Source organism: Camellia sinensis, chromosome 2 (assembly GCF_055761805.1).
Source record: "Camellia sinensis isolate YWXY chromosome 2, ASM5576180v1, whole genome shotgun sequence".
Classification (NCBI taxonomy): Eukaryota; Viridiplantae; Streptophyta; class Magnoliopsida; order Ericales; family Theaceae; genus Camellia; species Camellia sinensis.
In genome coordinates this window covers 163,779,211-163,923,389 of record NC_138962.1, presented here as the reverse complement: position 1 = coordinate 163,923,389, position 144,179 = coordinate 163,779,211, and the positions used below count along the sequence as shown (strand labels likewise).

General features: G+C 37.3%; 7 protein-coding genes and 2 pseudogenes across 9 annotated transcripts; 5 read left to right on the top strand and 4 right to left on the bottom strand.

Annotated features, from left to right (window-relative positions):
- Positions 1-24,221: 24,221 nt before the first annotated feature.
- Positions 24,222-24,748, top strand: LOC145819211 (uncharacterized). The gene is made up of 2 exons (XM_082913173.1): positions 24,222-24,291; positions 24,390-24,748. Exons 1-2 carry the CDS (start codon positions 24,222-24,224, stop codon positions 24,746-24,748), a joined length of 429 nt encoding a protein of 142 aa, XP_082769299.1.
- A 14,015-nt stretch (positions 24,749-38,763) lies between these two features.
- LOC114259020 (regulator of telomere elongation helicase 1 homolog) lies at positions 38,764-43,688 on the top strand. Its single transcript, XM_082916021.1, has 6 exons — positions 38,764-38,906; positions 39,902-40,002; positions 40,152-40,200; positions 40,873-41,029; positions 42,251-42,291; positions 42,552-43,688. The coding sequence occupies exons 3-6, from the start codon at positions 40,180-40,182 to the stop codon at positions 42,618-42,620; spliced, it is 288 nt and encodes a 95-aa protein (XP_082772147.1). The 5' UTR covers positions 38,764-38,906; positions 39,902-40,002; positions 40,152-40,179; the 3' UTR covers positions 42,621-43,688.
- Positions 43,689-50,517: 6,829 nt separating this feature from the next.
- Positions 50,518-51,903, bottom strand: LOC145820434 (T-complex protein 1 subunit theta-like). Its single transcript, XM_082916020.1, has 3 exons — positions 51,699-51,903; positions 51,311-51,368; positions 50,518-50,772 (listed from the first exon to the last, which is right to left on the bottom strand). Exons 1-3 carry the CDS (start codon positions 51,863-51,865, stop codon positions 50,704-50,706), a joined length of 294 nt encoding a protein of 97 aa, XP_082772146.1. The 5' UTR covers positions 51,866-51,903; the 3' UTR covers positions 50,518-50,703.
- Positions 51,904-53,342: 1,439 nt separating this feature from the next.
- Positions 53,343-55,184, bottom strand: LOC145820433 (putative disease resistance RPP13-like protein 1 pseudogene; annotated as a pseudogene). Its single transcript, XR_014361981.1, has one exon. The product of XR_014361981.1 is annotated as a putative disease resistance RPP13-like protein 1 pseudogene (transcript).
- A 19,869-nt stretch (positions 55,185-75,053) lies between these two features.
- On the top strand, positions 75,054-76,396 carry LOC145819210 (uncharacterized). Its single transcript, XM_082913172.1, has 2 exons — positions 75,054-75,933; positions 76,080-76,396. Exons 1-2 carry the CDS (start codon positions 75,054-75,056, stop codon positions 76,394-76,396), a joined length of 1,197 nt encoding a protein of 398 aa, XP_082769298.1.
- Positions 76,397-76,453: 57 nt separating this feature from the next.
- LOC145819209 (uncharacterized) lies at positions 76,454-77,266 on the top strand. The gene has a single exon (XM_082913171.1). It carries the CDS (start codon positions 76,454-76,456, stop codon positions 77,264-77,266), a length of 813 nt encoding a protein of 270 aa, XP_082769297.1.
- A 10,154-nt stretch (positions 77,267-87,420) lies between these two features.
- Positions 87,421-89,813, bottom strand: LOC145819208 (sister chromatid cohesion 1 protein 3-like). Its single transcript, XM_082913170.1, has 10 exons — positions 89,807-89,813; positions 89,512-89,724; positions 89,286-89,335; positions 89,130-89,197; positions 88,899-89,040; positions 88,676-88,829; positions 88,481-88,591; positions 88,253-88,405; positions 87,675-88,153; positions 87,421-87,507 (listed from the first exon to the last, which is right to left on the bottom strand). Exons 1-10 carry the CDS (start codon positions 89,811-89,813, stop codon positions 87,421-87,423), a joined length of 1,464 nt encoding a protein of 487 aa, XP_082769296.1.
- Positions 88,676-98,492, bottom strand: LOC114287230 (putative disease resistance RPP13-like protein 1 pseudogene; annotated as a pseudogene). The gene is made up of 8 exons (XR_014360215.1): positions 94,416-98,492; positions 93,609-94,256; positions 92,990-93,068; positions 92,323-92,374; positions 91,669-91,768; positions 89,286-89,335; positions 89,130-89,197; positions 88,676-89,040 (listed from the first exon to the last, which is right to left on the bottom strand). The product of XR_014360215.1 is annotated as a putative disease resistance RPP13-like protein 1 pseudogene (transcript).
- A 36,921-nt stretch (positions 98,493-135,413) lies between these two features.
- LOC114259873 (uncharacterized) lies at positions 135,414-136,740 on the top strand. The gene is made up of 3 exons (XM_082913169.1): positions 135,414-135,615; positions 135,704-136,500; positions 136,576-136,740. The coding sequence occupies exons 1-3, from the start codon at positions 135,414-135,416 to the stop codon at positions 136,738-136,740; spliced, it is 1,164 nt and encodes a 387-aa protein (XP_082769295.1).
- The last annotated feature ends 7,439 nt before the right edge of the window (positions 136,741-144,179 follow it).

Below are 144,179 nucleotides of genomic sequence, written 5' to 3'. Positions count from 1 at the left end.
CATAACAGTTTTATTCAATTTGCTCTTCTGTCATCCAAGACGATGTTTGGTCTGGGCTAGGTTGAGAGTTGTCAATAGTAGAAAATAGACCCAAGACGGTAAGCCAGTAATGCACTTGAGTTTGCCATCTCCTAAAATGTTCTCTACTAAATTTTCTCGGTTTAGAAGTGTTAGCCTCCTCAATTCTGGCCATGAGACTAGGTATTTAACAAAGCTAAGGGCAAGCAATCTGTTCACAATAACAAAGGCAATTGTAAGGCTTTATAAACTTTTAATATTTGACTTGCTGATACAGTAACCATAAACTATTTTAATACAAAGATTGGTTTTTATTATTTCTTTTATTTTATTTTTCCTATATACAAAATAAAATTTGTTCTTACTGATTTTCTATTTAAAGTTGCTTTCGAATGTTAGAACATTAGCACAAAGAAACACATCTAGCAATTAAATAATTGTAAATTAACACAACAATTGAATAATGAACACCAAAGGTACACAAATTATATAGGACTATAATATGCAAGATTGTAAAACAGAGTAAAAATCCTAAAGCATGTAAATAAAGAGTATAATAGAGAAAATAAATTTAACCGTAAATCTGGCCTGTGAGAAACCAAGAGGCGTGTGGTCACTATCATAAAGCAACTGATCCTTCCTACATGAAGGTGTTAACGAATGACAGTAGCTCCAAGATTCAACCTAGATTAGCTCACAGCCTTCCTCATCTGATGCTCACGTACATCAGGAGGATAAGAACCACGTCTCGAATTAGATTTGCCCACAACTAGGAAATAACAGAGAAGGGAGCTTTTGAATGATAACAGAATTTTTGGGGAATAGGAGAGTATGTTTTTTCCTACGTGGGTATAAATAGGAGTGAAGGTCTTGAATCTCCAACACTCAAATTGAATAATAATTATAATATGATTTAATGGACATGTGTCAAGTTTTATTTGGTCTAACAGTTTCAAATGTTTATTGCTTTTAAAGATAATAATATAATTTATAATAATATATATTAAAAGAGTTTTATATGAAACAATTTGTAACCATAAGAAATTAATTTGGTTTTAAATTCTTAATCAATTACAAGTTTTGAAACTTACAATCAAATTTTCCAACAGCTTGTAACAACAAAAACATTTTTAACAGATTGGAAGTGATTGGTAATCTTGAAAAATAGTTTCAAATAAACTGAAATTTAACCTTTTTTTAAGAAGCCTTTTGAAATGTGCCTTTTCAACAAGTACATGCAACTTTAGACGTAGTGGTGTCACAAAAAAATTTAATGGGGTTATTACCTCGTAGTGGTGTCACAAAAAAAGTAATACAAATTTATTGAAAAAATTATAAATTTAATTATTAATATTCATAAAATTTCTTATTAATTTACAATTATTTTTTCAATATTCTATTGATGTGATATTTTCTTTAATTAATTATAAGAGTAAATTATAAATACATTTTTTTGAGATTTATTTAAAATGCGAATTGCTTTATGTGATTTGAAAAATTATAAATACTCTACTGTCATAATTTTTTATTTAACAAAATCAATTAGAAAATAAAATTCCTAACTACTCTCATATACAATAATAAAATTACTTAAATTATTAATTAAAATATATTTCTAACATTGTGGAAGGTAGAGGATTCTCCATAGGGAATGTTAGATGAGATGGTCCTTCCTGTACTCTGTAAAGAGAAACCAATGGGTCAGTGATCGCTCCTGAATAGATTTGGTCAGGAGGACCCTCCGATGATCAAGTTAGACATGAGATCAATTGCATAATATTTATTTGTGGAAATAGGTTTTATACTTCTTTTCTTTTTGCTTTTTTGCTTACCATTTGCTTTTCCATACTTTTCCTTTTATAGTGTTGTAGTCCTGGCCATGGCTGTTGGATCAGCATCTTCATCTAAGGATTCTAGTTATTGCCAGACTTTGGTCGGGCAAGTGGCTAGGTTACTTTGATCTTTTGACGTTGGATTGCTTTGTTGTGTACGACTCAGATTATGTTTGGCTTCTTAGAGATAGCATGCCAATTACCTCATTCGTCCAATCATGTTCATCGGATGGCCATTTTGTTTATACGGGCTAGGTCTATGCACCTATCTCTGGCAATTATGATTTGCACTGTTCGTTGTGGATTAATCTAACGACCTTCTTGCATTTGGCAGATCCTCTTCTAGAAGGCGATTTTGTTCAGGCTTTAGTCACATGATATTGTCCCTTTCTCTGTTGGACCCATCAATGGTTTGGGCCTCCCATGTTTTCAGGTTGCTAGGCTAGACTTGACTTTTGGGTTTTTGGGCTTAACATGTTTGGTCCTTGGGCCAATACTTTCATCATTCCACAATTACCCCTCTTCGGCAATCTTCTGTGGTAGACTGCCAAAGACTTCATGGCTGACCTAATTAGAATCCAGATCATTGCCCTCATGAATGACGCGCGTCCCATCAGTCCCTTTAAATTTAATGATGAAGTCCGTCATTTCATTTTTCAATGCGTCGTTTTGCTCTTGACTTATTAATTGAGGGGTTGTCTCTTGCCCCTCACCATCCGCTCATTTTTGTCCTTTGCTTGAAGTCTTAACCTGTAATCCTTGTAAGTTTTGTCCTCTTATTTTCTTCTTTCGATTTTGAATTTCCTTTCGCTACTCCTTCTGTTGTTCTTCATTTACTCTTAGTTCTTCATTTACTTTTACTATGAATCGTTTAAGAAGTTTCTTCGAGTCTGAGGAAAGCATTGAAGAGTTTAGAATTTTGTATAGCATTCCTGACGATGTTATCGTTTGTCTACCTTCTTCTAATAATAGCATCTCAGAGGGATCGAAGAAGCAAATTCCTCTCCCCTTAATAACCATAGTTGAAGGGGGAGTTCGTTTCCCTCTACACCCTCTTCTTGGGGAGGTACTATATATTTATGGGGTATCTCCTTCCCAGTTTTCGCCCAACTTCTTTAGGATTGTTATGGATGTAATTGCCTTGAACAATCTATTAGGATTAACTTAGGCCTCACTGAGATAAGATATTGCTATAATTCCGTTCCTACCATGAAGGAAATGTCAAAATTTTACTTAAAGCCCAGATCAGTGAAGCATCAACTCATTTAGATGCTTCCCGATTCTGGAAAAGGTGTAAATGATGTTTTTGTAATAGTAGAGGGGAATTAAGAGTTTCCTCCAAGAGCTGATCGGAACCGATCTATTCCCAAGGTCACTAGCTGACTAGGTTAGCTTCTACTATTTTTATTCGTCTGTTATGTCATTTTTGCTTTTAAATGTTTGTCTACTAATGTTTTCCCATTACTTTGTGCAGTACCCAAAGTTTTTTCTCACCCTAGTGACTGGGAGGATCAAGTAAATCTTTCTCTTCTATAACAAGTTTGGTCGTACAAAGGGCCAGCAGAATAACAAGGCTAAGGTCAGGTAGCTCATGTGCTACTCTCCTATGTCCCTTACTACGATACTGTGATCTCGACTAATGGCATTGATCTTGGTGCTGACGGAGGTTTTGATTTCTACATCCTCCCACATCTTCGAGAGAATATCTAGGAAATAGCCCCCGAAGAGGAGCAACCACAGGAAGAATCTTCCAACTTGGAAACTACAATTTTGGACAACATGCCCTTTAAGAACTTTATGGAGATAACTGTAGCCAGGAAGCGCCAGAGGGATAGTGAATCAACCTTTACCTCACAGGTTGCTTCTGATGCCTTTGATTGGCCCCAACAATCGCCCATCGTAGTGGTGGATGATTCTTTCCCTTATTCTCCTGTGAGTGCCATTGCGAGCACCTTTCTCCAACCACCGAGTCAGAGATCGGGCAAACATCCTACTGACCAATTAGCAGAAGTCCAGAAGAAGATCCGATTAGATTCTCCTGCTTTGGCTACTACTGGTGCTGCTTCATCTCCGTCATTTGCCTCCGAAGCAGGAGCCTCTGGCTCATTGATCATCTTTATGTCTGCCCTGAAAGATTGATAGGTAATGAACACTGACACTGCCATGGGTAATGCCAAAGTGGCGTCTACAATCATTTGAAGCTCCATTCTCCCTGCTAATGTTGCTCGTCTGGCCGAACAAACAGACTAGGCCATCTTCTCAAAGGCCTTGCACTTTTCTTTAGTGGTAAGTGTCTTACTACACTATTTGTGAGATGTTTGCTTGTTTGCAGGAATGTTTATTTATATGTTATTTGATAGCCTGTCTTTTTGTTGGTTACAGAGCCTGTTCTCCTGCCTATGAGGCCATGGTTCGCCATGACAAAATTATAGGGCGACAGACAAACTGAAGACAATAAACCAAAGGTAAGGCGAGAGGTTGAAGGAGTTGGAGCATCAGCTAGCGGCTTCGGAGGGGAAGGTGGCGGACGCCAAGCAGAAGTTGTAGTCGATAGATTCTGCGCTAAAGTCTTCGGCATAGAAAATCAATGTTTTGAAGGAGAGGAAAGAACACCTTGCTTCTGCTCTTGCTTTCTCTAAGGAAAGTCTTTTAGATAGGGTCCAGGCGGCCGAGGATGAGAGATATAATAAGGCCACGACTGTTTATGAAGAGCAGTTCACCAAGCTAGAGAACATGCTGTTCGAGAACAGGTGGACATTTGCACTTTAAGCCGCCAATGTGCCGAAGGATTTCGAGCTAAGGAAAAACATCCCCCTCCTGCGCCCAGATGTCTTAGATAAGCCAAGCGGAGAGACTGCCGAAGGGGCAGGAGCAGAGCAATGAAACTAAACACATGTTTTTTTATTTTATTTTTATGTTAGTTTTATATGCATGAACTCCTAGTAATTATATGAAAATTTTCGTTGAATTAGTTGTTTGTTTGATTTGCAAATGGGTTTTGATAATGTGAATATAGTAGGAATTTTTGTTGTTAACTAGTTTTGAGTTGTCATTCAATTCAAAATGTTTTGTTATTGTTTGATTTGCATGTATAATTGTGTTTTTTTTTTGGAGAATTTTCGAGGGCATAACTCTTGTCCCCCAAGTAAGAGATCGGCATCGTTTGAGCTGATCTATTACCCCTTATGATAGGTTTTCTAAGAGGAACCCTCGTAGGTCCATTCCTTGTAACCAAGCAAGAGATTGGCATCATCTAAGTCGATGTATTATCCCTTAGGATAGGTTTTTTGAGAGAAACTCTCATAGGTCCATCCCTTATCCCCAAGCAAGAGATCGACATTGTTTGAGCCAAGGTACTATCCCTTAGGATAGGTTTTCTAAGAGGAACCCTCATAGGTCCATTCTTTTCCCTCGAGCAAGGGATCGACATCGTGTGAGTCAATGTACCATCCCTTTATAGCAATTCCGGTTTTGACCCAACCTTTGTTGTATTCCGGACTCGGGTTTCGTGGTTTAATATTTTTATTCATGTCTTTTTCCCTCATTTTCCCTTTTGAGTTTGAGTATTGGAGTATCTTGGGCATGTTTCGAACAGGTTGGTTGTTAGTCGTTCAAATCGTTGTTGTCCAGAAATTTGCTTCTTCGCTCGAGCGAGGCTTCTTGCGCTCGAGCGAGCTTTATGAACTCCCAATACTTTTGTAGGCCTGCAGAGATACTGGGAGGGTAGTGTTCTTCGCTCGAGTGAGACTTCTTGCGCTCGAGCGACGATATATGTTTGTAAAACTTCTGGGAGTATGTATTCTATGCTCGACTGACGCATCTCGTGCTCGAGCGAGGCCACTTATCGTGTCTGGTCGCTTGAGCGACAATTTTTGCGCTCGAGCGAGCCTTGCGTATATCAGTTCGTAGCAGCACTTTTATATCACTTTTTGATATCTTTTCACTCAAAAACCCTAGACCAGCTCTCTCTCTCTCTCTCTCTCTCTCTCTCTCTCTCTCCCTCTCTCTAAAATCCACATTCTCTCTACATTTTAACCTAGATCCCTTGGGTTTTCTATCCTAGTGTCTTTGAGAAGAAGTTGGAGCCTTCCAAGAGCTACGTTTTCATCCAAATAGAAATTGGTTTCGGTGTCGTTGGGATTTCCCCTTTTGCTTTGCTCAACACCTAACTTCGAGGTAGGGATTTCTTACACTTTCATGTGGGTTTTAACTTAGTTATTTGATTATTGTGTAACAATGGTGGGTTTTGGGTGTATTATGGACAAACCTAGGGTTTGGGTGTGAAATAAAAAGGGGGTTTTCATGTGTATGTTATGAAAATGGTTATGGGGTTAAATGTAACATTGTATTGCGCAAAATGGTTGATTTTGAACACTTAGAGTGATATTTGGGGAAAATGGGAGTTTGCCCTAGAATGGTCTCAATAGTTATTTTTGTATAAAGGAATGGAATTGGTATTGTGAATGTGAAATTGGTTTGATATATATATATATATATAGACAAATAGTGAAGCTAAATATGTATTATCTCTCACTCGTGGAATTTTGAATAGTTTATCTATCCTGAGATTGAATAGCTATTTAGAAATATCTGTATAGGGCTATTGGTGGAGGATAGCTATGATTACTGTAGAAATTACATGAGGATTAGGTGAATTGAAACTAATCTCTTGTTGGTTGTCATTGAATATTACTATGTTTTAAATACATTCTATATGTATGATGTTTAGGAGGAGAAAGAGGATGTACTCCATGTTTGGAAGGAGATAAGGGATGGACTCCATTGAAATTAAGTTGGCCTGTGTGTCTTGGGTGAAAGTCTCAAAACTGCGCGTATACATGGGTGCCGATCCCGCGGACGAAATTTTCGTAAAACGGTAAATTTGAAGTGCTTATGTGATAGTTGTGTTGATTTGAGGACTACTGAGTTGTAGTCTTAGTTGGGTTGTCTAAAAGAAAATGAAATTGGCTCATGAATTGGGATTAAATAAATTAACTTAAAGTGAATTGAAGGAATATGGGTTGAGGTATGAGATTTGGTACTTATTAACCTTCTAGAATATGAATGTTTTGTCATAAACATTGTATATGCACATTGCATTTATATCTTTGTTAAGATTCATGTAATGTGTTAGATTGTTCCTACTAGGCTTTGGCTTACTCTAGTTAGGAAAAACCATTTTTAGGTGTTGGTGATATACCTCATTCAAGGTAGTAGCTCGAAGGGACTCTGAAGCAAGAACTCACTTTTGTGTCATATTTTCTTTTGTATAGCCAAGGGCTTTATTTGTATTGAGCTAGTCTCACTCTTGTTGTAACCAAGCGATGACTTGGATTATAATCCAAATAGTGTTCCTTATCCGCCGTTTGATTTTTTTTTAGTCCGCCGGACATGGAGTCCGGCTAGACTCCATGTCCCCCATATGGAGGACTATTGTGCCCTAGGGGGGGTGGGATAGAATGTGGGGGACTATTCACTGTTGGGATTAGATGCGAAAATGACCATTTTGACCCTCTACTATTTAATTATGTATTATATTTAATAAAATTCAATAAAATTTAAATGTCTCAATTTAAAAATAAAATAATTTTATTTAACTTTTTATTGATGTTTTATTTATTTAAATTTTTAAAATAATTTTTTATAGATATTTTATTGATGTTTTATTTTAAAATTTTGTTTATAATTTATTTAATTTCATTATTTAAATTTTAATATGTGCTTTATTTAAAATTTATTTAAAATTTTAATTACAAAAATAATATAAATTTTTTATACAGGTTATACAGTATTTTATTAAATCAAATTTAGTGGTTATTTATTTATTTAATTGTGTAAAAAAATAAATTTATTTAATTGTGTAAATAAACAAACACAGTAAAGTTTTGCATGTAAAAAAAATAATGATTTGTTATACAATAATGATTTAAAACAAATTTTATTGATATTTTATTTATATATTTTAAAAAAAAACGAATTTATTTAATTAAAAATAATTAAAATATTAAAGATATGTTTAATATTGCTATTACTTAGTAAACAATTGAAAAAGGGTAAAATAGTCTTTTGTTCATTTATCTTATCCAGTCCATCCAACCAAACGTTGGATTCACTGAAAATAGTCTTATCCAGACATCTAATCCCATGAAAAAACAAACACATGATACATATCCAATCTGACTAAATAGTCCGGGGGATTCACAATCCCAGGACTCAAGTCCGATGGATTCGAATCCCCCCTTTTCCAGTCCGTCCAATCAAACACACCCTAAGGGCGTATTTGATTGGGGGGATTGGAGGGGGGGACTATCCACTATTTGGATTACAATCCAAATAGTGTTCCTTATCCGCCGTTTGATTTTTTTTTAGTCCGCCGGACATGGAGTCCGGCCGGACTCCATGTCCCCCATATGGGGGACTATTGTGTCCTAGGGAGGGGGGTGGGATAGAATGTGGGGGACTATTCACTGTTGGGATTAGATGGGAAAATGATCATTTTGACCCTCTACTATTTAATTATGTATTATATTTAATAAAATTCAATAAAATTTAAATGTCTCAATTTAAAAATAAAATAATTTTATTTAACTTTTTATTGATGTTTTATTTATTTAAATTTTTAAAATAATTTTTTATAGATATTTTATTGATGTTTTATTTTAAAATTTTGTTTATAATTTATTTAATTTCATTATTTAAATTTTAATATGTGTTTTATTTAAAATTTATTTAAAATTTTAATTAAAAAAATAATATAAATTTTTTATACAGGTTATACAGTATTTTATTAAATCAAATTTAGTGGTTATTTATTTATTTAATTGTGTAAAAAAATAAATTTATTTAATTGTGTAAATAAACAAACACAGTAAAGTTTTGCATGTAAAAAAAATAATGATTTGTTATACAGTAATGATTTAAAACAAATTTTATTGATATTTTATTTATTTATTTATTTAATTTAAAAAAACGAATTTATTTAATTAAAAATAATTAAAATATTAAAGATATGTTTAATATTGTTATTACTTAGTAAACAATTGAAAAATGGTAAAATAGTCTTTTGTTCATTTATCCTATCTAGTCCGTCCAACCAAACATTGGATTCACTGAAAATAGTCATATCCAGACATCTAATCCCATGAAAAAACAAACACAGGATACATATCCAATTCGACCAAATAGTCCGGGGGATTCACCAGGACTCAAGTCCGATGGATTCTAATCCCCTATTTTCCAGTCCGTCCAATCAAACACACCCTACTTGTCAATGACTGAAATGTATTTGAATGTATCATTCAAATTAGCCAAACCAAAACTGCAATGTTTCCAAACAAGAAATGGTCCTGCAAAACACTTCCCAATTATCACAAGGGCACAAACGTCCACATAGTGAAACCAAAAATGGAAAATAAAATATAAAAAAAAGGACCAAATCTACCCACCAGTAGGACTAAACGAAACAAAAGAATAAAAGTGAGACTAATTGGTATAACAGTTTGTGAAGTGGGATTTATTGGTAAATAATCCTATTTCTATTCTAAAAAATAATAAACAACTCTCAATTTTATTTTATTTTTTGGAATATGGTTAAAAATTTATTTTTCAATTTTTTTTTTCTTTTTATTATATGAGAGATCATACCACTCAAAATGAATTAAAAAAAGACTAATGTCTCACTCTTGTTGTAACCAAGCGTTAGGTGAACGTTGTTTTTTTTGTCTTTTTTTTTGAGAAACAGAGATCAATGCTCCTGGAATACATGACATGAGATCAAACTTTGTGTGAATTTATTAGTTTCCTTTTGTTGCTGCAAATGTTAGTTAAATTTCAAGCATATCGTATTGTAATTAAGCTTTCTATTCAAAGCCTGGAATGGCTACATGGTCGTGGGTAAAACAACTCATTCTCAAATGCTAATTATTAAGGAGAGGGTGTCTTCATGCTTACATACTGCACATTACTTTTGTACCAGGCAATGTGAGACTTCACCTCACAGCTATGAAGCATGGACACTCCAAAATCAGTGTCGTGGTGATGTCTGACATGGGGACACGCTGGGGACACGTACGGGACACGCCATATAGTGTGTCCCTTTAATTTAATGATTTTTTTGTAGGGGACACGGCGGGGACACACGTGTCCATATGGGGACATGGCATGGGACACGGAAGGGCAAATTTTTTTCTTTTTTTTCTTTTGCCTCTCTTATTTAGTGCTTTTGTGAATAATATTGTTGATATTGAATGTTTTCCCCTTCTCGTCTTAGTTCTTGTTATCGTTTATTATGACTTTTTTGTGAATGGATGATCTATTAATTTGTTTAAATGTAGTGGTTATATTTATTGAATTAATGTTACTATGTTAGTGTCACACCCAGAACTCGCCCCTAAAAGTTTGGGCATGACCACCTCAGAAAACAGACATAAAACCTGATGAATATAATCTATGGGGCCTGAACGGAAGCATTTAATAGTATATAATAGCGTAAAAATAATAATAATAATAATAATAACAAGAATAATATCCATTGAGCTACCACTACTATGCCAGGATCACAAACAAAATATAATGCAGATAATATACATTGTGATGCACCCGAAGATAGCTATGTACATATACATATACGCCAATCTTAACAGACAATTAGGGTACAAATTAAAATGTAGCAAAACTCCATAACTTGAACAATCAACATCTAATAGCTTTGATACTCAGGGTTTGACAACTGGGTAACAAAAGCCACAGGTGAAGGTTGAATCTCCAGGTTGAGTGCCTACAGAAACAGACATAACAGAGGGTGAGCCGGGCTCAGTGAATAGTATGAAACATAAATGCACAATTTAAACATAATACATAACAATGCATAAATAAATGCGAAGATCATTTAGTTAATCTGTTCCTGTTTTCATTTCATATGGCCTTAAGCCCAATCCTACAACATAAACATGATGGCTATAAAGCCTTTGAAACATGGTGGCACGAGGCCCTTGAAACGTGTGGCACGAGGCCCTTGTAACTTATGGCATAAAGCCCTTGTAACATATGGCACTAAGGCCCTTGAAACTTGTTGGCGTTAAAGCCCTTGAAAATGGCATAAAGCCCTTGTAACATATGGCACTAAGGCCCTTGAAACTTGTTGGCGTTAAAGCCCTTGAAAATGGCATAAAGCCCTTGTAACATATGGCACTAAGGCCCTTGAAAATGGCATGAAGCCCTTGTAAACATATTGGCATTAAAGCCCTTGAAAGTGGCATGAAGCCCTTGAAAGTGGCATAAAGCATACTTAAACTTGTAACATATTTAAAATATACCTGAAACATACTTGAGCTCGTAACTTACTTGAAGCATACCTGAAACATACTTGAACTTGTAATATACTGGGAACCATACTTGAAACATGTTTGAAATATACTTGAAACCATACTTGAACTTGCAACATGCGTAACTTAGAACATACATGAACTTCTATCATACATAAACTTGTAACACATTTAAGCTTGTATCGTACTTAAACTTGTAGCATACTTGAATTTCTAACATACGTGAACTTGTAACATACATGGACTTGTAGCATACGTAAAACTCGTCACATACTTTAACTTGTATATACTTGAACTTGCAAATTTACTTAAACTTGTATATACTTGAATTTGCCACACAATTAAACTTGTAACGCTCTTGAGCTTATAACATACTTGACTTATAACATATGCAAACTTATAACAGACTTAACTTATAAACTTGTAACACAACAAAATAACTTCCAATTCACATGGAGTCATATAACTTTCCAATTTTTATAGTATTCGTAGAACACTTACAAAGAACAGGGCATTAGTGACAATAATTATCAACAATAAATAACATGTACATTTTTTGTACTACTACTCACAGTGTTCAGGTGCGTAGTCCGTCCTTGTAGCTAATCCTACACAAGTCACGTAATTCAAACATAATTCATCATAGTACAACATCATTTAGTTCATTAATACTATTGGCAATTCAACATAATACAAAATAAACCCTTGAATCTCATTTTAACATTCCAAAAATCGAGTTCATGTCATCCATATCCATACTAAATTATTCTCCTAATTTTTCCTTTTCATGATAGCATGAATTCAAACATTTATAACAAGGTTCATTCGTAAATTGTAAACATAATTTCCAAATATTCCCAAATTCAAATTAAACTTGAACACATACAATTCAATACCTCAATTTCATTAGTCTACCTTCAATTTGGGCCAAATCTTTGATTATCATCCTTAATTAACCTAGGGTTTCAAGAAAATATTAAAATGTTAAGAACATTCAAACTTATTAACCCATTACCTTTCATCCCAATTTCGTCCTTGATTATACATTTAAGGGTCATACTCTAGCACCTTAACCCATCAATTGAATCCCCCAATGTTCAAATCCGAAATTCCCAAAATCTCATAATTTCTTCTATATACCCAAAAAATGAAAATTTGTACAATTATACAATGAAACTACCTCGGATCTATCTGTGGATGTAAGTATTGAAGAGTATTAGAGCCCTCACCTCAAGAATCAAACAAAGGAGCAAGCTTTGAGCCGAATTCTTCGCAAATCCGAGTTCCAATCGGGTAAAAACGTTGATTCCCTCTTGTTCCCCATCCTTGATGCAAAAACCATGGTGGATTGTTGGTAAAATAGATGAAATCAAAGGTTTGAGAGTTAGGGTTTCGGACTTAGGAAGAGAGGAAGGAAGAGGAAAGAAGAAAAAATATCTGAAATGATCCAAAATCCCGTTTTTGAAGCTGCTGGCCCGCTATTCCCGCTCGAGCGTCCCTATTCCCGCTCGAGCGGACCTGCTCCCAGCACAGATTTCAAAACTTCAATCATGTATAACTCTCTCATCCGAACTCCGTTTTAGGTCGTTCTTGTGTCCAAATTGAAGCCCCGGAAATAAGCTTTCCAATGGTTCTAACCTCACATTCAAATTCAAAGTGTGGAAAAAGAAAAAGGCAAAAGAGTGACTGTTGAACATAAACAAATTGTTTGAATTAAAGTTTTTGGTCCTATCTTACTTTATCATCATGTTACCACCTCAAACAATACTCCAAAATAAAATAAGAAGATTCCAAATACACCATTACAATGCCAAGGGAAATCTTACTTCTCACGCTCGAGCGTCGCTTCAACCGCTCGAGCGGAGATTCACAACTCCCAGAATCTCAGGCCGTCTGCAAAATTGCTGAGAACCCCAAAAGTCCGCTCGAGCGTCAACTCCTCCGCTCGAGCGGAGGGAAAAATTCTGGGTCGTCACAGTTAGTGTTTGTTAATTTTGATTTAGGATGAATGTAATATGAATCTACATAACACATAAAAATATGTAAAAATAAATAAAATAAAATTCGCCGTGTCCCCCCCCCCCTCGGTGTGTCCGTGTCCCCATTTTTTTGAATTGCTGTGTCTGTGTCCGTATCCGTGCTTCATAGCTTCACAGCCTTGCTCGCACATAGCATGTTCACTCAGCTACACCTACTATGTGCAGGTTAGGGATACACACCCTATCCATTTCTGGGTATTTTGTTTATGATATTATATTATACGATTTTGAGTAGAACTCAATCTCATAAGTTAGTTGTTGAGATGAAAATGGCTGTGATGTTATGCAAAGGTGGTAACATTTTGCATCAATGGGTGGCACTATTGAAATCAAAATGGCTGTGTCCATGGTGCTAAAGTCCTTAATTAGTATTATTGATTGGGGAAATTACAATTCACTGTAAGTTTATTTTATACAAAATTTCAAATTAGTGGTAATTTTGTTTCATAAATTTGTAATTATTTTCTGAAAGTATTAATGAATTGTAATTTACCCTTATTGTTTACATGAATATCAATCATACCCTGCATGAATCTTGCAAAGAATGGTAGAGGAAGGTAGTTGACATGAGGACTGGTTGATGATAAATTATGTGACTCTGCCTTCTAAACATCCACATTTGCATGGTGAAAACAACTTAGAATAAATGACATTGACTCTCCAACTTTCTCAACTTTAATATTGATTAAATAATATTACTTTCGGTATCACTTTTTCTGATTCCATACCTTGTTGGTATCTATTTATACTCCTCCAATTCCAAAAGTTCTTTCAAAATATTGAGCTACATAGCACATGTAGGTCCTCTTGATGATGTGTTCTCCATTTGCTTTTGAAGCCTGCTGCTATCCATCCTCAGCAATAGCTATCCTTTCTACACCTTGCATGGTAAACTTCAAAAGTTCGTTTTTTTTCATTATTATCACTGAACAACCCTTAGGTTTTCATCCCATTTTAGTAAGCACATGGTTACCCTTTTTTGCAATATTTACAAGTACAGTTCACAAAAAATTGTTTCTTTTTTTCCACTTGAAATATTCTACGAAGTTGTCCACTATCATCATATATGTATGGAAAGAATTCAGACTTTTCTGTCAGTAGGCACTGATTTTGGGTAAAGATTGGAAGTGAAGCTCTTATGCAGTCCAGGAAACCAAATCAGAGCACCAGAGGGCCTCATCTCTTGTGAGCTTATGTTTGTTCACCAACAATCACAGCAAACTGGCCACCAGTCATTCGAATAATAGGCCACGGGCCAATCCGGCCGAGCTTAAGACACATTTGGAAATAACAAGGTGCTGGTAGAGCCATAGTAATTATTTTTCTATTAAAGAAAATCCAAATTTGTTTTGATACTTTAATCAAATGAACAAATTCCAAATCTACACGATTTACTTCAATAATTCCCAAAATTTTCAAGCCTCCAAAATATTATCAATAGCTTCTATATTTTTACAAAAAAGGTCTACTTGTACAGAATTTAAACACAAAAAGTATATATTATAAGAGAGAGTTAAAGAGATGGCCCTTACATGAGTGGATCTTAAGGGTGAAAATTTGTGACATGATACGATAAGACGACTCGAATTGTATACGAAATTAATGGATTAGAGTTGACCATTTCCTGACATGAATACGTATATGACACGGCCTGATAATACGAATATTAAACAGGTCGGGTTAGTGTCAAATCAGTATAACACGAAATTGACATAGATAACCCGTATAATGAAGAATTAGTTACACATTTAATATTATTTTCATTAAAGAGTATCATGACATTGTTTAATCTCTTATGTAGTTATATCCAATTTATTAAGAAGTATGTAAAATACAATTTTAAGTTTAATATAGGTTTTGTTTTTGCTTTTAATTGAACTTAATGTTTTTTTTTTTTTGGTCTATTATTTAAGTTAATCTAGTAAAAAATATAATATTTATAAATTAAGAAAATAAAATTAAGTTGAAATCAAATATTTTTATAAATATTTTCATTTAATAGAGATTAGTTTAATTAAATTTAACTTGTGAATAAATTTTTTAAAATTTTCAGTACATTTAATATTTTTAATTAATAGTGAAAATTTTTGACATGACACGGTAACATGACACGAACCGGACACGGATTGAAAACGACACGATACGATAACACGAAATAATAACGGGTCGAGTTAGTGTTGAAGTAATTTTAATTTGAATCCAAGATGGCACGACACGACACAACGCCTAGTCTTGGATCCCATATGTGAGCCTTACCTTTTGTCTGGATTGTATGAAAATGAAAATTAATCACCTTATTTGGTTTAATTTTCGAAACTACTTTTAAATTTAGAAATCAAACAAAATATGTTTTAATTATGTGCAAGTATCACACCTATTTTCCATATATATATATATATATATATATATATATATATTTAGTTTTCATGATAATTTTGGACATGAATACATTGTCAGCTAAGCGTTCTCAATTCAAAAATTAATTGCAGCAGCCTTTTTGATTGAAGGAAAGCAATAATGGCAAACGAGTTACGGACCCCACTGACTCATCAAAGTTCATGATCAAGTTTCTTGAAAGCTTGCTTCAACACCACAAATGCATTCCTTGGTAACTCTTAATCCCTCTCTCATCATAATTCATCTCTAATTGTTTTGAGATCTTGTCTCCTAGGGGCACAATTATTCAAACCTCTTTGTATAGAACCTAGATGAAGGTCCCCACTCCGAAGTGGGCCCCTCTCCCACTCTAAGATGGGCCGAGCTAGAGATTCAGTTTTGGCCCATTCTCCACTCCGAAGTGAGGAAGGCCATGGGCTTAACCCTAGCACCCATTCCCACTCCGAAGTGGGTAAGTCCATAACTTACTACAAGGCTCCTACTCTAAGACACATGAGCGCTAACAGATCAACCAACACCATGTAAGTAAAGGGCGTGTGCTGCTCGCGAACGACGGAATCACTCAACAGAATCTTTGCTCTCCACTATTAAGGGGCGTACTAGGATCACGACTGAGTGCGGCGGTGAATGGGGACGGCTGAGTACCAGGCGGCAAAAAAGGAAGCTTGATGAACAAGTCATACGATCTTTATAAAAGGTAACCTTATTCTCCTTGAGAAAGAGGGACCTCTTTACACTCTAAACTTATTGTTCTATTCTACCTTCTCTCTGCCAAATTTTGATATTGACTTGACCATCGGAGGGGTTTCTGACCAACCCTCTGTCGGCCTTGTGCAGGCCTTCACCCATTGGTACACCAGGGTTTGTCCATGAAGTTCCATCTTACTCTATTACCGAAATCAGTCTGCACATTTGGCGTTGTCTGTGGGAAACTTTCGTTGATCGCTTCGTGACGAACTTTGACAATAGGTATTGAAGGAACCTCGCAACCTGGGATTAGAGAGAAGACTCCTGGAACGGAGAAAACCAAAGACAAGGGTCTGGCCTTCTTTACTGGAAACGATGACCCGATGGACTGCGATTGTCCGACCTTTGATACGGCGAAGCGCCGTCACGCCATCGCCTATGAGTTGTCTTAATGTCTGTTTGTTGAGAAGGACCACCGTGATCGTGTCATCGACTCGATGAGTCTGGAGAATAAGGAGCTATGTGCTCAACAGAGAAAGCAGATGGTGCCTCAAGGTGAGCCAAAGAAGTCTGGAGGGGGACTGACGCAACAACGGAGGCACACTCCTCCGCCGCCCTTACGACGGGAACGGTCCAACTACGGTCCTGCTCGTGGTGAGCATAGCCAGTCGATTCCAGTATGCAGTGATGAAGCCAACAGTGGGACGGAGAATCCGCGAGAGGACTCTTGCAAGAGACAGAAGAACATCAGTCATCATTCAATAATCTCTCCTCATCCGAGCCGTCATGATGAGCGACCACGTGACTTGAGGAGATGGTTGAACGATAATCGAGGGGATGACCGATGATCGAAAAAGGTAGCATCTAGATTTGTCCGTTCATTAGATAGAGCGTCGTGCTCTAGACCGACTAGTCTCTTCCCTCCTTTGCCCTGAGATTGAAACGGTGGAAGCTCCTCATAAGTACAGTCCATCGAAAGTCATCCTCTATGATGGGAAGTCAGACCCCCTGACTCACATCAGCCACTATTGCCAAATGATGTCACTCTGAAATTAGAACGATGTGTTCACGTGCAAGATTTTCACCTCTAGCCTTGGTGAGCATGGCCTTCAGTGGTACGACAAGCTTCATCCTCAATCAATCTATGATTGGGCTCAGCTCTCCGAGGCCTTCCTCGCATGGTTTGTTTCTAATAGCTGAATCCTGAACGGATTGGACACCTTCTTCAATACTCAAAAAGATAAAAAAGAGTCTTTGCGCGAATACGCCTGGCAGTATTAGGAGGCATATGGCGATTTAGAAGAAGATGTTTGTAGTGAGCCATTAGCAGCTCTATACTTCAAACAAGGCCTCTCTCCTTCACACAAGCTTAGGTAGTCGTTGACGAAATGACCTGCCTCTAACTTGAAAGAGTTGAGGGCCCAGATAGAGGAGCGAGCTCGTGTGGAAGATGACGTTGCCTCTGTGCAAGTGTCAGTTGCAGATGATACATTTAAGGCCTCTTGGCAACATAGGGCGGAGCAACCTAGGAGGGAGGATCAGAGAAAGAGGTATGGCCAAAATAGGCAACTTATAGTAGAAATCAAAGAAAAAATGAGTAGATCCAACGAACCTGTCATGACCCGAACCCGTCCCCATGGGTTAAAGACATAACCAGCCGGTAATCCTGAAATTACCTACGGCCTCAAACGAAATCAGACATAACTCATTAGAGTAAAGGGGCCAAACGGAAGCAGAATTTAAAACTTTGTCCGTAGAGCTGTGCTTACATGGCACATCATAACAAACCATACATAAAGATATTAATAACTCACATCAGACAATACAGTAGCATAAAGTTCTATACAGACATGATCATTCAAGTCTAGGTCAGCCAATCAAAACCATATACAGACGTAAACCAAAGTCCTCGCCAATATGACAAAACAACACAAAATAACAAAAGGGCGAAGACGTATCCCGTGCGTGAGATACAAGGGCTGACTCTTCAAAACCTTAGTTGTTCCATACAGACTTCACTGAGGCTGGGTCTGGACCTCTCTTGGCTCACCTACAAACACATGAATGAGCGTGAGCGAAAGCCCAGTGAATAATATCAAATAAAGGAGATACATTGGAACAATATACATCGGACGGCCTTGGGCCCAATTTACATTTCTATCTAATACATATGTATATCAATTGACTGTAATTCCAAACACATCAGACAGCCTCGGGCCCAATCTATTCGTGTCAAACTGGCCCTTGGCCCATTTGTCTTTCATTTATGTCAAACTGGCCTTTGGTCCATTTATTCTTTCATTCGTACCAAACTGGCCTTTGGCCCAACCATTCTTTCATTCATGTCAAACTGGCCTTTGGCCCAATTCATTCCATCATTCGGATCATACTGGCCTCTGGCCCATTCATTCTATCATTCAGATCATACTGGCCTCTGGCCCATTGATTCTGTCATGTCAAACTAGCCTTTGGCCCATTTATTCTTTTATGTCAAACTGGCCTTTGGCCCATTCATACTTTCGTGTCAAACTGGCCTTTGGCCCAATTCATTCTATCATTCAGATCATACTGGCCTCTAGCCCATTGATTCTATCATGTCAAACTGCCCTTTGGCCCATTCATTCTTTCATGTCAAATTGGCCTTTGGCCCATTCGTACTTTCGTGTCAAACTGGCCTTTGGCCCAATTCATTCTATCATTCAGATCGTATTGGCCTCTGGCCCATTGATTCTATCATGTCAAACTAGCCTTTGGCCCATTCATTCTTTCATGTCAAACTGGCCTTTGGCCCAATTCATTCTATCACTTAGATCATACTGGCCTTTGGCCCATTCATTCATTCATGTCAAACTGGTCTTTGGCCCATTCATACTTTCACTCATGTCAAACTGGCCTTCAGCCCATTCATACTTTCATGTCAAACTAGCCTTCGGCCCATTCATACTTTCATGTCAAACTGGCCTTCGGCCCACTCATACTTTCACTCATGTCAAAATGGTCTTTGACCCATTCATATTTTCATGTCAAACTGGCCTTCGGCCCATTCATACTTTCATGTCAAACTGGCCTTCGGCCCACTCATACTTTCATGTCAAACTGGCCTTTGGCCCATTCATTTGTCATAGCAAACATTGTCCACCAATCAAATTAACAAACTTATAAACTTACATAGAAGTAAGCAATTGAACAACAACATATTTCAGATATCTTTGTCAAGATATTACTCAAAGTGATCGGCTGGTTGATTTGCCCTGGAGCTTGACCCTACACATCACATGACACATATGGGTCACAACCGATTCAACCCGTTCTTTAATTCGCATATTCCTCTTTAGGCTTCATTCTTATCTTCTTATCTCATTTACAATGTTTAACGCATGCCTAAGAGTACTTAGAAGTGAAAGGGAATGGAAAACGAAACACAGAACGCACTTTCAAAATTTTCAGAAAAAGGGTCTTCGCTCAAGCTTGGACTTCCCCGCTCGAGCGGACCCAATAGGTCTGCAAAAGTTCTGGTTACATCAATTCTACGCTCGAGCGTGAACTCGGACGCTCGAGCGGAAGGTCATCCTACATAGCTCTCCGCTCGAGCGGACGCCATGTCAGCAAAAAGTTTTGGGAGCACGTATTCCCCGCTCGAGCCGCGATTCCCACGCTCGAGCAGACATCATAAATTCTGAAAAGTTCAGAATTGTTCTTTTGCTCAATTTCGACCTTCCAAGGTTCAAAACCCATAAATTTGGTTCCAAAGCATGCAAACACATTATATAACATGAGTATATAAGCAAGGTGAGGTCAATTGCTCAAAATCATGGCCTAATTCTTCCAAATTAATCAACATTTCTTTGTAAACTCAAGGTTCATACATTCAAACTTTGCATAGGCTTCAAATTTGCCATAAATCAACATACATGTCCATTTTGACCTCATTTCCATTTCAAATAGCACTAATGATGCTCATAAACATGAAAATTAACAAAACCATGCTTGCATGTATGCTCCAATGCTCAATTCTTCACAATTCACATATTACATGCTAGATTATGCAATTTCATAGCAATTCTCTACATGCATGCACACATAGACTTCAAATTCATCAAATACAACACAATTCCATTTCTTGATCACCAACCAACTTGAATTCACAAAATCACAACATTAAACTCACGAATTAAGGATTGATTACTCACCTAGGAGCTTTAATCTTCCAAACTTATGCTTAATTCTTGAGTTGGTCTTCAAATCTTTCAAGTTCAAGATCAAAACTCCAATTGTTTCCCTCTCTCTCACTCTAGCCGACCCTCTCCCCCTTTCTTAGAGTAATTTCAGCCAAAATGAAGCTAAAGGGAAGAGTTGAGTGTAGTGCTCCACTTATATATAAGTCCCATTAATCATAATTAACAATATTAAACAATTAAGCACTATAATACCAATTTAATCTACTTAATTTGATCCGAATTAATTTTCAATTAAATTTCACCATAGGCTCTAAAAATGACACTAATCACAATGGCGTAATCAATTTTGGTTTCAGTGGCTGATAAGGCCTTCAATTTAAATTTCAAAGCAGATGATCAAACAGATATTCCTACGGTGAACAGATAGAAATTCAAAACTACATATTTTCACATAAACGGCACACACAAACATATCAAACACATAATCATATTCATAATAAGGTCCAATTAGCATAGTACGGAACAGGGTTATCACAGAAGCCATAAGCATTGTGTTCACGAAGCCAATCTATAGGCTCTTGGAAAAAATCAAGGGAGAACCCTACTTCGTTTGGCCCCCTAAAATGATGGGGCACCCTACTCGGCGCTATCAGGAGTGGCGATTCGTGAGAAAGGGCATAAGAGACAGAATTGTAGAGACCTTAAGAGGTATCTCGAAGACTTGGTCGCTACCAGCCACCTCTAGCAATGGATCGATGTGGAGAAAACAAGGGCAAAGCAGGGGCAACCCCTAGCCCCTCCACCAGAGGACCAAGCCCCAAGGCTGGTAATCAATGTCATCTACGGGATAACCGACCCCTAAAAGAAGAATGCCCTTTATGACGAGATTCAAAGAGCCACGCACTTACAACAAGTCATGTCAGTAGGACCACTGCTCAAAAAGTCCATAACGGAAGGAAAACCCTCTCAGTTCGACATTGTGTACTCCGAGAAGGATCTAGAAGGGATCCAACATCCCTACATTAATGCCCTGATCGTCACCGGCGGTATGGCGAACAAATTTGATATGAAACAGGTCCTAATTGATCAAGGGAACGCCGCTAACATTATGTATTATGACCTTTTCAAAAAGCTGGGTCTTGATGAGCAACACTTAATCCCCGTAATCTCCCCTCTGGTCGGCTTCAATGGACAAACAAAGTGGCCGCTCAGCTAGATCACCTTGTCCGTCATAGCAAAGTCCAAAGTGGTCCCTATCAACTTCTTAGTGATCAACACTTCATCTCCTTACAATGCAATCCTCGGTCGACCTTGGATTTATACAATGGAGGCGGTGCCATTCACTTACCACCAGGTAATCCGATTTCCAACAGAGAATGGGGTGGAGGAGATCAAGGGTGACCAAGTAGCGGTAAAGCACTATTTTATCGCCGCCATGAAGTCTAAACAAGCATGCAAGGAAGTCCAAATGGTCGAACTGTCTGATCAGCTTATACTGGAAGACGTTTGTAGAGTACCAACAGAGAAGATGATGGAGTACCTCGAAACGATCTTGGTGGACGGAGGAGATCCAGACAAGTTCTTTCTGCTCAGCACTTCCCTTCTCGCCGGAGAGAAGGAGCAGTTGCTAGCTTTCCTCCGCAAGAATATCGAAGTATTTGCTTGGTCTGCTTACGAGACTCCTGGGTTGGACCCAATCTTTGCATGCCACCAACTCAATGTCCAACTAGTAGCTCAGCTCGCAGTTTAAAAGAGCAGACGATCGTCCGCAAAACACATAGAAGCGGTCATCCAAGAGGTAAACAAGCTTCTAGCAGTAGGGGTCATACGAGAGGTACAATATCCGAAATGGTTGTCTAACACTGTCGTGGTGAAGAAAAAGAACAAAAAATAGAGGGTGTGCGTCGGCTTCACTAGCCTCAACAAAGCTTATCCTAAGGACCACTTTCCTTTCCCATGGATAGACCAACTGGTAGATGCAATTGCAGGACATGAACGGATGAGCTTCCTGGATACCTACTGTAGCTATCATCAAATCCCCATATTTGGCCCTAATCAGGAGAAGACAACGTTCATTAGCCCAAGAGGCACCTATTGCTACAAAGTGATGCCCTTCGACCTGAAGAACGCCGGTGCGACCTATCAACGGATGGTCACTAAAATGTTCAACGACCAACTAGCCAAGACTATGGAGGCCTGAAGACCCACAAGCTTCGCTTGAACGCCTCGAAATGTGCATTCAGGGTAGGTTCAGGGAAGTTCTTGAGATATATCATGACCAAGTGTGCATTGAAGTCAACCTCGACCAGATCAAAGCCCTCCAAGACATTGAGGCACATACAAAGGCTAAGGAACTCTAAAAGCTCGCTAGTATGGCCGCAGCATTGAATCGTTTCATTAGTCGGTCTTCTGATCGAATGAGACCTTTCTTTTAGCTCCTAAGGAAGAAGGTAGACTTCGAATGGGATGGCCAATGCTCCGAAGCACTCACAAAGTTGAAGAAGTATCTTGCTTCCCTCCTCTCTTGTCCACTCTAGTCCCCAACGGAGAGCTCTTTCTTTACTTGGCTGTCTCCGATCACGTTGTGAGTGTAGTCTTGATTAGAGAGGAATGAAAGGAACAACAACCAATATACTACGTTAGCAAAACCCTCCTGGATGTCGAAACCAGATACCTGCCACTAGAGAACTGGCATACGCCCTACTGATCGCCTTTAGGAAGATTGTTCACTACTTTTAAGGACACACTATCAATGTCCTCATTGAGTACCCTTTCAAGTTTGTGTTCAGCGGAGTTGATTTCTCGGGTCGTACAGTGAAGTGGGCAGTAGACCTGGGGGAGTTTGACATTAAATTCCCGCCACAGATCACTATCAAAGCTCAAGTGTTAATAGACTTCGTGGTTGAATTCACTTCTAGACAGACCAGTCCCTCTAAGGAAGCTCGACCTTAGCAACCAGAATCCACAGCACTTATTAAACCCCCGCTGAGCATGGAAATTTTTCATTGGTGACGTCTGGTAGTTGTTCGTTGATGGATCCTCTAACCAAAAGGGTTTTGGAGCAGGGGATGGTCCTTATTTCACCAGAGGGGTTTGTTTAGGAGCAAGCCATCAGATTGGAATGGAAGGCTTTCGACAACGAAATGGAATACGAGGCTCTACTAGCTGGTCTACGCAGTGCCGAACACTTTAATGCAGAGGAATTGCTTGTTTATAGTGACTCCCAACTCACGGTGAACCAACTGACTAAAGTATACGAAACTCGTGATGACTGAATGGCATCCTATGCTGAACAAACCAAGCACCTGATCCGCAAATTTTAAGCTATCAGGGTTGTGAAAATTGGCTGTGATGGAAATAGCCACGCCAATGCCTTAGCCTCTCTTGGCTCTTTGGTGGACTCTAGAAATGGTCGCAAGATATGGATCGAATTTGTTCCTCAACCAACTGTTGATCCACCCAGCTCGATCCTCTATATTGACCTCGGCCCGAGCTGGATGGACTCTCTCCTTGCCTTCTTAAAAAATGGCGCCTTTCCAAATGACAAGAAAGAAACACATAAAACAAGGCACCGAGTTGTGCGATTTTGGGTCTCACTCTCGGGCAAACTTTACTAAAAGTCTTACCTTAATCGATGTCTTCTTGGTGTTCACCCTAATCTTGTGGAGAACTTTCTTCATGAAATCCATGAGGGGATCTGTGGCAATCGCACTGGAGGTCAGTCCTTGGCATATCGAGCCCTCACTCATGGGTACTGGTGGCCGCATTTGTAGAAAGACGCCCATCAGTATGTCCAAAAATGCAACAAGTGCCAAAGGTTTGCGCCATTCATTCATTAACCAGCCAAGTACCTAACTCCCCTCACCAGCCCATGCCCATTTGCCCAATGGGGTCTGGACATCGTTGGACCTCTAGCAAGGGATACTGCTAACAAAATTTTCTTCATTGCTGCCACTGACTATTTCACTAAGTGGGTTGAGATTGAAGCCTTAACAAGCATAAAGGAAGCTGACATAAAAAGGTTCGTTTGGAGGAGTGTCACCGCTCGATTCGGCATCCCTAAAGTCCTCCTCTCTAATAATAGTACCCAGTTTGATGGGAAGGTTTTCAAGAAATTCTACTCTGACCTAAAGATCGAGTTTATACACTCTACTCCAGTCTACCCTCAAGGCAATGGTCAAGCCGAAGCATCCAACAAAACAGTCATTAATGGGATTAAGAAGCACTTGGAGAAAGCCAAAGGTAAATGGATGGAAGAACTACCAAATGTTTGATGGGCATACAAGACTACATCGAGGCGATCGACAAGGGAGACGCCCTATTCCCTCACTTATGGAATGGAGGCCGTCATCCCTCTAGAGGTCGATCTCCCCATAATTCGGTCTGAAACCTTCGAACCAGAAAACAATCATGAAGCCATCACTCAAGCTCGAGACCTAGCAGAGGAACGCAAAGAGGCAACCCTCATTCGCTTGGCAGCCTATCAGCAACAACTTACCAGAAGCTTCAATAAGAATGTGTTTGTCAGAAAATTTCTATCTAAAGACCTGGTACAAAGGAAAGTCATTGATCACAAAAAGGTCCCTAGAGAAGGGAAGCTTGGACCCAACTGGGAAAGGCAGTACAAAGTCACCTCTGCCTTGGGCAACGGAGCTTACAACGAAGCTTACTAGCAAGCCAACCCATTCCTCGTCCTTGGAATGTTGCCAATTTAAAGAAATACTATCAATAATATAATGACTCGAACATCTTTCAAATGTAATCCCCATTTTATCAGTATCAATGAAGTCAACTTTTCTTTACAAATTGTGTTCCTTTTCATATGTGTTGCACATATTTTCACTCGGCAATTGAGCAAGAACGGGTTACGGGTTTTAACTTACGCCCCAGCCCGTAACCTCGACCCTTCGGTCGGAGTAAGGCGCCAAGTGGTATAGCTTGGTGGAATTTGTGCCAAGTATCGTTACTTGAAAACACGGTCCATGGTAATAACTCGCGCTCAACGAAGAGCCGAGTTACACTAGATATTTGTAACGAAATGCTCGACCGAATCCAAGTAATAGTCGAGCAACGAAATGCTCGACCGAATCCAACTAGATATTTTTAAGGCACAAAGCCTAGTTTGATCAATCAGGCAACTTATGTAGTCTCGGAGCCTTTGCTCGACAGGGGGGCATGGAAAATTCTTTTTCCCAATTTTCCTAAGGCACAAAGCCTATTATATTCGAATAAACGGTTCGTTCGACCACGAAGCCTCTACTCGCCCTGGGGCATGGAAAGTTCTTTCCCCCAATTTTTCTAAGGCACAAATCCTGGTCTTACCGAATAGGTGATCTCCTTCTCTACGGAGCCTCTGCTCGGTTGAGGGGCATGGAAAGTTCTTTCCTCAACTTTTTCTAAGGCACAAAGCCTAGTCTGACCGAACAGGTGGCCTCCTTCTCTACAAAGCCCCTCGGCCGAGGCATGCATAACACATACAAGCAAAAATTAAAGATTGAAGTTCAAGACATACAAAAATTCAACAAAGCATGACATTATTATAAATTGTCTATTACAAAAAGGGAGCTCAGCCTTACAAAATGACGATGTCTAACTAGCCGAACTCCAACACTTGTAAGAAAAGAAAAGAAAAAAAAAAGAAAAAGAAAGTAAAGGGCTACTAAGCCTCATTACAAGGTTCTTTTTGCTCATTCAGATATAAGGCTCGATAGATGAAGGGGGAAAAACAGAAGGGGTGGCCTCCGAAGTCTCAGCCACTGACGTCTCCTTTGCTTTAGCAGCCCTTGCAGTAACAGTCTTAAATGGAACGGGGATGTCCTTGAAGAGAACAAAAGTCTTCCCGGTTCCAACAGCACAAAGGGCCTCTATCCAACCCTTGGCAAATAAGCCATCCCTCAGCTCCAACCCTTGTTGGGCCTAATCTACCTCAGCCTCATCCTAATCCTTCTGGTTGGCCTCTTCAATAAGCTTAGCTTGGTCTTCAACCTTTCTCTGTTTGACCTCTTTTTTGGTAGCCAGAGCCACCATAGTAGTTTTCCCAGCCTCCAATAAAGCCTTCTCCATAGCAATGGCCGACGCTTTAGTAGTGGCAGCCTCCTCTTCGGCCCTTATTTGTTCGGCTTCGATCGACTTCAAAGCAAGTTCAGCGTCAACAAGCACCTTTGTAGTTTGGTTGAAGTTTGTTACTTGCTCTAGGCGATGCTGCTTCAAAACATGAAGCCGCTGCGCCAACTGTCAATGACCAAGATAAAACACTTAGAGAAGTTTATTGAAAAAGGATAGGAAAGCAATCAAATTAAGAGAGGAACACTTATAACGGTCACCATTTTTTATTAGAGATTCAGAATCCACATTACACTCAGCCATGTCCAGGGGTAGGAGTAATGCCTCGGACAGGTAGAATGCCAACTCACGAGAATCTGTTAAACTGTCAGCCACAGTGATAGGCCGATTTTTATACTCCAAATGAGGCAGCCACTTCTCAGACAAAGTCTACTCTTCGGAGCCCTTAACAACATCCTTTCCTTTACTCCTTCCTCTTGGAACGCCTCAGTTTTTCAGTATGGGTTGTAATAGATGGAATAGAAGAAGGAACTTCTTTGGAAGTCTATATGGACTGTTTTGGAACCAAGACTCTTTGTTCGATAGGCCAAGCGGTCACAATAGCCACTTCAAGAATAGGGTCTGTACTGTAAGAAAAAGTTGTAAGGTCAAGCTTTCGGCGAGTCATGCCTTCTTGGTCGTCAGGAAGAGAGTTCTCACTCATAGTTCTGCTTGGTGACCGAACGACGGTGGAACTAGAAGCTTCGGTGTTGTCACAAGCTTGTTGCTCGAACGACCTCTCTAGGGACTTCCTAAAGTAGTCAATCACACGAAACTTGCTCTCATTAAGGTTGTGCTTATAAGTGACCAAGTAACTAAGCAACTTTGTCACAACTCGGTCGGGGTACGTGAAGGTAGTCTCAAGGTCGGCCGGATGCTCTTTGTTTATCCTCCTCTTCATTCGAGAAGCACCTATCAAAGCCATACAACAAAAGAGAGAGTCAACATCCAAAGTATGGAAATAAAGCATTAAGGACAAAAGCTAACCTGGACCACCCCCCCTCACAAGATATTCGCATTGGTCGGTCCTCTACGTCGACCGGATACTCGAAGTTCCCTCCTATTGTGAAGAAATCTTTCGAATGCTTATTGGCATCAGGAAGGTCTAAGATCATTTGGGGTACATCGGACCAAACTCTAAGGTAGCAGGTGCCACTCGGGTGATGGGAGAAGTTGTAACAATGGAGTATGTCCCATACTTCTAAGTTAAGGCCGAGCAATTTGTTAAGGACTACGAAGCCACCTATAATCCTAAAAGTATTCATGGATATCTCCATGGGCTAGAGTTTGAAGAATGAAAGAACTTGAGCCACAAAGGATCAAAGGGGAACCGAACTCCCCCTTCTACGATGGCTCCTACGGGAAAAGGCAGAGTGTTGTCGGTTGGTGACCGAAGTGTGTTTAACCCCCCTAACACCAGTGTAACATCTTCAGGAATATGGTATTTCTCGTGGAAAAGGGCTAGTTTGGATGGATTGTTGACTAAACTCATAAATTTACCCATGGTTTGCCTTAAGTCTTTGGGTTTATGGCACTAAATGGTGGAGAACTCAAATGCCAGATGCAATACCCAACAGAGGCCAAAAATCATTGGATGACCCATAAAGGTGACAATCAACAATAAGAAAAGCCTAAAGGAGAGACATGGGATTAGGGACTTACAACGCTAGAATCAGGGCGTCAAACAAGCACCGGTGTGAAGCCAAACCTACCAGGAATTTCAACAAAAAAATGAGAAAATTGAAATTGCATCAGCACAACAGGAGTAATGACACATATCAGCCTAGCAAACAGAGTTATCAAAATCCAAATTCAAAACAGGGCATAGAAGGAAAAAGTGGGAATTTGCCAAAAGTAAAGTAACATGGATATATATTCAGACACGGGTTGGATTTGCATAGTTAAATAGCTAATCAAGTCATCTACATGTATGCAAAATGTGGATACATAGACTCTTGTGGACAAGTCTTTGATAGAACAAAATATAAAGACTTGGTTTCATGGACATCAATGATGATGGGTTATGTACATCACGAGTGTGCTGATGAAGCCATAGCTCTTTTCCGCATGATGTAAAGAGAAAAGTAAATGCCGACTCTGTCACTTTTTTGAGCCTGATTTAGGGATTTTCTTAGCTGGGATGTTTAAATCAAGCAAAGGAAGTTTATTGTCGGATATACCGGGTTTTAATGGAGCTAGAAATGCTAGTCATCAATTCTCTAATTACTACTTTTGGAAAATATAGAAAACTAAACATGGCTAGCGCTCTGTTTGAGCACATGAGTGAACGGTGTTTGACATCATGGAACACAATGATTGCTCCACATGGGATGCACAGAAAATGCGTGGAAGCACTTAAATTGTTTGACCGAATAAAGGAGGAAAAAGTTGCACCGGATGCGGTAACCTTCACTTCATTAATCTCTGCATGCAGTCATTCAGGCTTGGTAGAATAAGGCCTAAATATTTCCAAGTCCATGTAAGAAGAATATTTTTTTAATTCCAATTGAAGAGCATTATGGGTGTATGATAGATTTATTAAGCTGAGCAGGACGAATTGAAGAAAGGTATGATCTTCTGAATTGTTTGCCATTAGGACAAAGAACTTCTGCATTGGGTGCTTTGCTTGCTACTTGCAGAGTTCATAAGAACACGCAAATGGGAGAGGTTATAGCCAGGCAACTACTGAATTTAGAGCCTGATAACCCAACTTCTTATGGTTTGGTGTAAAAAAAATTATACGCTGAAGAGGGCCTCCAATAAATGTCAAAAATTTGAGCAATGACAGACAACAAGGATTAAAAAGGACAGGCATGAGTTCATGGAATTACATGCACCACAAGCAACTTTATTATAGCAAAAGTCAAAATCAACAAATTACAACCAACTACTTGAAGGTAACAGAAAATATATATATATATATATATTACAAAGACTCACAACGTTGTTTTGAAGCAATGAGGTGTGATGTTGGCGATCAAATCGTTGATCGCGCACAACGCTAAAATAAAAACAACGACAACACAAAAAACTTGATGAAGGTCGCGGATCAACCACAGTCACGTCAAAATCAATAATAGCAACAGCAGTAACTTCGATAGTGAAAACCCCAAAACTGACGGCGTTAATCATCGGAGATGGGAGATAGGAAGAGGACGAGGTGCTTCGGAATCTCAGAATAGTAACGATGGCGAGGCAACCTTGCCACAAGGGACATGGTGCCAAAATCGAAGCAATGACAACGAGAGAAGCTAGTTGAAAGTTGCAGACCAACTGAGAACACCATCGGAATAAATGAATAGTGTCGAAAATCAACGGTACGAACTCACGCAGCAGTGACAATGGTGTGGAGCCAAGCTTGTTGTAAACAGTGAGAAGCCAACGACAACTAACTACACCAGCTGACAGCAACGTCGGAAAATATGGGTCTTCAAAACTTGCTCCGGTAGAAATGAAGTTGCTAGAGTGAGAAGCTGAAAATCAAATGCCTGAGAGAAGAAGAAAAGCTACTGGGTCAACAAAATTTGAAGTTTTAGAGAGAGAAAATGCCAGTCCAAGATAGCCACTAGGGATGGCAATTTGAACTCGGCCCGACGGGGACCCGCTCCCTCGTCCCCGACAAGAGTGGTTTTTTCTCGAAAAATACTCCCGATGGGCCAGGGATGGTATTTAAAATTGAATCCCTGATTAGTTTCGAACCGGGGACGAGGATAGCTTTCACAGCCCTGGACTCGACCCGTCCCCGTCCCCATATCTCCCTGAAATAAAATTACCATAATACCTTCTATTTATTCACACACACACATATATATAAGCCCCCATGTATGTTTCTCCTCTGATCTCTCTCTCTCTCTCTCTCTCTATTCTGTCTACTCTCTCTCACTTTATCTTCTCTTCGCAATCGGCAACAACTCTCTCTCACTCACCCTTCTCTCCACAGTCGGCGGCGACTCTCTCTCATTCATTCTTCTCTCCTCAATGGCGACGGCGTTGTCTCCTCCTCCGCGACAATACGTACACTCTTGCCTTCTCCTCTTCCATCGCCTCTTCCTCTGGGCCACCGCCGAACCTTCATACTCTGGCTTCGATTTCCGCCATGATAGATCTGGGCAGATCTGACCAGATCCTGCCACGATCGATTCCCTTTTTTTTACATCTCACATCTCAAATCTGAGAAGATTAGATCCTGCCATTTATGTGTGTATGTATATATGCATGTGTGTGTGTCGCCGTGTGTGTCTCTATCTGTCTCCATTTTCTTTTCTTTTTTATGATGTTGCCGTTGATGATGTTATTGTTGATGAAAATGATGTTGTTGATAATTTATTATTGGGAGAGAAAGCTAAACATAGAGGGAGAGAGCTGCGGGGATTTTCCAGGGTTGGGGAAACCCGGTCCCCGTTAGAGACGGGGGCGGGGGGAGTGATGGGTTCCCCGTCGGGGATCGGGAACGGGGACAGGGAATTTTGTAGCTTTAGGGATCGGGGATGGGGAGTGCGGTCCCAGGCTCGCCCTGCCCTGTCCCGTTGCCATTCCTAATAGCCACGTGTTTGTTTGGCAGATGAAAGTACATGTAGGGTCAGAGCCGAGCTACACTGTGAACCTATGAAAGGCAGAGCTCCTACAATTTTCAAATTGGAAGAAACGGTACAAGTGTCATAGTCAATACACTGATCCACAGACAGCTTATTTGGGTGGACCGAACAAGATATTCTTCAGATGGGTTAGAAACCTAACTGTAGGACCGAGCCAAAATATATATATATATATATATATAAAATGCAAGGCAGAGCAATATCAGAAGGTAGAGGCACAACCAATGAATAATGACCGAGCTGCACAAAAGACCGAAGTAATGATCAGATTTTGAAAGGCAACAGCACTGGCCGGCTTTCGAGTTATCCCGTCTGTTTACCAAAAATGGCCCACTTGGAGCTCTCGATTCTGTGGCAGCCAAGGTTGCGACCTGTGTTGCGGCCAAGGCTGCAGCCTACTGACACGGAGAGGTAGTGGCAATAAATAACAATATCGGGCTCTTTGAGTTTGGTAATTGGAATGAGTACAATCTAAATTCCTTAACGAGGATCCATTGGAGCCGCAAGCATGCCATGCTGCAACGCCAAGGCCCTGAATGTGTGCACGACAAGCTGGCATGTCGACCAGGCCGCGCCACTGCGGCCCAACAAAACCACAGCCAAGGGAACAGGCTTGTCAGAATTAGCGGGGAAAGAAGACCCTGTTGAGCTTGAGTCTAGTTCGACTTTAAAAATGATAAATTACAAATACACCCCTGAGATTTACTTAAATTACAAATTACCCCCTGTGGTTTTAGAAATTACATTATGCCCTCTAAGGTTTCTAATTTCATAAAAAATAGGTCATTTTATTAATAAATCATCAAGTTAATTAACAGTTTTTAATAATGTTAAAATTTTATTTTAATTAATAATTCAGATAATTTTATTATTGTTTAGGTGAACAGCTAGAAATTTCACCTTTCAATTAATTTTGTTAAATAAAAAATTCTGACAGTGAGGTATTTGTAATTTTCCAAACCACAGGAGGCAATTCATATTTTAAACAAACCTCAGGGGGTGTATTTGTAATTTACCCAAAAACAAAAGAGTTTGAAAGTCAAAAGTAATAAGCCTAGCACTCACGCTAATTGTTTATATAAATTGAAGGCCATGGAGACAGGGCTGAGCAAATGAAGAAGTAAGGAAATCGGTGGATTTTGGGACCCACATAACTTGCCTATGCAAAATCAACCATTTGAATTAGCAAACATTGCACTTACAAGTCAAAAAGTGGCAGCTACGACAATCTACATACAAGCTAAGCCTAATCAAAAGCTGTGAGTGGGCCGAGATGTTTATAAAAAATAAAAAATAAAATAATTTAAGGCTGAAAATCGTTCAAAAGCATGAAGGTCGGAGTACACTTTGAACAAATTGGCTGAGATACAATAATGGCTTCCACTAAACAAATTTCAGTTTAAGCAAGGGCGCAAATGAAGGGGCACAATTATTCATGCCTATTTGTATGGAACCTAGACAAAGGTCCCCACTTCGAAGTGGGGCCCTTCTCCCACTCAAATATGGGCTGAGCTAGAGATTTAATTTTAGCCCATTCCCCACTCCGAAGCAAGGAAGGCCATGGGCTTAACCCTAGCACCCATCCCCACTCCGAAGTGGGTTAATCCATAACTTTGAATCCAAGGCTCATACTCCAAGACACATGAGCGCTAACAGATCAACCAACACCATGTAAGTAAAGGGCGCGTGGTGCCCTTGAACGACAGAATCGCTCAATAGAATCTTTGTTCTCCTCTAGTAAGGGGTGTACTAGCATCATAGCTGAGTGCTAGGCGGTGAATAGGGATGGCTGAGTACCAGGCAGCGAAAGAGGAAGCTTGATGAACAAGTCATACGATCCTTATAAAAGGTAACCTTACTCTCCTTGAGAAAGGGGGGCCTCTTCACACTATAAACTTACCTGTTTATGCTACCTTTTCTCTACCAAATTTCGGTACTGACTCGACCGTCGGAGGGTTTTCTGACCAACCCCCGGTCGGGCAGCCTAACCGTTTGTTCCTTGTGTAGGCTTTCACCTATTGGTGCACCAGGGTTCGTCCACAAAGTTCCATCTTACACTATTGCGGAAATCAGTCCACACAGTTAGTGTATTCTGAATTGATCAACCACATTTTTGAGATTTTCATATTCCAAAATTTTCACTTGTAAAGGAGAAAATATTTTGAAGACAAAGAATAGTCCAACTTCATATTTTTAAAGAGCAATTTCTCTCCAATTGAGTTTGTGACTCCACTCTAATTTTTAGGATCACAATAGCACTGGTTAATATGATCCGAACAATTTATACTATTTATTTTTTAAAAGACAAATATGATAAAATTATACGGCTACAACTATCCGATCAAATTTTTATGGGGATAATCTATACACACGAAGATAAAAGATGAACAATTCGAATCATCTTAATAGATCCCGTTGTGGACCCAAATTGCTAGACTGGAACAATCCAATCACAAGACTAAATTGGAGAGAAACAATTCTCTCCTTCAATTATTTTCTTTCAACTCAAATGTTCTTTTTCACTGCACAAATAATTTACAAATTATAAGCAAAGGTTTGATTTCACAGGAATTGGTGTTCTGATAGTTCCCTATGCCCTCTCAAGCGATGGTTGGTTAAGCTTACTGTTATTTTTCATCGTCGCCCCCATGACCTTCTACACTAGACTACTACTGAAGACATGTCTTGATGCTGATCCATCCATTAGATCTTACATCAACATTGCAGAACAAGCATTTGGTAAAACAGGCCGAATCATAGTCACAACCATCATGAACTCAGAGTTGTACCTCGTTGGAATAGGCCTCTTGATACTTGAAGCTGACAACTTACATAAGCTCTTCCCAAAATTCACGATCAAGATTGGAACACAAACTGTTGAGGGAACACAATCGTTTGTTTTAATCACTGTGCTTGTGATTCTGCCCTCGATGCTATTAATTGACATGTCTCGGCCATAGGGTGTTCTCTTGCCTCATCATCTTCATCTCTGTTGTCTGTGTTGGTGCTTTCAATGGTGTTGGCTTTCATGCAAAAGGAACCTTGGTTAATGTGGATGGCCTTTGTACTGTTGTCAGCTTGTACATTGTTTGTTTTGCAGGACATCCAGTTGTCCTTTCTATGAACACTTCAACATGAGGCATATATCAGTTTAGTAAAGTAAACAATTGCACCTTTTTAAAGTGTATCACTTCAATATTAGAAATGTCATTTTGTTCACCCAAAAAAAAAAAAATAAAAAAAATTGAACATAAAAAAAAAGGAAAAATTTGTGGCATTTTTAGCAGTAGCAAAATGGATGGGTTCTTTAAAAAAATGATTTATGAAATGCTTATTGAGTACTATTTTCTAGTCTACGATGTGAAGGGTCCATTGTCTCTACATTTTCTTTGAAGTGTTGTTCTTCTCCAAATCCCATCACATTTTTCTTTTCTTGAGCATAACCAGCTTGCAGGTCTTGTTTTCAAGCTTTACTGTCACAACAATAACCCTCGTGTCAATGGAAATTGTGGGGTATCTCATGAATGGGGACGATATCGAATCACAAATTACATTGAATCTACCAACAGGGAAAGCTAGCACAGAAGTAGCGATTTACACCACTTTGTTTATTCCAATTACTAGATATGCATTGATGCAAACCCCGCTGGCAAATGGCGTAGAAAGTGGATTATTAGAAAATTACAAGAATTGGACACCTGTTAGGTTGCTGATTAGAATGGTTATTGTTGTTTAGCACAATAGTTCTAGCTTGTGTGTTTCCATATTTTGAGTCCTTGATGGCCATTGTCGGATCAATCTTTGTTGTTCTAGCATTCATTCGTGCTTCGATGCCTATTCTAGTTGACGATTTCTGGTTCCTATCAAAATTGAAGTTATAACGAAGTGGGCATCATCAGAATAATCATATTTGTAACTGTTGTTGAAATTTTTGAGACTTATTCATCTATTGTTGAACTTGTAGATGATGTTTGATTTTGTTGAATAATCTATAGCTACCTTTTAGCATTTCTGGTGGCAATTCTTCAAAGTTAGTTTCAATATCTTGTTTTTCTCCTCCTTAAAGGTATGGGATGTCCCCGGAGGGTATCCGAGTGCCCCAACAGCTTAGGACTCTCGGGTCTAGTCTCACAAGTGCAATTTGAAACAGAAAAAAAGATTCAAAATCTAACAAATCCATAGAAAATCTACCAATCAATAGAAATGCTGAAAATTGACTACATTACCAGATTCAGAGTCACCACCCAATCTTTTGGGGAGATTAGGAAACCTATGACTAGGGATGTGCGCGTTGCGGTTTAGGTGGTTTGAAAGTAAAATTACAAACCGAATGGCAGATTAGCAAATTAACAAATTGACAAATTACGGTTTGGGCGGTTTTTAGCGGATTGACGGATTGAAAAATATTCTAACTAATTATTATATATTTGCATAATATATAACACTAATTTGTATAATATTTTTTAGATATATAAAACAAAGTAATTTTACATAATATGTTTTATATATATAACCACTAATTTGTAATAAATTTCATATCTAAATCTCTCTCTCACACTCATTTTTATATTGATATTTCATTAGAGGTTAAAAAATATATATGTATTGACTATAGCGGAGTGGAACGGTTCGGTTAGCGGATTATAAATTTTAAAATATATCAAGTAAGTAAGTAGTCTCATGGTAAGAGTGCTATAAATAAAACATACACACAATTGAGAAGCGAAGAAGAAAGAAGCTCATCTAGTACTCCTCCGCACCAAGCCAAGCAAACAAGTGTTAGAAATGCATGATCCTAGATGCAAAGGAGACTAATGCAACACTCACAAAATGCAACTGAAGACATGGCTACTAAACATGGCATGTGAACCATCTCAAAACATGGGGTAGAGCACATAATCACGTAAGAGATACAAAATAATAGATAAGAAAAATGAGCCAAGTCTTATGCTTGAAAAATTGATGCAAAACATGAAAAATGATGAATAAAGAAAACATGATGCCAAGATATGGAAAGGTATAAAAAAAAAAAGGAGATAGAGAGAGAAAGAGATAAACATGAATATATCTAAACTAAAAGAAAGCAAGATGACAAGAGTTGAAGCTAACTACACATGCAAGGCTACCAAGATGAAAAATATGAGAAGCTACCAAGCAAAAGAAGCAAAGAAATAAAATAATGGAAAGGAAAACAAGCCAAAGTGCTTCTCTAACATTGGAATGTAAGAGAGAAGCAATAATTCTCTTGTAATGCCACTAGAAGCTAGATATGATGAGTTCATCTTCAATCATTATGAATAATGAGAGAATTGAACCCATCAAAGTCATAGAAGCTTCATAATGAACACGATAGAGAATCTCAATCTCAATCACCATGAGATGAGAGAAAGAGTAGCATATAATGAAAAAATTACAAGCTACCACTTCTTATCATGAGGATGATCAAGGAAGAAGTGGATTAAATAATCAAATGGTAAGAAACCAAAATAAGCAAAATCCACCATTCTCATCATGGAAAAGATGAGATGATGGTTATCCATACTCATCAACGGATGACAAATACAAGGTCATTTTCATGAAAAGAGAAGAAGATAAGAGTTTTTTTCTCCTTCAAATTTGCTATTCAAATAAACCCATCTCCTCTTTAATTAACAATGTGCAATATATACAACAACAATTAGAAATTCGAATTAGTTCAACCATGAATCATTTGTGCATACCTATCAATCATTGTGGTCTAAGAAACAACATCACTTTCAGAACTTTCATTGAACACTTGTCTTGCATAGATCAAACACCCACCATTGGCATAAAAATGAATCAACCCATTTGCACAACCAAATCAAAAGTAAAACCCACCTTCCAAATTCGACAATGGATCATAACAAATCCCCCAAACAAAGAAAGGAGCAAAAAGGAATTTAGAGAGAGAGAGAGATGACTTGTTCTACAATGAAAGCTTCTAGGTTGCACTACAAGAAAATGCACCTACAGCGACCAAATTGGCGACTTAAAAAAATTTTAGTCGCTGAAAGTATAGGTTTTGGCGACTAAAACAACATTAGTAGCCAAAAGTAAAATTTTTTGGCGACTAAAAAAATTTAGTAGCCAAAAGTATAGGTTTTGGCGACTAAAAATCAGTTTAGTCGCCAATTATCGATTTTTGGCTACTAAAATATTTAGTCGCCGAATGGAAAATAAAAAAATGATTTTTTTTCTCTTTGGCGACTAAACTTTGGTCGCCAAAAATGTACTTTCAGCGACAAAAAAAATTTTTAGTCGCCGAATATTGACTTTTCGCTACTAAAATATTTAGTAGCCGAATGGAAAATAAAAAAATAAATTTTCTCTTTGACGACCAAACTTTTAGTCGCCAAAAACGTACTTTCAGCGACAAAAAGAAAGTTTAGTCGCCAAAACTAAAATATTTGGAGGAATTAATTTCAAAATTTGGAGAGATTTTATAAAACTAATCGGCGACTAATTGACATTCAGTCGCTAATGGTCTTTTGGCTAAATTACACTTTTGGCTACAAAAAGTTTAGTCGCTATTGATTATTCTTTGGCGACCAAATATAAGTTTAGTCGCTAAAGATAGAAACAATTTTTTTTGTTTTAGAGGGAACTGAATATTGGCGCCCGCGCCCCTTTTTCACACAAACACAAGATCTCTGTTCTCTCTCTCTCACACACACACAGCCAAGGTTCTGAAAAGCGGTTGCGGTCGCCGTAACGGTGGCGGTGACGCGGTTGCGGTTGTGGGGTGTAAAGGCCGTAGTGTAACGGTTGCGGTAACCGGAACCGTGAATTTTTTTATTTTTCACACAATTTGAAAAAAACTTACCGATACGCATATTTTTTTTTCATGATCATATTTATTGGGTTAAAAATAAATATTGATCAATTTTTGTAAATTTTTAAGTATGATCTAATATATTTCATATTTTTAAATCATTATAAACTAAGTTTTTTACATTTTATTTTAATAATTAATGACTTTATATTTTACAAAAAATTAATCACTAACTATTATATATAAGATAAATAATGACAAAAGTAAGAGAATAAATAAGAGCCTAAATATATATATATATAGATATACATATTTTAACCAAGCCAAATAGATAATGACCACACTTATTATTATTATTATTTTCAAACAATATATAGATAGACACACACAAACAAAATGGTTTAGTGATAGCAGCTGAATAGAATAGCATAGGTCTTATAGTTTCAATAAATCAATAACATATTTTTCATCTTCCCTCTTCTCTCTCTCTCTATCTCTTGCCCCTCTATTTTCTCTCTTTATCTTCCCTCTTCTCTCTGTCCCTCTTCCCCCATTTTCAGTTTTTTTTTTGTGTGTTTTTTCGAAAGAAACAGTTTGGAACCGTTACATAACGGTGCGTAACAGGCCGTTACGGCTGTTACGGCACCGTTACGACTGCTATGGTAGCCACTACGGCCGACACACCCGTGAATCTCAATCACACTATAAAAGCGGCCGTAACGGGTGGCGGTAACTGCCAAAACCGTTACGTAACGGCGTTACGTAACGGTTGCGGCCACTTTTTAAAACCTTGCACACAGCTCTCTCACATACAGAACAGTCACCACCAAACCTCACCCCCGGCTCACCACCCCACCGCTGCACGTCGCACCGCCACAGCCGCAAATCACCACCGACACTGCCGCAAATAACAGATTTGTCTCTCGCTTTCTTTCACTCTCGGTCTCTCTCTCTCTCTCTCTCTCTCTCTCTCTCTCTCTATTTTCTCATTTCTCACACTTGCTAGGGTTTTATATGATTTTTTTAGTATAATTTTGTGTTGATTGCTTAAATGGGTTTGGTTGAAGTGGTTTGATTTCTATAAAATTATGGCTTTGATCACCAAAATAGGTTCAAATTAGGGTTTATGGGTTTGATGGAGAAAAAAATTTGATGTTGAAAATCAAAATAAAAAATTTGATGTCTGCAATATATAACACTCTGTAAACCAATGAAACTGCCAAACAAATTCTAAGCTTATGTTAGGTATTATCGTATAGTACCCATGAACTATCTCTATGGATTACCATCTTATGATGATTGACTTGCACAGATTTAGGTATTTCATTGGAGAGAATTGGCATTCTCTGGAGAATTGGCATTCTCTGGAGAATTGGCATTATTTTGTGTCTAAAGCTTTGTCAATTTATTTTTGTTTCTTGATCACAATGTAAGATTATAATTGTCCCCAATTGTCCTTCCTATATATCTGCCCCAAATAAATAAATATATATGGCAATCAAAAAGGAAAAAAAGGATACGGGGTTCTTTAGTTCCCACAATTTTTTACATGTTATGATTCTGTGTGTTTCAATTATCTAGTAAAGCCCATTTTATCTAATTTGACTTCTCACTATAACTGTACTCTTGAAAATGATTTGTGTACTTCAAAATATTCTACCAAATAGGTATCTCCCCAATATTTTACTGGAGAATTCTACTCTCAGTTGTGATTATTGACCAATATTAGTACCTTTCTTCTTTTATTTTTATTTTTTTCCATTTTCATTTTTTACAATTGTTGCAGTCTCTCTAATGCCAACCCTCCACAATACCACTGACTTTGTAAAAAAATTACAATTGATGCTAAAAGAAAGTTGAGGTGTTGCATGCAATGGTTGATACAGTTGAACCTATTTCCTTTGATGATTAACTTTTCTTTTCATTGGAATTTTCAGGATCTTGTTATTCGTCCATTGGTCGAGCAAGATTCTCAATCATTGCAACAGTTGCTTCTGGAGATACCAATTTGGGTGAAAAATCCAGACATTGACCGTGTAAGCTGTTACTCCCAATATTTTTTTTTCCTTCTAATCCATAATTTTTCCAACTACATATTTGAAATAAGAATATTCTTAAAAATTATGTATATACCTCCTTGCTGTGCATATTTATATGAGATTCTTGTGGTTCTATTTTTGCACTGGTTGATTGGCTTAACAAATTTATTGAAACAATGTGGCCTTATTTGGACAAGGTATGTTTAGTTGGACATGTTGTAGAATCTTTTAAAGTAGAAGAGTTGTGTATTGTGAAGAAAAACCAGAAGATATCTTTCTTATTGAATATTTGAATTAATCAACATTATACAGAGGAGTAGTATTTATACAAGATTGATACACTTAACCTAACCATAACCGTCTAACTAAACTATAGTTAAATTCTAACAAAATAACTACCTAGCCTTGATAATACACACGTGACTGCTGGAGCTTTTGCTTTGAAGCTCCTGGCTGCTGTTCTGCTCTGCTATGGCTGAGATGCTGCTGCTCTGCTGCTGTAGCTGTGGCTGAGCTGCTGCTGCTGTTGTGAGCTTGAGCAACTGCTGCTGGAGTTGCTTGAGTTGCTATCTTATCGTATTGATGGTTTAAGGTCCTTAGGCTATCCCAGATGAGTCTGCAAAAAATATAGCAGAGCCCATCATTGCTAGGCAAATTCCAAAATACAAAATTCAGTCACTTGGATTTGAAACGCTTACCTTGGGCTACCTTGTGCTACTTTTTTCCAATAAACACAAATATGATACTATACAAATATGGAGATATAACAAAAAGTTAATTAGATTGTAAATCATGCAGGTTTTTAACTTGTATTTAATATATTTTGACTTTAGCCATTGGCAAAAACTAAAATGTCCTTTAAAATCCAGGAAAGCTTATGTGCAGATGCTACGTCTTTTGACTTGCCTTCATGGATTCTTGCAGCTTGCATTTCCGAACCAAAAAATTGTGCAGACCTTTCTATTGCAAGGAGGGATAATTCAAATGACAAATTATGTAATCCAGATAATTTTGCAATTCTCAGAGGTAAATTAGATTGGTTGAATGAATCAATTATATAGATGTTTCCATTTCTTATCACTACTTTCATAATGTGCAAAATTTCTTCCTCGTGGAGAGCATTTTCATATTTCATAGAAAGTGTTGGAAAATTTTACACACCTCACCCACTTTATGCCAAATCTTGACAAACTGTTTTGCCCACTTTATGAGGATCCTTGCTCTACTAGTGTATGTAGTGAATCAATACAAAGGTACTTTTCACGTTAAGAAATGCATTATTTCAGATGTACGGACTTGTTAGGTTAAGAAACGCATTATTTTGATTAGTATTTAATGTAAGATTGAGATTAATGTAATCTTCCAAGAATTAAAAATGAAGGTTTATTCATTATTAGATACTTGATAAGAGGGCGAGCCAATGAAACCAGCAGCGAACATAGAAATTGTCTAAAGTAGGGCCTTAAGGTAAAATTATTTAAATTTGTAATGGCTAAAGGCCAAAGTAAAATTATATATCTTTTCAAGGGAAATAATACTTCTTTTTATTACAAATTACTCAAGAATTATTACTGATAAGTTCATTTGAATGAAAATGATTATTACTGATAAGTTCATTTGAATGAATGTACTTATGAATGCATGGTCTAATATGGATGTGGTCATGGTTGCTATATTGAGCGCATAGATGTAATCTACTTGAGCTGAGAAAGCTATTTCAGCAGTGTGAAAAGAGCTGGCATGATATCTAAAAGGAAGTAATGGGGTCCAGGGTTCAGTCTTTATTGTAGTTAATTAGAAATAAATAAATATGTAAACAAATAAAATTTAGTTTAAAAAAGTAAATATAAATATCAAGTGCTCGAAACTACAGGCTTAAAGATTTTTGCTGTAGGCTTGTAGCATTTCAATCACTTTTTGGATATATTTCAAGTGAATTTCTTATCAAGTTAAAATACCCCTCAAACACTTATTCTCATCAAGTTAAAATACCCCTCCTTACTGGTGCATCCTCAGAAGGTTGTTAAACATTGCAAGGCAATTATTGCAATGTTGTTGAACATTCCAAAACAGCCTCAACATACTTGCAGGTTTTTTCTTGGGCATCCTCCTACAACTTTAGGAGTGTCACTCTTTTGTAAAGGTCCCATGCTCTCATAGTGTAATGTTTATACTGTTGTTTTTTTGTTTACACTTTGTATTCATATGGTTTTGCTCAAAAGTTTTTGCTTCTTTGTATAAGGCTAGGCTATTCACCAAATAAAGAAAACCAAGAAAAGGTCTTGGAGGTAAGAGCCTGATAAATTAATGAAATCTCAGTAGGGTGGGCCCAACTTGGACATCCTTCAGTGTCAGTTGTGTATTAAGTTTATATCTCATACTTAAAACAAAAAATTGACTTATTTTGTTTTCCTTGGCCTATGCAATATTCTTTTAAATCCGATTTAATCATTGCCCAAAATTCGTCTTTGTTCTTGCTAAACTGATATGTTGAATTTAAGATCTTTGACTCTTTAGTGCTGAGCTGATCACATTTCTTTTATTTCAGGGTTTCTCTTGCATTTTGGTTTTATTGCTCCATTGTCATATAAAATATTGGTTCTATACCCTTATCTAGTAACTCTTTCTTGAGTGATCTGAAAGTAAGTTTTAGTAATTTTCTTTTTTCTCTAGTTATCATTGCATATGATTCATTGGCTACTAATTTCCCGACCAAAAAATTTAGTCGGTAAAGAGTATAGGCGACTAAAATATGACTTTTGGCGACTAAAAATTTATTCGCCAGAAGTGAAAATTCTTGTACAATTGGCAATGGCAGATTCAATAGTTAGGGCTGCGAATGGAGAGAGAGAGAGAGAGAGAGAGAGAGAGAGTGGTGGTGGTCGTCAATCGTCCACCACCGTCATCAGTGGTGGATGGTGGTCGTCGGTGTGAAAATGGAGAGAGCCAAAAGCAAGGTCCAGAGAGAGGTAGCAAAGTCGGCCAGCGTGTTTTGATTATTGATTTTACTAGCGCGTGAGGCACACACACAAAAAGGGGCAACTGGTTCTAACACAACACAAATCCCTTTTTCTTATTTAGGTAACTCGAGCTACCTTTTTTCAGTAGATGTAGCAGCTTTGCTTCCTCATAGAATAGTTGAGAGAGAGAGAGAGGGTAATCGGATAAGACAACGGAGTCTGGATCCTCTCCAGCCACTCTCTCCGACTGTTCCTCTGGGTGACGGCTCAGATAGAGCCACGTCACCTCGCAAAAAATGCATGGTTCAGATTTGTTTCGTTAAACACACAAAAATTTCAAAACATATCCACACTGAATCATTTCCTTTTTCTCTGACCCTTCTCTCTCCCTCACTGCCCACACACACGTCATGCGTCACACATCCCACCTCTCTCTCTCTTCTAATAAAAAAAAAAAAAATTATTTTAGTCTTTTTCATTTTATTCTCATAATATATAAAATTTTAATTTTATAACATTAATATCATTGAAAATATACCTTTAAAATGAAATTAATATTAAATATATTTAATAAAAATTTGAAATAAACAAAAACTAATTACGATGCTTAGTTATGTTTTCAAATTATTATTTTTTAAATATAAAAATTAATTTGATGAAATAAACACACAAAAAAAAAAAATCATATATTTTTGAAATTCTCAAAAACAATCTTCATTCTAAAATATATATATATATATATAAATAATGACTTTTAATTTAATTTTATTAACCAAACGAGTTTATAATTTTTTTTAAAGGAAATAAAAAAAATTCTATATTTGATTTACACTTATGCATAAATTGAATTTGTGTTTTAAAGAAAATAAAAAATTTACATCTATGCACAAAAGTCATTATTTTCATATATTTTTTTTTGGAATGAAGATTATTTCTGAGAATTTTAAAAATATATGATTTTTGTGTGTTTATTTTCATCAAAATAATTTTTATATTTTAAAAATAATACTTTGAAAGCATAACTAAATATAGTAATTAATTTTTATTTATTTTAAATTTTTATTAAATATATTTAATATTAGTCTTATTTTAAAAGTATATTTTTAATGATATTAATTTTATAAAAAAGAAAATTTTATATTAAAAATTATATATATATATATATATTATGAAAATAAAATGGAAAAGATTAAAATAATTTTTTTATTTTTATTAAAAATGTGATAGAGAGAGAGTACGTGTGATTTTAATTTTCTTTTGTTAGAAATGTGATATATATATATATATATATATAGAGAGAGAGAGAGAGAGAGAGAGAGAGAGAGAGAGAGAGAGAGAGAGTGTATGTGTCAGTGAGAAAGGGACGGAGAGAGAGAGAGTGTGTGTTCGTTGGTGTATTTTTTTTTTTTTTTTTTTTGTTTAAAGTGTTAAACCTACTCCACTAAACCTAATCCACTTCACCTACTCCACCACTCCATCTCCACTTTACATCTCCTATATAATGTACATTCAATATAACATTCAACACAACATTTCAATACACAATTCTTTTTCTTTCTTTATACATAAATCTTTCATGGTATCAGAGCTATAGGCTAAAGATCTTGGTGTTCTTCGCCTTTCGGCGGGCGGCAACCTTGCCTTGACCGCCCGCCGGATCTCAACCAATTCAAACCTCCCTCTCCCTCTCGGCACCTCACTGAAACACACCACCATTGCCATCACTCGATGCATACACATACACGGTTTTGAGGGAAGATCCATACACATGCACTCTCTCAACCATGCAAGACACAGTCTCTCTCTCTCTCTCTAATCTCTCTCTCGATGTGCATGGGGAGAGGGCCTTGATCCTCACACAACCCACACACAGCAGACACATGCACACTGCCACAGACACCACCGCTGCCATCACCACGCCACAGTAGCAGCAGCCACGGGAAGCACCACATCACTCAATCAATTCACAGACCCATGATCATCAGCTCAATCATCGACCACTATCTCCGCCGCCGGCATCTTCGCCTCCACCACCCATAGCGCCAGTCGCTTCTCCGCCTCCGCCCTCGACTTCCTTTTTCCTCCTCCACCGCCCTAGACAACTCCAAGCCCATGCACCCACCAGACATGATTCACGCACCTTTCCCTCTCTCTGGGTCTCGGTTGGCTATCACACAAACACACACAGAGGAGGCACCTCTCCCTCTCTCTGGGTCTCGATTGGAGGCGGAAAGGGGACAAACATTCCTCTCTTTCATGGATACACACCCAAGAGGGACACCCAGCAGATACATACACCCACGGCCATACACAGACTGAGCTCACTGAGCTCTTTCTCCCTCTCGGCTCTCTCCATAGCCACAGCCCACATACACACTGACAAACACACACCCTTGGAAGCTGCACACACTGATACACACACCATGGACGCACCAGCACACACCAAACAACCAGCACATGGGGGCACCCACTCAATCTCTTTCTCTCTCATATTTTATTACTCTCTCTCTCTCTTCATCCAACCCACCAACTTAGCCACTTTTGTCCCCCCACCATAATTGTTTTCACCACCCACCACCCCCACTCAACTTTCTTTTACTTTATATATATATATATATATATTTCTTTTGTTCCACCTTTTCAGCGTTGTTCTAATTTTTTTTTTTTTATTCCTTTTTCGTTCTCTCAGTGCTTAGTCCACCAACTCACTCTCCCTCTAACATAATACTTCTCCACCGAATTGGACACCCTATGAGGGAGATATATTGTAAAAAAAAAAAAAAAAAAAAAAAAACAAATAAACAAACAACCATTTTCCACCCACCAAACAACCTTTCATAGCCACTCTGCACTCAAATAATTTCCCACCACCCCACACCAGCGCTCACTTCCCTCTTTTATTTATTTATTTTACACACTTTTCCACGGAAAGTGAGCCAGCCCTTTTCAAATAATTTTTCATTACATTTTTATTTTATAAACACAAAAAAAAAAAAAAAAAAAAACAAAACAAAACCAAAAATACATTCATTCCATTTGGTTTTTCTGCCTTATCACACATTCCATTCGAGTTTGCACAACACACTTATTTTATTCATATCAGGGATTCACCCCGCTCACCATTCTACACCAAAAAAAAAAAAAAAACACAACAACACAACCACACCCACACCCACAGTGGGATTTTTCTTCTCTACTCTGCCGCCGGTCTTTTCTTCTTGCCTCCGTCTTGGGCAGCCCTTGACAGTGCTGCCTCTGTGTTTCCCGCGCCGCCGAGCACGTTCACTCCCCCATACTCCTCCACTGCAGCATATGGCGGACCTCCAAATCGAAACATCACGGTGGCCTTCCGCTTCAGCTCCTTATTTTTCGCCTTTAGCACACTTATCTCTGCTCGCGCATCCTTATACATGCGCTGGAGCAGAGCCAGTTGGGCGTTTAACTGCTGCACCTCATTTGTCCTACTCTGCAGCCGGTGCGACAGGTTTGTGACCGCCGTCATGGTCTCCACACATGACTTCAAAGTATACTGATTGGCCTCAATATCAGTTTGCACCGCCATTTTTTGCTCCACCGACCGCATCGGAAAGTTCAACGGAGCAAAACCAGAGGCGCTTGGTTGAGGTTCACTGGCCACCGCACCAGTTATCTCTCTTGTTGACTCGTTGAGGTCGGGAAAGAGAGTGAGCAGACCACGGGACGAAGAGGCCATATTCTGGGTAGCTGAACGGGAAGACGAGGCCATGTTCTGGGCAACCGAGTGTTACAGAGTGTTACAGAGTTTCTCTCTCCGCAAACGCAGACTTTTTTTTCAGAAGTTTTTCTTCGCAAGTTGTTTGTCTTCGCCTTAGCCTCAGCCTCCGTCTTATAGCCAAGGCAGACACGCGCATCATGCGCCGCTCGGCGCTCGACGACAAACTGGGCACGCCTTTTGATGGCACACCTTTTTATGGATTGGGCACGCCTTTTGATGGCACGCCTTTTGAAAGATTGGGCACACCTTTTGAGGACACGACTTTTGAGGGCTCGATATCTATATCCATGTATATCTTTTGGGCAGCCTATATACACATTCATACAGTGTCTTCTACACCGGTCAGCTTTATCAATCCCTTTGTTTCAACCTCAAATAGGTTTCTATCTTCACACCTATTTGAGTTTGAGGGGGGGTTATACACAGTATCATGTATAAGTCGCTCACGGCGCACTCCCTAAGTCGCCCCCTTGGTGCACCACCACAACGGTCCGACATGACCCCATAAACTGTCCCGACATTGATTCCGGTCAGCTTCTACTACGGTCCGACATGACCCCATAAACTGTCCCGACATTGATTCCGGTCAGCTTCTACAACGGTCCGACATGACCCCGTAAACTGTCCCGACATTTATTCCGGTTAGCTTCTACAACAACGGTCTGACACGACCACACAGTGTCTGCTACAACGGTCCGACATGACCTCGTAAACTGTCTTCTACACCGGTCCGACATGACCCCATAAACTGTCTTCTACAACGGTTCGACATGACCCCATAAACTGTCTTCTACATCGGTCTGACACGACCACACAGTGTCTGCTACAACGGTCCGACATGACCTCGTAAACTGTCCTGCTACAACGGTCCGACATGACCCCATAAACTGTCTTCTACAACGGTCTGACACGACCACACAGTGTCTGCTACAACGGTCCGACATGACCCCGTAAACTGTCTGACACGACCATACCGTGTCTCCTATCCTGTTTTGTTTTTATTTATCAGTTTACTTTCATGTTTTGTTACTCTCTCCAAATTCAAGTTGGTTTGTGTCTAACCTCATTGAGTTTGAGGGGGGCTGTTAAACCTACTCTACTAAACCTAATCCACTTCACCTACTCCACCACTCCATCTCCACTTTACATCTCCTATATAATGTACATTCAATATAACATTCAACACAACATTTCAATACACAATTCTTTTTCTTTCTTTATACATAAATCTTTCATAAAGAAACAAATTTGAGCCGTTTATTTATTTGTAGGTGACGTGATTCAATCTGAACCGTTGTTCGAAGGAATGGACGGAAATTCAAGCTGGAGATGATCCGGACTCAAGACAATGACAAGGAAAGTATAGGCAGAGAGAGGATGATAAGGAATCCGGATCTTCGGTCGCCATTCCCTGTAGCCATCCCCTGTCGCCCCCAAAACGACGTCGTTTTGGGGGCGAATTTTCAAAAAAAAAAAACGCAGAGAAGAGGGAGGAAGGAGAGGAAGAGGAAGAGGGAGAGGGAGGAAGGAGAGGGAGAGGGAGAGGGAGAGGGAGAGGGAGGGGGAGGGGGCCTTAAATACAGGGGAGGAGGAGGAGGAGGAGGAGGCGACGGCGGCGAGGGACGAGGACGGACGGCAGCGACGGCGGCTGCGACGAGGTGGAGCTGCTGTGACGGCAGCGACGGCGGCTGCGACGGCGGCGAGGGACGAGGACGGACGGCGAGCTCGCAGCCTCCTCCTCCTCCCTACCCTCCCTCTCCCTCTCCCTCTCCCTCTTCCTCTCCTTCCTCCCTCTTCTCTGCAATTTTTTTTTTCTGAAAATTACCCCCAAAACGACGTCGTTTTGGGGGCGACAGGAAAGGGCGACAGGGGAAGGCGACGGGTGATCCGGATTCGGATGATAAGAGGTGGCGATGGGAGGTCTATATCAATTGAGAGCCTTGTATTTATAGCTGGTAATAGGGTAGGGTATTGGTCAGCTGGTGGACCTCTCATCCTTACTGCGTGTTGCCGGTGTCGATATCTCAAAAATTGTATTATTTGGCTGAATTTTATAAAAAAATATTTTTATTTAATCACAAGGACTTTTGAAGCTTCTGGACCTCTCCTCTAGTTTTTTAAATTGTAATGTCCATCCTTATTTTTCTTGATAATAATATAAAATCACCTTCTTTTGTTAATTTTGGAATGAGCTAAATAAAGTACACTTATTTAGATAAGTGCACTTATTTTGATTATATTATCTCTCTACATTTATGTATATATATATTTTTTAATAAAAAGTCAAAAAGTACACTAAATAAGTAAACCCATAATCTTAAATGACATTAAATTTTAAACTATAATGAATTAAAATGCCCTTAAATTGAAATAAAGTAAATAAATAAAAATTAAAAAAAAAAACAATTTCCAAAACAATTTGTTTGGTTTGTAAATTTTCCAAAAACAATTTGTTTGGTTTGGATTTGTGGAGTGATTTTGGAAAAAAATTTCTAAAAAATTTGTTTGGTTTATAAATTTTCCAAAACAATTTCCAAAATCACACACTCTCTTACCTATCAATCAATCACTTTTTTTCTCTCATCTCTCATTCTCTTTCACTTTTTCTCTCACACACATCTACTCAATTATAACAAAATATCAAATTATACCAAACTTTCAAACTCCAAAACTACTTTCAAAATACACAACTAAACAAACCAAAAAATTTCTAAACTCTCTACCCAAAATAATTTTTAAAAACTACTCTCCCAAAACCAAACCAAACATACATGTTTGGTTTGAGTTTTTTGGATTAAATTTTTTGAAAATTGAGTTTTTTTATTTTCGTATTTTTTTGTTTTTAGTGAATATTTTTAAAATTTTAAACAAATTTTTTTTAGATGCACCTTACTTAGATGTATTTAAAAAGTAAAAAATTTGAGAAAAAATATTTTAAAAAATTAATAAATACATAAAAATACAAAAAAAATGTATTGAATTCTCGTGTTTTTTTTTTTTTTTTTTGTATTTTTGTATTTTTGGTTTTTAGTGAATTTTTTAAAAAAAAATTCACAGTTTTTTTATTTTTTAGGTACATTTATGATAAGTATGTCTAAAAAAAATTTAAAAAAATGCTTAAAATATTAAAAAAATTCAGTAAAAACAAAAAAAATACGGAAAATAAAAAAGTAGAATTTTCTGAAAGGTGTTTTTGGAAAACTCTAACCAAGTAGTTTGTGGGTGGTGATGTTGGGTTAACTGGCTGTTCGGAAAGGGGGCTAGCAAGCAGATATGCTTGTGGACTGACAATTTTGCCCAAGAATAAAATAGTAGAGATAGCAATCATACCAGTAATACTAATGCTTCAGCAAAATGGGTGTATGCCAATAATGTGTGATGGTAAGTGTGTATTGATTGATGCTGTTAGACCAACGCTTATCAATTGATCGAGAAAATGCCTATGAAAAAGGTTAAATGCATGCATGTTTTCTCTCTCCATGTTATTTGGTTCAATATTACTTGGGCTCTCAGTCAACATCTGTGAAGGTGATACCTGAAATTTGTGCGTTGAAACAGAGCTAATAGAGAGAGTACACAAACAATACTATCGTTGTTACGATTTCTATTTTGAAGAGAGAAAATTCATCCACTGGTTGGAAAAAAAAAAAATTGAAAAGATCAAATCTGCCCAGAGTAATAGGAAATCAACCAAATAATTTAAATGCTTATGCCAAGTGGTATCCCCGTATCAGTTTAAAGTTCAGCACCACAACACTAATGCAAGAAAAATTAGGATCACCCCCATAAACAAACTTCAATTTTTTTTTTTTTTTTCAAAAAGGAAAAAAAAAAAAATGCAAGTAAACCATACAAGAAGGAACACCAATCTATGTCATTTTTTAAAATAAAAAAAATTCTTACACCAAGTCTTTGGCGTGCAAAAAGAACAAAAACATAGCCCAAGCATGGTCATTACAGTCACTTGTCGCAGCTCATACAAAACCTTAGTCCTCATCCATCCCTGCAGCAGGCTGCTCCCTCCTTGGTCCACCAGCTGGTTTTGCCATTATAATCTGCAGCATATACAAGTCAAGGCATGATTAATAAAATGGACCCCTTGATTTATGTATTATTGGACAAATTTTACAAGTGGCTACAACATTCTCAAGTTTAAATTCCCTGTATTTATCTCTATATTTTGCGTACTCCAATCCTATAGTCTTTGCTGATAGTTCATTAAACTTATTGTCCATCACAAAATAAAAATATTTCTTCCCTCTAGGGATCGGTGCTTCACCTATTGTTCAGTTAGGAGAATTTATTCTCTTCACCAACTCAGTATTATATTGATGACCTATTACTACATTGTGATTTGAACAAGTTTGTTCAAGGAGCCTCTGAATTCTTTAGTTCTTTGATTTGACCAAGTTTGATTTGTTCCTTTTAATGGACCAAATAAATCCTATCACACAGCTTGATTTATAAACTTTACCCCTCAAAATGAAATCATTAAGGATGAATTGAACAGCCAGAGAAGAGGGATTCAATAGTCAATTCAAAGGTGGTATCTCAGAAGAAAGTAAACCATGAAACCAGTAGCTAATGGCTTACCTGATCTACCCGCAGCACAGTGCAGGCAGCATCTGCAGCATATTTGAGAGCAAAAAACCTGTAAACAGCAAAATAGTTTGAATCACATAAAATGAGTCAAAGTTTTAGCATGGCATGCATACCGATCCCTCATCTAAGTAACAGTGAACTCGCATTTCCTGCCACGTATTTTCAGAACAACTCAGGCAGGGTATATTAGTGTTAAAGGCCAGCATAAGTCCAACCTTGCCTGAGCTTCAAAATACTTTGGACAAATACTTCAGGTGTACACACAATATGATCAAAAAAGATAAGGTTGCATCACAATAACCAAGCTTTTGACCATACCATTGAAGAAGCTCTTAGAGGGAAAGAATAAATGGCTTTAAGACAATGAGAAGTAGCTTACTTGGTGACATGCAGGTCCCAAATATTCATGGGAGAGACATCCTTGCATACACCTTCCTCCAAGTCAATGCCTACCTTGGTGTTTCCAGATGCATGTTCAGTATACGAAGAAGATATTATTTCCATTGCATTCAGGCCAGCATTCTCAGCCAGGGTTTTAGGTACCATCTCAAAGCTCTTAGCAAATTTTGAAATAGCATATTGATCCAATCTGCAAAGAAAGAGTGTCAAATCCTATCACCAAGCAAATGGAAACACTACGCACTGTGAATCTTTATGCAAAAGAAGGAAAACCCTAAGTTCACAAGCATTAGTTTAGTAGAAGAAATATCCAATAACAATAAAACGTACGATTTTGAAATATAGCTATCAGCAGAGTTAAGCACTAATCAACAAATCAAAAAGGTAACATCTATTTGGCAGTCATCTTAGACATGGTTATCAAAATTGTGATCTAGATCGTAGGATCGTAAGATCCTAAATTGCTAAAACGATCCAAATTGTTGTAGGATCGGTGTTATAGTAGGATCGAAAGTAGGATAGTGTGGGATCGTGTGGGATCATAGGTAGGATCGTATGTACGATGCTGGGTTTTTGAGTTTTCACCTTTTAATACACGTCATCGTTGTTTTCATTTTTATCTTATTTTTAAGGGTTAATCCTGTGTCTGGAAATGACACAAGGCTTGGACAATTCTCCATAATTAACTCTCGCAGATTTGTTAGCATGTACAGCTCGGGTTTCAATTCCTTTAAATTTGGCAAATTTGAAATCTCCAATTTTACAAGAGAAGACACACCTTGCCATCCCAAATCTACGCCATTGCATCCATTCAATAATAGTTTATTTGCAACCGAAGTCCTTGGAAGTGAAGCCGTAAGTGCTGAGCATTCACGAATCTCGAGGCCCACCCAAGATGGCATGCATATGGGTAAGCCTCCAACCAACTTTGGACACTTGATTATACAAAGTTCTTTAAGCTGCGAAAACTCTTCAGCCCCCAAAATATACCATTCCACCCACTCCAACATTTCTTCAAAATGAAGAGTCTCAAGGGATTGAAACGGTTTGGTCAAAGAACCATCGGCATAGAATTCCTCACCCACCATAGTTATTCCATTCATCCTTGCTATGTTAAGGTGTTTCAAAGACGGCAGCTTACCAAGGGGTGGCAATGAAAAGCAATGATCGCATTTATCAAGGCATAAAGACACTATATTAGACTATGAGTGATCCACCAACCACTCTGGAAATCTTGTGCCCCCATATCGTTTGATTGTGAGGCGCTTTAAATTTGTATGAGGCTGCAAATTTTCAAGTACTTCTCTTTCGTTCTGTGAATTTTCAGTAGTGTTACCCCATTCCAGCACTATCTCTTCAACGTGCTCTTTTTCCTTCAGCTTTGCTTCCAATGCATCCCTTCCACTCTCTACATTTTGCAAACCTGAAATTGTCAGTTTCGCACGAAGATGATGAAACTCCTTCAACTCATTTATACCTGACCCACCGCCCTTTCCCACAACAAAATTAGTTAAATGTTGGAGACCTTTTCATCGACTCATTTGCATCGGCATCTCTATTAATTTAGATCCACTAATATCAAGATGACGCAAGAAAATTAATTTTCCAATCTCCATCGGCAAGGTTGTGAGACGATAACAATATGATAGTAGTAATGTTTGTAAATTATACAAGGTGCAAAATACTTCAGGCAACTTTTTTATTTTTGTTGCAGAGAGATCCAAGTATCGAAGATGTATCAAATTACCAATTGAATCATGCAAATCCGTAATCTTATAACGTGGCAACGATAGCAACCGTAAGCATCTTTGCATTGGAAAAATATCATCCAATACCTTCTTGGGAAGGTACGAAGCTTCATATGGACACTTCAATTGTAAAATAGACCTTAAATACTTGGCCTCATAAATTGCCTTGAATTTTTCAAAACCATCAAATTCTCCTGTCTTATATGAAAAATGCCGTGCTTTAGGAGAAATATCGAGTAGCTTCTTGTCAGCTTCCCTGAAAAAAAACTGTCCATGGACACTTGAGCTAGGTCATGGACTAAATCATGCATTACGAAAAAGGATCTACTACATCTTGATTGTTGAAAGAAGGACCTCGATAATAGTTCATCGAAATACTCCTCACCAATCTTTTCCAAAGTTTTCTTATTTGTGGGTTGCTGCACATAATTTTGAGCTATCCAGAACAAGACTAGCTTCTCTTTTACAAATCCATAATCTTTAGGAAAAGTAGAACAAAAAGCAAAACATTGCTTTAAATGTGAAGGGAGATAATGATAGCTCAATCTCAAGGCTGGAAGAATGTTGTTCTTATCCTTTGGCAAATCCCATATATCGCTCTTCAATATTTCATCCCATTCCTCAACATCAAGTTTGAAGCGTAATAGACCTGCAAGTGTTTTTGCAGCTAAAGGCAAACCTTTGCACCTACCCACGATTTGTTTACCAATCTTTTCAAGCTTTGGAAAAGCTTTTGAATCTCCTTTAACGAAAGCAATTTTAGCAAAAAGTAACCAACAATTTTTATTTGATAATTGTTGCAAATGATTAGCAGGAATGGTTTGCATGATAGATGCGACACTACGATTACGGGTTGTTGCAATAATCTTACTTCCATATGCACCAGCTGTGAAAGGAGCACACAAGATTTCCCAATGACTAGGGTTCTCGTTCCACACATCATCCAAAACAATTAGAAACTTCTTCCCCATCAAGCTCTCCTTCAGTTTGACTTGAAGCAGATTTAGGTCTTGTGTGTCATAATTAATGGAAGTAATAATTGCCTCGAGAATTGTTCTTGTAACCCTAAGAACATCAAATTCATCAGAAACACAAACCCATGCTTTCATATCAAAATGCTCAGCCACTCTGCCATCGTTGTATACAAGTTGAGCAAGGGTGGTCTTGCCTACCCCACCCATCCCTATGATTGGAATCACATCTACCTTATTACTACTCGCCTCATCCAAAAGCAATATTTTAATTATCCTCTCCTTGTCATCATCCCTCCCATACACACCAGATTCATCAACTAAAGAAGTTGATGGCAATCTGTGAGAGTGAGACCACTTCAGACCAGCAACTTCTTTCAAACCAAGATCATCTTTTTCTTCTAAAAAACATTCTAGTCTTTCAATGATCTCCTCCATCTGGGACACCAGCTTTGCATCATATAAACTTGAATCAGAAGTCGAGGTTGAGGTTGTTACCTGGTTTTTCACAGCGCTTCGATACTCCGCTTCCACCTTGCACCCCAAAGCTTTAGTAGCAATCTCATCCAATAAGTCATCTGCGTGGTAGATAGCATCTTTAAGCTCGTCCATCCAATCTTTCACTAATTGATTAGTGAATTGTTGTTTCTCTGCATCATTGAGGACGACACTAAGTCGCAGCAATTTTGACCTGAGTTTCTTGAGTAGTTTATCTCCTTCCTTGTGATGCGTTAGACTCTTGAAGAATTTCACCCATGCTTTCACTGGATTACAATTTTTCCTACTAAAAATAGAAGTAACATGAAATTTTTGAAAAAAAAAAAAAAAATCACTTATGAGCTAATTGGTGTAAAAGAAATTAAAACACTTTTAACTAACAATCTGTTTGGAAAGATATGAATTTCAAATCAAGAGATTTTACCTTAATTATTCAACGATTATAACTCAAATTTAGATATGTTAATTTAGTCATGAACTTTAACATCGGGTGAAATAGTTTTGTCATTATAACTTTGAAATCACTATATAAAATTAGTTATTTAAAATCATGTTAAGAATTCTCTTTCTATTTATAAAAATTCTACTAAAAAAATATATATATATATATATATCTTTTATCTCAACTTCAATTATTCTGAGTCATACTACTATTCACATCAATTTTAAAGTGTGTATCATATGCAAGTTATATCCTAATTAATCTTTTTAAGTCATAACTTAAACAAAAATAATAATGAGTCATAATGGAACATCACATAAAAAATATTACCAAAGACTTTTTTAAAATAATAATCAAAATAAGTCATAATTAATATCAGAATGAGTCATAACTAATACTATAATAAGTCATAACTAAATTTTAATTAACATCAAAATAGGTGATAATTAAGGAAACCTCTGTGGGTAGCACCTCAAAGGGGGTGCACACATATGCACCCTACTACAAATTGGCGTAACTTTACTACAAAATTTCATAACGTCAACCATAAAATGCGTAATGAATCACAAAATTTTAGACATATTGTTATACTAATTTGTAGTGAGGTTACTTATTTTGTAATTGATACCACAAAATTTTGCGATAAAGTTACACCAATTTGTAGTATGGTGCATATGGTATACCCCTAAAGGGTAGACACCATAGGATTTTCCCATAATCAAACATCACAAATTTCATGATTGATACATATGATACACACTCTAAAGTGAGATGTATATTATAAAATTCCCTTATTATTCTATTATTTTTCTATTCATTTAATTTTCAAATTTCATAATTTAAAGGAGGAAATTTTATTTTATCCCTTAAATTATACCACGATGATCAATTTATAACTCATGTACTTTTTATAATTTTAATTTTACCTCTAAAATATTTGATTTTGGATAAATTTCACCAGTGTTAATTTATAATCAAATGAAAGTTGTTGATGTAGTACCGAAAATTTCATTTGAAATTTTATTTTTCCTCCCAAACTATCTCAAAAATATCAATTAGACACCAAATTTCATATTGTTTAGGAGTTTAATTGATATTTTAGGAATAATTTTGGGGGTGAAATGAAATATCAAATAAAGATGACAACAAGTGTTGTCTAATTCTAGACGATAGCTAATGGCATGATTGAAATTGATCCAAAATTCAAAATTCTAGACGATAAAATCGAGCTACTAATTGAAAAACGAGCGGCTCGATTGCCCCGATTGAAAAACGACGTCGTTTTGCTCTGTTTTTTTTTTTTTTCTTCTTCTTCCTCTTTTATATCTGAAACAGGGAGGGATGAAGAGAGAGAGTGAGAGAAAAGAAAGAGAGGGAATGTGTAGACGTCCCCGAACGCCCCCGGAGGGGAATGAGTCCCCCCCGTTCCGTTCGATATTGGGGTCACTACAGCTCAGGACTCTAAAATGTCACGGTTCTTAATCTGAACCAAAGAGTCCAAATCCGGCAAATCGTTTTGAGAAAACAGATTTTTAGAAAAGAAGTGCCAAACATGGACTGCTTTGCCAGATACAGAGTCGCCACCTAAATATTTTATTTTAGGAAATTTAGGAAACCCTGACTCGTTGCCTAAGGCCACGTGTCCGTCATCACCAAAATTGCCTCGGCTCGGAAACTTGGGTACGATTGGGGAAGGTCACTTCGTGAGCACCCCCGCTCGCCCGATCAAAGATCGGCCTCTGCTAACCATGATATCAAGTTTTGAAAACATTGTGTGTTCTTATTCTGGTTATTAGCCTAGATTTACTATGTGATGCGCACAGCATACAAGTATAGACTGGATCGTCTGAATTGGAACAAAACATTTCATGTTTGTTTATTTGAAAATGGTTTGATGGTGCTACCCGCAAGTAGGTTAAGACGTGGATTTGCCACCCTCGGGTGGGCTTAGAAAACATGATTTTGCCACTATCTAGTGGGCTTAAAACACACATTTAATGAATTGTTCCAATTCAAATAACCCAACCTTCACCCACAGGCACTCAGGCAGTTATATCACATAAGCAATTAGCCTCATGGTAAGCATGCTATCATGGCAGTCACTCACACACATGCAAGGATGCTAAACCATAAAACTCACCGAGTACTCCAAGCCAAAACAGAAGCTAATTAGAAATCCATGCATGATCCTAATTATACAGAAATGCCTAATGCAACACATGAAAAATGCAACTATAGCAGGCTCGGCTATTCTAAACATGGCATATGAGATGCAACAGCTAACAAGTATTCAACTTTGAAATTGAAATACAAATGCAGTTAGTATGATGCGCCGAGCCTGATGCATGCAAAACAGATGAATGATGCAAACATGCTATCATACTGTATGCTAATTGAAACATGCCCTAATCTAACCATTATAAGCTGGTAAATAAAAGGGAGAAAGACGTGGGGTTGGAAGACATACATCACACGCACGCACACTTATTACAATTATGCCCTCGCGCAGAGGGTCCGAATAAATAATACAGTCCCGAATAAATATTACAGTCCAAATAATTACAAAATCCTAATTAATTAACAAATTAAACTAGGAAAACAATAAAACTGGCATGCAAGCCAGGGACTGCCTTGACTCTGCTCCGGATGATGAATGATGCGTGCACGGGTTGCCTTTGCACGGAAATCCACTGCGATGCCCCAATTAGCCTCTGTTTTGCAATGATTTCTTGGAAAGCGCGCCAAGCCTCGGAAGACTGCTGATTCTTGATTTGCTGCAACAGAGAGCAGGAAAAGGGCGTGGCAATGTATTTTCACAAGTGTATGCATGCCTCGATCCTCGTGCCACCAATCACGCACCTCGATGCATGATGGCCGAGGAGTCGAATTGTGCAACTCAATATAGAATGAATACACATGAAAACAAAACAAAACCTAGACTCCATCATGGATAATCCGAAGTGTCGGCGACTGGGAATTGAGACACGTTCCGTCACTCGAAGTACGAAACGTCCCTCGTTTCCCGTGCTCGGGCTAACTCCTATCCCAAGCACGATGCAATATGCATGATATGCATGAAATGCGACTAAGATACAACCTAGCATACACAATGCTATGAAATGGCATACACGATGCACGAGATAACATGGCATACACAATGCGCTAACATACAACCTAGCATACGCAATGCTATGAAATAAAATGGCATACACAATGCATAAATGGACTTACACTAACACGAATGGACCTCAGCCACACTCACATAAGAGGCCATTAGATGAAAATGAGACACTCGAGATGCGTGCACACATGCACGCAAACCGAGGACCGATCCTAAGGCACCGAATGCCACTCTAACAAGACATAGCAAGGCATGGAATATGGCATACTAGCATGCAAATTTCAGTAGCAAAACAAGATGCAAAACAGCCCCGAAACATGACAATATGGTACCCGATGCACGGAATGAGACCCGAAATGCAAAACTAGGCACACACAATGGCCTATAGCTATACAAAACATGCATTATTTGAACATGAAGTGTGAAGACAGATTCAAGGCAGTCCCAAAATAAGCATGTTTACAGTTTTAAGCAAGGCCAAACAGTGAACGCAAATAGGGCTAAACCAATATGCAAAAATGGCCCTAAATGTGAGATAAAGAAGCAAGTCATGGCTGCTGGCCTCAAACAAGAGAGGGCCCTTCATAAATGTTGAAGAGGGACCCAAAACATGGCATTTTACAGTTTATGATCAAACCCAAAACAGTGCACATGCAAGCCTAAAATACTATGCAAAATAAGGCCTAAAAAGAGGTTTAAACACAAAGAGCAAGAAGGGAATCTCAAACAGCAAAAGACCCTTGATCAAACATGAAGAGGGGGTCAAAATAAGGCTATTTACAGTTCGGACCTGAGCCCAAAAATATAAGCACAAAGGGCTAACAAAACATGCAAATATGAGGCCAAAAGAGGGATATAAAGGCAAGTGCAAAATGGAAGCCTCAAACAGTGATGAGCCCTTCAACAATGTTGAAGAAGGGATCAAAATAATCCACTTTACAGTTTGGCTCGGAGCCCATAAATGCTTAAAAATAGGGCTAACATATCATGCAAGAATAGGCCCTAAAAGAGAGGTAAAGAACAAAGGGGGAGAAGAAGACTTCAAACAGCAAAAAGTTCTTATTCAAACATGAAGATGACCTCAAAATATGATCTTTTTCAGTTTGGATCGAAGTCCAAAAATACTTGCAAGTAAAACTAAACAATCATGCAAAAAAGTACAAGTTTAAGGGAAATAGGGACTCACCCTTGAAGAACAACTTTTCAGCAGCTTTTAGTCCGAAAATCTGAGCTTTCAACCTCTTCAAATGTCCTCCAAGGTACTGAAATGAGTAATGGAGGTGATAGGCTAGGGGTTGTAGTGTAAAAATAGTCCAAGAACAAAGGGTTTTGGAGCTTGGAAGAGAGAGAGAGAGAGAGAGAGAGAGAGAGAGAGAGAGAGAGAGAGATTTAATGTGAGAGCACAAAACTAAAATTTTCTAACCCCCCAACACAGCTGGGAGCTGCTGATTTTATAAGCAAAAGAGGTGGAAAAGAGGGGGAAAAATGGGGGGAAATTGAAATTGAAATTTCCCCCCAAAAAGGCCAAAAAGTGGGATATATAGGCAAGTGGTAGCTGCTGGACCCAAATGACTGAGAGCCCTGCAACAAAGTTGAAGAGGGGCTCAAAACAAGGCACTTTGTAGTTTATGACCAAGTCCGAAACAGCTCACAAGTAAGCCTAAAATACCGTGCAAAAATAGGCCTAAAAGAGCGTTAAAGAAGAAAGTGATAGGAGGAGATCTCAAACAGCAAAAGGTCCTTAATCAAACATGAAAAGGAGCTCAAAATATGACTATCTCAAGTTCGGGTCGGAGCCCAAAAATGCAGAATGAAGGTTCGGGAGCCAAAACACGCAGTTCGGGGCCCCGAAAGTGGGCTGTTAGGCACCGGAAGTGGTGTCCGACCACGAAGTTGGTCTCTCGGACCACAGTGTCCCTCAAAAGGGAGGAAATAAGGTGTGTGCCAAAAATTGGGGCAAACGGAGGTGGTTAAGCGGTCCCGAACCGAGGCACACAACCGTCGGCTCCGAAAAACCGAAAACCGGGCTCCAAACGGGAAAAATGGCCTACGACCACGAAACGTAGCCTACGGCCACTGAGAGATGATCTACGAGACCTCTCCCTCCCTTTGGGAAGAGAAAACAGAGAAAACGGAGCCTGGTTCACAAACCGAGGCAAGACACGAAAGAGCCCGAAAGTCCGGAGGCAAGGCTCGCAGCCGAGACTCTGAAACTTCTGAACGAGTACAATATGCACCATCACCGAGCGCTCAATCGGTGACGTCTGAGTCTTAAGGTCGGTCAAAAATGGGGTGTCTACAAAATGCTAGCCTCACTATACCAATCATGGCTTCTGAACCTAAACACATCCCTTCTCTTAAGGCTTAGGTAAGGGATGCCCAAAGCTAGCCTCACTCTCATATCTCTTTACCAAAGCTTAAGCTTCCCTCTTTTGCCCAGTTCCTCGAGAATCTAATGAATCCTTTGACTTTGAATGCCGAAACCCATCAGTTTGAAAGCAAGGAAGAACGGTTCACTCGCGAAAGAAGTCACTACTTGGGCAAGAGCACGGCATAGATCTGTGCTTGGTTTTTTTTTTTTTCTTTTTATTTTGATTTTGAAAATTTGAGTTTGATCTTTCTTTGTATTGAAAGATAAATAAAGTGGAATTTGTTTGGAAATTTGTTTGATCAACACAAATGTTTGATTCGATTAGATCAAACACAAAAAAATCAACACAAATTTGTGTTTGATCAATCTAGTACCGAATCAGTTGAAGCAAAAATTAGTTTGGGATTTGTTTTGAATTTGTGCAGATTTTTGCTACTAGAATCAAACATTATCAATCCCCAGTTTTGCTGCTAAAAAATTTGATGGAAAGCAGTTCAAATTCTAAAATCCCCTTTTTTTCTCTTCTTTTTTTTTTCTTTTTTTCTTGATCTTTCTTTGTATTTTCTTGCTAACCAAACAGAGAGAATGGTTGAGAAAGTAGAATCAGCAATTTAACTTGGAAATTGTCTATTTGATTGTTGTAGATTTCGTTTGATGCAAGCTCTATTTGAGGTCTCTCTCTCTCTCTCTCTCTCTCTCTCTCTCTTGAAATCCAGATCATCCACCACCACCACCTAAATCGCCTCAGATCATCTCTATTTTCTTTTTTTCTTTTTTCTTTTTTTCTTCCCTCGTGGATCTGGGGTCTCTCTGCCTCTGCAAGCAACTTTGAATGGGATGAGAAGACGAAAAAGATGAAGGAGTTGAAAAAAAAAAGGGGTCAAAACGACGTCGTTTTGACCCCTCTGTAAACGTCCCCGAACGCCCCGGGGAGGAACGAGTCCACCCCGTTCTGTTCGATATTGGGCTCAATACAGTTCGGACTCTCAAATTGTCACAGTTCTAAGTCTGAACCAAAGAGTCCAAATCCGGTAAATCGTTTTTGAGAAAACGGATTTTTTTAGAAAAGAAGTGCCAAACATGGATTGCTTTGCCAGATACAGAGTCGCCACCTAAATATTTTATTTTGGGAAATTTAGGAAACCCTGACTTGTTGCCTAAGGCCACGTGTCCGTCATCACCAAAGTTGCCTCGGCTCGGGAACTTGGGTACGATTGGGGAAGGTCACTTCGTGAGCACCCCCGCTTGCTCGATCAAAGATCGGCCTATACTAACCATGATATTAAGTTTTGAAAACATTGTGTGTTCTTATTCCGATTTTTTAGCCTAGGTTTACTATGTGATGCGCACAGCATACAAGTATAGACTGGATCGCCTGAATTGGAACAAAACATTTCATGTTTGTTTGTTTGAAAATAGTTTGATGGTGCTACTCGCAAGTAGGCTAAGACGTGGATTTGCCACCCTCGGGTGGGCTTAGAAAAACATGATTTTGCCACTATCTAGTGGGCTTAAAACACACATTTGATGAATTGTTCCATTTCAAATAACCCAACCTTCACCCACAAGCATTCAGGCAGTTATATCACATAAGCACATAGCCTCATGGTAAGCATGCTATTCATGGCAGTCACTCACACGCATGCAAGGATGCTAAAGCATAAAACTTACCGAGTACTCCAAGCCAAAACAGAAGCTAATTAGAAATCCATGCATGACCCTAATTATACAGAAATGCCTAATGCAACACATGCAAAAATGCAACTATAGCAAGCTCAGCTATTCTAAACATGGCATATGAAATGCTACAGCTAACATGTATTCAACTTGGAATTGAAAATACAATGCAGTTAGTATGATGCGCCGAGTCCGGTGCATGCAAGACAGATGAATGAATGCAAACATGCTATCATACTGTATGCTAATTGAAACATGCCCTAGTCTAACCATCATAAGCGGGTAAATAAAAGGGAGAAAGACGTGGGGTTGGAATACATACATCACACACACGCACACTTATTACAACATTGCCCTCGCGCAGAGGATCCGAAAGAATAATACAGTCCAAATATTTACAAAAATCCTAATTAATTACCAAATTAACTAAGAAAACAATAAACTGGCATACAAGCCAGGGACTGCCTTGACACTTCTTCAGATGATGAATAATGCATATCCGGGTCGCCTTTGCACGGAAATCCACTGTGATGCCTCAATTAGCGTTTGTTTTGCAATATTTTTTGAAAAGCGCGCCAAGCCCCGGAAGACTGCTGATTCTTAATTTGCTGCAACAGAGAGCAAGAAAAGGACATGGCAATGTATTTTCACAAATGTATGCATGCCTCGATCCTCGTGCCATTAATCACGCATCTCGATGCATGATGGCCGAGGAGTCGAATTGTGCAATTCAATATAGAATGAATGCATATGAAAACACAACAAGACCTAACTCCATCATGGACAATCCGAAGTGTCGGTGACTGGGAATTGAGACACGTTCCGTCACTCAAAGTACGAAACGTTCCTCGTTTCCCGTGCTCGGGCTAACTCCTATCCCAAACACAATGCAATATGCATGATATGCATGAATGCGACTAATATACAACCTAGCATGCACCATGCTATGAAATGGCATACACGATGCACGAGATAACATGGCATACACAATGCGCTAACATACAACCTAGCATACACAATGCTATGAAATGAAATGGCATACACAATGCAATATGGGCTTACACCAACATGAGTGGACCTCAGTCACACTCACATAGGAGGCCATGAGATGAAAATGAGACACTCGAAATGCGTGCACACATGCACGCAAACCGAGGACCAATCCTAAGGCACAAATGCCACTCTAACAAGACATGGCAAGGCATGGAATGTGGTATACTAGCATGCAAATTTCAGTAGCGAAACATGATGTAAAACAGCCCCGAAACATGGAAACATGGCACCCGATGCATGGAATGAGACCCGAAATGCAAAACTAGGCATGCACGATGACCTATAGCTATACAAAAAATGCACTATTTGAACATGAAGTGTGAAGACAGATTCAAGGAAGTCCCAAAACAAGCATGTTTACAGTTTTAAGAAAGGCCAAACAATGAACACAAATGGGGCTAAGCTAGCATGCAAAAATGGCCCGGTAAGAGAGGTAATGAAGCAAGTAACAGCTGCTGGCCCCAAATGTCCAAGATCCCTCAACAAAGTTGAAGAGGGGCTCAAAATAAATCACTTTACAGTTTATAACAAGCCACGGATCTAAACACAAACAGGCCTAAAACAATGTGCAAGAAAAGGGCCAAAAAGGGGGACAAAGAAGCAAGTGATGGTTGCTGGCCTCAAATAGAGGAGGGCCCTTCAACAAAGTTGAAGAGGGGCCCAAAAAATGGTGTTTTACAGTTAGTGAACAAACCCAAAACAGTGCACATGCAAGCCTAAAATATTATGCAAAATAAGGCCTAAAAAGAGGCTTAAACACAAAGTGTAAAAGGGGAGCCTCAAATATCAAAAGTCCCTTGATAAAACATGAAGAGGGGGTCAAAATAAGGCCATTTACAGTTCGGACCAAAGCCTAAAAAAATAAGCACAAGGGGCTAACAAATCATGCAAAAATATGGCCAAAAGAGGGATATAAAGGAAAGTGGAAAATGGAAGCCTCAAACAGTGATGAGCCCTTCAATAATGTTGAATAAGGGCTCAAAATAAGCCACTTTACAATTTATGACAGAGCTCAAAACAGTTTACACGTAGGCCAAAAATACTACACAAGAAATAGGCATACAAGAGAGGTAAAGAAGCAAGTGCAAAAAGGAAGCCTCAAACAGTTAGAGGCCCTTAAACAAACATGAAAAAGAGCTCAAAAAAATGCTATTTTCAGTTAGGGTCGAAGCCCAAAAGTGTAAGCAAGAATGGCTAAGAAAAGCATGCAAAAATGAACTCAAAAGAGGGGAAAAGAGGCTCACCCTTGTAGACCAATCTTTGACAACCTCTTGGCACAAGAAATGGTGCTCCTCAGCTCTGGAAAGCAGCTCCAAGTGGCTGGAATGGAGGTGGTGGTGTGGTGCTAGGTGGTGGTGTAGAAAGGGGGTGTAGGACTTGAGAGGTTGGAAGAGGAGAAGAAGAAGGATCAATGCAAGAGACTTGGGGGGGGATTTTTTGTAACCCTCCAAAAAGAGCTGGAGGGTCTGATATATAGACAAAAAGGGGGAGAAAAGAGGGGAAAAATTGGGAGGAAAACAATTCAAGTTTTCCCCAAAAAATGCAGCCCCCCGAATACAAAATCTGGAGAGAAACAGAATGTATATTTGAATTGTACCAGTGGAGGGGATCATGGCCGGCCGGTTATTGGAGTTGTAGGTGGCCGGCCGGCTCTTCCCATGGCCGGCCGGCCAAGGGTCAAAAGGCTCAATGAGAATTAATGGCCGGCCATACCAAAAAAGGAGCCTCTCATGTGTGCACAACACAACCATGTGGTCAGAAACTGGAGAGAATGAACTAGGAGAGAGAAAAGGCCACTTTTATGAGGGGTTCAAAAGGGTCAACCAGAATTACTGGCCGGCCATGTGATATTGGTGGCCTCCCAGGTGTGTACAACACAAATATGTGGTTTGGGGCAAGAAAAAATGGCCTTAGAGTGGTCAACATTGGCTTTTAAGTGAGAAAAAACGGGCGACGGAGGGCGATGGAGGAATAAAACTGGTTGTCTGAACAATTGTTGGCCTCCCACCCTTCTATGACCTTCTTACCAATGAAACAGAGGTCCCTGCAAAAAATGAACCCAAACCGATGCAAAATGAAGGTTCGGGGGCCGAAACGCGCAGTCCGAGGCCCCGAAAACTGACTGTTGGGCACCGGAAGTGGTGTTCGACCACGAAGTTGGTTTTTCGAGCCACAGTGTCCCTCAAAAGGGAGCAAATAAGATGCATGCCAAAAACCGGTGCAAACGGAGGTGGTTAAGCGGTCCCGAACCGAGGCACACAGCCAACGGCTCCGAAAAACCGGAAACCGGACTCCAAACGGGCAAAATGGCCTACGACCACGAAACGTAGCCTACGGCCACTGAGAGATGATCTACGAGACCTCTCCCTCTCTTCGGAAAGAGAAAACAGAGAAAACAGAGCCTGGTTCGCAAACCGAGGCAAAGCATGAAAGAGTCTGGAAGTCCGGAGGCAAGGCTCGCGGCCAAGACTCTGAAACCTCTGAACGAGCACGATATGCAACATCACCAAGCGCTCAATCGGTGACGTCTGAGTCTTAAGGTCGGTCAAAAATGGGGTGTCTACACCCTCGAGCCATTCGGGCCACCAATTTCTCGAGCTACCTAGCGGGGTTGATATTTCATTCCAATCTCGAATTAGGATCCTCTCTTTGATTTTCCTCCTTAACTCCTTACTTGTTGGGCCATTAGACCCACTTTTTGGCCTAATTTTGATGATTCGAACCGTTCACATTTTAAGATTTATTGATTATATCATACTTGAAAAAAACCAAGTTGATCAGATATCAGAAATTACGTGTTCAGATCATCAAACTAAAAATCATTTTTTAAAAAAATTTAATAAACATTTTTCTGAACATATGTTTTCTGATATTCGATCAATTTGATTTTTTACGTGTATGATATACTCAATAAATCTTAAAATGTGAACGATTCGAATCATCGAAATTGGGCCTAAAAGTAGGCCCAATGGCCTAGCAAGTGGGAAGTCAAGGAGAGAATCCTGATTCCAAAAATTTTATAAATTGATTTTTGTTTATTTTTAAAAAAACATAAACTACAAACATGTTTGGTTTGAACAAAATGTTTGAAAAATTTTAAAAACATAAACTAAAAAATATGTTTATTCAAGCCTAAAATATTTATATTTATTTTTCATTATTTATGACAATGGGATGATACACATTATAATTGAAAAAAATATTAATTGAAAAAAAAAATTTGTTGGTCAAAATTTTATTCTGTTTACAAACCAACGTAAACTCATTTTTTGAGTTTAAGTTTTTTCCTCAAATTTACAAACGGAGACAATCATTTATAAACTAAAAAAATTATCAAACAAATTTTTATGATAATTTTTAAAATTTTTGTAAATATAAATTGAAAACGAAATGATTACCAAACAGGCCTTAATATTTTATTAAACTTGAAATTAAGTTTAAAAGTTAAATAAATTAATTCTTAATTAAGCTTAGAAAAATAATAAATCTTACAAATTAAGTTTAAAGGGTAGTAAATTGGAGTTTAAAAAAAATTGATATGAAGTGTAATATATATTCGCAAAGAATAATGTAGAAGAAAACAAAGAAGGGAATAAATGACTCTTTATTATTAATTTTAACGGAGTTTGTGTTACAATTTAGTCTAAAGTCACAAGTGAGGTCTCTACTTATATTTGAACTATAAAAGCGCTCCAACCCTAAATTACAAGAGGATAAAATATATTTTACCCTAAAATTTTATTTGTATAATATTACTTTTATTTTAAATAAAAAATGAGCACTCACTAAAAAACCGAAATAAAAAAACGAAATCAAACACAACACACAAAAACTTACAAAGGTTAGACGTGCGAATGAAATTTCATAGCTTTTTCCTCATGTCCTAACCTAACACGGCAACACTGGCCAATGAATACAAGTGATAAGAATTATTAAATCAATCACACAACCAATAAAATAAGAAAAATACTTGAAATATCTGATTTATCACCTTTAAAAAATTACTATTAATAAAGTATCTGACAAGTGCTAAATTTTGATTTGCCATACTTCGAGCATACAGAGTCTAACATTAATGCCACATTATTACAGGTCATTATCATTAAGGGTCATTTAAGAGTGATAAATTAGGAGAATGTAATATTATTAAAAAACAAAAACAAAAAAGAAAAAAAAAAGTATATAAAACTTAGAAAGATGGGTGACAATGAAATAGTTTTCTATAGTTTTTTCTTTCTGTCCTGACACGGCAACGCTGGCCAATAAATACAAGTGATAGAAATTATTAAATCAATCACACAACCAATAAAATAAAAAATAAAAAATATAAAGTAAATAAAACTTAGAAGGACAGGTGACAATGAAATAGTTTTCCATAATTTTTGTCTAGTGTCGCCATATGGCAAGTTGGCAACCCACAAAAGTTCAGAGATAGCTGCCCAACCACATAGTAAATGCTTTGTTAATGGGGAAGATTATTCAGTAATTTTGGTAATAGTTACTGTTGTTCGATCCATGGGACTAATTTTGCGTCAATTTTGATAAAGGGATCTGACTGTAAAATTTTATTAGAAAGATGAATGCATTAATAAATCTTCTTGACTTTTTGGTGCAGCGAAAATTCCTTTCACTTTTAATTGTTATAAAAAAATTATATTTTTATTTTGTTAGCAATATTTCATAAAAAGTGTCACTAATTGTAAGTTTTGAGCAACAAGTTGAAAATTTTGTCACAAAAAAGTTACTAATCGTCATTTTTCAGTGAGAGATTTAAAAAATCATCACTAATTTTTAGTTTTTAGTGATAGATTCATAAAATCGTCATAAAAAGTCTTTAAGTCCAACTATTAGAACTTTTTGATCTACAAAAACACTTGTGGTATTTAATGGTGCATATGTTCTTATTATAGGACCTGTAAGTGATTAACTATTTTGATAATCCAAACTGTTAACTTTGTAAGGTATATCAAATAGAACATACTTATAAAAAATAAAATTACGTCAGACATCGTCTTTTCATCTAATTACATATTCAGTTTTATATTTTAAATCACATTATCATTATTTTTTATGGATACAAATGCAATTTAATGAAAGGTCAATATCGATCAACTTTACCTTTTGCAAGTATATTCTGTATCCTAAAAGGTAAGTGGTTTGGTTGTCGAAAAGGATCCTGATAGGGGCCCTACTATCCCTCCACACAATAGCCACCTTAATTCCATAGTTAGGTGGTGTTGCAAGGAAGTTATGATTGGTAAAAGAGGTAGACATCATGATATTGGTCATGTTTGTTTGGTGGATTAGGATGGATAGAATTGAGTGATGGAATTACTAGTATGATGGTATTAGGTTAAAGATATAAGATAAATGCATTTATCTGTGCACTAGTGTGGTGATATTAGTTAATTGAGATTAAATATAAAAATTACGTAAAAACCTTTATTGCATACAAGGTAACTTTGTTAGTTTTGCAAAATGAGGAACACAATGGTCTTTTTAATCACCAATCCATGAGATTGGACTAATAATTCTAACCCTTTCGTTAGATGTTAATCACACCATGAGAAGAAGTCCATGAATTAACAATCTCATATTACAAATAAATATCATTTAAGTGAGGCTCACATATTACTAATACAATTCTCCTCCTCAAACCTCCAATCAAATATGGCTGTTGTGTTCGGACATGAAAAACAATAAAGAGTGCATAACAATTAGTGATTGATTGATTGATGATAAAATAAGCAAAGCCTCTTAAGCACTTAATTAATAATTTTCTTGTTGATGGTCTTTGTTTGTACAATTCATTAAGATTGATTGCATTAGCAACGGTCCCACACGTCATCACCAACTAACGATTCCGTTGATTTAAATATTTCTAACAAATTTACCCCTCAAACAACTATTGGTATCAAACAACTTATTAAAAGTTTCATCATAGTTGATGACCAATGGCTCGACTCGTACAGTATCCATGTCGAGAAGGTATATAGCAAAGCATCAAAATAAATCAACTTCCTTGAGTAATTATAAGTGTTGTCTTTTATTTTGATAATGCTAAGTTCCACTTTGTCTGTAATCAATAAAATATCTTTTGTAAGGTCTCAAAAATTCAACGTTGGTGATTGATATGTCAAAAATTTGTACTTCTCAATCAGTTATAAATTAGTGCTACACTACACTAATCAACCCAAGTTTCATTTGTTTATTACTAGGAATGATCACGGGTCGGGTTTGGGGTTTGGGACAAATCAGGGGTGACGGAAGCGGGCCGGGTGCGGAGCGGAAGGCGGGTTAATTTTGTAAGTTGAAAAATGAAATATTAATAAAAATTATATATAATTTAGTATATTATGAATAATTATTTATACTTAATGAGAATTATATTATATAAGATAGAAAATAAATGAATAAAAATTAAAATTAAGTATAATATTTTAGTGTTTTAATTTTATTATACCGAAAAATAAATAAACTATATATTATATACATAAATATATTTAATAAACATAATTGGGCGGGATTCGGGTGGAATGGGCCGGGGGAAGCAAAACCTGTCCCTACCCCATTTCTTAATCGGGACGGGAAAATTCCATGTGGAATGGAGCAGGGGATGTAGGTGTGGAGTGGGACAGGAGAAAATGACCATCCCTATTTGTTACTCATCTTTTAATCACCCTTGAATTCAATTAGAAGGTTGCCTTTGAATAGCCAGTCCTCGAGTCTACGCAATTGGTGCATATTGAATATATTAAAATTTTACTGTCCAAATTACAATAAGAAAAAATTATCTTTAATAACTTGATGAAAAATGTACCAATTTATTATTTTAGTAATTTTTTTTGAAATAATTATAATGGTTATGGTAATGGTAATAGTGAGTGTATTGGTGGTAAAATTTCACCGTTTGAATGTTAAACTTAATAGTAAAATTTTATTGTATAATCTGACTTTAACATGGTAAGACTTTATTTTGCTAACATTAACTTGAATGGTAAAATTTTACTGTGCTTTTTTTTCTTTAGAATTTAATGGTCAACAAGAAGCTTATTTGATAGATCTCAATAAGAGAATTTCCAAAATAATAATAATTTTATTAGCATAATTTTTTAAGAAATTTAAAATTTTAATAGCCAACATGAAGCTTATTGGCATAATTTTTTAAAGAAATTTACTAAATAAAAATGATTTATTCACACAATTTCCTCCGTTCTTATCAATCAGAATCATATTCAGAGGGTTTATGGGAAGAAATTATGTGGATATAACCAGGGGCGGAGGGAGCTTGGGCTCAGGGGGGTCACGTGCCCCCCTGACTTTTGCAATTTTTTATTTTTTATTTTATTTATAAAAGTGTGGTCTGCCTTTACTTTCACACACACGTTAACCCACTGACCACTCACACACACACACCACACACTAGACACCCAAGTTTGTATTTTTATTATTATTTTTTTTTTAGGAATCCCAGTCCCAATCAAATATTGATACATAACTTTTTTTTAGGGGAGTACACACAACTCCAATTACAATAAGGTTAAAACTCTAAAACCCAATAAGGAGGAGGGTTGTGTGTTAGGTAGCCGACAGCCAACACTTAAAAAAGCCGCTCGGATCCCTTATGAAAATGAATCCTACTTTGAATCGTTTAAATGCTAGGTCGTTCCCCTCAAGTGACGCGTTGCGCCTGCCTCCGGGTGTTTCGAAAAGTGAGCAAGGGGCGCTGCATCGACGCCTGGGTGCGGTGAAAAATGGGCAAAGGTTTTCGCGTTTTTCTGGATAAGCGCGGGTAAAGAAGCTAGTCCAAGACTATAGGTTTAGGATAGCCACTTGGAACATAGGAACCTTAACTGGTAGGACGATGGAATTGGTAGATGTTATGATTAGGATGAGAGTTAGTATAGCTTGCATACAAGAACTAAGTGGACGGGAGAGAAAGCTAGGGAAATTGAGGATACTGGTTTTAAACTTTATTATAGTGGTAAGGATAGACACAGGAATGGTGTAGGAATCATAATTGCCAAGGGTCTTGTGGAAAGTGTGGTAGCGGTCACTAGGAAATGAGATAGGATTATGCTAGTTAAACTAGTTATTGGAGGGAATATAGTGAACATTATTAGCGCTTACGCCCCTCAAGTAGGGTTAGATGATCAGACTAAGAGGGATTTTTGGGAGCAAATGGATAAGATCTTACAGTAGATACCCATAGGAGAGAACCTAGTTATAGGTGGAGATTTTAATGGCCATGTGGGCATAGATAAACTAGGTTATGAAAGGGTGCATAGTGAATACGGTTTTGGTGACAGAAATGAGGATGGAGAGAGAATCTTAGATTTTGCGTTGGCTTCTGACCTGGTGGTGGCCAATATTATGTACAAAAAGAGGGAGGAGCATTTGATAACCTTTAAGAGTGGATTAGTTAAGAGCCAAATAGATTATTTCTTAGTGAGAAAAGTAGACTGCCTAAAACACAATGATTGTAAGGTGATTCCTGGAGAGAGTCTGGTCTCTCAACATAGGATTTTGGTACTAGATTTATGTTTTAGAGGGCAATACCAAGCTAGGAAGGATGGTGGGCGTCGTAGGATGAGATGGTGGGACCTAAAAGGAGATAAACTAGAAATATTTAAGAATCGAATGGATAAGGAAGGTACTTGGGACTTAGAAGGTGATGCTAACACTATGTGGAATTTGATGGTCAATTGTATGAGGAGAATCTCAAAGGAAGTGCTTGGAGAGTCGAAAGGAACGGGACCCAGCTCTAGGGAAACTTGGTGGTGGAAGGAAGAGGTTCAAGCGGTAGTTAAGGCAAAAAAAGAGTGCTTTAAAAAGTCCAGAAGGATAGAACTGAGGAAAACCTTAAGAGCTATAGATTGGCTAATAAGGAGGTCAAGAAAGTAGTGAGATAGACTAAGTTGAAAGCTTATGATGACCTATGCACTAGACTAGATAGTAAGGAGGGAGAGAAGAGGGTATACAAACTTGCTAAGATACGTGAGAGGAAAACAAGAGATTTTAATCAAGTAAAGTGCATCAAGAGTGAGGATTTTAAGGTATTGGTGAAGGATGATGAGATTAAGGAAAGATGGAAGAATTATTTTGAGAAACTGTTAAATAAGGAACATGGAAGTACGACAATAGGGGAAGACATAGCCAGTAATATGATAAACCAAGACTATAGGTTCTATCTCAGGATTAGGAACTTTGAAGTGGAGATTGCACTTAAGAAGATGAAATCAAATAAGGCTTTAGGACCTAGTGATATCCCTATTGAAGCTTGGAAGTGTTTGGGTAAAAAGGGAGTTGCTTGGTTGACTAGGTTGTTTAGCAAAATTTTGTTGACTAGGAACATGCCAGATGAGTGGAGGAAGAGTATTTTAGTGCCAATTTATAAGAATAAAGGTGATGTCCAGAATTGTAACAACTATAGAGGAATCAAGCTAATGTGTCATATAATGAAAGTGTGGGAGAGGGTGATAGAACGCCGATTGCGAGACATAACAGGGGTGTCAGAGAATCAATTTGGGTTTATGCCTGGTAGGTCAACAATGGAAGCGATCTATCTTTTGAGGAGAGTAATAGAAGAGTATAAAGAAAAGAAAAGAGACATTCATATGGTGTTTATCGACCTTGAGAAAGCATATGACAAAGTGCCCCGAGATATAATATGGTGGGTGTTAGAGAAGAAAGGGGTGATAAAAGGCTACATTGACGTGATTAGGGACATGTATGGAGGGGTGGTGACCACTATTAGATCGCCAACTGGAGAGACAAATGAATTTCCTATCACTGTAAGGTTACACCAAGGATCTATCTTAAGTCCTTATCTTTTTGCTTTAGTTATGGACGAGTTGACGATAAATATTCAGGATGACGTGCCATGGTGTATGCTTTTTGCAGACGATATTGTGTTAGTGGATGAGACTGGAGAAGGAGTTAACACAAAGTTGGAGATTTGGAGAAAAGCTCTTGAATCTAAAGGATTTCGGATAAGCAGAACTAAGACAGAGTACATGGAGTGTAAATTTAGTAACAGTAACCATGAAAGCAGAGGAGAAGTGAATATTAAGAACCAAGAACTACCTAAGAGTGAACATTTTCATTATTTAGGGTCGATTATCACAACAGCGGGAGAGATTGATGCAGATGTGGCCCATAAGATTAAGGCGGGATGGTGTAAGTGGAGAAGTGCATCTAGGGTATTGTGCGATAAACGAATACCCACTAGACTAAAAGGTAAGTTTTATAGAACGGCTATTAGACCAGCTATGTTGTATGGGACGGAGTGTTGGGCAACCAAGAAACAACATGTAGATAAGATGAGTGTGGCTGAGATGAGGATGCTAAGGTGGATGTGTGGTAAGACTAGATAGGACAGGATTAGGAATGAGTGTATTCGGAAATGGGTAGGAGTAGCACCAATAGAAGATAAGTTGAGAGAGAATCGTTTGAGATGGTTTGGTCATATTCAACGGAGACCAACAGAGGCAGTAGTAAAGAGATGCGATGCTGTAACGGTAGATGGAAGTGTTAGGAGACGGGGTAGGCCTAGATTAACGTTGACTAGCGTTATAAATAGAGATATGAATCTACTTAATTTGAATAATGAAATGGCCTTTGATAGGGCCGCGTGGAGAAGAAGGGTTCATGTAGCCGACCCCATTTGATGGGACTTAAGGCTTGGTTTGGTTTGGTTTTGTTTGGTTTGGTTTGGTTAGTACTTGTGAAGTATCTTCATATTTTCTTTGTCTTCTTTGTTTCCCTTTGTTGTTTTGCAATTTACCGACTCACGATTCACCAAATTAAGATCACAAAACACAAATTTGGGACCACACTACAACCTTGGTATCTTCTCTTCATTGTTTACAGGTAACCTTATTATTATTTTTTTAACTTTTAAATAAAAATTATGAGTATTAATTTATAATTATTTGTTAAGTTTTGATTTGTAATTTTTTTTGATTTGTTATTATTTATGTTAAAATAAGAAATTTTGATATGCTAAAATTATGAATCTTAATTGGTGGTGATTTATATTAAAATTAGGGATTTTGGTTTGTTATTGTTTGTGCTAAAATTAGGAATTTGATTTGTGCTAAAATTAAAAATATTAATTTGCAGTGATTAATATTTAAATTAGGGATTTTGATTTGTTATAATTTGTACTAAAATTAAAAATTTTGATTTGTTGTGATTTGTGCTAATTTAATTTTTTTGATTTGTATTAAAATTGAAGATTTTGATTTGTGGAGGGTTTGAGATTTTGATTATGAATTTTTATTTTGATTTTTAGTTTTTTCAAACAGTCATGGAGAAATATTTCAAAAAAAATCAAAGTGGGAATCGTCTCTCTCTCAAGAAAAAGATGAAAATTATTCTTCCACAAAACAAAGTCGAATAGAAATCAACTTAATAGACCTTCCTGCAGATCCCGGACTACGGCCTCAAATTATGGACTATAATGCTAATGATCGAGACCGAATTCGTAAGGCATATCTACAAAAAGGTCCTTGTCAACCTCGTGATCATAATTTTCCACAAAAATCATTTGGACAAAAACTTGAACGATTTAATCAGGCTTGGGTTAGTGAATTTCTTAATTGGTTGGAGTATAGTGTAGCAAAAGATGCAGCATTTTGTTTATGTTGTTATCTTTTCAAACCCGATATTGGAGATCAAGTTGATGGTGATTCTTTTGTTGGTGAGAGTTTCTCAAATTGGAAGAAAAAAGAAAAAATTCAGACTCATGTTGGAGGTCCCAATAGTGCTCATAATCAAGTTTGGAGTAACTGTCAAGACTTGTTAAACCAAAACCAATATATTGAAACGATTTTTTTCAAACAATCTGATCAAGCTCGAATTGAGTATCGAACTCGTTTGAATTCATCGGTTGATTGCGTTAAATTTCTTCTAAGACAAGGACTTGCGTTTCGTGGGCATGATGAATCTGCAAATTCAAGTAACCAAGGAAATTTTCTTGAACTTCTCAAGTTTCTTGCTGATCATAATGAAGATGTCAAAATGGTCACATTGAGCAATGCTCCACAAAATCTCAAGTTGACATCTCCTGATATTCAAAAAGACATTGTAAATGTGGCCGCATTTGAAACTATCAATGTGATTATTAGAGATCTTGGTGATGCACTTTTTTCTATTTTGATTGATGAAGCCCGTGACATATCAATCAAGGAGCAAATGGCAGTTGTAATACGATATGTTGACAAAAAAGGCCAAGTCATTGAGTGCTTTTTGGGTATTAAGCATATTGCTAATACGAATGCTCTCTCACCTAAACAAGCTATGGAAAATTTATCCTCCAAACTTGGATTGAGTATTTTCAAATTGCGGGGTCAAGGATATGATGGGCTAGTAATATGCAAGGTGAGTTCAATGGTCTTAAAACACTTATACTGAAAGAGAATCCTTGTGCATATTATGTTAATTGTTTTGCTCATCAATTGCAATTGGCACTTGTAGCCATGGCAAAGAATCATAGTCAAATTGCTTTACTTTTCACTTTGGTTTCTAATGTGGTGAATGTTGTTGAAGCATCATGTAAACGCCGAGATATTATTAGGGAGAAGCAAGCTGCAAAAGTTGTTGAGGCACTTAATACTGGAGAGCTATCTAGTTGGCAAGGCTTAAATCAAGAAACTAATCTTAAATGTGCTGGTGATACACGTTGGGGTTCACACTATGGTACTTTAGTCAGCTTGGCTAGTATGTTTTCAACAGTGATTGATGTGCTTGAAATGATTTCGGAGGATGGTTCAAATTCAGAACAACGAGCATAAGCAAATATATTGTTGGACTCAATTCAATCATTTGAGTTTGTATTCAACCTTCATTTGATGAAAACGATATTGGCTATTACAAGTGAGTTATCGCAAGCACTAAAAAAGAAAGATCAAGATATTGTTAATGCCATGAATTTAGTTCAAATTTCTAAAGTACGACTCCAAAAGATGAGGGAGAGTGGGTGGACATCTTTACTTGATGATATTTTGTCTTTTTGTGAAAAGCATGAAATTGATGTTCCCCAAATGGAAGATATGTTTGTAGCTCGAGAGAGAAAAAGGCGCAATGCTCAAGAAATTACAAACTTACATTACTATCGCGTTGAGTTATTCTACACTGTTTTAGATATGCAAATTCAAGAACTAAATGCTCGTTTCACTGAGTCGAACACTGAGTTGTTACTTTGTGTGGCATGTTTGAATCCATCTAACTCTTTCTCTAGTTTTGACAGGAAAAAGTTAATTCATCTTGCTGAATTTTATCCCAAAGAATTTTCTTCAATGGAGCTCATGGTACTTAATGATCAACTTGATACATATATTATCGACATGATATCCAGCAGTGAGTTCTCAATGTTGAATGGAATCGCCGATCTTGCTAAGAAAATGGTAGAGACTGGAAGAGACAAAGTATATCCATTGGTATATTTGCTCTTGACTTTAGCATTAATCTTACCTGTTGCAACTGCTATTGTTGAGAGGGTATTTTCAGCTATGAATATTGTGAAGAATCGGTTGCGGAACCGAATAGGTGATGAATGGATGAATGATAGCTTGATTGTCTACATTGAGAGAGATATTTTTGATGGCATTGACAATGATACTATTATGAAAAGATTTCAAAAGATGAAAACTCGTCGGGGCTAATTGTAAAAGTTTAAAATTTAAAACTTTTTGTAATGGATATTAATTTTTAATGTTTAACATTAGTTCAAAAAATTATTATTATGTTATTGTTATTGATTTGGGAAGAAAAAATTTGAGATTGTAATTAATGGGTGCCCCCCCTAATTCCTGGCTCTGCCACTGGATATAACATTGCTATTTACTAAAATTAAAAGTAAGATGAATATAAAAAATTGAATTTATGAGCCGATTGGTGTGAAAGAAATCCCAACATGAGAGGTAATGGTCCATTTGAATTTTAAATAGAGAGGTTTGCCTTTAATCATTCAAGAATAAGAACTCCAATTTAAATATGATAACTTATTTATAAATTTCAATATTGACGTAAATAGTTTTATTATTATAGATTTGAAATAACTATATAAAATTAATTGTTTAAAATCATGCTAAAACTTATTTTTTAGCTATAAAAATTCTACATATATGTATATATCTTGTATCTAAACCTATATTGCTCCACTATTCTTTTATTCTCAAATCCTTTAATTTGAAATGTATAACCAACCTTAAGTTTGTACAACCAATAGTGTTAAGTTTTTGTAATTAGCAATCTCGTTCAACAAAACTCCATTCAGTTGTATTTTTATTTGCTCTATTGTATCTGTGAGGTTATGAGAGTTTAGATGCGAATTCAACCCAAGTTGTGTCTGTTCAAAGAGTTTGTGCTGACATTCCGGATCTTACCTTGAGCATTCTTTGTTTGCCACCTTGCTAAGTAAGCATAGGCCTTGGCAAGGTCCAACGCCCCTGAGACCAAGAAAAAGTCAAAGTTACTTGATCGCTTGAGCAGTGAAGTAATTCATCAAATATCTCTGTTTGCATTCTAAACTTCTGGGAAATATGTTTCAATGCTCGAGTGGTGGATGTTGCGCTCTAGCAGTTGGCCCAATATGTTAGCACCGCTTTTAGTCACATTGCTCTCGAGCAGCCTTCACAGTTCTGTTTGTTATAAAGCGTGTCATTTGCTCGTTTTAGGATTGAATCCAACAAGATTCTCAGACACAAGTAAAATACAAAGTGTTCTAGATTGTAGGGTGTTGATATATGAGTTTTCTCGATGTATAGAAGGTGATCGATTGATCAACAAACGACATATTGACAAACATCAAAGGTTGGTTTTATTATTTCATTCACAAAAAGAGAGAATTAGTGGATTTCATAGAACATAGGACTGAAGCTTTGGTGGATTTCGGAGTGGCTCATCATCGTGGATTCGACATCGGCGTTGTGAATTCAGCATTGGGCAAAGCAATTTTGAGGTGAAGACAGTGGTGGAAGAGGCACATCGAGTTCGGTTCAATTCAGGCGTGGATTCACTAGGTAATTGAGAGTTTTCATGTGTAATTCTTTTTTGTCTTCTTAGTAGATTGTTTTGTGATTTTGGCCCTTGGTTTTTTATCATAACTGAAGGAGTCCAATTGTGATTTTTTTTCACGTTAAATCGTTATGCCGATTTGTTGTTGATTGTTTGATTGAGATTGCTATTCATTGTTTAAAATTAAATCATAATTACAAATCAATATTTCAGGAATTTTTTAGAATTTCAATAGAAATGTAAGAGTACTTGGTGTTAAGTATTTTGTAATTGACAATCCCGTTTGACAAAACTCCATTCAAATGTAATTGCATTCGTTCTTTTTCGTTTCTGTGAGTTTGTGAGAGTTTAGATGTGAATTCAACCCAATTTGTGCTTGAGTAGAGGAATTTATCCTAATGGTAAGGTGTGCTTGAGCAGATGTGTTTTTGAGCCTATCAAATTTCTTGGACCACTTGAGCAGTTAAGTGTGTGCTTGAGCACTGAATTGGAGTATCCAGTATATTAGTCTGAGCTCTGAGATACTGGGAGTTGTGTTTTACCACTCGAGCTATTACGCTCAAGCAAAGTGACAAGTGGAAGTTTGTTAGCACCGCCTTTTAGACTAGAGTGATCATTCCTGCGATTGAGCGGTTTTTATGAAATTATTTCTTTTAAACCGCCGCATTTGTGTTTTTGAGAGCTAAGCCTTCCAGAATTTTCTCAGAGGAGATAAGCAAAAGTGTTATATATTGGAAGATATTTGTATATTGTTTACCTTGATGAATTAAGTGTGATTGATAGATCAACGGACTTTATATTGACAATCATCAAGGGATTTTGTTCATTCAAATTCATTCAAAGAGAGATGTTCATCAGTGGATTCCAGGAAATTTGAGCTCGATGCATTGGCGGATTCCGAAGTGACTTATTATCGTGGATTCGACATTAGCGTTGTGGATTCAATGTTGGACAAAGCAATTTCAAGGTAAAGATGGTGTTGGAAGAGGCACAACAGGTTTGGTTCAATTTAGGCTTAGATTTGCTAGGTACTTGTAAGTTCTTACGTGTAATTCATTTGTCTCCTTAGTGGATTGTTTTGTAATTTTGACCCATGGTTTTTATCACAATTGGAGTTGCTTGAATTGTGATTTTTTTCACTTTATATCTTTGCGTCAATTTTTTGTGTTTTTTTTGTTTTTTGTTTTATATGATTCAATTCTCGTTTAATTGGATTGGATTTACTATTGTTTGGTTGGGAATTGTTGTGGTCTATTTTGTTCATACAATCTAGGGCTAAGTATAAAATTTGAAAAAATCATAAACCGACCCGGTCCAGACCAAATTGTACAGTTTGGTTTGATTTTCTCAATGCATTGTTCAATTCTAGTTTTTGAAATAGGCAAACTATACTTTACCGTTCGGTTTGTAGTTTTATAGCTATAAATCCAGTTAAAACCGAATCGGACCGTTTAGATTATATATATAATTTGTTACCAAATGTAAATACTAAAATATTTTATTAGTACCAAATATACATATATATATATATATATATTATAACTCTCTACTATTATAAGTGTATTTTTGTGTAGTGATAGAACTAGTTTTAAACAATCACGTAAATAATTCTTAAGTTGCAAATAATATTTTGTTATCATTATGTCAATAATGATAATATTTTTAAATGCTCGGTTCCAAACCGAACAGAACCATGGTTTAGTGGTTCGGTTTGAATTGGTTCCAAAATTTTCATGGATTAGTTTGGTTCTAAATTTGATGAAACTATTTGTAATGAATTGATATTGGTTTATGGTTGAATTAAGCCAATCTGAACCATGCTCACCCCTAGTACAATTCACCTATTCTGATTGCTAGCCTCGATCCAATATGGCAAGACTTATCAACAAAGACTAATAATAGAATTCAGCTTCTTTCAACGAACTAAATAAGGATAATGGTAATGTAATGGATAATTAGTGTTAGTATAAATAGTTTAGAGGGACACTTATTAATTACAACTTCAAATTTCTTTTCTCATAATCAACAATAATAGATAATAATATATTTTAAATTAATATTAAGCAAAACAAAATCTTAAACATTTAATATAAAAAAAATTAATATAGACTTTTACAATTGACCTTGAGAATGATCAGAATAAAATGTATGATATTTCTTGTAACTAGTGTGTTATAGACAATGTAAAAAAGTGTTGTATGTTTTATGATAAACTATATAATAATATATAAATAAAATCTGTATACAAAATTTAAGAAAAATCAATATTGTAATGATAACCACATCATCATCAATATTGGCTCCCACATTGTTTTAACGGTTTGTACTTTGGATTATGTGCAAACTAACGTAGTACACGGATACTTCTTAATTAATTTTTTATTAATTTTGGAGTATGAGATAATTAATTTTGAAGTATCAGATACTCGAAGTCACGTATAGTTCGTGGAGTGACAGTAAAGAGATTAGCATTATTCTAATAGAAGTGCATGTATCAAAGAATTTTTTTATTTTTTTATTTTTTGTTGGTTAGGTTACTAATGAGGTGATCCCAATTTAAAAAAATATAAAAATAAAAATTGACATAAAGTTCAATATATATATATATATTATGAATGTTTTTTTTTTGCTTTAGGTTTTAGTTGGATGGAAGGTTCAGGAGCTCACTAGTCTCATAGAACATTCGAGAACATACTTTTCTGATTTTTCCTTCCACGAGCTTGTTCAAGATTAGATCCCCAGATATGTCTTCTAAGATGGGGGTAACTGAAGACTTTCCTTTTAAATATTGAGCCACTTTCTTGTAAATTGTTAGGAAAAATATGTGATTCTCCATAAGTAAATCAATCAATGAGAATAAAAACTAATGAGGAAAAATTAAATCAAAGGCAACACAAGAATTTTACGTGGTTCCCTCAATGTGAGGTACATCCACGGGATCAAAATCTGATTCCACTATCAACCAAATAAGTTTCAAACGATTACAAACGAGACACTAATGGTCTCACAAAACTACCCTTATGTGAATTCCAAATAATCACAAATAAACAAGAGGAAAGATCTCACCAAATAGATGAACCAAAATCTTCAGAATCAGAGTTGAAGAAGATCCAAAATAACGAACCAAAACAACTTCACCAAAGCACCCAAACAAAGATGCACCAACATCAATTTGCTGCTGCTACTCACTGGTTTTTCCGGACCACTATCTCACCAAGAAAACGGCTGCCACTTTCCTTTAGGAAAAACAATACACACCCCATAATATTGTGAATCTAGGGTTTATTATCAAACCTTAGTTGTTTCCAAATTGGATTGGGTCTCCACAAATATAATATATAAAAATATATTATACCTAAACCAAGCCAAATTAAAATTCTTTAACAAACCAATTAGGTCCCACACTCCAATAAGGAGGTATACCCAACAATTCTCCCCCTACCGACTTAGGTGGAGAAATCAACCATACCCGCCAAAGTTCGACACTTCAAATGTTTGTCCCTCGACAAAGTCTTTGTCAACATATCTGAAATATTATCATCTGTGTGAACCTTTTCGAGTTGAAACAATTTCGAATCTAACACATCACGAATCCAATGGTATCTCTCATCAATGTGTTTCGATCTCGAATGAAAAGTAAAATTTTTACTCAAGTGAATAGCACTTTGACTATCACAATAAAGCACATACTTTTCTTGCTTCAAACCCAACTCTTGCAAAAATTTCTTCAACCATAACTCTTCTTTGCAAGCTTCTGTAATGGCAATAAATTCAACTTCGGTAGTTGAAAGAGCAACACATTTTTGTAATTTAGATTGCCATGCCACAGCTCCCCCTGCAAAAGTCATCGAATACCCCGAAGTAGGTTTCCTAGAATCAATATCACCAGCCATGTCAGAATCTGTGAACCCATCAAGTATCGGTTTACCATCCCCAAAACACAAACACACCTTCGGAGTCCCTCGAAGATACCTTAGAATCCATTTTACCGCTGCCCAATGCTCTTTACTCGGATTAGAGAGAAAACGACTCACCACACCAACTGCATGAGCAATATCCGACCTTGTACAAACCATGGCGTACATCAAAGAACCAACTGCTGAAGCATAAGGAACTTTCAACATTTCTTCTTTGTCTTTCTCACTTGTAGGACATTGATTCGAACTAAGCTTGAAGTGACCCGCAAGTGGACAACCAACCGGCTTTGCATTATTCATGTTGAACCTCTCAAGAACTTTCTCAATGTAGCTTTCTTGAGACAACCAAATCAGCCCCTTTTTGCGATCACGAACAATTTTCATACCAAGTATTTGCTTTGCCGGTCCCAAATCTTTCATAGCAAAAGACTTGCTCAACTCCAATTTCAACCTGTTTATCATGGTAGAATCTTGACCCACAATTAACATGTCATCAACATAAAGCAAAAGAATAATAAATTTGCCACCTGGGAAATTTTTCACAAACACACAATGGTCCGAAGTGGTTTTAGAAAAACCATTATTCATCATGAAAGAGTCAAATTTTTTGTACCATTGCCGCGGGGCTTGCTTGAGGCCATACAAACTTTTCTTCAATTTGCAAACAAATTTCTCTTTCCCTTTCTCTACAAAACCTTCCGGTTGCTCCATGTAAATTTCTTCTTCAAGATCACCATGAAGAAATGCGGTCTTCACATCAAGTTGCTCAACTTCAAGGTTCATAGTTGCAGCCATGCCAAGTACAACCCGAATAGAAGACATCTTTACAACCGACGAGAAAATCTCGTCAAAGTCAATACCTTTCTTTTGCCCAAAGCCTTTCACAACAAGACGTGCCTTGTGCCTTAGATTCTTGACATCATTCTTCAATTGGAAAACCCACTTATTTTTCAGAATTTTTCTCCCTTTAGGCAACTTCACTAAATCATAAGTTTGGTTTTCAAGTAAGGAATTCATCTCCTCTTCCATAGCCTTTTTCCAATCACCTTTCTTTGCATGCTCAATTGCTTCTTGGTAGCTCTCCGGTTCCCCTTGATCATAAATCAACACAAATTCATTGGGAGGATACTTTCTTGAAGGTTGCCGGTCCCTTGTAGATATCCTCAACTCAAGTTGCGGTGGCGGTTCTTGAGTTGGATGCTCTTCCTCAATTTCTGGCTCAACTTCATTAGGATTAGCATCATCCTCTACATCTTTAATAGGTGGCTGCACATCTCCCCCATTTTCATCATCAACTGAAGATGAAGGAGATGGATCCATGTCAATGAGATCACTAGTTTTTGGCTTCGGTTTATCACCTTTGCCAAAGTCTTCAATTGTTTGGTCTTCAAGAAACACAACATCACGGCTTCGAATGACTTTTTTGTCGACCGGATCCCACAATCTATACCCAAATTCATCACGCCCATAGCCAAGAAAAATACATTGCCTTGACTTACTATCAAGCTTGGACCTCTCATCCTTTGGAATGTGAACAAAAGCTCGGCAACCAAACACTTTCAAGTGCTCATAAAACACATCTTTGCCGGTCCAAACTCTTTTTGGAACATCACCATTCAATGGATAGGAAGGAGACAAATTGATCACGTCAACCGCTGTCTTCAATGCCTCACCCCAAAAGGATCTTGGCAATTTAGCTTGTGAAAGCAAACACCTTGTTCTTTCCACAATGGTGCGGTTTATTCTCTCGGCAACTCCATTTTGTTGAGGAGTCTTCTTAACTGTCTTTTGGTGCCGAATGCCTTGGCTGCGACAATACTCATCAAATGGTCCAATGTATTCACCACCATTGTCTGATCGGATGCACTTCAATTTCTGCCCTGTTTCTCTTTCAACCATGGCCTGAAAATGCTTAAATACTTCTAGAACTTGATCTTTAGTTTTTAGTAGAAAAGTCCAAACTTTCCTTGAATAATCATCAATGAAAGTAACAAAATAAAGTGCACCACCATGTGTTCTAACTTTTAAAGGACCACAAACATCTGAATGAATCAACTCCAAAACGTTTTCTTTTCTAGAAGCAACATTTTTATGAAAAGAAACTCATGTTGTTTACCCGCCAAACAATGAACACAAGTTTTGAGATGTGTACCTTTCAAACCAGGTAGAAGGTCTTTCTTGAACAAAACTTGCAGCCCCTTTTCACTCATATGGCCAAGCCGCTTGTGCCACAATTCGGTAGAAGTATCATCTTGAAGTGCATTGACGACACATTTACAAATTTTTCCTTGCATCGAATAAAGTGTATGAGTCTTCTTACACTTAGCCACCACCAAGGAACCCTTTGTGAGCTTCCATATTCCATCACCAAATTTGTTGCTGTAGCCTTCATCATCTAGCTTCCCGGTAGAGATCAAATTGAGGCGAATGTCGGGAACATGCCTCACATCTTTAAGCAACAACTTGCAGTCCAAATTTGTTTCCAAGCAAACATCACCCATGCCAATAATCTTGGACAAACCTTCATTACCCATTCGAACAAAACCATAATCTCCTTCGGTGTAGGTAGTGAAGAAATCAACTCGAGAAGTCACATGAAAAGAAGCACCGGAATCAATCACCCAATTGCTCTCTTGGCCTACAAAATTGATACAAGCATCTTCACAAACGACCATGAGATCACCATTGGTAGTAACTGCCGTTGTGTCTTCTTGGTTCTTGTCCACACTTTTGTCACGCCTTTTCTCCTTATTCTTGAGCTTTCGGCATTCCCGCTTTATGTGCCCTTTCTCATGGTAATAATGGCACTCAATGTTTTTCTTTGAAAAAGAACCATCTTTCGATTTGTCACGGCTTTGATCACGACCATGAGGAGTTTTACTCCTCTCTCTTGTTTTGCTTCGGCCTCTCACAACAAATGCTTCCGAATGAGAGGGACCCGCTGATTTTCTTCTAGTTTCTTCATTCAACAAGCTACTAGTGACTTGGCCCATTGTGACAACTCCATCGGGCGCCGAATTACTGACGGTTACAACCAAAGTCTCCAAACTTTCGGGCAAAGAACTAAGTAGCATCAAAGCCTGCAACTCATCATCAAAAACAATTTTCATAGAAGCAAGTTGGTTAACAATACTCTTTATTTCATTCAGATGTTCCGGAATAGGGCTGCCCTCTTTATATTTTAAATTAACCAACTTACGAAACAGAAAGGCTTTATTTGTGGCTGATTTCCTATCATAAAAGTTCTCTAATTTTTTCCATAAATCATGTGCTGAAGTTTCAGTAACAACATGATGAAACACACTGTCATCAATCCATTGACGGATAACACCAACGGCTTTTCGATTAAGCATATTCCATTCATCATCTTTCATACCCTCGGGTTTGCCACTATCACCCTCAATGGGTCCATACAAATCTTTACCAAATAATAGGTCCTCCATTTTAGTTTTCCAGTTACCCAATTGCTTCCATTGAAGCTAGACATACGACCCACATTCCCCTCCATTGATTTACACAAATAATTAAACCCAAATAAACCGTATGCTCTGATACCAGTTGTTAGGGAAAATATGTGATTCCCCACAAGTAAATCAATCAATGATAATAAAAACTAATGAGGAAAAATTAAATCAAAGGCAACACAAGAATTTTATGTGATTCCCTCAATGTGAGGTACGTCCACGGGATCGAAATCCGATTCAACTATCAACCAAATAAGTTCCAAACGATTACAAACGAGACACTAATGGTCTCACAAAACCACCCTTAGGTGAATTCCAAATAATCACAAAAAAACAAGAGGAAAGACCTCACCAAATAGATGAACCAAAATCTTCAGAATCAGAATTGAAGAAGATCCAAAATAACGAACCAAAACAACTTCACCAAAGCACCCAAACAAAGATGCACCAACATCAATTTGCTGCTGCTACCCACTGATTTTTCCGGAGCACTATCTCACCAAGAAAACGGCTGCCACTTTCCTTTGGGAAAAACAATACACACCCCATAATATTGTGAATCTAGGGTTTATTATCAAACCTTAGTTGTTTCCAAATTGGATTGGGTCTCCACAAATATAATATATAAAAATATATTATACCTAAACCAAGCCAAATTAAAATTCTTTAACAAACCAATTGGGTTCCACATTCCAATAAGGAGGTATACCCAACATAAATAAGTCACACAAAATACATTTAGAGGCTACTTAAAACAGTGAAGCTCATTTAGTACTAATGGGATATCTTGCAAGAAGCTACCTTGTTGTCCCCGACAATCCGTCAACTCCTTGAGTTGTTTGGATTTCTGTTAAAAGCATGATACCAAAAGTAAATAACAGTGGAATGTCTACTATCATTTGTGTCTTGTCACAAAATCATCCATATTGATAATCAAAAAATTTACAAAGGTTTCTTCACTTACTGGTGGGCATATAATCTTCAGAGGCTAAAAAACGATCCTGCAGTGAAATGAGACAGTGAGTGAGATGCAACCTCTGATAAGTGCTCTCACTTCAATCATTCAGAAGGTGAAGTTTTAAGTGAAGCCATGCGTACAAATACATGTGCATAAAAGAATTTAATGCATTGCATCACTTCAAGCATAATGAAATCAACTAAAAGTGAGGATCATTATCAAACAATTTAACAATATCACTTATGTAAAGTCTACACTTTTTAGTTGAACTATAAGTTCCAACTTCTTGTGTTGAGTCTTAAATGAAACTCGCTCCAAAAGGTTTAGAGTGAATATATATATGTACATGTGCATATAGTGGCAATCCTTTATATGATATTCATTAAGTAAATTGATGGTTATATAACACATAAGCAACAAAAGAGAACCATAAAGTGTGTAGCATGCAGTTCATGTATGTGTCACATTTGTAGGCACAAGCCCCTCAAGTTGATCCCTGCTGAATCGTTTTCTTTTAAGTAATGCCTTGAGAGGTCATCAAGAAGCATCTACCATATTTCAGAACCACAAAATGAACCTATTGTTAATGATATTCCAAAGTCAAAAACTATTTAAAAGAAAGGAAAACATGATGGATCATTAAAGACAAACACATGTACCTCTGACAATATTAACCACTCAAAGCACAGAAATGATTTAAACATAACGAACTTACATCTGCTTCGGCTGAATTCATCACCTCAGTAATATCCGAAAGACCAGTGTTTTCAAATCCTAGACGCTCCCCTAAAAATGTCATCAGTGTTTCCAACTCAGACCCAAGAGCTCTAGTAGATGCTGCCAAGTCCGGTGTGGGTTGTACTCCAGTCCCAACAGTTGTTCCCAGTTGAGGTTCTGATTGTGAGCCTAAATTGCCAGCTGAAGCAGGAGTGAAGTCATCTCTTCTATATGGATAAGACTTGAATCTGGTCTCAGAAGCCATGAATCTATTAGGAGAACCCATGATTTCAGGTAAAATGTTACTACCATCGGGGCCTTGATAATTTTGAAGGCGTTCAATTTCCATATCAAGGTCATGCATGGGAGCAGACTCTGCAACAATAGGCTCTGGCCAAGCTTCTTCCATGTTAACTAAATGAGGTTCCGCAGTAATGAAGTCCCTCATATAAATGTTACATAGATCTGCACACAACCCTGCAGATATATGGGCACCCATTCTCTCATTAAATCAATTCCTTCAATCAAGAGGTAAAAGCAATTGAGGCATAACAGTAAATGAAGAAACCCACTCACCAGTCATTACTGGTTCAAGAAAGATTTTTTCTTTTCTTAATCTATTATTTGACTTCCAAACATCCAAAGCAGAAGAAGGGCAACATTTCCTCTTTCGCAGTAGGTCACTACAATTATCAAGTGCCCCCTTCATAAACCTGACATATCCATATCCTTGTTGAAAAACAGTTTTTTAACAGTATTAGAATAATAAAAAAAAACCCAAATGAACAGCCTCAAAATTCATACTTATAGTCAATACAGTGGACTCATCATAGAGCGGCTTCCTCTTTCTTGGTCTTACTTTTGGCTGGCCAACAAGTGGCGTTGAAGGCATTGCCAGTTCAGGTGATGCATGCCCTGCCACAAAAGAAAGAAAGTATACCCAAATATAAAGCTAGTTTGATTTTAGGCTGCATCCAATAATGAGAAATTTGCACCTACCAAATGAAACATGTGAATAAAAAATGTCAGGAGCTTTGCCTGAAGAAGCAGAACTAACTGGTTCTCCATGTCGCTGAGATGGGAGAGACTGTCCTCCAGAGACTAATATTTCTTCCGCAGCTGGTGGAAGGATTTCCTTCTCATTTGTGCTTTGCTGCTCCAAAATTCTGTCCGGTTCAAGTACATCATTCCCTCAATCTGGCCAAAGGGAAATGTTATCCACATGAAAATCATGGGCAACATCATGCATAACTTCAATTTCTGGGATATTTTGAGGAAAATTATCTTCATTGAGCATTTCAATCTCTTCTGGACCAGGATCTTGAAAACCTACAGTTGGGTCCACTGGAAGTGCAGTACGGGGACTGTAATTAACAAAAGAAAGGAACTCATTAAATCCTTAAGAGACAGGAAAAAGAACGAGACTTTTATTTATTTTTTATTAGAGACATACTCTTCCTTCATTGGAATGACTCCCGATACAGAAGCATCTTTCAAACCGATTGAATCCCTCAAAATGTCCTACAACAACAGACATCTTTGTTATGTGATACTGCAACTCAAATACCTCTACTTCAAAAATTAAATATGACTGAGGTAATCAAGTTACCTCATCAAAAGTAATGGCAATGTACGGGTCTCTTCCAATCAGAATTTGATCTACAATATGATAATTCCAGTTCAATCAGTTACCATTTGAACTATCAAATCAAAATATGAATACATAGAAGCACATGTAATGCTACCACCAGTAAGTGTTTTTGAACTAAAAAAATCATAAACTAGAGTGCAATAATTTACAAAATATGAATTCAAGGAAGCACATGAAATACTACCACATGTAAGTGTTATCTCCTCCTCGCTCCGGAGATGATTATCTTGAGCCCGGAGAATTAAAAATTGAGTGTTATCTATAGATTCAAAGAAAGGCAGAAGTGCAATAGGTAGCCAGAAGTCATCATCCAAATTCAAGGCATCAAGTTTGAACGTTTTTGGCAAAGTGACAGAGTCAAAAGGTGCATGAGTTGCATCTTCTGGCAGATTAACTTCTACAGGAAAAAAAATTGTAGTCTTGGTACAGATAGTAGACTTTCTTTGAATATATCCGAACAACGCCCAGTAGAAGATGACCTGACATTCTTAATGCAATGTGAACTTGGGGATACATGATGTGCTCTAGAAGAAACATTCACGGGGAAAAGACTACTAAAAAAAGTTATCAAACAAGGCCATTACATGCCATTTGATTTATGATTTTATGCAAGCTAAACACATAGGTTTAGAGGAAGAATGAGAACAGAACTAGAGTACATTAAGAAAATAAGCAACAGATTGCTAGTCAAATGATGAAGCAATAAAATAATTCTATGTAACATTTTCAACATTGAAGAGGATAAGGATCTTCACCAGCATACCCCAAAAATAAATAAATAAAAATTCCCTTGATTTCAAGTGCTATGCAAGTGGGAAGTTTAACTTTTTGCATCCTACCACTAGACTCTCATACTCAAACTAATCATAAGTAAATACTCATTTATTCACACAGATATAGCAACTATTTTGCAAATAGTGAATCCTAAATATAGGAACGTAAACCATGAGTGTTGGGTGAGTAATTGAAATCAAACAAGGGAATCTAGTTGCCGTTAGAAGAACTCTGAACAGCAAGGATGACTCTTCTACCTTATTAAAGTGATCCTAATTCAACCATATAAATTTACCATAAGATGAAGGTCTCTTTAACATCCCCTATCACAACTTGATGGTATGACAACCAAAATGCTTCGTAAAACATCAAAAATAGTGATGGCATCCCCATCGTCTTCTAAACACACTAAACATACCCCAATTCAAGCATGGAGATTTGCTAACTAACCAAGTTCTCTTATTAACATCTCCCTCTCTTGACTTCATGCTGCTGCAAACGTGCAGGCATGAAGATGAAAGCCCACATGCATATGCACCGACTGAAATTATAATAAATAAATATGGATTGATTAACCTCACAAAAAAAATCCTAAATCACAAATGTAAGCTATCAACTATTGGCAAGATTGATCTACTATGCATCTAAGAATCAAAAAGTGTAGCAACTAGCAACCATTGATTGAAATTCACTTAGCTTTAACATACGTTGAAACTCATCTATGTTGAACCAATTGTTTGGTGCAAGTTAGAGCATATCCAATCATTCACCATTTCTTTCATTTGATGAAAAATTGCTGAAAAATAACATCCAATCCTTTCATCAAATCAATGGAGACTCATTTTTTCATCAAATTGAGAATTCATAAAATCCTTCATCAAATTTGAATTTGATAAAAAATTAAAAAGATGAAACATTGGAAGTGATTTTTTTCCATCAAATTTGATGAAAAGTGAAATTTGGAATAAGAAGGGACCTTTTATAAAAATTTTGATGAAAATTTAATGAAATGATTGGAATAGTTCATATCAAATCAAACTTTTTCCTCAAATTTGTAATCAAATTAGATGAAAAAATTGGTGAAAGATTGGAGATACTCTTAGCAGTGACTCTTGAATTTTTTTCAAAATCTTGGAGTCCACTTTGTTTTTTGTTTTTTTTTCATTAAATTTCAAAACCCGTTGATAAAAAAACTTATGAAGAATTCAGATTAAACCCAAATCATATTTGACAATATGGTTCTCTATGAACAAACACCCATATCTAATAAACGCCATAATTATCACAGAAAAGACTACAAGCTTGAAATCAAAATGGGTTTTTCAATAAAATTAAAATGTACGAATGCATAAATCAAAAGGATGAATTAAAATTGGAGAAGAAGAAGAAGAAGAAGAAGAAGAGGAGGAGGAGGAGTATATAAGAAAAAGAAAACGAGCCAACAGTGGAAGACAAGATCAAATTAAGCAATTTGTTCAAGTGAAAGGATTCATATAAGCAAAGAACCATTCATAGTGAATTTCTAATCTTTAAAAGCCAGTAATATGACCATATAATCATGTCTTACCGTGCCATTTAGCTTTTCAATAGCAGCATTTGCATCCTCAACAGTCTTTATCGTAAAATGCAAATCGCCAGCTCCTTCCAGAGTACTAATCGTACATAACCTATCAATAGAATCCAGAAAGAAAGTTTAGTGTGCCTAATTGCAAATTGTTTTATTTAGAAAAAAGGTGAACCCTTTTCCAAATCTACCCTGCATAAGGGTGAGCCCTCCCCTTTCTGCTTTGGTCCAATGTAAACTTGTGAACATGTGAAAACCAATAGACACTCCTTCAATTTGATAGGATCATAACTTAAGCATTTTACATGAGGTTGTTTCTCAACTTTATTTGTCTATCCTAGTGGTACATGATCCTCACTCTAATTGCACCTTTACACAAGAAACACCTTCAAGTTTTCAACAATATGCTAATGCAAAGCCATATGTGCGCAAGCGCACGCGCACGCACTGATTTATTCCATGGATCCCCAATTAAAATTAAAGATACATTTATTATCAAATCAGATAGTTATATACCAAGAAATTTATGGATATATATATGAAAAAAAAAAAAAATTGGTATAACAATAAAAGTTTCCTTTTTATAAATTTTTTTTAAAAAAAATAATACTTTCCATGAACAAATTACAACGAATTTCGTAATTTTGATGAACTTACCTGATGCTAAATATTATGTCAGTAAGTCTATAAAAACTGAAACAAACATCACCTGAAAATGGAAAATTAAATGACGAGTCAGTAAAAAATTTAAATTGGAACATATTACAAATTCATGAATTGGATTATAATACGGGGAAGAAAAAAAAAAAGAAAACAGAACTTAGAAAAAGAAACACAAAAATGAGATATATTAATGAAGGGAAATGTTAACCACTATTTGAGTTGTAGTTAATGTTGATATATGTGTAATAAATATATTATATTATATTAAAATACATAATATATAGATATATATATATATATATATGAGGTTATTTAAATATGTAAAATTCAATATAAAGGTTATTTAAATATGTAAAATGCAGATTGAATTTTATACTTTCTGATCATAACAAATGTTCATTGATTATTGATTGGCCGTGGGTAGGACCGCTTAATGAAAACAAAAATACTATATAAACCATCAAAATCTTACAAAAACATATTAGTAACTAATGTGTTGTCATGCAATTTTAAAAAACTTTAAATGTGAAACATTTTCACTTCAATAATATAATAGATATCAGGTCAATAGAATAAAAAATTGAAAATTTTATTAATTTATAGAGCATTAGGATAATGAAAATGCCAATATTTGTGCTAATGGGAGGGTAAACTAGTAAACCTGTGCCAATTAGCCCTCAAGTTTTGAGCCAATCCAGATGTCAAGCTAACTCGGACTAGAATATGAGAATTTGCAGTGCCTGGAAGAGAATTAGAGGTGGTTTAACTTTCGATTATAAAAATAAACAAAATAAATAAGAATTCCTTTCCAAAAGATTTCCACCCTTATTTACCTTTTAAAGATTGATATTATACAAATTAATAAATTTACTTGTTTTTATTTGTTTATTGATGCGGCAGACATCATCATATCACTAAATTGAATAACATTAGTTATTAAGGCATTGTGTTTGGTTAGGAAATTTTTAAAAAATGAAAAGATAAGTAAATTGTAAATAAAATATATTTTTATTTTACTTAATTTTATATTTTTTTCCTTTCTCTTTCTAAATTTTCCAACCAAACACACCTAAAAAAGTTTATAAAATTTATTAATTTGGCAAAATTTATTTTTGAGCCCTCAAAAAATGGAAAGAAAATGAATTAGTAACAGAAAAGGAACAGGCAAAAGCCAAATAAAAAGGTCATTGATCAAATATATATATATATGCATGCAGGAAAGTTAACACCAAAACAAAATGATTAAGTAAATAAATGGTGAAATATCCCTGGTGATGTACCTCTAAGAAAGGATGTTACGATGTTTGGTGCTTTGGGTAGAGTGAAACAATTTGCCGAAGAATATTTAACTGAAGTTGCGAGTGAGTTGCTCAGATCACTTCATAGTCGATTTGTATGAAGGGGATATGAGCAATCTTGTGCCATTCATCACCTCTGTCCCTCTCGCAACGAGGTTTCAGTAATGGACATTCGTAGATATACAGCCTAGAAAGGGAGGCGAGAAGCCCCTCTTCGGGCAAGGATTGGAATTGAGGGCAGTTGAAGATTTCCAGCTCTTTGAGACAAGTCAGGTGTTGAAAGCTCTGATAGTTGATTGATTTCAGATTTTGTAGACCTCTGATCCAGAGCGATGTAAGAGTGGGGGGCAGCAGGGCTTCCTCCAGAAAGGACTCCAGCACATCATCATCCTCTTCTTCGTATTTGCCTCCTCCGAATGTGAACTTTGTAAGAGAGGGGGATCGTTGCAAACCCCACTCTCTCCGGCGATCCACAAGTTTCTTGCAACCCCCGATTTGAAGTCGACGAAAGTTGGACGGCAGACCCCCTTCCGGAAAGGACTCAATTTCTGGACAGTTCCATATACTCAGTGATTCAAGAGATGGAAGGTGGCTATGCATTCCCTCTGGCAGAAACTTGAGCATTTTCAGTTAGAGACCCAAAAAGTTTTCAGATTGGGAGCGTGTAATGCTTCTTGCAGACAAGATACCATACTATTGAACGCACTTATCCGAACAAACTCAAGCGATGTCGAAATATTTAGCAGTTAGAGACCTAAAAATTTGACTGAAGTGCGATTGAGTTGCTCAGAATATCACTTCATCATCGATTCGTATGAAGGGGATATGAGCAATCTTGTGCCATTCATCACCTCTGTCCCTCTCGCAACGAGGTTTCAGTAATGGACATTCGTAGATATACAGCCTAGAAAGGGAGGCGAGAAGCCCCTCTTCGGGCCAGGATTGGAGTTGAGGGCATTGGCAGATTCGCAGCTCTTTGAGACAAGTCAGGTGTTGAAAGCTCTGGTAGTTGATTGATTTCAGATTTTGTAGATTATTGATACCGAGCGATGTAAGAGTGGGGGGCAGCAGGGCTTCCTCCAGAAAGGACTCCTCATCCTCTTCTTCGTATTTGCCTCCTCCGAATACGAACTCTGTAAGAGAGGGGAGTCGTTGCAAACCCCACTCTCTCCGGCAATCCACAAGTTTCTTGCAACCCCTGATTTCAAGTCGACGTAAGTTGGAAGGCAGACCCCCTTCCGGAAATGACTCAATTTCTGGACAGTTCCATATACTCAGTGATTCAAGAGATGGAAGGTGGCTATGCATTCCTTCTGGCAGCAACTTGAGCTTTTTGCAGTCAAACACATGAAAATATTTCAGATTGGGAGCATGTAATGCTTCTTGCAGACAAGATACCATACTATTGCAGTTAACTATCTGAACACGCTTAAGCGATGTCGAAATATTTAGTCCATGGCCATTCGGAATTGAAAGGATTTCAAAATTTTCGATATATAGTGATTGAAGTTTCGGAAAGAATCCAAGCGGCAAGGACTTGAGAGTACCACAGCTATGCAATGATAACAATTCAAGGGAACTGTTGCAGCACTCCATCTCCTCTGATACTGAGAACACTAGTTTCGGACATGCCCAAATAGAAATTGCATTCAATGTAATGGGTAGAACACCAACGGCAAAAGACAAAAGTGATGAACAATTTTCAATACACAATTCCTGAAGGCAAGTGTTGAGGCACACATTTACAGAATCCAAAGCCTCACATCTCCTAACCTCAAGTACTGTAAGCATGGGCGGCAATCCTGTGTGTGGAAATGACACAAGGCTTGGACAATTTCTTATAATTAACTTCTGCAGATTTGTTAGCATGTGTAGCTCGGGTGTCAATTCCTTTAAACTTGGCATATTTGAAATCTCCAATTTTACAAGAGAAGACACACCTTGCCATCCCAAGTCTACGCCATTGCATCCATTCAATACTAGTTTATTTGCAACCGAAGTCCTTGGAAGTGAAGCCGTAAGTGCTGAGCATTCACGAATCTCGAGTCTCACCCAAGATGGCATCTGTTTGGGTAAGCCTCCAACCAACTTTGGACACTTGATTACACGAAGTTCTTTAAGCTGCGAAAACTCTTTAGCCCCCAAAATATACCATTCCACCCATTCCAACATTGCTTCAAAATGAAGAGTCTCGAGAGATTGAAACGGTTTGGTCGAAGAACCATCCCCATAGAATTCCTCACCCACCTTAGTTATTCCATTCATCCTTGCTATGCGAAGGTCTTTCAAAGAGGACAGCTTACCAAGTGGTGGCAATGACAAGCAATGATCACATTCGTCAAGGAATAAAGACACTATATTTGAGTATGAGTGATCTCCCAACCACTCTGGAAATCTTGTGCCCCCATATCGTTTGATTGTGACGTGCTTCAAATTTGTATGAGGCTGCAAATTTTCAAGTACTTCTCTTTCATTCTGTGAATTCTCAGTAGTGTTACCCCATTCCAGCACTATCTCTTCAAGGTGCTCTTTTTTCTTCAGCTTTGCTTCCAATGCATCCCTTCCACTCCTTACATTTTGCAAACCTGAAATTGTCAGTTTAGCACGAAGATGATGTAACTCCTTCAACTCATCAATACCTGACCCACTGCACTTTCCCACAACAAAATCAGTTAAATGTTGGAGACCTTTTAATCGACTCATTTGCATTGGCATCTCCATTAATTTAGTTCCACTAATATCAAGATGACGCAAGAAAATTAATTTTCCAATCTCCATCGGCAAGGTTGTGAGAAGAAAACAATTTGATAGTAGCAATGTTTGCAAATTATACAGGGTGCAAACTACTTTGGGCAATTTTTTTATTTTTGTTGCAGAGAGATCCAAATAACGAAGATGTATCAAATTGCCAATTGAATCATGCAAATCCACAATACTATAATATGGCAATGATAGCAATCGTAAGCGTCTTTGCGTTGGATAAATATCATCCAATGCCTTCTTGGGCAAGTATGAATTATGTCCAACTTCATATCGAAACTCTAATTGTAAAATAGACCTTAAATACTTAGCCTCATTAATTGCCTTGAATTTTTCAAAACCATCAAATGTTCTCCTCTTATATGAAAAATGGCGTGCTTTTGGAGAAATATCAAGTAGCTTCTTGTCATGTACACTGAAAGAAAATTGTCCATGGACAACTTGAGCTAGGTCATGGACTAAATCATGCATTACAAAAAAGGATCTACTACCTCTTCGTTGTTGAAAGAATGACCTTGATAATAGGTCATCGAAATACTCTTCCCCAGTCTTTTCCAAAGTTTTATTATTTGTGGTTTGTTGCACATAATTCAAAGCTATCCAAAATGAGACTAGCTTCTCTTTTGCAAATTCATAATCTTTAGGAAAAGTAGAACAAAAAGCAAAACATTGCTTTAAATATGAAGGGAGATAATGATAGCTCAATCTCAAGGCTGGAAGAATATTGTTCTTATCCTCTGGCAAATCCCATATGTCACTCTTCAATATTTCATCCCATTCCTCAACATCAAGTTTGAAGCGTAATAGACCTGCAAGTGTTTTTGCAGCTAAAGGCAAACCTTTGCACCTACCCACAATTTGTTTACCAATCTTTTCAAGCTTTGGAAAAGCTTTTGAATCTCCTTTAACGAAAGCAATTTTAGCAAAAAGTAACCAACAATTTTTATTCGATAATTGTTGCAAATGATGAACAGGAATGGTTTGCATGATAGATGCGACACTACGATTACGGGTTGTTGCAATAATCTTACTTCCATATGCACCAGCTGTGAAAGGAGCACACAAGATTTCCCAATGACTAGGGTTCTCGTTCCACACATCATCCAAAACAATTAGAAACTTCTTCCCCATCAAGCTCTCCTTCAGTTTGACTTGAAGCAGATTTAGGTCTTGTGTGTCATAATTAATGGAAGTAATTGCCTCGAGAATTGTTTTCATAACCCTAAGAACATCAAATTCATCAGAAACACAAACCCATGCTTTCATATCAAAATGCTCAACTACTCTACCATCATTGTATATGAGTTGAGCAAGGGTGGTCTTGCCTATTCCACCCATCCCAATGATTGGAATCACATCTATCTTATTATTACTACTCGCCTCATCCAAAAGCAATATTTTAATTATCTTCTCCTTGTCATCATCCCTCCCATACACACCAGATTCATCAACTAAAGAAGTTGATGGCAATCTGTGAGAGTGAGACCACTTCAGATCAGCAACTTCTTTCAAACCAAGATCATCTTTTTCTTCTAAAAAACATTCTAATCTTTCAATGATCTCCTCCATCAGGGACACTAGCTTTGCATCATACAAACTTGAATCAGAAGTCGAGGTTGAGGTTGTTACCTGGTTTTTCACAGCGCTTCGATACTCAGCTTCCACCTTGCACCCCAAAGCTTTAGTAGCAATCTCATCCAGTAAGTCATCTGCGTGGTAGATAGCATCTTTAAGCTCGTCCATCCAATCTTTCACTAATTGATTAGTGAATTGTTGTTTCTCTGCATCATTGAGGACGACACTAAGTCGCAGCAATTTTGACCTCAGTTTCTTGAGTAGTTTATCTCCTTCCTTGTGATGCGTTAGACTCTTGAAGAATTTCACAAACAGGGGACAAGCCAACCGTTCAAACAACACTTTGAAGGAGGCAGAGAGAAGAGACCCTGCTATCATCATTTCGGCCATATTTTTGTCTTTGGAAAGGAAAGAGTAGGAGAAATTGTTTTCGGCTCTGCTTTGTTTTCGGCTCTGTTTTGTTTGCCAAATTGAAATGGAAATCTAAGAGTGAATGATTTGTCTTCTGCTCTGTTTTGTTTGGTTCCACAATCCCACCAAGTCTGAATGCTTTAGCCTCAGGTACACACGGCAACAATTTTTTTAGGGAGCAGCTTGCCTCCACTCCTTCATCAAATTGGATGGTGTTGTTCAGTCCGTGAAGGCCCATTACGGATTCCGTTTTAATAATCCGAACTGTTTAATGGCCTTGTTTGGTAGGGCTGTGGAAAAGTGCTTATAACTTATGCCTAAACAGCTTATAGCTTATAACTATGAACATAAACTGATTTCTGACTTATAAATTAAGCATCTCCTGCCCCACTCAAAGAATAAGCTGATTTCTGACTTTCAAAAAGCTATAAGTTATAAACTATAAGTTAAACCAAATACATCAAAATATCTTAAATTAAGCTGAAAGCTGAAATAAGTTGCTTTTAACCTTAATTATTCAACGATTATAACTATGAATTTCAATTCAAGAGATTTAACCTTAATTATTCAACGATTATAACTCGAACTTAGATATGTTAGTCTAGTTATGAACTTTAACATTGAGTGAAATAGTTTTGTCATTATAGTTTTGAAATCACTATATAAAATTAGTTATTTGAAATCATGTTAAGAATTCTCTTGATATTTATAAAAATTCTGCTAAAATATATATATATATATATATATCTCTTCTATCTCAACTTAAATTATTTCAGGTCATACTACTATTCATATCCATTTTGAAGTGTGTATCATATGCAAGTTATATCCTAATTACATTTTTTTAAGTCATAGCTTAAAAAAATAAAATAAAATAATGAGTCATAACCTAATATCACATAAAAAATATAACCAAAGACTTTTTTAAAATAATAATCAAAATAAGTCATAATCAATAACAGAATGAATCATAACTAACACTACAATAAATCATAACTAAATTTTAACTAAAATCACAATAGGTAATAATCAAGGAAAACTCTATGGGTAGCACCTCAAAGGGGGTGCACACATGCACCCTACTACAAATTGGCGGTACTTTATTACAAAATTTCATAATGTCAACAATAAAATGCATAATGAATCACAAAATTTTAGACATTTTATTATACTAATTTGTGGCGAGGTTACTTTTTTTTTTGTAATTGATGCTACGAAATTTTGCGATAAAGTGACACCAATTTGTAGTAGGGTGCCATAGGATTTTCCGATAATCAAACATCACAAATTTCATAACTGATACATACGATACACACTCTAAAATGAGATGCGTATTATAAAATTCCCTTATTGTTCTATTATTTTTCTATTCATTTAATTTTCAAATTTCATAATTTAAAAGAGGAAATTTTATTTTACCCCTCAAATTATACCACAATGATCAGTTTATAACTTATGTACTTTTTATAATTTTAATTTTACAACTAAAATATTTGATTTTGGATTAATTTCACCAATGTTATTTATAATGAAATGGAAGTTGTTGATATGGCACCGAAAATTTCGTTTGAAATTTTATTTTGTCTCCCAAATTATCACAAAAATATCAATTAGACACCAAATTACATATTGTTTAGGAGTTTAATTGATATTTTAGGAATAATTTTGGGGGTGAAATGAAATCTCAAATGAAGATGATAGCAAATGCTATCTAATTCTAGACGATAGCTAATGGCATGATTGAAATTGATCCAAAATTGAATAGTTTAAGTATAAAATTGAAATTATAAGAACTATAAGGGTTAAATTGTTCATCGATGTATAATTTGGAAAACATTTCCTCAATTTAAAATCTATAGCCATCCAAACTAACCTTATAATTTTACAAATAATCCAGCTTGTCTCCAGTTGAGTTTTTCAACCGGAGCGTCCTGTTGGGTTTCTGTGGGCCCACCACAAAACTCACATCGATAATTTAAACTGTTCAATGTGTAAGTCTCGTTCTGTTCATTTCTGTAAAAAATCACGTTGATCGAATATCAATAGTCATTTGATCATATCACATTTATACTAATAATTTATTTTTAAAATTATAGTTAATATAAATACAAATTTAATCTAATTAAACTACTACAATATCTAATTAACATAATTTTTTTATAAAAATTAAATATTAAACAATTAAGATAATCAATGTAAACTCTATGGTGAGTTACAAAATTCAACTAACATATTCCAATCTCATTTTAGACCGGAGAGACGGCCAAACCTTTAGAAACAATGGAAATTTAAGAGTACTTTATTTTGGTCTTTTTTCTTTGCACAATCCACCTAATCTAATTTGTTTTAGTCTTGGTCCCACACGGCAAGACTTATCAACGAAAACTTCGTTTTAGCCAAAAAAAAAAAAAATTCCCAATTACTCAAACAAAAAAATTTACTAAATTCTTACAAGCTATTATGATACTCATTGGTTAAATTTTAGAATAATATGATAAGTACCACACTCATTTGTTAAAAAAGTTAATAATAAAATTTTGAGTAAAATTCATTTACTCCCCTGTGGTTTAAAATTGGAGCATTTTATCCATAATGGTTTGAATATAGACATAAAAATTATTTATGATTTTGGATTAAACTGTTATAGTTACCTCTTTCATCTAAATTGGTGGAAAGCATATTACATTTGCCAATTTTAAGAGTGGATATTAATTTTTCTTCAATTTAAAGTACAATTAAAATGTAAAAAGTCATTTCTATCCTTCATCTTCATCATCTACTTTACGAGAATAGAGTATTGTTGTTAAAAAATACAAAAGTATAAAAGTATAAAAACTTAGAAAGATGGGTGACAATGAAATAGTTTTCTATAGTTTTTTCTTTCTGCCTTGCCACGGCAACGTGCCAATAAATACAAGTGATAGAAATTATTAAATCAATCACACAACCAATAAAATAAAAAATAACAAGTATATAAAACTTAGAAGGACAAGTGACAATAAAATAGTTTTCTATAGTTTTTTCTTTCTGTCCTAACACGACAACGCTGGCCAATAAATACAAGTGATATAAATTATTTAATCAATCACACAACCAATAAAATAATAGATAACAAGTATATAAAACTTAGAAGGACAAGTGACAATAAAATAGTTTTCCATAATTTTTGCCTAGTGTCGCCATATGGCAAGTTGGCAATCCACAAAAGTTCAGAGACGGCTGTCCAACCACATGGTATATGCTTTGTTTATGGGGAAGATTATTCAGTAGTTTTGGATAATAGTTACTGTTGTTCAATCCATGGGACTAATTTTGAGTCAATTTTGATGAAGGGATCTGACTGCAAAATTTTATTAGAAAGATGAATGCATCAATAAATCTTCTTGACTTTTTGGTGCAACGAAAATTCCTTTCATTTTTAATTGATACAAAAAAATTTTAATTTTTATTTTGTTAGTGATATTTTCATAAAAAGTGTCACTAATTATAAGTTTTGAGCGACATTTTGTAAAATTTGTCACAAAAAAATTACTACTTGTCATTTTTTAGTGAGAGAATTAGAAAATTGTGACTAATTTTTAGTTTTTAGTGATGGATTCATAAAATCGTCACAAAAAGTCTTTAAGTCCAACTATTAGAACTTTGTGATCTATAAAAACACATATGGTACTTAATGGTGCACATGTTCTTATCACAGGACCTGTAAGTAATTAACTTTTTCGATAATCCAAATTGTTAATTTTGTAAGGTATATCAAATAGAACATACCTATAAAAAATCAAGTTGATCGGACATCGTCTTTTCATCGAATTGCATATTCATTTATCATTATTTTTTATAGATACAAATGCAATTCAATGAAAGGGCTATCGATATCGATCAATTTTATTTTTTGCAAGTATATTCTGTGTCCTAAAAGGTAAATGGTTTGGGTGTCGAAATGGATCCTGATAGGGGACCTACTATCCCTCCACACAATAGGCACCTCAATTCCATGGTTAGGTGGTGTTGCAATTGCAAGGAGGTTATGATTGGTAAAAGAGGTAGACATCATGGTTTTGGTCGTGTTTGTTTGGTGGATTAGGATCAATGGAATTGAGTGATGGAATTACTAATACGATGGCATTAGGTTAAAGATATAAGATAAATGCATTTATCTGTGCACTAGTTTGGTGATATTAGTTAATTGAGATTAAATATGAAAATTACGTAAACACCTTTATCGCATACAAGGTAACTTTGTTAGTTTTGTAAAATGAGGAACACAATAGTCTTTTAATCACCAATCCATGAGATTGGACTAATAATTCTAACGCAATCCATGAGATTGGACTAATAATTCTAACCCTTTCATTAGATGTTAATCACACCATGACAAGAAGCCCATGAATTAACAATCTCATATTACAAATAAATATAATTTAAGTGAGGCTCACATATTGCTAATACAATTCTCCACCTCAAACCTCCAATCAAATATGGCCGTTGTGTTCAGACATGAAAAACAATAAAGAGTGAATAACAATTAGATTGATTGATGATAAAATAAGCAGAGCCCCTTAAGCACTTAATTAATAATTTTCTTGTTTATGGTCTTTCTTTGTACAATTCATCAAGATTGATTGCATTAGCAACGGTCCCACACGTCATCATCAACTAACGATTCGGTTCGCACGACAACACTTACCAACGAAGACCAAGGGCATCACAATGAAGTGATTACACATGTTTGCGAAAAATGAATAAATAAATAAAGATTTATTTTTAAAAATTTAATCAAAACTCTTTCAAAAACATTTTATAATAAGACACTCCAACAAATTTTAATGGCTATAGTCCCTTAATTAATTATTTTGAAATTTGAAGGACATATAATCCGTTGATTTAAATATTTCTAACAAATTTACCCCTCAAACAACTATTGGTATCAAACAACTTATTACAAGTTTCCTCATAGTTGATGACCAATGGCTCTACTCGTACATTATCCATGTCGAGAAGGTATAGCAGAGCATCAAAATAAATCAACTTCCTTAAGTAATTATAAGAAGTGTCTTTTATTTTGATAATGTTAAGTTCCGCTTCGTTTGTAATCAATAAAATATCTATTGTAAGGCCTCAAAAACTCAACATTGGTGATTGATATGTCAAAAATTTGCACTTCTCAATCAGTTATAAATTAGTGCTACACTACACTAATCAACCCAAGCTTCATTTGTTTATTACGGATTGGGTTTGGGTCAAATTAGGGATGACGAAAGCGGGGTAGGTGCGGGGCAGGAGGCAGATTAATTTTATAAGTTGAAAAATGAAATATTAATAAAAAATTATATATAATTTAGTATATTACGAATAATTATTTAAAAAAAATTAATTTTCAACCTATTTCAAAGTAAATCCAAATCTTATTGGTTTGGGCTTGGCCCCGCACGGCAACATTGATTGTAGCGGCGTATAAAGTGTTTTTTTTTTTTTTTTTTAATAAAAAAAAGCACAAGTTTTAAAAAAAAATTTAAAAAGCAAAAATTATAAATCTGTCGAATATTTATAAAATATTTAAAAAATTATAACTTTAATTTTTAAAGTTGATAAAATTTATCATTAATTTGATTTTTTTTTTTTAAAAAAGGAAAACTTTCACTTGATTACAATTTTTCCTACTAAAAATAGAAGTAACATGAAAAAAAATAAAAATAAAAATAAAAAATCACTTATGAGCTGGTTGGTGTAAAAGAAATCCAAATACTTTTAACTAAAAATACGTTTAGATAAATATGAATTTCAAATCAAGAGATTTAACCTTAATTATTTAAATTATAATTCAAATTTAGATATGTTAACTTTAGTTATGAAGTTTAACATTGAGTGAAATAGTTTTGTCATTATAGCTTTGAAATCAATATAAAACTAGTTATTGAAATCATGTTAGAGTGTGTACCATATGCAAGTTATATTCTAATTAAATCTTTTTAAGTCATAAATAAAATAAAATAAAATAATAATGAGTTATAATCGAACACCACATAAAAGATATAACCAAAGACTTTTTTAAATAATAATTAAAATAAGTCATAATCAATATCAGAATGAGTTATAACTAACACTGCAATAAGTTATAACCAAGTTTTAACTAACATCATAATAGGTGATGATCAAAGAAAACTCTATGATGTCAAAAGGGGTGAACACATATGTACCCTACCATAAATTGACATGACTTTATCACAAAATTTCGTCATGTCAATCATAAAATGAATAATGAACCACAAAATTTTAAATATTTTGTTACGCTAATTTGCGGTGAGATTACGCATTTTGTGGTTGATGTTACAAAATTTTGTGATAAAGTTACACCAATTTGTGGTAAGGTGCATGTGGTATGCACCACTACGGGTAGAGACACCATAGGCTTTCCCGATAATCAAATATCAAAAATGTCATAATTGATACATATGATACGCATTCTAAAATGATATGTGTATTATAAAATTCCCTTATTATTCTGTTATTTTTCTATTCATTTAATTTCAAATTCCACAATTTAAAAGAAGAAATTTTATTTTACCCCCAAATTGTACAACGATGAATAATTTATAACTCATGTACTTTTTATAATTTTAATTTTATACCTAAGCTATTTGATTTTGGATTAATTTGACCACTATCATTTATAATCAAATGGAAGTTGTTGATGTGGCATTAAAATTTTTGTTTCAAATTTTATTTTGCCTTCCAAATTATCATAAAATATCAGTTAGATACCAAAGTTCATATTGTTTAGGGGTCTAATTGATATTTTAAGAATAATTTCGGGGGTAAAATGAAATCTCAAATGAAGATAACAGCAATTGCCATCCAATTCTAAACGATAGCTAATGCCATGGTTGAAATTGATCCAAAATTGAATAGTTTAAGTATAAAATTGAAATTATAAGAAGTATAAGAATTAAATTGATCATCAATGTATAGTTTGAGGAAAATACCCTCAATTTAAAATCTATGGCTATCCAAACTAACCTTATAATTTTACAAATGATTCAGCTTGTCTCCAATTGAGTTTTCCAGCTGGTGCGTTCTGTTGGGTTTTTGTAGGCCCACTACAAAGCCCACATCGAAATCTAATCAATGTGTAGGGCTTGTTCTGTTCATCTCTGTAAAACATTACGTTGATCAAACATTAATAGCCACTTGATCAGATCACATTTATATTAATAATTTATTTTTAAAATCATAGTTGATATTGACATAAATTTAATCTGATTAAACGATTATCAATATCTAATTAATATAATTTTTTATAAAAATAAAATATTTAACAAGTTTTAAATATTAAACAATTTAAATAATCGATGTAAATTCTATGGTAAATCTACAAAACTCAATAACATATGCCAAATTCCAATCTTAATGGAAATTTACGAGTACTTTATTTTGGTCCTTTTTCTTTGCACACTCCACCTTGTCTGATTTATTTTAGCCTTGGTCCCACACGGCATGACTTATCAACGAAGACTTCCTTTTAGCCAGTTTTATTTTATTTTTATTATTATTATTATTATTTTCAATTACTCAAACAAAAAAATTTATTAAATTATTCTTACAAACTATTCTTCGAAACCAACCCCACCACCATATGTTCTCCTTCGATAACCGCTGATGCCTCCTCTCCCTTTTCCGATCACCGTCACAACCCCCTCTCCCGTCTCCCCTCTCCGATTGTCGCCAATGTCTCTTCTCTAGTCTCCACCCACCATCGCGACCCCCTCTCCCCTCCCAAAACCACCCTTGTTGTTGCCTTCTCTCCCTACCATTTTTAGACAGATCTGAAAGTTTTTGAATTTTCAATTCCTTTGCATGTCCATTTTTTTGTATAATCTTTTTCTAGCAGAAGGATCTTCACTAAGCTCATTTATCATTGTCTTGTAGATCTTGAATCACATGTCTCCAACCTAGATTCTAATTGACCACCAAAACTTGGGGAATTAAACACCATTTTTCATATGCACTTCATTCCAATCTAACAAAAAAAAAAAAACCTTAATATTTTATCAAATTTGAAATTAAGTTTAATAGTTAAATAAATTAATTCTTAATTAAGTTTAGAAAAATAATAAATCTTACTAAGTTTAAAAGGTAATAAATTGGAGTTATAAAAAATTGATACTTAATGAGGTGTAATATATATTTGCAAGGAATAATGTAGAAGAAAACAAAGGAGGGTATAAATGACTTTCTATTATTAACTTTAACGGAGTTAGTGTTGCAATTTAGTCTAAAATCACAAGGATGATCTCTACATATATTTAAACTATAAAGAGGTAACATGCTCCAGCTCTAAATCACAAGGGATAAAATAATTTTTTTCAAAATAATTTTTTTCTTAAAATTTTATTTGTATGGTATCACTTTTATTTTAAATAAAATAATAAGCAATCACTAAAACACAAAAATAAAAAAATGAAATCGAAGAAAAACACACAAAAAGTTTACAAACGTTAGGCCAAATACGAATGAAATTTCATACTCCCTTTTCCCTCGTGTCCTACCCTAGCACGGCAATGAATACAAGCGAGAGGAATTATTAAATCAATCACACAGCCAATAAAATAAAATAAAATAAAATAAAAAATTACTTGAGATACCTGATTTATTACCTTTAAAAATTATTTTTAATAATGTATTTGACGAGTGTCAAATTTTGATTTGTTAAATTTCAATCATATAGGTGTCGTTTGGTAACACTTACGTTTTCTGTTTTCTGTTTATATTTACAAAAATTTAAAAAACTCAAATAAACACTTGTTTGGTAAAAATTTTGATTTATAAATCAGTGGTCTCAGTTTATAAATTTGGCCAAAAAATGAAAACATAAAAAATATGTTTCTGCTTTGAGTTTTGAGTTTTTTTTTTTTTACCACCCAACACTAGCCACCACCCGCCACTATTTTCCACCACCGTCTTCCGCCACCACCACCCACCCCTACCACCACCTCCCACCACCACTCACCACCCACCTACTACCACCAGCCACCACCCGCCACCACCCACCTGCCACGTACTTTCCACCACCACCCACCCCTCGCCGCCGCCACCACCACGATCACCCACCACCCACCTGCCACCACCACCCACCACCACCCACTCGTTACCACCTACCACCCGCCACCGTCACCCATTCACCCACCCACCACCGCCACCACCACCAACCCGCCACTACCCACCACCACTTGCCATCCTCTACCCACTTGCCACCACCACCCGCCACTACCACTACCACCCACTACCCGCCACCGTCACCCACCCAGCCACCCACCACCACCCGCCATCTGCTACCACCACCCACCACCCGCCACCACCACCACCACCACCACCACCTACTCGCTACCACTCACCACCCGCCACCGTTACTCACTCACCCACCACCGCCACCGCCACCGCTACCCACCCGCCATTCGCCACCCACCTGCCACCACCACCCACTACCCATTCACTACCACACACCACCCACCACCGTCACCCACCCACCCACCCATCACCACCACCACCACCACCCGCCATCTGCCACCCCCACCCACCACCCGTTACCACCAGCTACCCACCACCCACCGTTACCACTTTTCACCACTGTCTTCCGCCGCCACTTGCCACCACTTGCCATTTCTCATTCTTTTTTATATTTTTAAAATTTTTTAAACATTTTGTCAATTATCAAATGCGTTTGTAGTTTATGTATTTTTAAAAATAAACAAAAATCAGTTTATAAAATTTTTGTAAATATAAACTGAAAACGTAAACTTTACCAAACACACCCATAAAGTCTAATCTCAATATTACATTATTAGGGGTCATTATCATTGAGGGTTATTTCAGAATGATAAATTAGGAGGATGTACTATTGTTATAAAAATACAAAAAAACAAAAAATAAAAATAACAAGTATATAAACTTAGAAAGATGGATGACAATAAAATAGTTTTCCATAGTTTTTTCCTCCTGTCTTAACACGGCATCACTGGCCCATAATATAAGTGATGAAAATTATTAAATCAATCACACAACCAATAAAATAAAATAAAAATAAAAATAAAAAATAGAAAGTATATAAAACTTAGAAGGACAGGTGACAATAAAATAGTTTTCCATAATTTTGTCCGGTGTTCCCATATGGCAGGTTGGCAACCCACAAAAGTTCAGAGATAGTGCCCAACCACATAGTATATGCTTTGTTTATAGGGAAGATTATTCAGTGATTTTGGGTAATATTTGATTCAATTTTGATAAAAGAATCTGATTGAAAAATTCTATTAGAAAGATAGATGCAGCAATAAGTCTTTTTGACTTTTTGGTGGAGCTTTCGCTTTTAATTATTACAAAAAAATTCTATTTTTCATTTTGCTAGCAGTATTTTCATAAAAGTGTCACTAATTATAAATTTTGAGTGACAGGTTAAAAATTAGTCACAAAAAAGTCACTAATTGTCATTTTTTAGCGAGAGATTTCAAAAATTGTCACTAATTTTTAGTTTGTAGCGATAGATTTATAAAATTGTCACAAAAAGTTTAAGTACAATTATTAGAACTTTTTTTTATCTATAAAAACACTTGTGGTACTAAATGGTGCACATGTCCTTATCACAGGACCTGTAAGTAATTAACTCTTTTGATAATCCAAATTGTTAGCTTTGTAGGGTACATTGAGTAAAACATGCTTGTAAAAAATCAAGTTTGACGGACATCGTCTTTTTATCGAATTGCATATTTAATTTTATACTTTAAATCACATTTATCATTATTTTTATATATACAAATACAATTTAATAAAAGGGCTATTGATACCGACCAGCTTTATTTTTTACAATATATTATTTATCCTAAAAAGTAAATGGTTTGGTCATTGAAATGGGTCCCAATAGGGGTCCTACTATGCCCCTGCACAATAGCCACCTCAATTCCATGGCATTAGGTTTGAGATATAAGATAATTGCATTTACTTGTGCACTAGTGTAGTGATGTTAGTTAATTTGGATTAAATATGAAAATTATGTAAAAATCCTTATCGCATATAAGGTAACTTTGTTAGTTTTGTAAAATGAGAGACACAGTGGTATTTTAATCACCAATCATGAGGTTGGACTAATAACCTAACTCTTTCTTTGGATGTTAATCACACCAGGAGAAAAAGTCCATGAATTAACAATCTTATATTACAAATAACAACAATGTTAGGTAGCTCAAAATTTTGTGGATCAAATGGCTCAAATCACTCAAAACGACGTCGTTTTGACAGATTTTAAGTGTAAAACGACGTCGTTTTGACAGATTTGAGTCATTTGAGTCACAAAATTTTGAGCTACCAAACATTTTCCTACAAATAAATATCATTTAAATGAGGCTCACATATTACTAATACAATTCTCTTCCTCAAACCTCCAATCAATCATGGCCTTTGTCTTCGAACATGAAAAACAATAAAGAGTGTATATCAATAAGTGATTGATTGATGGTAAAATAAGCAGAGCCCCTAAAGCACTTAATTAATAATTTTCTTGTTTATGATCATTGTCTGTACAATCCGTCAAGATTGATTGCATTAGCGACGGTAACACCTCATCACCAACCAAAGATTGGGTTCACACCACGACACTTACCACGAAGACCAAGGGCATCACAATGACGTGATTACAGATGTTTGTTAAAATAAATAAATTAAAAAAGATTTATTTAAAAAATTTAGTCAAAATACTTGCAAAAACATTTTATAATAATACACTCCAATAAATTTTAATGGCTAAAGTCCCTCAATTAATTATTTTGAAAATTGAAGGACATATAATCTGTTGTTTTAAATATTGGCTTTTCTTGATTAAAATCCACAAAAAGACAATCCGTTGATTTAAAGAGTTCTAACAAATTTACCCCTCAAACAACTATTGACATCAAACAACTTATTAGAAGTTTCCTCATAGTTGATGACCAATGGCTCTATTCATCCATTATCCATGTGGAGAAGGTATAGCAGAGCATCAAAATGAATCAACTTCCTTGAGTAATTATAAGAAGTGCCTTTTATTTTGATAATGTTAAGTTCCATTTTGTCTGTAATCAATTCAATAAGCCTCAAAAATCCGAAGTTAGTGATTGATATATCAAAAATTTATACTTCTCAATCAGTTATAAATTAGTGCGACACTACAGTAATCAGCCCAAGCTTCATTCGAGTTTGGAGCAAATCCGGGGTGACGGAAGTGGGGCGGGTGCAAAGCGGGAGGCGGGTTACTTTTGTAAGTTGAAAAATAAAAATATTAATAAAAATTATATATAATATAGTATATTACGAATAATAATTTATACGTAATTAATGAGAATTATATTATATAAGATAGAAAATAAATGAAGAAAAATTAAAATCAAGTATAATATTTTAGTATTTTAACTTTATTATACTAAAAAATAAATAAATTATATATATTATATATATTTAAATATATTTAATAAATATAATTGGACAGGTTCGGGTGAAACGGGGTGGGGGAAGCAAAACCCGTCCCTACCCCATTCGTAATGGGGCCAGAAAAATCTATACAAAGCAGGGCAGAAGATGCTGGTGGGAAGTGGGGAGAGAAATGATCATCCCTATAATCACCCTTGAATTCAATGAGAAGGTTCTAGAGTCTATGCAATTGGTGCATCTTAAATGTATTAAATTTTTTTAGTCCAAATTAAAACAATAAAAAAAAATTATGTTTAATAACTTGATGAAAAATGTATCGGTTTATCATTTTAATAAATTTTTTTTTTAATATCTCTAATGGTGATGGTAATGGTAATAGTGAGTTATAGGTTGTTGAATTTTACTATTTAAATGTTAAACTTAATAGGAAATTTTTACTTTGCTAATATTAACTTAAACGGTAAAATTTTACTGTGTTTTTTTTCCTTCAGAATTTAATAATCAACAAGAAGCTTGTTTGATAGATCTCAATAATAGAAATTAACAAATTTACTCACTCACTCACTTCATGTCATATTCACTCACTCACTCACTTACAAGAATATACCATCCTCTTCCACAGACACAGAATAAGAGAAATTAACAAATTTATCACTGAATAAATTTGAATCTAAAACAAATGAGACAGTTGATATGGTGGTTGTGTAGATCGATAACAGTGGAGTATAAATCTACAAAGGTAAAGGTGGAGGTGGTGGGTGGACGACAACGATGATGATGGCTTGATCTAAATTCATTGCACCTACCGTTTGATTAAATGAATATAGAGCTCAAATGCCCCCAATGAAATAAAATATAAAGCTTAAGACAAATTCTGAAACCACAAATTAAATGAAAGGTGGTTCCTGTACTCAATCTTGAGCTGGTGTAATAACCCACATTCATGTCTTAGTCATGTTCATGTGCATTTGCATGATTTTGTCTTGTTAAGCTTGCATTTGTAGACTTTGACTTGTTTTGCCTAAGTAAAGGTTCCTGTCTTGTTCTGTACTTATGTGATTTGCCTAAGTGTTGTATGCATGCTTTGTTCCTTCCTTGCTGTCTCAAGCCTAGGTCATGTTAAGTCTAGGTCATGCCAAGCCTAGGTCATATTAAGCCTAGGTCACACCTTTGAACCTCTTACACCTAGGACCATCTTGGAACCACTTTGGTTGACCTCTACCTTCATCCTGGCATATTGACCGAGATGTCATCATCTAGGCCAAGATGTTATCATCTAGGCATCCTAGATCTTTTATCCTTGCACCTAGCGATCTTATTCCGGGACTGGTATGACCTAGACCGAGGTGTGACACATCTAGGCCGAGGTGTGGCACAGCTTGGCCAAGTGTTATCCTTCCTAGCCGAGATCATTGTTTCCTTACTTGCTGAAGCCTATGTCCTAGCCGAGATCATTATCTGCCGGAGTGCCCATGTCATCTTACTTGTTGTGTACACTTTGTCTTACACATGTCTTGTCTTTATATCACCTTTTGAGGAAGTCCAATCTGGTAGTGCCACGTGTCCCAGCAGAGGGTTAAGTCAGCCGACAGAGAGAGAAAACATATCATTTGTCATATCCTTGTCTTTGAAGAGAGAGAAGCTCTAGGAAGAGGAGAAAGGGGTTCTTAGAGAGGGAATAGATTTTCAAGCTTGATCTTCACACTTTGAACCGTTAGATTCGTGTCTTGAGGTTAGATTCTTGATCTACTCTTGTTGTTCTTTATATTTATCCGATTACATTGCATGATCTAGTATGATTCATGAGTCATGCATTGCTTTAAAGTTTGGTTTTAGAAAGAGAAAATGATGTTCTTGTGTTCTTGAAGAAAAACCATGTTTGATCTGAAAGTTTGTATCAAGATCCATGTTTTTGTGTTTGTTTTTATAAGATCTTCAAGTATGGGTACCCAAGTCCATGTTTTCGAACTCATCTCATGAAATCTCAGATTTTGAATAAAGAAGTTATGATTTTAGCATTCATGTTCTTCATGTTCATGTTCTTCATGTTCTTCAAGGGAGGAAACCCAGATTTCCAAACTTCACTGTTTCCCTAGATGTGGTCACCGAGACCACTCTTGCCTAGATCTCACACCTAGGCCAAGCATCGTATCTCACCTTGGCCAACTTTGCATGATCACTTGCACCTTAGTCTATCTTGCATGCACACCTAGGCTAACCACTGCACACCGAAGCCTAGGTAACCACACCTCGGCCAAAACCTAGTACCAACCAAGAAAAAAGAGAGTGTTTTAACTCCCAGCATGTTTTCCCTAGATGAAAAACAGTGATTTAGCTCCCAGTATGTTTTACTTTGTCTTGACTTGGTTTTGGAAAGAAATGCCAGGATCATTTGCACTCATGAAAAACTTGTTTTAAGAATGCATTTCATACCCATCTTTGAGCATCTCTTCTTGTCTTCTTGAAGTGCATTCAGTAGACTTTATTATGTATTTGTAGGTCTTAGATTCTTGCCTTAATCCCTACACCCGAAGAGCTATATGAGTGGTATTTTTAATAAAGCTATGTTATAAAGTTTTGATAAAGTTTTGCTTCATTTTGGAAAAGTATTTGATCAAGCATGAATGATTATCCCTAGTTTTTGTATTAAGTATTATCTTGTTTTGATGACATTCTTGGAAAGTCCTCCTATGCTAGAGGAATTTAAGCCCATGTAGCACCATGTTTGAGAGATCTCTACCATTGACGGTCTTGTACGGATGGCCCCGCCGACGGCCTTGTGCGGGTGGATTTGTTTAATCGATTCCAGGTCGATTATTCCCTTCTTTTGTCCGGAATGTCATCACCTCATGTATTATGTAGATGTTATTAAACATCCCAAGAAGATTTGAAAGACTATGATTGATGAACTTGATTCATCCCATGTTTTGTTACAAGCTATGATATGTATTGTTTTGATAAAGATCTCGGATATCGTTCATTTAAACCTTTATTACTAATATCATTCACTGAGTATCCAAGCTCACCGTCCCCTTTATATATATGTAGGTCGCGAGTAAGAAGGCGGTGACACCTAGATGTTATTTGCAAGTTGTTTTGGATTCATTTTGCTAACCTCTTGAAGATTATGTTTCTTAGTTTTAATTCACTTCTTTTGTATATGTCGGCTTGAGAAACCTTTTGATCAAGATGTAATATGTACTTTATTTTATTTGCATCCAAGTTGTAAAACCATGTTAAGATGTATGTTATTTCATTTGATCTATGCACAGCTCTTATGGATTACTTAGATTTAAATATATTGCTTCCGCACATGTAGGCCCCATATGTATACTCTGATTGTGTGTGAATTTTTGTAAGTTGGCCTTTGGTAATCTCGGATTACTGGCCATCACGGCACCATTCTACTAGGGGCGGAATGGGGTCGTGATAGCTGGTGAGTATGGCTTGATCTAAATTCATTGCACCTACCATTCAAATGACAAAAAAGTATTCGTTGAGTATGACAATTGTTATTTTAATAGATTTTTTTTTTGGTTGATACTAGGCTACAAAACCTTAAAAATTAAAATTAAAAAAAAAATCAATGATTTTTTTCTAGATTAGGACCACTTCAAAAGGTTTAAAAAAATGACACAAAATTTTAAAATTCACTAAAAATAAAAATAAAAATTTGAAAAAGTCGAAGAAAAAGAAATCTTTTTCAGTTGTTTCCGAACTCTCAAATATAAAATAAGCATCAATGGGGTGTAAAAATACAACAGAGTAGCAGCCCATGGGCCCGAAAACTAGAGAGGCCCAAAGTTATAGAAGGATGTGTTTTGGGTCACTGGATTTTGGGTCAAGTAATTATGATACTTAATTATGGGGAAAGAGTGTGTTTTCTCGAACCCTTCAATTTTCAGCATATTTTCCTTCTATATATTCATTCGTATAGATTTTAGAGCGAACTACACTAGCAGTTCTTACAGTTTAGGATTTGTGTCACTTTAATACTTAACTTTTCAATTGTAATACATTTGACCTTAAATTTTGAATCTAATTACAAATAAGGACAATCAAAGATATTTCCTTTGCAAACGGTCCATTTAAAGGGTAAAGTCGTCATACAACTTATTTTGTGTAAGTTAACTTGTATGTTGTTTGAAATGTAATGACCTTTTTTATAATGAATAATTTTGAAATTTTTTTGGTTATAAAGTTCTATTTGATTTGATTTCAGAATCTATTTTTAGAAACAAATTTCTAAGAAACTAAAAATTAAATTGGTGAAAAAAAATTAAAAACACATCATTTTTATGTAATTTTATCTTTTGAGAGAGTAAAGATAACTTTTTTAAATAGTTTTTTTTTTATATTTATTTTCATTAAATTAGTTTCTATTTTATCAAAAGTCAAATATGGCGACAATTTTGATGTCATTATTAAACCAATCCATTAAATCAAAAAATCTAAAACTAAAAATATTTCATATATTAAACATGTTGATTAGAGCATCTCCAACGGTAGTAGGCATTTTACCTTTCTAAATATTACTATAAAGTATATATTTTATTTTGCCTATCGACTGTTTTATGTTTTTACTCCAACCATGCTCTTTATTTTAGCTATTTATCCAAATACTATTAATTTTATAGAATGCCACGTCAACAACAAAGATGGAGGGAAATGATCCTAATGATTGAATACATTTTGCCTAGTATTGAAGGCTAGCTACATGTAGCTAGTGAATATGAGTTGAGGCAAAATGCCTAATCATATGCCTAGAGCATTGGAATTGAAAAAAGTGAATTACACTAGGCATTTTAACTAACAAGTATTATATGCCTAGTACATATTAAAATCCCAATAACCACCATGTTGTACCTGAATTTTCACTTTTAATAGTAATTTGAAAAAAATTGAGTTTTTAATAGTAACATTTGAAATAATGTTTAATTTTAATGCTTTATTCAGACCGTTGAAAGATTTACTTATAGTTGCCACCTAACATAAAATTTGGGTGTGTCAGGCCACCCAGAAAATAGATTTTTAATGAGCCGGTACTTTTATATTTTCTATTTACTAATGTGTGGTCTGTTTTATTTTAATGACTTTTATTAATAGTTTGTGTGGATCAGAGATAATTTTGGAGGCAAGGTGTCAGGCACCCTATATCACCTTTTCGGTACTGTTTACCCTATATATGCTGAAACTTATTGGAGTGCATGTGCTTTGATTTTTGAAATGATTGATTTATCAATTTGTTAATTTTATTACGTGTGAAGATGAGAATGTACTGATTGTGATGTTTATTAATTTGCTTGTGCGCTTGGTGGCAAGTGCGTGGTTACTAGTATTAATAGAATGTGCTAATTGTGATATTTGTTAATTTGCTTGTGGGTCTAATGGCAAGTGGGTGGTCATTGTTATTATTAATTTGCTTACGGGTATGGTGGCGAGTGAGTGGTTATTGGTATTAATATACCTAATCCAATGTGTTAGGTTTTTATTCTTGACAACCCCGTTTGACAAAACTCCTTTCAGTTGTACTTGTTTTCACACTTTTATTTCAGTGAAGCTATGAGTTTCTTAGATGCAAATCCAACCCGAATTGTGCCTTTTCAGAGAAGTTTGTGATGTTAATGCTTTCAAGATTGCCACTTCGCTGATTATGACGGGGATCGAGCTGCCTTTCTGCTCGAGCGGACATTCCCCCGCTCGAGCGGAGAATGCTGAGTTCCAGAAGTATGCGTGTCTGCAAAAATACTGTGATCCGTGTTTTCACGCTCGAGCGTCAAAATCCCCGCTCGAGCGTACATCCTGGTTTGGAACACGCCATATAGTGTCCCTGCTCGAGCGTCCATTCCCACGCTCGAGCGGACCTCGCGATTTCAGATTCTATAAATTCGCAAGTTGCTCCAAATCTAGGATTACTCCTCCAGATCTTCTTTTTGGATATTAAAGTTTATATCTGGAGCTATTTTGCTAGTTTTCTTTGATGTTTAATTGAGTATTTAACTCATGGGTTAAGAAGAATACATAAAAGGTTTGTTTGTTCATTCTATACAAAAGAGAGAGTTGTTCTTCGGTGGATTCTGAAGAATTCGAGCCTGAAGCTTTGGTGGATTCTGGAGTGGCTCATCGTCAAGACAATTCCGAGGTGAAGACGGGTTGGAAGAGGCACACAGGGGTTGGTTCAATTCGGGCGTGGATTCGCTAGGTAATTGAGAGTATACCTGTGTAATTCCTTTATATCTTCTTAGTGGATTGTTTTGTGGCTGTTGCCCGTGGTTTTTTTTTTTATCACAATTAGAGGTGTCCAATTGTGATTTTTTCACGTAAAATCATTGTATCGATTTGTCTTGATTGTTTGATTGGGATTGTTGTTTACTGCTTAAAATTGATACATAATCACAAATCAACATCTAGAGGGTTTCTTGTAACAACCCTCGTCACTGTTTACCGAATAACCACTGATTACCGTTAAACTGAACTGATCATGAATGATAAGTGAACTGAATAAACTACTGAACTGACTGACTAAAATTGAAACCAAATTGACTGAGTATACCTGTTTAATTATAATTCTATCTATTTGGTTATTTGATTATCTGTTCGTGTTTTTATGTTTAAACTGCTAATTGAAGGCCTTATCGGCGGCCGAATCTGAAATTGATTGATGTCCTCTGATTGTTAGAATTAATGTGAATTTATGGCATATTTATCTGATAACTGATTTGATATGATTAAATTAGAGTAAATATTGTTAAATTGCATTGTTACACTTATTTACCATTTTGCCACACTTAGTGGCCCACTACATGAGCCATGTTTAAGACTTGTTATATACTTAGGCAACTCTTCGTCAGCTCATTTTCATTGTTTTGCCGGCCAAGAGAGTTAGGGGGGAGAGAAATTGAGTTCTAGATTGTGTTTTGCTTGGAACTTGAAGAAATTGTAGAAGAGATTGCATATTTGAGCTCCCTTCTTGGACTACAAGACCTAAGGTAGATCATTGACCTTAGTTATTGTGTATTTGAACTTGTTCATGCTTTGTTCTTGAGCCTCTAGTGATTTGAGCCTTGAATTGGCCCATGTATGTTGAATTGGAGCCTAGTTCATGCAAGCATGCCTTTATTTTGAAGTTTTGAAGTTGTCTTTCATAAAGTTGTACATGCATGCTCATATTTTTACAAAAGACCATGAACTCATCATGTTTTTGAAAGATTTGGCTCACTAGAGCATGAAATTGAAGCTTTGAATTGGTTTGAATTCATGCATGTTTGCATGTTCTTCTTATTCATGGAAATTGGTTTGAATTGGATTTATTTGAAACACCCTTGGGCTTTGATTTTACAAATTGAGCTTTGAATCATGTTAAAATATGAGTTTTGTTATGTTTTCTGGAAAATTGGCCCAAGAGGATCGAAATTTATGGTTTAAAACTTGGTTTTGAGCTTGAGGTTCAAATCTGGAATTTCCAAAATTTGGACTCACGCTCGAGCGGGGTGACTGGCGCTCGAGCGTGGAAATCGTGCTTCCAGCATTTTGCTCTGTTTTGAAGTCTGCTCGAGCGGGGTGACTGGCGCTCGAGCGTGGAAATCGTGCTTCCAGCATTTTGCTCTGTTTTGAAGTCTGCTCGAGCGGAATAATTGACGCTCGAGCGGGATATTGTGTCTTAAGCTCGAGCAGCTATCGGGCGCCCATCGAGCGTGATTTTTGAGCTTCCAGCACTTTTGACTGTTTTGCAGAACGCTCGAGCGGGTAAGTCTACGCTCGAGCGGAAACCTTTGTCTGCATGTCCACTCGAGCGGAGTAACCTACGCTCGAGCGTGACCCCTGTTTTCTGAAAAGTCTGAAAATGCTTTTAAAAGTGCATCTTTACATCCTCATCTCATTCTAGGCATTCTTAGGCCTAGTTTAAGACATCCTAAGGAGGATATAGATGTAGAAACACACCGAGGCAATTAGGGATTAAGTTATTATTTTCCCAACTGTGTAGCTTAGTATGTGTTAATCTGTAACTGTGTAGGGTTGGCTTTCCGAGGGGACGCGCTCTAGCTTTACTGTAGTCCAGAACTCTATGAGTAACAACTGTGTAAAGATATGTTCAAAATGATTATCTTCTGAACAATTGAACTGTACTGCTTTCTGAACTGATTACTATTAACTGAATGAATGTATGTCCTATATGCTGAACTGTATTGTGGCATCCTTAGCAACTACTGTTTACTATTACTGTTACAGAGATCTCTGTCGGTTCCCTCGTTGGAACCATTACTGTTACTGACTGATGGCCATCATTTACTGCTCGGTCTCTTTAGACCTACTGTTTACTGTACTGTTATGCTAATGGATGTACCACATACGACTGCACTGACTGAACGACTGAAATACTGATTTAATGAACTGTTTTCATTACTGTAAGGACATTCATTCTTAACCCCTTTACGCATTATGTTATTCACTGGGCTTTAGCTCACTGCTCATATATATATGTAGGTGTACAGGCACCAGACCACAGCTAGAAGCGTCGGGGTAAACTCCATTTTTGTCGAGCCAACCTATGTGCCTCAATGCGAGGTTCCGAGCCTGTCAAGCTACGACTTAGGGGTGTTTTTAATTTCCCTGTCTGTCTCTGTATCTGTTTTGTACGACTGTATAGACTGTACTGTACTGTACTGTGTAATAGGGATTAGGTCCCTGAACTGAATGATTGTATATATGTGCATACTGTTCTGTTCGACTGTATATATATTTGAATGAAAAGTCTTGTTGCATACAGACTGTCACAGTTCATTGGACATTGTTTAATTATTGTATTGGCTTCCGCCAGCCCATGTACTCTGTAGTACTGTATTACTGTTAAGCAGGCCTTCGGTAATCTCGGATTACTGGCCGGTTACGGTGCTAAACCCATAGGGGCGGGTTTGGGTCGTGACATTTCTAGATTTTTCACAATATATGGGTAAAATGTGCCGATTGTAATATTTATTAATTTATTGGCAGCCTGATAGGAGTGGATGGTTAGTGGTATTAATATACCTAACCCAATGTATGGGTATTATAGTACAAGTTAGTAGTTAGCTTGTTAAAAGTTTAGGTAATAGTATATTTACCATACACTATGCTAGGGATAATAATATATATAATGCTGAAAATGTAAATAAAAGACCGAAAAAGTTTCTGCCGGTGTAGTTACTATACATTCGGCTAAGAGACAATATATAATAATATGTATTATTTACATATATATAGTACTGATATTTAAATGACAGAAATGTAAATAAAGACTAAAAAAGTCTTTGTCAGTGTATATTTACTATACATTCGCCTAAGGGCCGGTATATAATAATAATATGTATTATTTACATATATATAGTATTGGTATTTAAATGACAGAAATGTAAATAAAGACCGAAAAAGTATGTGCCATTGTATATTTCCTATACATTTGGTTAAGGAACGATATATAATAATAGGGAGAGGTTTCTCTCCAATCCACTATATGGACAAGAGTGTAATGTCAGACCAGGAGTCCTGTTTCGATAATCCAAACCGCTCAATGTGTAGAGCGCGTGCCTGCAAAAAATCACTTTGATCAGATATCATTAGCCCCTTGATTGGAACACATCTTTATCAATGGTAAATATGATTTTAACAATAAATTATTAACAAAAATGTGTTTTCGATAAAGAGATTACCGATATCCAATCAACATGATTTTTTGCAAGCATGAAATACTCAACGAGCTATACACATTGAACAATTCAAACCATCGAAATGGGGCTTGTGGGGTATAACGATTCTGGTTTAGACCAGGCCCATTTATTATCTTGGATTCAAGATTCCTTGATTTGATGGTTGTTCATGTCTTCTTTTATCTTATTCCTTGTTGAGTTTGGTTATTTGAGTGTTCTTGTTGCGTTTGGAACAGGTTGGGAGTTAGTTTTTCAAAACTGTTGCCGCCTAGTTTTTGGCTTGTTCGCTCGAGCGAACTTTGAGAACTTCCAGTACTTTGGCAGGCCTACAAAAGTGCTGAGAGCATGGCATTCTTCGCTCGAGTGGTGTTTCTTGCGCTCAAGAAATCTTGGCTTGAGTGATCCTTCTTGAGCTCGAGCAGTTAGTCTTTGTCTGTAAAACTTCTAGGAGCATGGTGTTATTCACTCAAGCAGTCACTCTGTTCGCTCGAACGGTCTCACTTTTTGTGTCTGGTCGCTCGAGCGATGTTCTGGTCGCTTAAGCGGTCATCAGTTTGTAAAAATCACTTTTTGGATCACTTTTTCATCTCTCTCTCTCTAAACATTTCAAAATCTCAAATTTTCTCCCTCTCTCTTTAGAAAACATCTTTAAACCTCAAATACACTTTGATCTAGTAGGTTCTTAACCCTTGTCCTTTGGAGAAAAAGATAGAGCTCACCTAGAGCTTCCATTTGATCGAAACAAAGTTCGTTTTTAGCTTCGTCGAGTTTCAACTCTTGTTCTTATTGGTCCTTGTGTTTGAGGTAGGGATTTCTCCATACTTTAGTATGATTTTTAAGTTGGATATTTGTGTTTTTAAAGCAATCTTGATATTGGAGATTTTTTGAACAAAGCTAGAGTTTGGTTTGAACTCAAAAAAGGGGTTTTCAAAATGGGGTCTTGAATATGAATATGGGTTTGTAAATGTGGTTGAGTTATGATGAAATGGTGGATTTTTATCCTTGGAATTGATTTTTTTTTTTTTTTTTTTTTAAAAAAAAGAGGATTTTGCCCTAAATTGTGAATGTTTTACTTTGTAAAGAGAAAATGGAATTGATGTTGGTTTTATGAAATTGGAATGATGATAATGATGGTGGTGGAGTTGGATATGAATTATCACTTCTATCTTGAAATGTTGGAGAGTATATCCTTATTGGAAATTATCTATCTATTTAGAGATATTTGTTTTGGGCTATCGGTGGAGAATAGCAATGATTGTTATAAAAATTGCATGAGAATTAGGTTAATTGAAACTAGTTTCGTATCCATTTGCATCGAGCATTGTAATATATTTAACACATTGAAAACGTTTATTGTTTGGAGAAAATGGGATGAATACCTTGATGAATCTGGGTGGAAGTGTAGTTATGGTATTATGTTGGCCTATGTGTCCCTAGTGAAAGTCCAGAAATCTGTGCGGATAGGTGCCAAGTTTTCCGATTAATACCGATAAAAATGGCAATTAGTAGTGCTTGTAGCCTACTTCCAGACATGTCCTAGAGATTTCCAGTGTCGTATCCACTGCCCTGTTTTCTATTGTAAATGAAACGATTTCATGAATTTTGATATAAGCCTGACATTGCATGGTTTTTAGAAAGAGATATAAAAGGTTTTGGCATGAGCAGTACATATGCATTCACCTTATAACTTTGTTAAGATTCATACACTGTGATAGAGTTTCTCTACTAGGCTTTGGCTCATCCTATGTGAAAAATCATTTTCAGGTACTGATGGCATGTCTTCGCCAAGGCAGTAGCTTGGGAGGACTTGGAGCGAAGAGCTTATTGTTTTGTTTTTGTTGTATTTATTTTGTACAAGCCTAGGGCTTTATTTGTATTGAGTTTCAAACTCACTTTTGTTGTAACCAAGTATCAACTTGGAAAGTTGTAGCCATTAAGGTATTCATTTATCTGTTTCACTCTTATTTCATATTTTTTGCTTATGTCACATGCTATAGATTCAGGGTTAGGACTTATGAATGTATAATTGCATGTGCTATCTTTTGTACAACTGGATCATATGAATGTAAAGAGATCTTATTCTGAAATGTATTGTAAATTGTTAATTATTTCAAGGCATTACAACTTGGTATCAGAGCTACCGGGTTTGAATATTTTAGGATCATAGGAAGTGGTTATTACCATAATGGGTTCTTTTGCTAGATGACATTAGGAATAAACCTGGTATGTTGTATGATAACATTCTTATGTGACTAAGTAGGTATGGAATTTAATTTCTAAGATATTGATTGGGTCTATGAGTTTCTAGTAGTCCTGTTAGAAGAGTATTTGATCACTGTTATTTCTAACTGGAACTCTGGCAACATTGCGAAACGATCATTATCTAGATAAGAAGTTTATATGTGTTTATGTGACTACATGCTTATGTGGAGTGTATTAATTGTTGTCCACTGCATTAGGACGTGAATGAGTTAGCTTCGGCACATATATAAATATGCTAATCTCTTGTGTTACTTTCATTAGGATGTCAGGATGTGGACGTGGTGGTGGTAGACGTGGCAGGCCTAGACGGCAGAAAGTGTCGTTACCAGATGATATTCCAGCACAGGAGAAAGGGATTGGTCAAGCCAATGTGGCCGAACTAGTTGGTCAGCAGGCTATGGGTGCTTTGGCTCGTGAAATGGCCGGATCTTTATAGGAATTCATGAACATTCTCAGAGCTGAGAATCAAGTCCAGGCCCAGGTTATGGAAATAGGGCCATCATTTTTTAAGAGGGAGTTTTTCTAGTCGAATCCGAATTGAGTTTTTGGGGGATCCGAAACAGCCAGAAGGCGAATGAGTGGCTAGATAAGATGGTGAAGACATTCGAGATGCTTGGCATTGAGGACAATAGGTTGAGAGTGACCTTGGCATCCTTCTAACTAAAAAGAGATGCGGATCAGTGATGGAAGTATATGCGTGGACGCATAGGGGTGACTGGGGAGGCTTTTGTCAATGCCTTTCAAGACAAGTTTTTGCCCCACACTGTCAAGGAGAAGTTGAGGGAGCAGTTTCTGAAGCTTAAGCAACTTAACACACCGGTGGGCGAGTTTGAGACTGCCTTTACCAGTTTGTTGAGGTTTGCACCGGAACTTATGGGGATGGAGGAACGTTGTTATTTGGAGTTTAAAAAGAGGCTGAGGATTAAGCTCCTTTTTAAGGTGGTCGCGTCTATAATTAGGGATTACGGTTATCTTGTAGAGGCGGCGGCTCACTTAGAGACCGTGATTCAGATCGAGGAGGAGAGGATGAGGGACTCTAGATAGAGAAGTCAAGAGGTTCAATGAGAGACTCGAGACAACAAAAGGCAGAGGCGTTCCACCTCACAGCAATCCTAAGGAGCACAGTCTAGATCCACTTTTCCTGTACCGAGTTCTGGGTCAGGGACAAGTGGACAAGGAGGGATCACCTGTTTTAAGTGTAGATCCACTTTTCCTGTACCGGGTTATGGGTCAGGGACAGGTGGATAGGGAGGGATCACCTGTTTTAAGTGTTGTCAGTTGAGCCACAAGTTAGTAGCTTGCCCGCAAAGGAGAAGAGGGCAATAGTCTGCACTGTCTTTAGCTCGTTCTCAGGGCTAGAGTCAGAGGAGAGGGCATCTGCCTACCTGTTATCAGTGTGGGCAGTTTGGGCACTTGAGGAGGTTTTGTCCTCAAGTAGGGTGGCACATCAGGTGCGTTTGGTTTGAGGCACACACAAAGCCATCAGCCTACAGAGTCAGCATAGGCCTCGAGGGCCAATCAGGGAGCCTTTTCGGCTTAGTCAATGTATCAAACTTATACTTTAAGGGGTAAGCAAGTAAAGCAGAGACCTATGGGGCATGTGTATGCTATTACCACGCTAGTTTTGTTGCTAGCACCTTCGATAGTGAGAGGCAATTTCTTATTGTGTAATTCTATTGCCAATGTGTTGATTGATACCGATGCATCGCATTCTTTCATTTCATCTGTATTCTCATCAGCATTGGGGTTAGAAGTGGCTCGGTTAGCATCTCCACTCAAGGTAGAGTCACCTGTTGGTGGTAGGGTTGTACTGGACCAAGGGTGTTGGGACTGTGAGACATAAGTTGCCAATCGCCGACTACCATTTGCTTTCGTGTTGATTGACATGTCGAGTTTTGATATTATTTTGGGCATAGATTGGTCGTCATCTTATCGGGCCATTATAGATTGTTACTGTCAGAGAGTTACGGTGTGCACCTCGAGTGGTGATTGTTTTTATTTCCTGGGAGATCAAGTTTATAATGCCTTGTTGCTAGTGTGTGATCCGCATGGTCGGGGTGAGCCTAGTCTCCTTTTTGCTACATTCTTAGATGTTAAGAGCGATGTGGTCCAAGTAGAGTTGACGAGGGTAATTTGTGAATACCTGGACGTCTTTCCCGAGGATCTCACTAGCTTACCACCTCACTGTGAGATTGAGTTCTCTATTAATTTAGTGCCTGGCACGACACCGATTTCTATGGCACCGTATAGATTTGTACCCGCCGAGTTGAGTGAGTTGAAGATTTAACTACAAGAATTACTGTATAAGGGCTTTATCCACCCTAATACTTTGCCTTGGGGAGCTTCGGCTCTCTTTGCCAAGAAGAAGGATGGCACATTGCGACTTTGTATTGATTACCGGAAGTTAAATCGGGTAGCTGTTAAGAACAAGTACCCATTGCCTAGTATAGATGACTTGTTTGACCAGTTGAAGGGATCTTGTTACTTCTCTAAGATAGACTTGAGATCGGGTTATCACCAATTGAGAGTGAAGGTGGAGGCCAAAAAACGACATTCTATATGCAGTATGGCCATTATGAGTTTCTAGTGATGTCTTTTGGGTTAACTAACGCACCGGCTTTGTTTATGGATTTGATGAATCGAATCTTTCATGAGTTTCTAGACCGTTTTGTGGTTGTCTTTGTTAACAACATTTTGATTTACTCACCCTCTGACAAGGAATATGAGGAACACTTGCGGATTGTACTTAAGTTGCTTAGAGCCCACAAATTGTATGCTAAGTTCGGGAAGTGTGAGTTTTGGTTGAAAGAAGTGAAATTCTTAGGCTATGTGGTATCTAGGGAAAGAGTGACTGTAGATTCTTCTAAGATAGAGGCAGTGCAAGATTGGGAACAACCTAAGAATTCTTTTGAGATCCGGAGTTTCTTGGGATTAGCTAGGTATTACCGTCATTTTGTGAAAGATTTCTCTAGATTGGTCTCATCTTTGACTAGACTGACAAGAAAGGGAATTAAGTTTGTGTGGAGCGAGACTTGTTAGAAATCATTTCAAAAGCTTAAAGTTAGACTTACCACTGCTCCAATGTTGATTATTCCAGAGAGGAGTTTGGGCTATTTAGTGTATTGTGATGCATCTTGGGAAGGTTTAGGTTCTATCTTGATGCAAGAGAGGAAGGTAGTGGCATATGGCTCACGTCAGTTGAAAACATACGAGAGAAACTATCCTACTCACAACTTTAAGCTACTAGCAGTGATCTTTGTCTTGAAGATTTGAAGACATTACTTATATGGTGAGAGATTTGAGGTATTCTCAGATCACAGGAGTTTGAAGTAATTATTTTCACAGAAAGATTTGAATTTGAGGTAGAGAAGGTGGATGGAGTTTATGAAGGATTACGACTATGAGTTGCATTATCATCTAGGGAAGGCTAATGTAGTGGTCGATGCCTTGAGTAGGAAATCCATTAGCAGTGTAGCTAGTATTTCCATCCAGGGAATGGGAGATGTTGGGCGCTATTGGCGAGTTCGACTTGCATCTTGGCAAGTCTGTTGAATCGGCAGCTTTGTTTACTATAGTTGCACAACCTACGTTTGTGAGCCGAGTTATGGAAGCACAGTGGGGTGACCATGAAGTAGAAACACTCTGAGAGAAGATATCTAGTGAGAAGGTGGAGAATGCTTGAACGTGTATTCTGACTCGAGTGTTAGATACCTTGACCATCTTTTTGTACTGGAATCTTGTAGGGAGGAGGTACTCTGAGAGTTCCATTATTCACGCCTTACGGTACACCAAGGAGGCACAAAGATGTACCACGACCTTAGTCGCTAGTTTTGGTAGAGGGAGATGAAGAGAGACGTAGCCTTGTTTGTATCAAGGTGCCTTACTTATCAATAAGTAAAGGCGGAGCATCAGAAGCCTGCGGGTTTGTTTCAACCCTTACCTATAGCCGAGTGGAAGTGGGAGCATGTCACGATTGATTTTATTGTGGGTCTTTCGAGGACTCAACGGGGTAGTGATGTCGTGTGAGTGATAGTCGACCGATTGACTAAGTCAGAACACTTTGTACCTATGCACATGAGTGACTTAGTAGATTATCTTGTCGACCTTTATATTAGGGACATAGTTCGACTTCATGGGGTTCCTGTGACTATTGTCTCAGATAGAGATCCATGTTTCATGGCTCAGTTATGGCAGAGCCTACAGAATGCCTTGGGCACTAGGTTGATTTTTAGCACTACTTATCATCCTCAGACTGACGGGCAGTCAGAGCGTACCATTCAAATCCTTGAGGATATGCTTCGAGGTTGTGCTCTTGACTTTAAGGGTCGTGGGAGAAGCACTTGTCTTTAGCGGAGTTTGCCTACAACAGTAGCTTTCAAGTAAGTATTGGCATGGCATCGTTTCAAGCCTTCTATGGCCAACTATGTAGATCTCCGGTGTATTAGGCCGAGGTGGGTGAAGCACCTATGTTAGGTCGTGAGTTAGTCCAAGAAACAACGTAGAAGGTTGCATTTATTTATAAGAGGCTGGTTTCGGCTCAAAGTCTCCAAAAGAGTTATGCCGACCGTAAGAGGAGACCGTTATCATTTGAGGTAGGAGATCATTTTCTTAAAAATATTACCTAGACGGGGTTTGATGAGGTTTAAGAAGAGCGGGAAGTTGTCTCCTAGATTTATTAGGCCTTTTGAGATCTTACAGCACATTGGAGAGGTATCTTATTGTTTGGACTTGCCGCCACAACTTTTCGGGGTTCGTGGCGTATTTCATATCTGTATGTTTCAGAAGTATGAGTCGGATCCTTCTCATGTGTTGGATTAGACCAAATTAGAGGTAGATGAGGATGCCTCGTATGAGGAGAGATTGGTTAGAGTCTTAGATACACGAGACCAAGTATTGCGAGGCAAGACAATTCCATTGGTAAAGGTGTTGTGGAGACACCATGGTGTTGAGGAGGCGACTTGTGAACGCGAGGCGGAAGTCCGTGAGAAGTATCTGAACCTTTTTGTTAATGCTTGAAACCTTGTTATGTTGATTTTATGTAAACATAGTTTATGTTTTGGAAAAGTGAATTATATATTCTGTATTGGAAACTTGTTTATCATTTTAATGAGAATGAATGATCAGTTGATGGATCATTGTTATGGTTAATTTGAATATATGGTTATTGTGTTGATTTTAAAATTTCGGGGACGAAATTCCTAAAGGGGGGAGGTTATAATGATTTTGGTTTAGACCCGACCTGTTTATTGTTTTGGATTCAGGATTCCTTGATTTGATAGTTTTTCATGTCTTCTTTCATCTTATTCCTTGTTGAGTTTGGTTATTGGAGTGTTCTTGTTACGTTTGGAACAGGTTGAGAATTAGTTTTTCAAAACAGTTACTGCTCAGTTTTTGGCTTGTTTGCTTGAGCGAATTTTCTTATGCTTGGGCGAACTTTGAGAACTTCCAGTATTTTTGCAGTTCTGCAAAAGTGCTGAGAGCATGGCATTCTTTGCTCGAGTGATGTTTCTTGCGCTCGAGCGGTCCTCCTTGAGCTCGAGCGGTTAGCCTTTGTTTGTAAAACTTCTGGGAGTATGGTGTTCTTCGCTCGAGTGGTCTCACTCTTTGTGTCTGGTCGCTCGAGCGGTGTTCTGGTTACATGAGCGACCTGCGTATATATCAGTTCGTAAAAGGCACTTTTTGGATCACTTTTTCATCTCTTTCTCTCTCTAAACATTTCAAAATCTCAGATCTTCTCCCTCTCTCTCTAGAAAACACCTTTAAACCTCAAATACATCTTGATCTAGTGGTTTCGTAACCCTTGTCTTTTGGAGAAAAAGATAGAGCTCACCTAGAGCTTCCATTTGATCGGAACAAAGTTCGTTTTCGGCTTCGTCGAGTTTCAACTCTTGTTCTTCTTGGTCCTTGTCTTTGAGGTAGGGATTTCTCTATACTTTAGTATGATTTTTTAAGTTGGTTGTTTGTCTTTTTAAAGGAATCTTGATATTAGGGATTTTTTGAACAAAGCTAGGGTTTGGTTTTAACTCAAAAAAGGGGTTTTCAAAATGGGGTCTTGAATATGAATATGAGTTTGTAAATGTGGTTGAGTTGTGATGAAATAGTGCACTTTTATCCTTGGAATTGATTTTTTTTTTTAAATGGGATTTTTCCCTAAATTGTGAATATTTTATTTTGTAAAGAGAAAATGGAATTGATGTTGATTTTATGAAATTAGAACAATGATAATGATGGTAGTGGAGTTGGATATGAATTATCACTCCTATCTTGAAATGTTGGAGAGTATAACCTCATTGGAAATTATCTATTTGTCTAGAGATATCTGTTTTGGGCTATCGGTGGAGGATATCAATGATTGTTGTAGAACTTGCATGAGAATTAGATGAATTGAAACTAGTTTCGCATCCATTTGCATCGAGCATTGTAATATATTTAACACATTAAAAATGTATATCATTTTGAGAAAAAATTGTGAATACCTTGGTGAATCTAGGTAGGAGTGTAGTTGTGGTATTATGTTAGCTTGTGTGTCCTTGGTGATAGTCTAGAAATTCGCACGGATATGTGTCAAGCTTCCCAGTTATTATCGATAAAAATGGCAATTGGTAGTGCTTGTAGCCTACTTGCAGACACGTTCTAGAGATTCCTAGTATTGTATCCACTGCCTGTTTTCTATTGTAAATGAAATGATTTCATAAATTTTGATATAAGCTTGGCATTACATGGTTTTTGAAAAGAGATATAAAAGATTTTGACATAAGCATTGCATATGCATTCACCTTATAACTTTGTTACGATTTATACACAGTGATAGAGTTTCTCTACTGGACTTTGGCTCACCCTATGTGGAAAACCATTTTCAAGTACTAATGATGTAATGGCTCGGATTCTAATACGTATCGAATTGGTATAAATTGGCACCTGTCACCTTAAAATTTTTATGGTTGTCGGACTCTTGACATTGATAGGTTGGCAAGTGAACCTTAGATATTATAATTGAGGACCCTTGGGTGATGTTTGGAACCTTGATTGAAGCCTTAACAAGGTATTTAGACAAGATTAGATCAAAAGCCCCAAATTTGAATTTTTGTTTTTGACCAGCCTTCACTCTTTTGTCCTTTTCTCTTTCCATACTTTGAATTTGGATATGAGGTTAGAATCATTGGAAAGCTTGTTTCCGAGGCTTCGATTTAGACATAAGAACCATCTAAAACAGAGTCCGAACGAGAGAGTTATTCCTGTTTCAATTTTGAGTTTCTGTGTTGGAAGCATGCTCGCACAAGCGAGCTTTTATTCGCTCGAGCGAATTGTGCGATTTTTAGAGATTCTTGGAGCTTCTTTTCTTTGCTCGAGCTAAACTTTCTTCACTCGAGTGAAGGGTGCGAACACAGCATGTTTAAAAATCATTTTTGGTCCACTTTTTCTTTATTCTCTCTTGCTCTTTCTCTCTTTTTTTCCTCTTTTCCACCATTATTGTGGGTTTCAAGCTTTCAAGCTTGAGTTTCATCTCCTTCCTTTCACTTTTCACCCCATGTTCCATATACAAAAACGAAGAGCACGCCTAGGGCTTTCTATCTATCCAAGCGGATCATGTTTTCGTTGAATTCGAAATTTCGGATCTCTTTCTCTTTTCTTGCTTAAGGTAGGGATTTTCCTTGCTTCTCTTCAATATTATCTTGTGGATAGATGGGTGATGATTTCTATTGTATAAAACCCTCATTCTTGAGGAGATTTTTAAAATGGTATGTGAAGGAAGCTAGGATTTTTAATTTATGGAAGTGAAATATAAAATGTTTGGGTCATGAGAATGTGGTTTTATGTCAAATAGTAAAAAGCCCTAATTTATGTTTAACCCTAGTTATGAAATCTATAATGGGAATGAAGAAAGCTTCAATTGGCATTTGATTTATGAAATTAAGTTTATGTTTTGTGGAGATGAGAGTAAATAATGATGGATAACTATTGGAAAATAACTATTGTATAGAAAGGTTATGTTGAAGAAATTAAGATGAGTAATTAAATTAATTAATCGGGAATAATTTATGATGATTGTTGTGTTATGAAATTGAGTATGAAGACTTGATAATAATGTGGAAAAGTAAAGAGACCTTTGGAATATAAGAATTGATGATGTTTCTAAAAATGCGCCATATGCTCTTAATGGATGTGTTATTGGATGAATTTTGTGATAAAAATAATGAATGTTGTTATTGGTTTGTCGGGATGGTAACAACGAATGACTTGATGAATACTAGAGAATGTTGTGGAATATAATGAGTACATGTTATTGAGCTAATAAGTAATGGAAATGATGAACGAATGTGTTGGCTTTGCCCACAATGAACAATGAACAATGACTTAAGGAATTGAGGGATTGTGATGTTGCCATGGGGTCCGTTTCCCGCCGTGTTTGAGCTGGCAAAGCGTGCCGCTTAATAAAGGTTCCGCTTTCCTTTCGGAGTAGCGCCCGGTAAAGCGTGTGGGCTGATGAAACGTGTAAAGGTTCCGCGTTCCTTTCGGCTTGTGACCGGTAAAGCGTGAGGTTCCGCATTCCTTCCGGATTGTGACTAGTAAAGCATGAGGTTCCACATTCCTTCTAGCTCGTGACCGGTAAAGTGTGTGGTGTGATGATGAGATTTGTACATGTGTTTGAGATAATAGAAAGTGAATAATCTTAATTGGGTAAAGTCGAATATATGGGATTATGTGGGTTCTTCTTATATGGATTATAATGGGTTATGATTTGTTGTGACGTGTAGAAGAATGACTCGTTGTTATGTTTATACCTCTAGGTAAAGTTAGCAAGGGATTCTTGAAAAGACTTTTTAAAAATATATATATATTTGACTGATACAGAAACGAAAGAAAGAATTTTTCTTTGAAAAGTTTTCATGAATTTCTTTATGAGAATGGTATTACCTATATGTATTGTAATTTGAGTATGAAAAGAGCATAATGAATTTATGTTTATATCACTCTTTATCATTTCATGACCACATTTATCTAGGGACCTTATTGTTTAGAATCAGGGAAGATTCCTACTGGACTTCGTGTTCATTCCAATTACTTTAACCATTTTTCAGGAACGAAGTTTGGAACACCGGATTGAGGATTGAAGAGTTTATTTTCTATTATATGTCATAGTGTAAAAGAGAGATTCATGTGTATTTCAATGTGAATTCTAAAATGTATTATTGTTGTATTTATTCGAGAGAGAATAATATTGTTGTTACTCTATGTAATGAGCATTTGTAATCATTGTTGTAGTTAATAAAATGGACTTGTATTGAAGGTTTTGGTTATATTTTCGAGTAATAAAGTCTGGGGCGCGACAGATGACATGCCTCGGCCAATGCAGTAGCTTGGAAGGACTTAGAGCCAAGAGCTTATTGTTTTGTTTTTGTTGTATTTATTTTGTACAAACCTAGGACTTTATTTGTATTGAGTTTCAAACTCACTTTTGTTGTAACCAAGTATCGACTTGGAAAGTTATAACCATTAAGGCATTCATTTATCTGTTTCACTCTTATTTCATATATTTTGCTTATATCACATGCTATAGATTCAGGGTTAGGACTTATGAATGTATAATTGCATGTGCCATATTTTGTACAACTGAATCATATGAATGTAAAGAGATCTTATTCTGAAATGTATTGTAAATTGTTAATTATTTCGGGGCGTTAGATGGTGGGCTCCAAGGGCCCAAGAGTACGCTTCAATCTATACAATGAATTGAAGAGAAGCCTCTACCATAATAATAATAATATGTATTATTTACATACATATAGTTAGTGGGGTTAATAATGTTAGTGTTAATATGGAAAATTGTTAACATGGAGAATTCTATCTCAATATTGATATGTAATGAAATGAAATGATGATGAGACCCATGAGATGATAATAAATATTACAAACAATCAACAACGATATTTAATGAGGTGATATGATGATGAAACTTATAAGATAATAATAACTATTATTAACAGTCAACAAAGATATATAGTAATATGAGGATGAGAATCATAAGATGATTATAAATACAGTAATGATAGAGACTCCTATAAAACACAATTCCCGCAACTCTTAAAATAATCTGAACCATTTATGTTACTGTCAGACACAACTTCCCAAAAAAATTTAAACACATCAATGGTCAATATATTAATGGGGACATGGGAGTCCTCTTTTGTGAGGATTCCAAACATTTTTCTTATAAATATTAGTAACAATCAGTAATAATATGATGATGAGACTCACGAGATAATAACAAATATTACTCACAAATGATAAGAGTCAAATTTTATAACAAATTAATAAAATTATTGAATTATACTTTACTTTACATTGTGCAAAGGTTCGCCTTGATTTGTTTCAACAGTCTTCCACAAATTAAACAGAGGTTCAACTTAAGTTATTTAAATTGAACTATACTTTTATAGAGGTTTAACTTGTAATTAATGCCTTACTATTCTTCTCCTTTTCTTTTCATTTTCTTCTTCTCCCTTACTTCTCTTTCTTTTTTCTTTTTTTTTTCTTTTTTTCTGTGGTTTTTACTGTTGTTGATCACTCCCGTATTTCTGTTAACGCTTGCCTATTTATAGGCAAAATTGAGGTGATGTGGCCTGCCAAGTGGTGATGGAATAATTATTTGCTGCGGTTCGCATCTGTTTTTTGTGAATAGCTGAGTCAGTTGTTCTTGAGCCTTTATCTCTTTGCCGCAGCATTCTTCATTATCTATTTGCTTTACTTGCTTATTTTTATTTATTTATTATTATTGTGTGGGTAATTTTCTTACCACACTGTCCGCCTAGTAATCAGCTGGAGAGCACCGGCAGAATAGATGGCTTCAGTAACCTGTAACAGAAAGAAAAAGGCTCCGGCGGTGGCTCTTCCACCCGGGGGCACTCCGACGATCAAGTCAGTATATCTCTCAAAGATAATCAAGTGCTTAACTTACAAGCTTGAGTATATAATTGCGTACCTTAGACCCATGGGGGTGCCTCTCTTTTATAGTTTACTCAATCCTAGTCCCACTAGAAGCCTGACTTCTATGGACTCCAATTCAATACTGACTTTGGATTCTTCAAGAGATAAAGATAAACTCCCTAAGAGCTTTATCCTTATCTTGGCTAAGTCTCCTCGTTGTCCTAGGACTCTTGTCCCTTATCTTCTTATCTCGGATTCCGATATCTTCGGAGATAACCTCGGCAACTCCGAGATCACCTCGGCGTAACTACCACGACACGTGGCACTTCGGCTGACATGTCGGCGTCGCCCTGCCACCTGTTGGTATCTAAAAAATATATCCCCACAACTGCCCCCTAGGTTCTATTACCTCGGCATTCTGAGGTGATGGAACCTATATCGATATTTCTTTCGGCATAGTGGCTAAGAAACTGTTTGGCCGAGATAATTCATTTTCAAGCCGATGTGTTCTCTTCGGAGAACAAGAATTCAAATGAACTCCACCACGCGTATGAACTGTTATGCACATCTAACCGTTTCTTTCACGTGCTTTGTCTTCATTGGCCCGTGTCTGTGACGCGCCTGAAAGCTGTCTTTCACTCGTCTGCGCCATCTGACGTGTGCGTTGCTCCAGGCGTAATAAACGCCCTGCTTTTGCCACCGTTTCAAGTTTTTTTTTATAAAACTTTTCTTTCCCTCTTCCTTTATCCATTTTTTGCATTTCTGATTTCTTGCTTTTTCTCTCTCTAAAAGCTCTAGCATTCTTCGAATTTGCCATTTGCTCTAAGCCCCAAATTCTGCAACCATCTTTATTCTTCCATTCCTGCGAAGCTTTCGCCACTGTTACAACCGTCGTCTGATCTCGGCGAATATGGCTCCGGCTTCATTTTATCTGGTAAGCAACTGGCCCCCCTTACCCTCTTTTTCTAATTCTTGATTGTTCTGAAGTTTCTTGCTATTACTGTTCTTCTTAGGCATTATTTGTAAATCATTCACCTGAATGCGTCTTATTTCATGATTTTTCACATGCTATGAACACTTTGCACTTTTTCACCACTGTTCTTGGCCCTTAACCTTTTTGTATTCTTCGTGTTCTTGATAGCCCATCCCTGTTCTTGTTTCTGAAACTTCGCTTTTGTTCTCTGTTTTTTGTATCTTTACCAGATCTGTGCCCTCGATATTTGTCTTTATAGTTTTAGGTTTGGGATTTGTCTGTAGAACCTTCAATCTTTAGGAAAAACTGAAACAAACCTTACCAGTCCTTACCTAGGTTTAAAACCGAGGTTCTAGCAACCCGTCTGAAACACCTATCTTCTGAAACACAGCCTTCCTTGTTTAAGCCGACGTAATGGGTATGTGGAGACACCGGGTAAACACCCCAAGTAAACTTGAATTTTTTAGGCAAGAATTCTCTATTCCTGCCGATGTCCACCTGAGGCTGGCTGAAGATAATGACTCTATCATGCCCACGAATAATTCAATGCCCTTTCCTATAGTAGCTTTTACTGAGTGCGGACTCCGGCTTCCACTCAATCCCCTTTTTCGTGAGGTTCTCCACTTCTATAAGTTGAACCCCATGCAACTTACCATCAACTCCTATCGAGTGTTTAATGGTATCATAGCCCTAACTAGGCAGGAAAATGTTAGGATCACCCTTGCCGATGTACAATATTGCTATACCATGTACCCCCTTAACCTGAAGGAAAGAGGTTACGTCTACTACCTCAAGCCGAGGTCTACTGAATTCAAAATTGTAGCCGACCTCCCAGACTCCAACAAGGGAGCCGGAGATGACTTTGTCATTGCTTCGGGAAATTGGGAATTTGGTCCAGACGAAGATGTTCACCTCTACCCTCTTCCTCGAACAGTTAAAGAGGGCAAGGGTAAGAGCCCAACATCAATACTTAGTTATTTCTTTTCCAAGTCTTCAAAATTTTGTCTGTTTCTAATGTCTGTTTGTTTGTCCTGCAGATCTTCATCAGCCACCAAAAAACTTTCGCCAATCGTACTTCCCAGGAAAAGATTTAAAGAAGCTTCTTGATCTTCCAATCCACAAGCGCAAAGCTCCACTGTTACTAAACTTTATTCCGACATACAAATCCACATTGCCCGACGTCCCGAAGAAAAAGAAGAAGAGCCTCTCTCCACCTACTGCCACAACTATAACCGCTTCTTCATCCCGAACAGATCAAGAGTCCACATCTGACCCAACCAATCAACCACCCACTTCGGCCCCATATTTGATCCCAATACCAGAAAGAAAACGTCGGCGACGCCTTGTCAAAACTGCCGAAATGGGTCGTGCAAAGCCAATTGCCCAAAATCTCCTTGCCGACCTCCCGACTGATGCTGATGCTGTACCATCCCAACCAATGCCCCCACCGAAGCCAAAAAGAATCAAGAAGGCCCAGCCTAAGGCCAAGGCTGTTGAGGCTGAGGATAGTTTGCCTATCTCAAAACTGGTTGAGAGTAAGAAGACTTCTTCTGCTCCTGCAAAAAGGTCTGCCGAGACCCAGCCCTCCGAGTCCACCCAATCAAAGAAGCCGAGGTCTGTCTCAGCTACAACTTCGGGGTCCAAGAAACCCGATGTCCCCTGGGCACCAAACTTGACTTTGGAGGATAGGCCAATTATGTCAACTGAGAGTGCCGACGACATTAATGTCGGTGTCGCCCTCAGTACTACTCTTCTTCTTCCAAGCGATCTGGAGCGAAATGCTGGGTACAACGAGTACGAAAACTACGCGCTAATACTCCAGCACTCCGTTCAAGTAAGTGTTTCCTGTTTTGACTTTTCTTTCTGCTTCATACTTAGAAGATTTTCTAACACTTCTGTTTTCTTTCAGGCCATCCAGCACGCTCATTCGTTTTCGATGCAATCTTTTGAAAATCGGCAAAGAGTGGTCAACTCGAAGAGAGAGGTTTCTGCCCTCAAAAAGGATAGTAAATCTCTTGAATCAAAGATGAAGAAATTGGAAGATCAGGCCGAGGCCGCTACTAAGGCCCAGTAGATGGCCGAAGAAAAAGCAGAGTCTGCTGAGGCTATTAGAAAGGTTGCCGAAGCTGAAAAGAAGGAGTTTAAATAAAAAATGGTTCAGGTTGAGAAAGAGCTTCAGGAGGCTCTGGCCACAAAAAAGGCCGAAATCAAAGAAGTCGATGAGAAGGCCTACGCCTAGGGTATGGCCGACGTCACTGAGGAATACAAACTTCAAGTTAGGCAGGCATGCAACAGGGGCTTCTCCCTCGGTTGGATGGCCCTTGCCAAAAAACTCAACATCCCAGATGACTCGCCGTTGCGTAAGGCTGAAGCTATTCCTCTTCCATTTCTTCCTCTTCCACCTCCAAGTCAGGCTGAAGAGGAATCTGAGTCTGAGTCTGAAGCCGAAGATGAGGATAAGGATGACGGTGATGCTCTAGTAAGGAAGCCTAAGGATGCCAATGAGACCCAATCTTTTCCTCAAGATGATCAAATCCTAGACCTGACTCATGGAGAGGATGAGGAGGTTATTAAGGAGGCAACTCCTGAACAAGCATCTTCCGACGTTCCTCCAGCCGAAAAAAGTCTTGATGAAACTCTTGCAGAGATTGACGCCGAGATTGAAGCAGAAAAGATTGCCGAGGAGGTTCCACCAGAATCTTCCGAGGTCCTAGCGCCCCTAACTGTTAATGCTGAAGAATCCTGATTTGAATGTCTTTATTTCCTTGCCTTTTTATACTCTGTTTTGTTTTCTGAACAGTGTAAACTTCCTTTTATGGCCGATGTGCCTTTCTTTGTATGTAACTGAAATTGTTTTTTTTTTATGGATGCTTCAATCTTTTAATTCCTCTTTGATTTGCTTCTGCATGGTTGTATGCCTTCTATATTTTTCCACCTTTGTGCAATCTCCTCGGGGTTACACACCTCGGGTACATCAATCATCCAACTTTACTTCGGCAAGATACAGACCTGAAAGCTCTTGGTAAATTCCAACATGTGTTTAACATATACTATTTAATATTAACTCTGCAAATTTCTTCTCAAGTTTCAACAAGTATGTAAACAGTGATCTCGGTCTAACCTACTTGTAAATTGCTACAAATTTCAACAAGCGTTAACATATACTGTAAACTATTCACAAGTTATAACAAGTGTTAAATAATGGTCTACTTGTAAATTGCTGCAAATTTCAACAAGTGTTTGAACAATATACTTAGCTTTTACTTCAATCTGTAAATTGCTGTAAATTTCAACGGATGATCACATGCCGGCTTAACATTATCTTGTAAATTGCTACAATTTTCAACAAGTGTTAAGCATCTTCTTTGGTTGGATCAACCTGTAGATTGCTATAAGTTGCAAATTATAACCTCGGCTTTACTTCGATTTGTAAATTGCTGCAAATTTCAACAAGTGAAGAGAAACAGTAATCTCGGCTTATCTTCAACTTGTAAATTGCTACAAATTTCAACAAGTGAAGATAAGGAATCAGCTTAATTCCAACTTGTAAATTGCTACAAATTTCAACAAGTGAATTAAGGAATCAGCTTGACTCCAACTTGTAAATTGCTACAAATTTCAACAAGTGAAGACAAGGAATCAGCTTGACTCCAACTTGTAAATTGCTACAAATTTCAACAAGTGAAGACAAGGAATCAGCTTGACTCCAACTTGTAAATTGCTACAAATTTCAACAAGTGAAGACAAGGAATCAGCTTAATTCCAACTTGTAAATTGCTACAAATTTCAACAAGTGAATTACGGAATCAGCTGGACTCCAACTTGTAAATTGCTACAAATTTCAACAAGTGAAGACAAGGAATCAGCTTGACTCCAACTTGTAAATTGCTACAAATTTCAACAAGTGAATTAAGGAATCATCTCGGCTTAACTTCGGTTAAGCATCATCCCGGTCTAATTTCAATTTTAAACATTATCTTGGTTTAGCCAACTTGTAAATTGCTACAAATTTCAACAAGTGGTAAACACATTCTTCTTCTTTCTGCCCCTAATGTGAACCTGAATTCTACTTGGGTTCTCATTATTCATGTCTCCAGAAAACATCAGTATGTAATTTTATCAGTCATATGTGTTGAAAGAATTCTTGAAAAAAACTTTATTAAAGACATCGGCAAAAAATACTGCACATCTAATGATAGAAGAATTTCAAATTACAAGTGTTCCAAGGTCTTGGGTGCTTTGCCCTCGTTGTCTTCAAGCCGATAAGCTCCATTGCCTAATACCGAAGTAATTCTGTAGGGTCCTTCCCAGTTTGGGCCAACTTTGCCCTCTCTGGGATCCTTTTTGTTGCCGACGACTTTTCTCAAGACTAGGTCGCCGACTTGAAAATCTCTTGGATTGACCTTTTTGTTGTAAGCTCTAGCAAGCTGCTGCTGGTATATTGCTAGCTGAATTGCAGCCTTTTCTCTTCGTTCTTCCAAAAGGTCCAGATCTCGGGCTAAGATTATGTCGTTAGTGCCATTCTTTACTCCCTAGGTCCTGATCCCTGGGATGCCGATCTCCAATCGGATGACAGCTTCTGTGCCATAAGCCATGGCAAAGGGGGATTCCCCTGTTGATCTTCTCGGCGTAGTCCGATATGCCCAAAGTACGTTGGGCAACTCGTCTACCCACTTTCCTTTTGCTGCCTGCAGCCTCTTCTTTATTCCATCCAAAATTACTTTGTTGGATGCTTCTGCTTGACCATTACTTTGGGAAAAACTTGGTGTTGAAAAGTAGTTATTGATCTTGAATTTGGCACAAAAGTTCTTGATGAGTTTGCTGTCAAATTGTGTTCCGTTGTCGGAAACTATTGCTCTTGGAATGCCAAATCTGGTGATGATGTTTTTCCATATAAAGTTCTTGACGTCCACATCTCGGATTTTGGCAAGAGGTTCTGCCTCTATCCATTTGGTAAAGTAATCTGTTGCCACCAGCAAGTATTTTCTCTGCCCAGTTGCCTGGGGAAGTTGCCCGACAAGATCCATGCCCCATTGGGCAAACGGCCAAGGGCTGGATACTGGGTTCAGGTCAGCAGCTGGTTGATGTATTAAAGGTGCGAACCTTTGGCATTGTTCACACTTCTTCACGTAGGCTTCAGCATCCTTTTGCATGTAGGGCCACCAATACCCCTGGGTAATGGCCCTGTGGGCTAATGATCTGCCCCCAGCATGGCTTCCACAAATTCCTTCATGAATTTCATATAGGAAATCTTCAACCTGCAAAGGGTGTACGCACCTTAAAAGGGGTCCAGTGAAGGATCTTCTGAAAAGATGTCCATCTTCTGTCAAACAGAATCTTGCAGATTTCAATCTGACCTTATGTGCCTCCTTTCGATCTTCTGGCAACTTTCCTTCTTTCAGGAATGCAATAATTACATCCATCCAGCTTGGCCCCATGTCCACACACATTGCTTGCTGCTTTGTGCTTTCTGGTTCTATGCTCGGGCCCGACATATAGTCGATCATAATTGTTCTTGTTTTTCCAGTCTGTATTGAACTTGCCAGGTAAGCCAACGCGTCGGCGTGGGTGTTGTCATCTCGGTTGACTTGCAGTAGTCGGCAGTTCTGAAAAAGGGCTGCCAATCTGATGACCTCTTTTGCATACGCCGACGTCCTTTCGTCCCTGGCTGCAAATTCTCCTGTTGACTAGTTAACAATAAGTTGTGAATCACAAAAAACAATTACCTCATCTGCTTCTGCTGCTGCTGCCAGTTTTAGCCCTACAATTAATGCTTCGTACTCCGCTTCATTGTTTGAGGCCTTGAACCCCAAACGGATGGACTGTTCTATTATTTCTCCATCTGGAGCTATCAGCAGTACTCCTGCCCCCGCTCCTTGACGGTTTGAGCTTCCATCGACGAACAGTCTAAATGAATCGCCGATGTAGATGTTGTAGGGTCTGAGTTTTTCCTTCCTTTGCTCTTTTGCCTTTGGCTGGGCTTCTCCTTGCTTGCTGGGATACTGCTCATCTCGGCTCAACGGAGCCCGATGTTCGATGGTTTCAGGTGTGAATTCTGCCACGAAGTCGACCAAAACTTGGCCCTTTATTGCTGTTCTCGGCCTGAACTCCAGGTCATATTGGCCCAGGGCCACTGCCCATCTTGCTATCCTTCCTGTTAAGTCTCCTTGTTGCAACAAGGACTTCAGTGGGTGCTCTGTTAGGACCACAATCTTATGCGCCTGAAAATAATGGTTCAACTTCTTTGAAGCCATTACTAAGGCCAGCATTAATTTCTCTAGTGGTAGATACCTTGTTTCTGCATCGGCCAAGGTTTTACTTGCATAATAGACCGCCTTTTGCTCGCCTTTTTCTTCTCGGATTAGTACTGCACTTACTGCGTGTTCTGAAACTGCCAAGTACAAAAACAGTTCTTCCCCTGGTTCTGGATTGGAAAGAACCGGAGTTGTGGTCAAGTACTTCTTTAGGTCGGCTAGAGCGGCTTCGCATTCTTCTGTCCACAGAAAGTCTGTGGCTTTTTTCACCAAGTTGAAGAAGGGTCTGCATTTATCTGAGCTTCTGCTGATGAATCTGTTTAGGGTTGCGGCCCTTCTAGTAAGCATCTGAACCTGTTTTGCCGACGTCGGGCTCTGCAGCTCTAGGATGGCCTTGATTTGGTCTGGGCTGGCCTCTATGCCCTTTCTCGTTACCAGATACCCTAGAAACTTACCTGATCCAACTCCAAACGCGCACTTTGATGCGTTGAGTCGGAGCCGGTATGTTTTGAGTATATCAAAGATCTCTTTTAGGTCGGCAATATGTCCCTTAGATTCTTTAGTCTTCACGACCATGTCATCGACGTAGACTTCTACCGTTTTGCCAATTAGGTGCTTGAACATCTTTGTTACTAACCTTTGGTAAGTTGCTCCTGCGTTTTTCAACCCAAAAGGCATTACCTTGTAACAGTACAAGCCTTTAGGGGTGATGAACGCAGTCTTCTCCTCGTCTGGAGGGTACATGGCAATCTGGTGGTACCCCCTGTATGCATCTAGAAAACTCATCCTTTCATGCCCTGAAGTTGCATCTACTAGCTGGTCAATCTTGGGCAGAGGAAAGCTGTCTTTGGGGCAGGCTTTGTTGAGGCTGGTAAAGTCTACACAGACCCTCCATTTACCGTTCTTCTTTTTCACTACTACTGTGTTGGATAGCCATGTCGGATAGTGAACTTCTCGAATGGCCCTGGCTTCCAGAAGTTTGTCTACTTCTTCTTCTACTGCTTCGACGTGCATCAACGTCGGTCTTCTGGCTCGTTGAATCACAGGTTTTGCCGACCTGTCGACATTCAGCCTGTGGCAAGTGACCTCGTGGTCAATGCCAGACATTTCATAAGGTGTCCAGGCGAACACCTCAATGTTGGCTCCTTGCCGACATCGTCTAGGACCTCCATGTCCTCGTCTTCAATTTCAGCCTTTTTTGGCTCTCGAATGCTGCAAGTAGACTTTGTTGCTGCCATGGAGTAACTTTTTGCCTGCAGTTGATCTCCTCTGACTTCTTCAATCCCATGCTCTGTGGGGAACCGTAGTAGTTGATGCAATGTTGAGTGAACTGCCCCCATTGCATGCAACCATGGTCTTCCCAAGATGATGTTATATGGTGAGGGTGTGTCAATCACCATAAATTCTGTCTTGATCTTCTTAGTACCAGCTTGTACTTCCACGCTTGCTGCGCCGAGTAGCCATGTCGGCGTTCCATTGAAGCCGACCATAGGGTTGCTGGATTGTTCCAGGTCGTCAGGATGAAGGCCCAGCTCTCTGTAACATCTGACGTACATGATGTCACAAGAGCTGCCTTGATCTATTAGGATGCGTTTTACTTGGCATTCCCCAACTTGGAGGGATACTACCAAGGCATCATTATGCAGATGCTAGACCATCTCTAGGTCGGCTTTGGTGAAGGTTATCATTGGTCCTTGGCTTTCTTCAGGCCGAGGTCTTTTTTCCCCGATTTGGTAGACATGCTGTAAATGCCTTACCCTCTGGGTTTCTCCTCTGACTTTGTTCTCGTTGACCCTTGAGTGGATCACATTAACCACCCTTGGCCCTCCTGCCTGTGGTTGCTGTGCTGGAGGTGGTGGAGCTGCTGGTGCTTGAGGCAATCTTGTCTGTTCTTCTCTTGTCTTGGCTTCATCAATAAGGTCCCTCAGATGGCCTTGTCTTACCAAGTCTTCTAAGTGTGCTTTTAGGGCTCTGCAACCCTGGGTTGGGTGCCCTTCTTCATTGTGGTAAGCACAACGCCTACCAACGTTTTTTCCCATGAATTCCCCTGGTGTTCTTACTGGAGTTCTGAAATAGGGTTGGTTTCGTATTTGGTCCAAGACTTTATGGATAGGGATTCGGAACACCGTTGTCACTGCCTGTTTACCCTTCAACTCTGTTTCTTGTTTGGTCGGTCCGTTGTTACCTCGGCCTCGCTTTGGCGAGCCGTTTCCTTTTTCCTGCTTTATCTCTTTGTTTCCCGATGTATCTTCCTCGGCTCTGGCGTACTTCTCGATTCTTGCCATGAGTTCTTCCATGCTTTTTGGCAGTGTTTTTGCCAAAGACTTCCGTAGTGGGCAGTCATCTTTGAGGCCGTTCTTGAAAGATACGACTGCCACTTCTTGGTTGCATTCGGGTATTCGATTGAACACCTCGTAGTATCTCTTCGCGTAGGCCCTAAGGCCTTCTTCCTTGGTGATTCTTAAAGCCATCAGGGCGTCGACCTTTAAGGGCTGTAGTTTGTTCGTCACAAACCTGGCCACAAACATCTCGGCCAGGCCTTCCCATGTCTTCACGCTTCCCTTTGGTAGCTTATGGAACCAATCGGATGCAATTTCCCCAAAGGATGAGGGAAATACTTTGCAGAGCAATGGCTCATTCCCACTGTATAATGCCATTGAGTTCAGGTATAGTCCAACATGAAAGTTGGGGTCTGACTTACCATCATAAATTTGGAACCTCGGCATACTGAATCTCTTTGGTGCTTCAAATTTGTCAAGTTCCACCGAGAATGGTGTTCTCGGCTTAACTTTGGAAGTCACCTCGGCTTCAGCATTCTGCTGCTTCCCTTTGAAGTAGTCCCTTAAGTCTTCCTTACTCCTACCTGGAGCTCGGCTATCTCTGGACTTCAATCTTTTTGGCACACTGCTTTCGGCCTCGTGGTGGGCCCGTTTCGATCTTTCTCCATGGGTTGTGTCAAAGCAGAGTGCTTGCCCTTGAACATGACGATGTTCTTTGGGTCCTGGATCCTTCATGCGATGTGTCCTTTGGGACTCTTCTTGCCTTGGTTCCTCTCGTCCGACTTCCCTGGAACGTCGGTGAGAGTGGCTTCCACTCCTGGTGTGCTGAGGGGCTTCGGGGATTACTTTTCTCCCTCCCTTCTGGGTATTAATCGCTGGCATCGGCGTATCTTGCAGTGGGTATGGTGGCTGCATAACATTGTTTTGCATCATGAAGTTGACCACTGACTGTAGCTCTGCCAGTTTGTTTGCCAAGTCTT

What these genes read in the sequence shown, in the direction of transcription:
- LOC145819211 (XM_082913173.1), top strand. Translation starts at nt 24,222, where the DNA reads ATGGGTACTGGTGGCCGCATTTGTAGAAAGACGCCCATCAGTATGTCC. An exon ending in AAATGCAACAAGTGCCAAAG is followed by an intron (nt 24,292 to 24,389) that starts GTTTGCGCCATT and finishes TTGGACCTCTAG; the next exon opens with CAAGGGATACTGCTAACAAA.
- LOC114259020 (XM_082916021.1), top strand. Translation starts at nt 40,180, where the DNA reads ATGTGGCCTTATTTGGACAAG. An exon ending in TGTGGCCTTATTTGGACAAG is followed by an intron (nt 40,201 to 40,872) that starts GTATGTTTAGTT and finishes TTTAAAATCCAG; the next exon opens with GAAAGCTTATGTGCAGATGC. An exon ending in TAATTTTGCAATTCTCAGAG is followed by an intron (nt 41,030 to 42,250) that starts GTAAATTAGATT and finishes GTATAAGGCTAG; the next exon opens with GCTATTCACCAAATAAAGAA.
- LOC145820434 (XM_082916020.1), bottom strand. Translation starts at nt 51,865, where the DNA reads ATGGTACCTAAAACCCTGGCTGAGAATGCTGGCCTGAATGCAATGGAA. An exon ending in TGGGACCTGCATGTCACCAA is followed by an intron (nt 51,369 to 51,698) that starts GTAAGCTACTTC and finishes TGCTGTTTACAG; the next exon opens with GTTTTTTGCTCTCAAATATG. An exon ending in CTGTGCTGCGGGTAGATCAG is followed by an intron (nt 50,773 to 51,310) that starts GTAAGCCATTAG and finishes TATATGCTGCAG; the next exon opens with ATTATAATGGCAAAACCAGC.
- LOC145819210 (XM_082913172.1), top strand. Translation starts at nt 75,054, where the DNA reads ATGGACTATAATGCTAATGATCGAGACCGAATTCGTAAGGCATATCTA. An exon ending in ATCCTCCAAACTTGGATTGA is followed by an intron (nt 75,934 to 76,079) that starts GTATTTTCAAAT and finishes TGGCACTTGTAG; the next exon opens with CCATGGCAAAGAATCATAGT.
- LOC145819209 (XM_082913171.1), top strand. Translation starts at nt 76,454, where the DNA reads ATGAAAACGATATTGGCTATTACAAGTGAGTTATCGCAAGCACTAAAA.
- LOC145819208 (XM_082913170.1), bottom strand. An exon ending in TCTTGAACCAGTAATGACTG is followed by an intron (nt 88,154 to 88,252) that starts GTGAGTGGGTTT and finishes ATATATCTGCAG; the next exon opens with GGTTGTGTGCAGATCTATGT. An exon ending in TGAATTCAGCCGAAGCAGAT is followed by an intron (nt 87,508 to 87,674) that starts GTAAGTTCGTTA and finishes GAAATATGGTAG; the next exon opens with ATGCTTCTTGATGACCTCTC.
- LOC114259873 (XM_082913169.1), top strand. Translation starts at nt 135,414, where the DNA reads ATGTACCCCCTTAACCTGAAGGAAAGAGGTTACGTCTACTACCTCAAG. An exon ending in AACAGTTAAAGAGGGCAAGG is followed by an intron (nt 135,616 to 135,703) that starts GTAAGAGCCCAA and finishes TTTGTCCTGCAG; the next exon opens with ATCTTCATCAGCCACCAAAA. An exon ending in TACTCCAGCACTCCGTTCAA is followed by an intron (nt 136,501 to 136,575) that starts GTAAGTGTTTCC and finishes GTTTTCTTTCAG; the next exon opens with GCCATCCAGCACGCTCATTC.